General features: G+C 38.7%; 1 protein-coding gene and 1 long non-coding RNA gene across 4 annotated transcripts; one reads left to right on the forward strand and one right to left on the reverse strand.

Moving 5' to 3' along the window:
- The first annotated feature begins 43,965 nt into the window (after window positions 1-43,965).
- On the forward strand, window positions 43,966-120,753 carry ADAMTS18 (ADAM metallopeptidase with thrombospondin type 1 motif 18). 3 transcript variants are annotated; one of them, XM_061346739.1, is made up of 23 exons: window positions 43,966-44,311; window positions 44,474-44,552; window positions 46,431-46,747; window positions 72,952-73,234; window positions 76,492-76,691; window positions 77,455-77,538; window positions 78,371-78,530; window positions 79,147-79,252; window positions 81,369-81,506; window positions 82,988-83,141; window positions 84,154-84,249; window positions 85,225-85,373; window positions 90,739-90,911; window positions 92,751-92,881; window positions 93,021-93,144; window positions 94,366-94,610; window positions 104,208-104,349; window positions 105,814-105,940; window positions 110,468-110,672; window positions 113,065-113,256; window positions 113,613-113,825; window positions 115,188-115,335; window positions 118,723-120,753. In XM_061346739.1, the coding sequence occupies exons 2-23, from the start codon at window positions 44,501-44,503 to the stop codon at window positions 118,836-118,838; spliced, it is 3,555 nt and encodes a 1,184-aa protein (XP_061202723.1). In that variant the 5' UTR covers window positions 43,966-44,311; window positions 44,474-44,500; the 3' UTR covers window positions 118,839-120,753. The 3 variants fall into 3 exon arrangements, with proteins under 3 accessions (XP_061202723.1, XP_061202722.1, XP_061202724.1); XM_061346738.1 differs by having other exon boundaries at window positions 43,966-44,307; XM_061346740.1 differs by lacking the exons at window positions 43,966-44,311; window positions 44,474-44,552; window positions 46,431-46,747 and having other exon boundaries at window positions 73,108-73,238.
- LOC133208680 (uncharacterized) lies at window positions 118,237-119,285 on the reverse strand. The gene is made up of 3 exons (XR_009724474.1): window positions 119,182-119,285; window positions 118,696-118,780; window positions 118,237-118,353 (listed from the first exon to the last, which is right to left on the reverse strand). It is a non-coding gene; the product is annotated as an uncharacterized LOC133208680 (long non-coding RNA).
- Window positions 120,754-126,866: the final 6,113 nt, after the last annotated feature.

Here is a 126,866-nt window from a genome sequence, read left to right on the forward strand (position 1 = left end):
AGATCTTGGCATCCTGTTGACATGCAGAAAAAATGTGTAGTCAGATGCACCTTCTCTCCAAGAACAGGCAAACAATAAAAAAACCCCTCTCACAAGCAAGGAAACAATTTTTTCTCCATAAGGATAAATTAATTTAAAACATGTTGTAGGGTGCTTCTCATGCTCTAATGGGTATGTCAGACACATGATATTATTTAGTATTACACAGCACAAGGCATCGTCTTTAAATCAAAGTGTTGGATGGCCCATATTTTTGCTTGACACGTAGCAGATGCCACTGGCTTACATAAATCTTCAAAATGGATTCTTAAGCTACACGAATAGGTGCAGTACTGAACAGGGAATATTAGAGTGTGCTTTGCAAGAAATGCTGTTTATTACCAGGAAAAAAAAGATCCTGAACTGTATCCATTCTAATACCAGTTGTAGGCAACTCCATCAAGCTGCTCTCTCCACTGTCATCCTTCTTTTTAAAAGAAGCTGAGGCAGGTGCTGACATTTACTTGAAGTGATGGTTTATCTCCCTGGTTAAACTAAAGGAGCAGAAGTAAAGGGTTTTCCTTTCATCCTCCCCACCAGCTGGGTCTTTATAAAACTAGTCACAGTCTTTGAACATAATCTTGTTCCTTGTTCTTTTGGCATCTGCAAGAAAATTCTAGTTGCTCATAATCAGGAGCCAAATCTTCCAGTTTAATTACAGGAACATTATATAGGGCAAACCTCTCAAACTGGAGCTACATGAACATGGAAGGAGCAGAGCATTAACAGCATAAAGCATGCTAGATCTTATGCTGCAGTGGAGTGAAGGGAAAAAATAAAGCTCTGGGCAGTAGCTGTTCTTGGGAAGCCAAGGAGACTACAGTATTTTAGCAGAATTTTCCATTGAAAAAAATGGAAAGTGACTGATTTGTGATTCTAACAGCATCAAGACAATACTAGATTGATGAAGAAATGAAGCACAGCTGTGACTGAAGGAGATGAGTATTAGTGTTCTCAGTGCTGAACAGATTTGTTAAAAGTATTTTAAGCCTAGCTTTGTGAGTCCACCCTATTGACCTCAGCTGGGCAGTAGGAGTCATTCTGGTATGAAAATCAATTGTTTCTTTTTGAAACTGCTTCTCCTAGAGTTGTCCCCAAAACAATAAAGGCTTGTTTATTAATCAACTTTCATTAATAAGACTTTTTTTTTTTTCCTCCTCTTTTTTCCTTTTTGTATTCTACCTTTTGTTTTTTACACACATTGCCTTGGGCATTCACTTCTTCACTGATCTTCTCAATGTTTGTAAAGCAGAAGTCATACATAACCTATGGGGAAGTACATATCCAATCATGTATTTTTTTTTAAGGTGAAGAAGAAACCATCTCTGAAATCAAGAATCTTTATCCTGTACTAATCGCTATCATACACAGTGCAGACACTCCTTGTACTCACAGTGTGCTCTCAGTCACTTTGCCAGGCACAGATTCAGTGTTAACACTGGAAAGGTGAAAGAATTAGCACAGATCATCTCTAGGATGTTCTTTAATATGGAAAAAAAGAGGAAAAGCAAAGATAACTAAGGAAAAAAATAAGTAGAAATAAAAAAAGAAGAAAATGTTACTAGAAAAAGTGAAAAGCAAGCAAGTTGCTATGAGGAATTTGTACACATTATCCTTATAAAAGAAATTACTAAATATTCTTTACGAACAATATGAACACAGCACGTCATACATAAACTTTTAAAAGTTCGTTTCAAGTCCTTGCTAAAACAAGTTTAGCAGTCTACAAACAAGAATGCTTTTAACATTGCAACATCCACAGCCATTTTATAGGTCTTGTGGCTTGGATCTCATTCTTGGTGGGGGTTACTCTTTATTTTTTATCCAGAGTGTTTACATCTTTGTGGTGTCAGCAATAAAGGCCCATCTTTATAAGACCAGCAAGAAAAAAAAAAAAGCAATAAATCTCTGCAATGTGTTTTCAGTATGTCTATAAATCTGAAATATTTAAATGTAAACCAGTCCTTTTCTTTGAAAACTGTGGATTGCAACTCACAAAAGGATTGATTACAGTATTTTTATTCAAGATGATTTGAACAAAGATGAAGCTAATATTTTTCCTTGAATGTAACTTTGAAATTAAGGGTCACTGTGAGAAGAAAGACCCCAGGATTTTATTAAAGGGATTGTTGGTGGTTTGTCATTATGGGACTGATGCCAAAACTGTTTTTACAGAAAGTACAGTTCAGTGATAAAATTATATAACCTGTGTGTCATAATAACACAGTAAAATATTCAGCTGTTTAGATGAAAACTAAGTAGGCACAGATAGTTCTTTCTTCTATGTCTATATTCATAATCTTAAATGTAATGTTACTCAGACAGGTGAATACAGATTCCTGTAAGTAATCTGTAAGTAGTTTGGAAGGTTTCATTCAACTGGGCATCTGTGCTGTATTCTCTTGATGAACTGAGATTTTAATTTCCCAGTTTGATAAATGATAATACTTCAGTACAATCCCCAAAGGATCAACGATTCATTGTGTTAACCACCTTAAAAGGGTTCAGCATTTTCTGGAGTCATAAGTAGTATCTGGCCAACAGAGATCTTACTGAAAGAATGGGACCTGAGACAGAGTGATAAATAGATAACCAGGGCCTGAAAAGTAGGAGAAATACAGACCCATGCAAAAAAAACTACAAAGCCAGGTGGATTTAAATAAATCAACAGCTTCAGACTGCAACAATCTACAGTGACCAAAGAGGTAGAATTACCTGGGTTGTCATTCTCTTATCAACAAAGTGCTGAACTTAACAAAGATGGAAGTGGATTAATAAGGAGATTGAAGGAAACAAGAGATTTTGATCAAAAAATTAAAAACAGGATCCTTCAAAAGAGTCAAGGTCAAAATGTGTGTTTTAATTTGTGTGGTAGCAGTTGCTCATGTACTTTTGCCCTTTCTGATCTCTGTCAGTACCCGAGTGCCATGAATTCCCTTCTGATGAGTGTATCTTTTGGGAAACGCCACACAGTGAAGCCATTCTTTCTAATATGGCTCTACTTCATAAAGTCCTTGAATGAGAAATACATTACATCATTTCTGAGGCATATACCGTAGAGTGTGCGTACCTCCTTTCCAAAAGACACTGCTATTCCTAGTGCAAGATTCTAGTAAAAAGAGTCTGTATTCAGCTATCTCCTCTGAACACCAGCATTTTTTTACCTCATCTCCTTAACACACTAATTGTTCAGTCAAAATACAGGTTCATAACTTGTCCTTGGCACCTAGTAGAGATTTTGACAACAAAAGAGGATGCACAGTTCCAAATTTTTTGCACCTAACTTGAGGCAATCATGTCATTTGTATAAGTTAGGTCTGTAGCATGTACATAGCCTGCCTATGTATGGATATGTGTGTATATACATATGGGTAATGTATAGACATTTTCAGAGGTCAAGTCAGCCCACTGAAGATCTGGATGCGGGCCACTATGGTGCTCCAGTTTTCAGGAATTTTTACAACAGCAGCTTCAAAATATCAATGCAGAATTCATAAGCTGCACATAGACAGATTCCACAAATAGTCACACAAGGCCAACCCACACACCCAACTGGATATTTCCCAGCTGCTGGAGCGAGTGGGGTCCCCTGCTGCTATCTCTGTCTGTCTTACCAGCTGGGAAAGAGCTTCCTGCTGCTTCAAGGACAGTTGGTGCTTTTTTCCACTTTTAGGATGGAAAGAATGAGAGATTCCTAGAACACTCTCACTGTCTGAGAAGGGTCCCTAGCCACCAATACTTCAAGAAGAGAGTACGTCTTACTTTTGGGGTGAAGAACCATCAATGACCTTGTGTTATATTGTGCTGCTTTAATCTGATTTAATGAGAACAGGAAAAGGGAAAAAAGAGTTAGCATTGAATGTAACTACTGCTGGAACCGTAGAGGAGTTAGCACCTAAATTCAAGCATCCTAAGAAACAGAGTGAATTGAATAAACAATTTTTGTGACTATCAAGGGTCAAATCCTGGAAAAACACATTTAGCAGATGTGTTTATGCCACCATTAACAGTCAAGTAAATCACTGTGTCTTATTCTAATGGCATTGCATTTGAACTGAAGTTCTTAGAAACCCCTTAAGAAATTAACACAGTTATTCTTAATAGTAATTATGGCTTTTTGCAACCACATTCACATTAATCATCCTAGGAATACAAATATTTCTAATTCACCTTAGGCAATAAAAGAATTCACCTATTAGGCTAGTGGCTGGAGTTGCGTTTCTCTGTCAGCACTGAGCTCGTTTGCTACATTAGCTTTCAGAATGATTACATATAGTAGTTTGCCAGGAGATTTTCTCTACATACAGTTGTACAAGTGCTTCTGTACTCTAGAAAACAAGAAATGACAGGAATATGTTGTAAAAATGTATCCTCTCTGTTGGGAGGTTTTTTATTACACATACATTTAGTCCAAATAATTTTAAACTTACATTTCCACCAAGGCTCATCTTTGCTTTAACAAGTGTTTCTTATTAACTGGAATGATGGGGTTTTCATTTTGAACTGAAATCTCCTTTTTGTATTTTAAAAAGGGCATATATCTGAAGGCTTATTTTTAAAGCTGAAACGCAATATGTTGAAGAAAGCGGTTGTGAACTCTTTTTCTGTAATTGAAAAAATACATGAGTTAGGCTTTAAAGTGTGAAGAATGATACAGCTACTATCTGTGCTGACTCAGGCCAACTTGCTTCCATGCTGCTATGACCTTCAAAAGGAGCTAGAAAAATCACTTGAGGAGAATTCCTGTCTAAAAATGTGAATCAAAACTTTTCATCACTGCATGCAAAATATCAAGTGTAATATGTGTTATCATTTTGATCTTACATAGATTTTTCTAATATTAGCAATATAGTCTGACTACAACAGGATCCTAAAAGCATACTTTTATTTTATAGCTGGAAATTATGTAGTAATAAATTCTTCTTTCTTAAAAATGTAATGAGAAGCAAGTGTCATTGTAGCTATGTTGCTATGACACAGTGCATTTTTCATTGCATCTGGCTCTGTGTTAGTAATACCCAGATACAAATGTGTTTTTTTTTCCTCTGTGTCTAAATACTGCTTAGGGATCAGAATGGCCATAATGATCTGAATGGTCATAAGAATAAGTAAAACATTTTTATTGGTCAGACAAGAACTTCGATCAGTTTTTAAAGACAGATAATCCACAATGATTATGTTCAAAGGATTAATACAGCTTTATTTCCAGAATTGTCCCTGCAGGTCCCCAGGTCAGCCAAGAATAATATCTAGACAGACTTGCCAGTCTGAAATGGTTTTAAGTGAGCTTCCTGCCCATGTTCAATTTAGCCTGATCTAACTTGGTCAAAGTCAGTCATTTCCCTAATGTGCAGTTTATAGAAGAAATGTGTGAAAATTACACAAATGTCTAGTTTTGAGTAGCATATTGTCTAAGTAAGTGGTTATCTATTTTGACAAGTTACACAGGTTGTCTGTAGAATTTTTACTGAAAGGATAAATGATTTAATCTCATTAAATGAGTAGGATGATGTACCAGTGAGCATTGTTGGCAAATATGCTTAAAAATAGACATCTATTTGATGCTTATTCCAGACATACTGGAGAGAAGGGATAGGCTGCTGCATTAAACGTATTAGCAGTTCTCAGTAATCCTTTTCATCTATGACAGCCTGTGGTTTGTGTCACAGTGTGTAGGGTATGTGAAATGGTAAATTACCTGTCTGCTAGGCTACATGTCTACAGATGCCATGATATTATGCCATACATGGGGGACTCTGAGTGTGGAAAGAGGGTGATCTGCCGGTCAGCTGCAGACCATTTATGATGATCCTCAGGGAAAACAGTGGTCATAGTTTGGGATTGCTTCTTTATGTCATATATTGTTTAATAGTTTACCTAAGCTTTAAAGTGACTATTCTGTTCCACTGAGCACTCTTTATGTAGTTCTTTGTACCATTCACTTAATGTGTCACTTCCTGATTATTATCATTCCCATAAGCCATGCCTCTGTTTGTTTCTTTAGAGAATCATGAAAGTCACTGAAAGGCTAGAACAAGCACTGCAGGTGTCCCCCTAGCCTTTCTCAGTCTACTGGTTTTCATGATATTCACAAATATTTTGGTACATCTTGTATCATGATATGCTGGAAAAATGGGGTGCTGAAATTCCTTCCCAGACACTTCATTGCTAGTGTCCATTGTTGTTGGACTTCACCAGTTCTAAAGAAGGAAAACTGAAACAGATCACATTATACACGTGTAACGCAGAAACAACACAGACTTTTTGTGATCCCCACTGATTCTTCCAAGTAAGCAATAAGGAAGGATATCATCATCATCATCATCATCATCATCATCAATCATCAATCATCATTCTGTGTCCAAGACCATACCATCTGTTTCCTCAAATTCATACTCCATAATCTAATGATCAAGATTCAATGTACCTTATCATTTTGCAGTAGCATATGAACAGCTGAGTGAGTGACAGAATGAAGCCCTAGCAAATCCCTTTCCTGATGTTGGACCATTTTGTTTTGCAGAATTTTTATTATTTTTTGCAGCTTTTTTTTCTGCTTATAATAGGGAATTAACGAAGTCAGTTTACTAAAGCAGCATTAAGAATGTCTGATTCCAACAGATTGGCAAGCTACACTGAAGTTGTATAAAGCGAAAGAGCACTTGCTGGGTAAAGTTTGTACTTTTCCATTGATTGCTCTGCTGTTGTGTTTCATAACTGGAGTTCAGCAACTAGTACTAACCTCATTTTGTTAAATGTACATGAATAATAGCTCTTTTCATAGTCTGTTTCTCTCTAAATATTCCTGCACTCATCTTTTCACTTACCACTTGTTTCAACCCTGTGCTCCTCTAATTTATCACACTTGGCATAAACTACGTGTCCTGATGGCTCTGTCCAGACTTTTGCTCATCTATTTCTGGAAGTTCACCAGCGATGGGACAGTGGTGCCTATCTTAGCTATACTTTCACACACTTCTTTTTTTTTAGGGATTTGTTTAACTTTAAGCGCCTTCTTGCTGTCCTGATGGGAGAGGCTCTGCAAAAACTTCCAGTGTCGGGTTGGAAACATAGGACCTCATAATCTCCTAATAATATCCTAATAATTACCTGGTACCATTTTGCAGTGACCAGTGCAGACAGCACCTTCAGTAGCAAGTTGTTCTGTACCTCCTGTGCCTTGTTCATATGTTGCTGCTCCATGAGGGTCAGAGGCTAGAAGGATGTTAAGGCCTGCCATGGTCATGCCTTGCGACCTCCCAGTAAACCTGTGATTTAAGATGGCAAGTATTTCAGTACACTTGATCAAAAATAATGCAATTCTTTAACTTTCTTCTACTTGGCCATCTCTGCTCATAACTCAGATAGAGGGCAAGCTGTTCAGATCATACAGGCATATTTTCTTTCCTCAGCTAATGTGGAATAGTCTGAAACCACCTGAAGTCAATGGCACAGAAGCCACAGTGCAAAATTTTGGGTTTTAAAGGAATCCAAGGGCTGCTTACAGCCAGAATGTTCTCCAAGACTTGTACAATTTCAGATCAGAACTGCTTTTATTATTAAGTGCTGGGTTGCCTGACAAATAAAAGATGATTCACTTGGATGGTGGGGAGAGCTACAGCTCTGCTGTAATGAATTCATTATTAACACAGTGAGAGACAGAACCAGGCAGTTTCAAATTCACAAATCATCTGTCTTTTTAGTAATATCTGTGTTTTTTGGCACCCCAAGAGCAGGCCATGTTTCCCTGGAGAGACTCTTTCATAATGCTCAATAATGCATCTGTTATTATGAGAAGGATGTTGGGAGTTTTGAGCGCAGCAGCTCAGCTGAAGCAGCTGTTGCTTCAGAAACACCAAAAGCAGAAAAAAGGACATTTAAAATTTTTAAATATACTCTCCCATGTGGTCTATTTCTCAGCCCCAAAAGGGGCCTTTGCACTGCAGCTGCCACCTGTCTGCAATGGGGGAAGCTTTGTAAAGGGTTTTCCTGGAGCTGCGCTTGGCTGCCCAATTCAGGACACAGCCAAAGCCAACTGTTAACAAGTATTGTGAAGAGTGAATTCAGTTATTCCTCCCTGCTTAGATTTCTCATGACCCTGATCTTCCATGGAGGCTGGCAGTTAGAGTGAATGACATGGTGAATCTCAGGCAATGCAAAGCCTAGCAATCTCCAGAAACAAATATAATTACTGGGCTGATGATAAGTATTTCATTAGAAGTGACCCAGGAAACAGCAACTACTATTTCACAGAAAAATGAAGTGCTGGTAACCACAGCAAAGGGCTGTGATTCAGCCAGGTAGTGATCCTCATCCTGCAAAGGAAAGTGTTGTAAGCATCCACCAGATTTCTCACAGGATGATAGGTTCCACGTGAACTCAATATGAGGGCAACACTGAGACTAGTTAACAACTTTCTTGAAAGGATGCCAGGAGACAATCCTATGGATAAGCTGTTTATATCTTTGAAAGACTGCATTTTATTGCATACAACCTAACTGCCATGATATATGCCTAGCACTGCTCTTTCTGAATGGGAGATATTTGCTCTAGTTTAGATTTTGCCTCCCCCTTCAACCCACTTTCTCATATTAAGTAACACCCCACTCCTTAGTGAATACAGCTAACTCAGCTGTGACTTTTAAGGAGCAGTGAAAATCAGTTCTATAAGGAAGTCTTGTTTTTAAAGCTGTTTTATATAAGATTTTATATCTAACTTCTTTAAGTATAGAGTGGAAAAACTGAACCATAATTCATGCAGTGGTTCCCTTTCTCTGTGTTTTGAGAGTGTAAATCAAAAGCAAGATTTATACAAATAAAAACCAGCAAGTGCCTGTTAACACAGAGTACTGGAATTCTGGATTTGCCACACTGATATGCAGAGACCAATGGGAGTCATATATATTTTAGTGCATTTCTAGTAATATTTAAAATGGAAGAGCAAGTATCCTGTCCCTATAGCATATTATTTTGTTTGTCTTCCTTGACTTCTCCAATTAACACAGATGGCCATACTTAAATTATGGCTTTTACAGACATATGTGGCTTTATACCGACACAAATTGCAGCTCAAAAGAAAAGGGAAAGGAAAATTTATAGTTCAGCCCAATACTGTATGCCAAGATCTAAAAATGGTTTAAGACAACTTCTTAAATAATCTTACTTCAAACAGCACAGTCAATTTCTTAGGCCAGAAATGCTAGGCGTTTTCGTACTTCCACAAACTCTGTGGAAATAAATTAGTTTTCTTTAAGAAAAGAAATTCAGACAATTATTGGAGGAAATGCTGAACAGTTTTCATCCAGTCTCAGAGCTGCCAGTCCTCACAATATTGGGATTTTAAAAAGAATTCCAGCTCCTACAGTGTGAATTACAATAGATTCCTGTTTCTTATTTTACTTTTTAAAGTTAACTTCCTTGTTCTAACTGCGGAAACAAAAATAAATGTGAAGCCTTATGGCTGAAAAAGTTGAAAGCAAATTTCGTAACACTTCTAAAACTATGAGGGTTAAAGTTAGCTCTTTCATTCTGGGGATGTAACTCATGATGCTACAGCTGTGCCAGTACTGCTAATTTAAGATAAGAGGTACTCTTCTGGAATCAACACTGCTAAATACAAGACTGTAATATTCATGTTGCATGCAGAGGTAATGCCCAAACGTAAGTGTTTTTACAGCAGATTTTAGTGTCATATATAGGAAGAAAATTGAAACTATGTAATTCTTTATGAACTGCATACAATTTTATGTGATTTCCCACAAAATATTTTTTTAAAATCCATTAAACAGGTCACATAATTACTATTCCAGAAGATATTACAAGAAAAAAAAATATCTATGATTGTTTAAGGCCTAGTGCCCATGAAAGAGTTCCAGTTAGATATCTGGTCAAACATCTTGTGTCAGTATAGACAAATTGTACAACATTAAACTACACAGTATTTTTGTAATTCAAATGAGATATATGAATATAAACGTATTAGCAGTAGGAATCACATAGTATAGCTTATTTCACTACCACTATGAGTTTAGCTTAGGTTAGGAAATCTGGGGCATTGTTAACTATGGAAAAAATGTCTTAGATGTGAAACAAATGTGTATTTGGATTTTTCTCAGGAGCTGGTGGAGTTTCCTAGGTTGCATTCCAGGCAGATGGGTAATACATAGTTTCCAGAACAAACTGATGTTTGGAAGATGGTGTAGATAGGTGATACCAGGTGTATCATTTGGGTTTATCTATGCTAGGTCACTACCACACTGACATGGCAGAAAAAGATTGGCAAGATACTGCAGAGAAAAATAATCCAGAGTCTAGCACATTCTCAAGCACTGGTGGTGGGATTGCACTTTTTGTGTATATCTCTGGCACTGAGTTAGGTGATGTGTTACTCTGCCCTTGCTCCTATTGAACACTAACCACCTGCTCACCACAGAGTGGACACAGAAGCAAGCTGGCTGCTGGGGCAGACCATGGTGTCTGAATAGTTAATCCTAGTCTTTTCTGAACAAAATGATACGGGCAGGTGGAAGTATACATTTACCTAGGACTGTCATGCGGAACACCTGGAATTGCTGCACAGCTGTTTTTTTAGTCATCTACCATATATTAACTATCTTGTTTTGTTAGCAATTAGACTACTTTTGTTACTGCAAACACATGAAGAAGTAGTAAAGCATGAAGTATAAATCTGTGCTTAAGAGAATTAGATTATTCTGCAAAAATGCAATACTGGCTGATAGTGACTGATGGCACTGTTTGTGAATCAATTTCTTAACTTACACAGTTCTTGGCATGAAGAATATAGGGAGTATAAGATCTCATAATTGCTGGGGAATTCCAATTTTCAGCTATTTATTCTTCCTTATTCCCCAGTCTTCATGGTATTCCACTGTTTCTTCTTCCTAATCCCTTCTAGTATTGATCTACATTAATGCCATGTATTTATGTATATGAGACATGGATTGTAAAGTGATATTTAGCTCTGGATCTCCACTTACTCTTCTTCTTACTATATTTATTTTTACTTACATAAAATATGCATTTTATTTATACATCTATATACATAAAGACGTACATATATGTATTTATTAACACATAAATATGTGAGTATATATATGTATAAATACATATGTGTGTATTTAATTACTGTGTAGTTGAGACAAAAGTACATGGATACATACCTATACAGTTTTTGCCCTTGGTGTACACACCTTTCCTTAAAAAGGAAATATATAAAGACATACATTTGTGCACACACAGTCACTAAGTATTGCAAAAAATGAGGTAGCATCATTTTAAAAATAAACTATAGAAAATTCAGACTGCTGTCGTAAATATTTTTTCACACATAAGAATACATTCATGCAGAAAAAAAAAATAATTTTCCAGTGCTGTAGAAATTTATACATAGGGTTAAGTCAATAAACCGTGGATAATCTCATTATGATCTGTGGATTGCTACCAAGATTTAGTTAAATATGAACCCAAGTATTTCTAGAATTAGGAATATATATTAATTAAATTATTAAAAATGGCATTTATTTAGATGGTTGTGCATTATACTGAGAACATTTGATCACACTGTGACAAACTTTGATCCTTTTACTATGTGGCATATAAATCCATTGGAAAATGGCCTTATAATCCAAACCATGGTGTAATTCTAATATACAGTGTATTTGTTAATTTTAGTTAAAATTGAGGGTTGTGAGGGTTGGGGTTTTTCTTGCTTTTTGCCTTAAGGATTGTCTGCGGCTTAATCAGACTTTCTGGCTGATTTCCATATTAAAGTTAAGTAGTAAATATTTTATTAACAGATGTTTGCATCAGAAACTTCCATTTGGATGCCAGCTCAATACAAAGCTTTATTACAGAATAAGAACAGCTCCTGTAACTGCAATTATGATTTTCATTGTTCTCAGACAGGAACCCACTAGTGTCCTACTTATGAATGTTCTTATATACCCCTCCGAGGAATAATTGCAAAACAATCAGAGCACATCTAGATGGGGCTCAGAGTTGAAAACTTATAAATCACTTCTGTCAACATTTTTCATCAGTGGTTGATTTATGGTATGACCTAGTGCCATAATGATATAGGGATCCAAATTTGTAAACATCCGTACAGTAGAACTGAGACTCAACATTATGGAGAAGCAGAAAAACACTTTCAAATGAGCTGATTAAATGTGCTGAAGGAGAATATACCACAGATAATCCCGAAAATGTTGTAGAATGTGGTTTTACAATCCAGCTCATTGGCTTTCTGTCACTTGGAAAAGGACATTATCATCAACAAATTCCAGGAACTTCCTAGATTGTTTATGCCCTGCTGTGTTGTCCCTCCAACAGATATTGGGGTATGTTGAGTTCTTCATGAGGGCCTCATCCATGTGGTCTTCTTCATCAGGCAGCCTATAGCAGACCCCTATTATAATGTCCTGTGTCCATGCCATCCATTTAATCTTGTCCCATAATCTCTTGGTCTGCTCCTCATCTGTCCCCAAGTGGATGAGATGGAGCTCCGTGCACTTCAGCTGGTCATTGACATACAGGGTGACCCGCTCCTCCTCTCCCTTGTCTGTCCTTCCTGAAGAGCCTGTATCCTTCCATTCCAACACACCAGGCACAGGCGCCATCCCACCACATCTCCTTGATGCCAATAAGATCACAGCCATGCAGGTCTGTGCACACCTCTAACTCCTCTTGTTTGTTCCTTATGCTATGTGCATTTGTGTAGAGGCATTAAGAGCCGCAAATGATGCTGATTTACTGGCTGGTGTAGCAGGATTTATTTTGTGCTTATCTTCAGGTCCTTTCCTGCTGACCTGCAATCCCTCTCCATGCTCTGGATGTATTTTGCTGGCGTCAGACTGATAAAGGCGGGATGGATTGAGGTTCCCCTTCCACAGCAACTTTATTTTAAAGCCCTCTTCAGCAGCTGACAAGCCTATGACTGAGGATGCTTTTCCTCTTCTCTAATAGGTAGACCCCATCAGCCCTCAGTAGACCAAGTTTCTCAAAGTGAGTTCCATGGTCTAAACAGCTGAGCCCCTGGCTGTGACACCAGTCCCATAACCATTTATTGACTTTAAGATTCTATTGACCCTTTCAAATCTCTTTGCTTTGAGCAGGATAATTGGTGAGGTTCAGAGTCCCTTACCCACCCCTCCCAGGGCTCTGTAGCCCTTCTTGATACTCCTCAGACTGCCTCTGGCTGAGTCACTGGTACCCATGTGAAATGACAGCATCAGATAATAGCGGGCTGTGCGAGGCTTGGTAGTCTCTCAGTGACATCCCTGATACGAGCCCTGTAGGCAACACCCTCTGTAGTAAGAGCATCAGGTCAGCTAATGGGTGCCTCTGTATCTCTGAGAGTTGTGAGAGTCACCTATGACAGTCATTCATTGCCTTTTCTTAGCTGTGCTGGTTGTTAAATGCCTTACTCAGGTCCAGCATCTCTCCTCATGGGTCTTTTCTTTCTTTTCGGTCTGCAGAGTGGTGTTTAAACTATGAACAGTTTTGGTTTCATAGTGGCCATTTTGGTGAGGAGTACAAGATCTAGCAGAGCCATGGTACTCTGGGATAGTGTATTTTGCTCATTGTACAGCAGTACTACACCACTGTATGCACTATACCCTGGGGTACAGCAGTGGTTTGGGGAGGCTATCTAAACTAGGCTTCCAGCTTAATTTCTTTTTAGAAGCGTTTTCCTCTCTGAAAACAAACATATAGAGTGAAGCAGCATCCCCTGAAGAGAATAAAAACCATGGAGTCACTTCAGTTAGAGACTGTGAAGGCTGGTTAAGTAATTTATTTCATGCTCCTGAATAGAAGCTGATTTCATTCACTGTGAATGGAGATTGATTCAGTATAATTATCCTCTCTAGAGCTTTAAACAAACCAGCTTTAAATATTTTAAGTGATGTGGCTTTTATCACTTCCTTTAGACAATATTTTCATTGTTTAATAGATCTCACTCTGAATTTTCTTCTGATATCCTGCCTAAATTACTTAAAAACATATCATTATCTCTTACTCTACTTAGTTAAAATTCCTAATAACAAGCCCTGTCAATTACTGTTGCCAGGAGCTGCTTCTTCAAACGTTTCAGTAGGGATCATATAGCTGAAGTTTTCCATCAAAGAAGGTATCCTCATAGGTATTAAAGCATTTGGCAGTAAAATAAATATATTTCACAGATCATTCAATTTCTAAGCCTAAAAAAGAATCCTTAATTCAGCTATAAGGACCCTATAGTTTAGAATTAATGCAAAATAGAAGACCTAATGATAAGGAAGATATCCTCCTCTGTTGGCACTGTGCATTGGGATGGCCAGTGGGAGAGCCTCCTGCTGGGTCTTGAAGCCATGATTTGTCTACAGACACCATTAATCTGCAACTGTGGGCAGAAACAGGTCTCTCTCTTGTTCATGACTGCTCTGTCTGATAGCCATGGGATGTTAGAAAACCAATCCTGCTTTCTTGATGAAAAGGGTAAGTGAGCCAGGAAGCTTGACTGATGGAGAAGTGAAGGAGCTAGGAAACTACAGGGTTACATTCAAGCACTTTCCAAGCAGATGGCAGATGGCAGGTGGGTCTTGATTGTATTGGCCAGATTAAGATTTGGGAACATCAGACATGACTGGAGAGAAGAAAACCCTGATGACAGCTCATTGAACATGGTCACACTGGCTTTTACACTGGAGTAATCATGTTCATGTTTGCTGATTAGCTTATGGCTGTTTGACCAAAAAACCTGATGTGCGTATCCACCCTTATTACCCACATGCCCTTGACAGATCTCTTTTTACATGAGATCTTATTAGATAGACCACAGTCTGAATTCCTTGAGTTTCACAACCATATAATTTACATTTTTTTATAGTTTAGTTTACAGTAAATGTTGGAAACTCCTCATTCTCTTGAATCTTTACCTAGTGCATCTTACCAAGCTATAAAGGAGTTGGCCTAATATTTTGCTTCTGCTCTTAGCAAGGAGCATGACACATCAACCCATCTGATGCTAGTCAGTAAGTTGTGTAAGACAGAGTAAGCAGGTATTCTTCACTTGCATTAGACCTTCAAGTTTGCCTCTGTGTAAATCCTTATCTCCACCTGGCTTACAGCATTGTTCCTATTGAAGGGCTTGTTTTGCTGAAATCCTATAATGGAAATCAGTGTGTTGGCATGTACAGATGCAATGAATGTAGTAAATATCAGGCAATGTAGCAGAATTTTTTTGGTGCTATATTTTTGGTAGAACTCATGACTGTAGTATGCTGGCAGTTCCTCAATTAGGCCTGCTCCCAGCTAACCTAATCTTTCTTATCTCATGCTTCATCAGTTGTGGGTTGACTGTGAGAGATGCATTTAGAAGTTCGTCACATAATCATATGGGATGGTAAAAGAATTCCTGGCATACTTTCCTTACCATGGGATGGCAACATCTGCAGTAGAAAATGTGTTCAAGTGCGTTTCAGTCATGCTTTGTACAAACTCTTATTTTAAGACTTCCTGTGAAGAAAAGAAACAAAAATAATTGTCCATATTGCAAGATCATTTTAGCTACTGTCAAACTAATAGGACATTTACAAAAGAGAGGTGTAAAATTACCAGTTTTAAGATTAAGTCCTACCAGGTGCTGTCCTGCCAAGTGATGAAGTATAGAGTGGATGTAGCAGAACCATGGTTTGGTCTGTGAAAAGAATCTAATCAGAGAGATTCTTTATAGATAGATATAGAATGTGCTGAGCTAAAGCACTCAGCTAGATATTTATAAACAGAGTTGTGTTTATTCCTTTCTTTTATTCTACTCTGAGAACTCCTGTAATGTCTTACTATTGAATACATCCTTATGAATATTTTACTGTTAAACTACATCAGTTGCACATCCTGCTCAAGTGATTATCTTGAAGGCATGTGGCTAAAATGGTTAAATTACTCACTGCAAGAAATTACTGATTTTCCAAGGACTGAACAGTTACATAGTGCTGTGGGACAGGAGACATATGGCTGATGAGATCAGTGTGAGGAAATACACTTTTAGTGCAATGTTTAAGGAGCCAAGATAGTGGAACAGCACATTGCTTTCTGGGCAGTTTCACCACCTCACTCACCATTGAGAGTGAATTCAGGTCCACCCTTTTTGATCCATTAAACATAATACATGTAAGAATGTAAGTAGCCCCAAATAACACAAAATAATAAACACAATATTTTGATGATGTTTACTAGCTGCTGAGAGAATAGGAGAGCACACTAATAGTTTAAGACCTATATTCCTGTTCATAAAATGAGCTCTCCCTATAGTCTGTGCCCCTCCTGTGGCATGATTTCTGTCACACGTCCCTTAAAACCCAAGTTCCATTGGTTTTAATGTCTCATGCCTATTTCTGAGTCTTACAGCTTTTAAACTAAGGTCCAGAATTGTTGTTTGACCTGAAAAAATATTCTTGTAGCAGCGTGAAGAATCTCCAAACGGTTTTAAAAGAACAACAGAGTGTAACAGATTGTATTTCTACCCTCCATAGCAGGCAAAATCGTGCAGGTCAAAAGTCAGAGGACAGAGAGAGCTCCACATATCACTTTTAAAAAAGGATCTGATTATCTTGTGTTTGGCTCATGGTGGCTTTAACAGCTGGGATTGGCAGAGGCATCAGCATGGGGACTGCATACCTTACGGTACCAGCACTTTGTTACATCTTTGTGCTGGTGAGGTGCTAGTATAACAGTGTTATTTCAGCCATAGCAGCCTCACATGGAAGGTTGGCTGATGCCAGAACACTGTGAAGTGTAAAAACGGGTCAAAGTACTTTTTTTTCCATTATATATATTCCCAGGGTGGAGGTGAGGAGGAGAGCATAAACAAATGAACATTTGTGCTCAGCAGTATCGAGCTAGTGTAGTCTCAAAGACAATGAGAGGCAGTGAAGGAGCCTAACCACATGCTGTGCTGCTGTCCTAACCAACAGTCAAGTCAGCTGGGGCAGAGAATACACAAAGCCTCTTTCTTAAGTTGTTTGAGGTCTCTCTCATAATATACCCCAATAAGCTGTCCTAGACCTTGTGCTACTGTCGAAAAGAATAGGCTAACTCTGTATTAGCTTTTCAAACCAGATAGGCAGAACAAGCAGTTCAGAACAGACAAAAGGCTGCTAAAAAACCCACCAAAACGATACATTCCTCATGCAAAAAACGCTGAAGCTGTGGGCCAAGTAAGATCCTGTAACAATAAATAAAACAAACAACAGAATTATAATTAACTGTCTGAGAGGACAAAACTGACTACAGATAAAATCACAACAGAAAAAGAGAGACCACTATAATTCTTTCCTCTGGCTTTCTTTTCACCTACTCTGCCACATGGAAGGAGAATTTATGTCTGAACACCCTCCACGTTGTTCCAGCACTGCGCTTCCATACACAAAGCAGCTGAAATGCAGATCGTATATATTTCGTTTCTGCTGGCAGCTCCTCACATTCCATCAAAGGCTAATAAGGCATTTTGGATGCTTCATCTCATTTCTTATCTTCCTGATGGCATTATCATTCCAGTCAGAAAGGCATTGAATTCAGCCCCTTCTGAGATCACCCATCCCTTACAGCCATGCTAGCAGGGAAAGCACATCCAGAGCTATGGTCCCCCTGCAAGTTCTTCCTCCTTTTGCTGTCACCACAAACATACACACCCTTAGACACTGTGAGTGCCATATTTTTGTTGAAAGAGTTAAATGAAAATTGACAAGGCAGCTATTTTTCTTTCCCTGCCCTTGCTGCAAGGGTGGCCTTAGCACACTGGGAAGTGCTCACCCAGTTATTTTATATGCTGCACACACAGCCTGTGTTAAGTAGGCTTCAGTTAACAGCATGAAAACACTTGGATTTACATATCACTAGTGCTCCACTAGAGTATATGGGCCTCTTCCTCTGATAGCTTCTGCAGAACAGTGCCCTGGAAGAGCATAATATGACCACTCACTCGCTAAAGATGCCCACTGGAGGTTTGCCATGCCAAGATTCAGGATGTTCTTTTTCAGCATGGCACCCAGCCTAACAGCACATCACGCTTTAAAATAGTGTGGAAAGCGGTACCAGTCTTCCTAAAATGCCATACCCATGAGATTATTTATTAAAAGATTTATATCTTGTTAATCATCTCAGAACCACCCACTGGTGTTTTACTTTAGAATCTGTACTTGCAAATTGATGATTAGGAAGATAACAGGAGGGATTTGTTCCAGTAAAGAACTGTTTTCTCTTTAATTAATACAGGAATTTCAGGGGAGACACTTTTATCTCTCTCGATAAGGGAAGTGTGAGCCTTCTTCCCAGCATCCGTAAACTTTAAAACATAAGCACTGTCTGATCCGTATGTATTATTTTTGCAAGCATAGGTAGTCCAGGTAGATTGTTACAGGCATTTTTTGCTCTTTGTCATCAAAGGTGGCAGTGAGCTTCACGGATTTGGATAAAGTGAAGCTCAAGGGCAAAAAGAGTGTCTGAACAAAGAAAAACGTTTGCAAGGGTGAGAGTCTATAGTGGACCAGGTAGGTATCATACTGCTTTCACATGGTGTTTCACAGTGAGAAATAGAACTGTTAATTATGTCTTGAGGCTGATTAGAGAAGAATAGGGAGAGATTACTGCACCATGGATCTTGCTCTAAGATAATAAAATGATCATTACACACCTTTCACAGCCTAAACCAGCAAGCAGTATGGCAAGTGGGCAAATTTGGGTCAAAGAAGTCAATACAAAGTCCTAGATCAATGTAGACTGATGAAAGATCAGTCTCTGGTGAACAAAGGAGACTCCTGTGCATTATTCATGGTAGACTGTTATGTGAAATTAATCTCTTTGGGTGCTGCAGTGAATTTTGCCACCGAGACTGTAGCTGGACCCCACCATTGGTATGGTACATAGCATGTTTTAAGGTCATGTTTTATCAAACTGTTCAGATTAGAAACCTGGTAGGATGACACAGTGACATCCTTGAAGACCTTGGCAAGGCAGTAAATGTGTCCTAAATTCTCCTCCCAGATACAGATCTAAAGCGAATTGTGCCTATCCTCAGGTGCTTCAATTACACAGACTAAAATCAGCTTTTAACCCTGAGAAGAAATGGCTAAATAACTGCCAGCTCAAAGAGATCTCTGAGGAGACATGTTGTGGCTACATTGAAAGGGGCAGAGGATTCATTAAGATAGATCAATGCTTGTATAGTGAAATACATGTCTATTGAACTGTATGTTTGGCAGACACTCGCATGTAGTTAATAAAAGTAAGTGATTTAAACCAAGGTTTTGAAGGTGGTAATGCCGTGTTTCTCATTTTCTGGGGATCCAGCTTGAGACATCTAAGCTAATGTTTCTGGTTTGCAGATGTGGCAAGATCTCTATTGCGCTGACATCTGTTCTGAGTGGAAATGTGCTACACATTGTAATTGCTTTAAAAAGTCAAATCCCGTGCTTCTAAAACCAGGCAACCCAAACAAGATAGCACATTTGGCAACTATGGAAGTCTGGTGAGGTAAAGCAAGGATTGCAGGAGGCTATGGAGCAAAGGAGGGGAACAAAATTAAAGGCCCAGTAGCTGCAGTGAGCATTGTCTGTTCCTGTGCAAGGCATATGGCTGTATTATGAGAGTCTGTACCATTATGCATCTGCGCATACCATATTAAAACTGCATAGGCAATTGCAGAGGAAACCTTAATCCTGGTACATCCTGGTTGTTGAATCCTTACTTCACAAACTTAATGTCCTTTTGTATATACATCTGGGGAGACTTAACATCAGTGACTTACATTGCACAACTCCCCAGCAGTAGGAGCTTGTTACCTTAGGGCTGTGCAAACCTATGAAAAGGGATCTATAATATAAATAAAACAATGAACTTGATGGGTGCATATAACAGGCATGTGAGAGGTGCTGAATGAAAAATGTTTCTCTCAAATTTAGTGATCGCTCCAGTCCCATGTTAAACCTAAAACGCAGCAATTAATTGATAGTGATAGAAAATGTTCATATATTGTTCAGCCCCAGCTTTGTACTGATACTGAACAGGTTAAAGATCCTTTAGTCATCACAAGACATCATCCTTTTCTACAGTCCATTTCCTTTAATAAAAGCTGTTTGTATTGTATTAAAGAAAAACACAACATAGGATCATAGAATAGTCATAGAATCATCTCCTACTAGTTCACTGGAAGCGGGCAATAATGTACCATAGGGTGCCTACTACAGGAGGGCTCTGAGCCTGGAGCTACCCAAAAATTCAATAGAACTGCCCTACTAATAGCTTTGAAACCAAAGATTCTTGAGACCTTCTTAAGTTTCCCTATGAAATCCTGTCGTGCTTTTCCTGACCAACCAAAACAACAAAGTACAAGTCCATACAAGTCAAAGAGCTGCAGGAAAACCTGGTGCAAGTCGAAAAACAAAAATTCTGATGTTGGTGGGCTTCAGAGCTGGACTATTGTGAGCTCTGTGAAAATCTAACAAAGCAACCCCCTAATGTTCCCACAGCACATGTAAACAGAAAGCCTATCTGCAGCAACTGGACTGGTTTTCTTCTATGGGGCTGTTACTGTTTTACCCAGACCACATGCACAATGAAATAAAACATATCTTTATCTTTCCTTGGCCTTGCTTCTTTCAGAATTAAGCACGACGTGAAGCTCAGATCTGGGGAGGTCATGAGCAGAGCTACATGCAGGCTGCCTTCTCATGTGTACTCACCTTTGCTAGCAGCAGCAGAAGTTAATAAAGATTTCTATTACTCCTTTTACCCTAAGCCTTCTAACACCAGCTTTATGTCTCTTCAGCAAAAGGTCAGCCTTTTAAAGCATGATTTAAAATGTGCACCCATAAAAAGAGAAAAGCAAACCCACAGAGATCCTGGATGTTTAAAGTACACTCATCTGTAAACAGTGCATTCCTCTTGTGTCAAATACATACTATTTTGCTGAGATCTGGTTATTTTGTACTCTTCTGTGAGTTATCTTTATATGGAAAGAACTGGTGTAAATGATACCTCAGAGGAGACAATGAAGGAACTAAGATCACGATCATGTTCTTCTACAAGACAACTAATGAGATTGAGCCTTAATGAAGGTCCTTACAAAGAATGACATACTTAAAGAGTGTCACTTGGGAGGGTGAGATTGAACACCTCCAGATCCTCATAGATCTACTAGATGAGGTGCACATGCTTTGCTGCTGCTTCCCCAATAGCACAGAATAACTGAGGCCTCATGCAATATTCTCCTGCTGCTCTCAAAGCTCCACTTTTAAGCAGTCCCACAGTCTGGTGCCATTCTGAAGAAAAGTCCTATTAGGCCATAACAGCCTCTCACAGCAACCCATGAAAGCTCAGGCCTGCAGCAGACTTGCCACAAGACACAGGCTAGAGAATTTGTGAACATTAAATAATAACAAAGCTGGATGCATATAAACTGCAGGAATTTCACTTCTCACAGAATGCGGCATTGCTTGAGGCTTAGTAACACCAACCCCCGGGATGTGGATGTGGTGACTAAAGTATTTAATGCTCAACAGTTCACCTCTGGAAGAGCTTGAAAATGGAGGTACATTAAGGAAGGGTGTTTCACTGCTTTTTTTCACCATCTTTCTCTGTAAGGAGCCCTGAGTGATCTATAGGATAAAACAGCTGGCAAATGCACATGGAAAAATAACACACTGCTACTGCAGCTTCTGCAAACACTGGATATGTGGGAAGGAAACCTCCCCCTGCTCCTCTGTCTGGTGTAGGCAGGAGATTAGTAGACAAAGTTGTTGCTTGCAGGCAAGCTGTGTTGCAATGCACCAACCTGTACGCTTTGTACTAAGACTCATTAGGTTTACTGACATTGTGTAATATTCTTAGTGTAGCCATAAAACACTTCAGTTCTCCAACTTTGCATCCACTGAGGCTTTTAAAATCTTCTGAATTTACCTCCAGTCATTTACAGAGACATTTTAATGGATAAAGGGACATCATCATAGATTTCTTTACTTCAAGCAACAGGGAAGCGGGGTGCCCACTGGCAAAAAACAAAGCCAGAAACAAGAGGAAAATTCTCTAAGGGACCAGGAAAATACAGTTCTGCCTAGAGATAATACTTTTTATTTAAACCTATTATTGTCTAGATTTTCCTACTGAGCCTTCTGCTGTGTGAGAATGGGCTGCATGTTGTGTATGTTTGGGGTTTTGCTGTTGTTTTCCCAGGGATGTTTGGCGTCCTAAAGGAATATGCAAACTACAGATGGTGCCCAAAGTAAGGATATGTGGAATGTAGCTTGGAGTGCAATGCAAATGGAGTGCCTGAAAGCCTCCTTTTCTGTTTGTGCAGGCCAAGGGTGCAATCAGAGTAGAAAGTCTCTTTGCTCCTATTATGTTATATCAGACTGTTTGCTGAAAGACTTCATTTGCCTTTTTTGTCTCTTCCTCACTTTCTTCAAAACCCTAAACTTTTAAAGCCCACTTGAATACTGGAATGTGTGGTATATTCTTGTCTTGCCTGATGGGACAATGTCTGGGCCATGGGGGTTGCTGAGGTAATTTTTTATTGACCCTGAGTAATTCCAGGAGCTTATTGTATAAAATTCCAGTGAACTATATTGTGTGAAAACAATGCTTAATTTAATATCTAATTTAATTAACTTCTGAGTTCCCTCTGCTGAAGAATGCAAACATGGAAAGACACACTCTAGTTTACAGCCAATGCATTTTATGGGCTATACGTGCTTTCGAATGGCTTAAGCTGTTTTTAAATTATTATTTTGGATTTATAATTAAGAGGGTTTATTTACAATTAGAGGTCACTGTATCATCTTTGGGATTTATTTATCTTCTAATTTTGCTTTCGTTTGTCAAAAAAAGAGTGCATTGTCTAAATTAAAACATCCTAATTCTAGTAATGAAAGGTGACTGGTTTTTGCTGTCTGAAATCCCACACTGAGGCATCTACCATCTCTTCTGTACTAAGTTTGTTTATACCATTGCTGCAACAAAACAAAAATACAGAGCTGATTGGAACAGAAACGTCTTATCTTGCAAAAAAATATTGACAAATATTTTAAATAAATATTTGAAAATAAACACTTTGGATCAAGATAGAAACATAAGATTTTTGTTATTTTGAAGAAAAAAATCTAAAAAATACCTTTTTCTCCAACAGAGAATTTTTGGTTCAGAATTTTGGTTCAGAATTTTAAATAAAATCAAGTCTTTCTAAGGTGAAGTATATCCAAATGGAGCATTCAGACACTTTGAAACTTGATTGTCTCAGTCTTCTTAAAGAATTTGTTGGAATAGACAACAGTCACTTAGCTATTATCACAAACCCTCTTTTAGAACCCTTTGTCCTAAGCCCATATAGAGCCTTATACCATTATGCAAGATGCCAGCTTATTTTTTCTCCATCAGCTGCAAGGGCAGCTAAAAAAGGTCAGACAGGGCATGTGATGTGATCCAAGCATAAATATTTTTTAAAATTTATACGTTCAACTTCAGAAAAAGTTGAAGCTCTGCAATATTTCTTGCATGTGATTTAACACCTATGTGATAACAGTGCAAGGAAAGAGGAACTGAGTGATTTAAATGCAGTCAGAACATGAAGTTGCTGATGTAGCAGTGACATTCGCGTATCTTGAAATTATACAACTCCTGGAATACAAGTAATCAAATTTGCTAGATAATTTAATTCAGATGTTTTGTGGTTACTGGAAAACAAACAAAGACCACAAACTGAGAGAAAGACCTAAATATCCTCTAATGATTTATTAAGGAAAACTTTCAGCTTACATAAGTGATGCTATAAAATTGACTTAATAACTGATATACGGAGCACAGTAAAACCAGACGTTTTTGTCTTACAGTTCAGTGTAACCATATCCTACAGCAACATTCTGAAAACTCCAACAGATGTTCTTTAAATAAATTGTTTCATGAAACATGCTGCTCTTTTCTTCTGAGAGGAAATGTCCTTTTGATTGGGCTGTAATGAAGATACTTTACTGACTTCAATGGATAGCAGAAAGAAAACTATAACCATATTGATGAAAGCAGACATTTTTAGTTCAAAAGCAATAATAATAATAGACTGAAGACTTTAGTGAGATGAAAATTTATTCCTTGGTAAAACTCCACAGCTACAACAGCAAGAACAGCAAAATGTTCTTTGAAGTGATGGGATACACTGATCTCAAACTACATTCAGTGTGCCGTGTCACCCCACTGCAAGGGGAGTCAACACTCAAATGCGTGTTCTGAGTGTTCCTCCTACTGCAAGCACAGAGTGGGTTCTGTGAGAGATGGTTCAATAGTCTTGGTACCACAGGTGGGAAAAGGGAGACTTGATCCTCTGCATAGTATCAGGGCACAGCAAGGGAGTATGTACAAGCCCACTCTGACAAGTGTATGGGTAAATGGGAAAGACTCTACTGATTTCAGTGATCACTGGTAATTTATTAAAGGATCAATAACTCTGTTTAAATTTTAACCCATGACCGCTCGTCCTATCACTACAGTCACTAATGAAGAGTCCATCCTCAGCATCCCTATAGGCCCCCTTCAGATACTGGAAGGCTGCTATGAGGTCTCCACACAGCCTTCTCTTCTCCAGGCTGAACAGTTCCAACTTTCTCAGCTTATCTTCATATGGGAGGTGCTCCAGTCCCCTGATCATCCTCGTGGCCCTCCTCTGGACTTGTTCCAACAGATCCATGTCATTTTTATGTTGAGGACACCAGAACTGTATACAGTACTTCAGGTGAGGTCTCACGAGAGCAGAATAAAGGGGCAGGATCACCTCCTTCGACCTGCTGGTCACACTCCTTTGGATGCAGCCCAGGATACAGTTGGCTTTCTGGGCTGCAAGCGCACACTGCTGGCTCATGTTCATTTTCTCATCGACCAGCACCCCCAAGTCCTTCTCCACAGGGCTGCTCTGAATCTCTTCTCTGCCCAGCCTGTAGCTGTGCCTGGAATTGCTCTGACCCAGGTGCAACTTTCTCAGCCTGTCTTCATATGGGAGATGCTCCAATCCCTGATCATCCTCGTAACCCTCCTCTGGACTTGTTCCAACAGTTCCATGTCCTTTTTATGTTGAGGACACCAGAACTGCACACAATGCTCCAAGTGAGGTCTCACGAGAGCAGAGTAGAGGGGCAGGACCACCTCAGAGTGATTTCTGCAGAGGCTGAAGTCAAATAAAATAGAAAAACATTTTACACTCCTCTGATTGAAACACAGTACCTACAGCTACAGAGCATCAGGCACAGCATGTTGGAATTATTTTCTGTGACATTTGGTATTAGCACTTTTCAGCACAGGTGAAGCCTACTCTGGTACAGAAATTGATGAAATTATATTTCTCTGCATGAGCTGGCTCTGTGTGGAAAACAGCAGTGTAACAGCCTTGCAAGAGGGTCAGTGCATTCTATTTTGTCAGCAGAGAAAATGTATTCATGGCACTAGCAATCAGTAGTGTGGTTGGACCAGAGATGAGACCACACATAGGGTGTGTGAATACACAGATTAATTGACCTTAAAATAATGTGTATGGGGCACAAAGAGGCTGTGGTTAAAATTCCCAGTGTGTTGATTCACATAATGTCTCTGAGTGGGAACATGTGGCTGTAGTGTTCAAAAAGTTTTGCTGCATATTCTTTTTATTATTCCAGTGGACAATCTCTGGTTTGCTTATGCTTGATATGATTTCTCTTCACATCTCTGGTTTGACTGAATAAGCTAAACCTTTTGCCATTTAGCAAAACAACAGTGATTTGTGTTCATTATTTATTGACATTCATTTCTGCCTCAGGGATATTTTACATTTGGTTAACTGATAGAGTTAGGTTTCAGCTCTAGGAAACCTGTTCAGTGATGTCTCTGAGCCACATGTTTGAGATATAGGAGCATAAACACGGCATGAATAGAGAATGTTACTAGAAACTGTTATCATAAGTGTAGAATGATGTAAGTAATTGTCCATCAGGCACTAAGGCAGCCCCTGGCAAGCTGCTGAAATATGGCAAGAAACAAGCACCTAATAAACTCTGAATTTCTATAGTGAAGATACTTCATAGGAAGTATCAGTATTTGCTTTTTACTTCAGAGGTGAATAGAAATTACTTTAATTCATCAGGAATGCACCTTATAAATGATGTATCAAGCACCTACATCTGTGCTCATTTTTGTAGTCATATGTATTTTAGTGGAGCTATTTGCATTTTCTAGAAGAAAAAAATCCACAGAGACTTTTTATTAAAAAAAAAAAAAAAAAAAAAAAGCAGATGCAGAAATTTAAGTGAAGGAAATTTCAAAATCTTCCCCAATTCCTGTATGTGATATGACTGGTAAATGGTAAATTTTTATTTGATCATTGAAAACAACTTAGGAGAAAAAGCTCAGAAGCTCAAAAACCCCTTAAATCCTTTCCTCTAGAAACATTCAGATTGTTTGGGGAAGGTTTTTGTTTAATGATCAGTGTCAGACATCTCTTTTACGTGTTTGGCAAATTATTACCATTTATTTTTTTTCATTTTGATTTAATTAATTAGATCACAATGAAGGCACTGGAATAAAATGGACTGGTTACTTCTTCCATTGTTTGAAAAATAAACATTTGGTTTGAGATCGCGTTTTTTCAGTTGAGTGCATGAAAATATACTTTCACGGGTCTTGATTTTTGAAGGTTTATTTGCAAAATGACCAACATATTTCTGTTCAGCTTTCTTTATTTGCAGTTATAATTTCTTTTCTATTAATCGATATTATTTCAACTATGTTCATATTCTTTGAAACATATTGTTTAGCATCTTTCAACTGCTGAGCACTCTGTTAATAAGTTGGTGAGAAACCTGTCAAATTCATGAGGAAAAAGAAAGAAAAACATACCTTTTTTTTTTTTTTTAGCAATTTTAAATCTTTCCACCTTATGACACACAACTTGTACAATCATTAAAGAGTTCTGTGACATAACTAGGTGAAATTATGAAAATATATGGGGTGAGAGTATTACAAAGTGATGACAGCTAATTCCTAATTTCATCATTCATTATACTTCTTGTCTTTACGAACAGCTTGAGATAAGCTGATTTTTGTGGTTGATAAATTCTTAGTTACATGTTGCTGTATTTCTTGAGATGTGTACTCTGCAATATGTTAACCAATGGAAGAGCCTGTCAGAACTAAATAAAATAAGGTTTACTTAGGACATGCTGAACCCATGCAGAAATCCCCCTTCCCCCTCTTCCCCATCTGCATAAGGAATGAGCCCTGAGTCAAACCAGGAAAACAAGTTTGACAATGCTCCATTTGCAGGCCCAAGGAATAAAATGGAGAAAGATGGAGTGAAATAAGGCAAATACCCAGCTGCAAACAAAAGTTTAGATTGTTTACTGTTAGATTACTGTGTAGATTGTTTTGTCTAGTCTGTGAGTTAGGTTAATTTAACACTGTAATTTAAAATCAAGAGAGAAAGAGGGAAAGAGCCTCCCCATTGGCCTTTGGCTTGACTTTTGCACTCCACATTAAAGTAACAACTTTTGTACATGTTGACAATCATAGTAAGGGGTGGTTCTACAAAGCTTAATTTCAACGATCTGCTTTCTTGATTACACCTTATTATTGAATGATAATCCGTGATCAGATACTTCAGCTCTCAGTTGAGAGTGGGCCTGAAGTCAGCTCTCCATCATTAGCATGTTCTTTTATTTTGAGAATTTTTATGTATTTTATGATATGTAGCAAGTGTTTAACATTTAAATACTTAAATAACTTTCTATCTTAGTTTAATCTTATTCTTATATCCTTCAGCCTTTCATGACATTACAGTTATCTGATAAATGCACAATTCTCTGTTTCTTTTGAAGTAGTGAATTATTATACAGTATGGATTAGTTTTTTCATAGCATAACTTCCATGCAACACAAATCATGAGTTTCTTGAGAGCCTGACTCTGAAATACTCTGAATCAAGCTGCAAGGTCTGGTTTAACACTTGCTCCAAGATTATGGAAGCAAATTTTCCTTGACTGGTTTTAAAAAGCATCAGCCACAGATGCATGAAGGCAGCCTGTGAGCTAGAATATTCACAACAAGCAGCATTAAATTTGTTGTCTGTGAAGAGTGATTTCATCTCCTAAAAGCAAAAATTTTCCCTGATCTAAGTGCTGTCAGTCAGTACTAAAAGGATGTTCTAAATCCCCAAATTTTACTTTTTAGGTCAAAGATTTGATGCTTATTATCAACTTTAATGATGGCAGTAAGAAGGAGGTAATGTCCCAGGTTCCTAGAAATCATGTGGTCATTTAAGGATATTACCTTTCACCTAAAAAAATGTTTACATCCTGTAGTTGTAAAAAAAAAAAGGCCGAAGTCTACAAAAAACTACAGCAAATAGACTGTGCACAACTGACTTCTGCTACATAAACCCTCATTCAAACATGAGTATGTTACAATTTAATGACTTGTACATTTCTCTCATGATTTTTAAGATGGCTCTCATACATCTGATTTTATGTGAAATGCTAGAGTTAGGGCTGGAATGATACCTTGGCTTTATCTGTGTTCTGATAACATGGATGTCTGCATAGTGAGAGGTGGTCTAAATCTGTTTACAAGGAACCCTGGGATTACAGACAAGAGAAACATACTTGTGTCTATACTCAAGACTACAAAATACAAAGAGTGTGAAAATGAATGTTTCCTATAGCACCTGAAAAACAAACATTCTAAAATAAAAAGGAACAAAAGAAAAGGGAAGATACTTCCTGAGCTAGAAGTTAAATGAAGAAGGATGTTGTCTGAAGTTTTGTAAACCCTGTAATTCTGCCCATGGCTTCCACATCATCAAACTTTGTGACATTCACAGGGATTGCAGTGAAAATAGTTTTGAAGCAAACAGTGATACCTCCACTGCAGTCTTCAACTCCTGTTCAGGGAAAATACTCCGTTTGCACTGTGCATAACTGGCTAGGTTTCCTTAATGGATACCTCCAGTAAACTGACATGTTCTTGGTCTGGGCAATTGTTTTAGAAGCTTATGGTCCATGCACCATTCCTAATAACTTTTTCCACTCCACAGAGAGTCGGGTGGTGCCTTTAGGAAGTGTGTGATTCAGTCATTCTAATTCTCTTCATTTATGTTTCATTGAACTGCAGAAAATCTCCAGTCATCACAGTGCCACTTCCATTTCTTAACAGCCTGAAATATTTATTAAACTCATTAAGCTCCAGTCTTGGTAGCTAATTACAACAAACTTATGTTTATGAAAACAAATCTAGCCATGAAGATTAAATTTAAATGAGTGCTAAAAACTCCTTGCCTTCGGAGATTTTTGTTTTTCCTCTTTTTAATTTGTCATGCTGATTTGTAAAGCTTCCTAGTTATTCTGGTAACATTAGCACTGTTGATAATAACAGACACTGTTTGTCTTGGAGAAATGCCAGTATTCTAAGCACATGTCTAATTTGTCCAGACAGTTTTAAAGTCTCCTGAATTTAAATTACATGTTTAACCTGAAGAGTTACAACAGCTAATTAGAGATTAAAATTTGGGATGAGATTTTTTTAAGTGAAATGAACTACCAGAATTCTTTGAAGTTAAGGCACTGAGTAAGTTCTACCCCTTTCAGCATAATGATTGTCACCAACCCATGTATTTAAACAAGACTCTCAGAGAATTTGGCTTGGATAATATTTAAAGGTTCCAACAGACCTTGTGTATCTGATTTTGAGGCCACTGCTAGGCTAAACCTGTTTGTGAATATTTACTGTTGTAGAAAACTACTTTGTCATTGCTGGGGACTGGAGCACCACCCAAGTTAGATGTCCTCCAGGAACTATAGACATGCTACAGGGACGGGCTCTTTTGGCTGTGATAAGTAGCATTTCAGAGTGGTCTTCAATCTCCCACTGTCTTCCACAACAAAATCCTCAGTAAGGTGCTTTTTCAGCAAACTCCTCCCATGATGATAGAGCTGTGTGTTTAGGCTGCTGTAGGAAAGGAGTAATTGCCTCCATTTCTACTTGTGAGTGTTTCCGGAACCTGATCGCAAAAGTATCAATGCACCTATGCAGTGACTCCCCAGGAATCACTGGAGCAATTATGTGTGCATAGGCTCTATGTAGGTTTCTGTGAAAGCACTCTTCTTTCTCCTTCAACAGAAAGGAAGGAAGCTCATTCCCTTGAGAAATCCTGTCTGTAGGATTTACCAGCTATTACAGCCTGTTTATAGGTATAAGACAATATCAGACACCCAGATTGGATTAAAACGCCTCTTGGATTGCTTTATATTCTCTAGACTATGCTATGGATGCTCATTGCTCCCATTCTTTGGATCTGTATGCTCTGAGCTGGCGTGAAATTCTGTCTAGCAGTAGGTTTCAGCAAATCATGACTTCAGTCAAGTTATACTGGTTCACACCAGCAGAGAGTCTGGGGAGAATCTGTTCCCCTCTTTGCAGCAGGGGGCCTGTGAAGTCTCACTGATGCTTTTAGTAAACTGATACCCAGTTTTACTACAAACACATTTGCTGTGAAGTGGTGTGAAATTGAGAGCTCTGCAAAAGAGTTGTCAGTCGTGGATTAGCAGAACATGAGTCAGGAGGATTCTCTCCTCAATGAGAAAGGTAGTGTAGGAAATTTTTATCATTTATAGATATTTACTTTCACTTTAGTTTCAGTAAAGGAACATGTGCTAAACTGAGCCTCATGACTTGGTAATGATGGGACTATAATGCCACATTTCAGTGATGTAACACTTGGCATTACAGAATCACCACGTTTCAATTATATAGCAGCATGAAATAATCTGAAACACTATAAAAGATAGCAGTGGATCTAAGAAAACAAGGCATCAAGAAATAGAAGTTGTATGATGAAGCATTGGTTTTAAATAGCATCTTTCCATTTGAGAGTCAAAAGGTGGCAGAGATACTTAAAAAGACAAAAAGCCTCCCACATAATCGTCCTTGCAGTGGAAATGTCATTGATTTTTTAAATACAGCTGCTTCCTTCTTAATTTATATGTCAATGACTTTGTCTTCTACTTTTTCTATAAATTTAGTTCAGTAAATCATAGAATCAAAGGATGGTTTGAGTTAGAAGGGACCTTAAAGTTCATCCAGTTCAAGCTCTCTGCTACAGGCAGGGACACCTTCCACTAGAGCAGGTTGCTCCAAGCCCTGTCCAACCTGGTCCTGAACACTACCAGGGGTGGGGCAGCCACAGCTTCTCTGGGCAACCTGTGCCATCGCCTCACCACACTCTCAGTAAAGAATTTCTGTTTAAAGCTTAAAGCCATTCCTCCTTGTCTTATCACTACATGCTTTTGTAAAAGGCCTCTCTCCAGCTTTCTTGCTGGCCTCGTTAGGCAGTGGGAGCTGCTCTAAGGTCTCCCTGGAGCCTTCTCTTCTCCAGGCTGAACGAGCCCAGCTCTCTCAGCCTGTCTTCATAGCAGAAGTGCTGCAACCTTTCGATGATCTTTGTGGCCTCCTCTGGACTTGCTCAAGCAGGTCTACGTCCTTTTTACGTTGAGAGCCCCAGAGCTGAATGAAGTATGAGGGCAGAGTTATATGCCCTGGAAGGAACTAAGAACCAGCATGTAACCTGACAACTGGCGTTCAAGGCTCGCTGCTGACATCTGCTGGATGGAATTTCAGGTTTACTGGCAAAAGGAGTTTTGTCTTGTTTCTTGGCTGCAGCGGAGTCAGAATATAAAATGTTACGGTGGTATAGAACAGAACAATTCCTTTATGCACATACTAGGTCTAGCATATCCTTTAGATATGATATATCAAGTTCCACCCTTTCCACACTGTCTGCTTTTCAGGCCAGAGCATGCAGATGGACTGGATGCAAAAGTCACCAGCTAAGTGCTTCTGGGTTTATGACTGCCTGAATCCTACCCTTTGAATTTAGAAAAAATGCATTTCATTATTTTCATGTTTTGAAAGATACTTGTGAGTATGCTTTGAGTTTGATTACTTATGTTAGCTTGGAGTTGAACGTGGAGTGTCCCTCTGGCATTGTATGCTGTAATGAGACAGATTTTAGGAAGAAGTAGCCTTATTTTTCTTTTTAATTGAAAGGAATAGGAGTCAGATAAGATACCATAGCTTGATAGCTATCAGTGAACGTTGCCAAATCAGGTTTTGTCTTAAAGAGTTTCTGTAACTGCCAGTCAATAAGTATGTGCAGAACTTGGGTCATGGTACAGTGACATTAGACAGGGTTCAGAGAAGTAGGCATACAGAGAGTGTATCTTCTGGAGTTGCAGTTCTTTGTCACACTAGAGTAGCACGTTGGACTAACCATTCTAAATCCAGTTATTTCCTCTAGTATGCCAAAATATTGATGGTACACTGCTGAGCGTAGAATTACTTCATCATTTGACATTCCAGTTTTATAGTCCAAGACAGGAAATGGGTGGATGTACAGGAAGCGTACCTTCTGGGGTTCCAAACATTTCACTCACTCTTGAATATGAAGGGCTGTCTTTCCACATGTGAGGACTGTAGAGGTTGTTCAAACTACAAATACATTGAAGTGCATTTCCAAAATTGCTTAAAGTCCTTAAAATCTTTGTTTAAGGTCAGGATTTTTAGTGTATCCTCTAAAAGAATATAGCTTATTGGATTTTTAATATTTCAAGGAGTATCTTTCCCTCTTGAGCACCAGCACTTATTTCTATCCCTCTTTAGACAAGAGTGAACAGTGACATGTCTTTCTAATCTCAGTCCACTCAGAGCAATAAAACGGAATTCTCCTTTTCAAGTATCTATGGATTAAGTTCTTTTTCCTTTTAGTCAATATGAATATCTTCAGATGTTTCTATAATGATACCAAATGAAACTTTTGTTTACTCAGTTTGCCTAGGACTGCATCTGACATCTTAAAGGTATGTCCTCTTTTTCCACCTAGTTTCGTTGTCCAGGGAAAACTGGGGAAATGTGATGACTGTTTAGGGCTCTGATGAGCTGATCAGGGCCATGCGCAGACGGGTCTATTGCATATGGTCAGGTCTATTCTACAGTATATGAACAATGGAACACATGCATTCAGGTTGCACGGGATCTAATGTGTGTGTGCTGAATAGGTGATCTGTGTGAGCACAGTAAATCCAATTCACTCTGAACTTACTCTATGTGTATAAATCAAAGACGCATCCCAGACACATTAGTCTCACTGCATTTCATTTTGTCTGGGAAAACCTGAACAGAAATATGGTAGCCCTAAGCTTTCCACATTCCACACTCCACACACACAAGTAATAGGTTCATGTCTTGAACTCTTAGTCTCTCTTGGGCTTTCCATTATTGTTGATACAACATATAAATCTCAGGTTAAGTGTTCTCCTGACTTTGCAGTTACTTGCGATTTTCCAATAGGCTCAACAGTCTTTAAATCCTTCTGAGTCACTTATTAGACTTTTAGGTGGGAAATAGCAGACGAACCTTGGTTTAGCTCTAAGGATGATTCTGTAGAAATTTCTTCTCTGTGTAGTGCCTTGGTGTCTGACAAACCGCTCCAATGATTTTTTTTTTTTTTTTTGCAGACGTGGGCATTGTTCTCTTTGTTTAATGTCCTATGCTGTTTTCTTAGCCAAGTTGCTTTGGTATTTATTAATTGAGAGTTGTAAGTAATCCAGTTAATCTAACACTTGATCAGCAATTTCAAATCAACATTTGAGAGGGAACATGCCCCAAGGCAATTGTTATTTATTCTGGTCAGGTAATTCCTTTCTAGGCTGTTTAAACAGCAACGTGTTTTCTGTAACAATGAGGCTATCCAAATCAGGAAAGGAGTTTGCAGAAGTCTGCCTTTCTGTTTCTTTAGAAGCCTAGCTAAGTAGACTGCTTAGTGTGATAATGAGCATCAAGTATTAAGACGAGCATAATTAAGAGTATGCAACAATGCACTGTAAGGTCCAAGCATCTGGTAAGTATTAGATTTGCTGGTTATACAAAATCATGAAGATACAAACCACTTTGACAGATCTGATAGGGAGAAGAAAGATGAATACCTTACCATTTAAGCTGCCCTTGTAGCACTGAGAAATACTGTAGTGCTTTCCACTTAAAATATTTCAACATCAAAAGCCAAACATTTGGCTCTCAGGGAAAAGTTCTCATATTTACATGTATCACTCTTTGCTAAATTCTCCCTTAAGTATTTTAAGTATTTTATTACTTTGTGGTGGAAATATCAACTATACTGCTCACATTTAGATTTTAGGAGATTTCTTCATTTGGGATTTTGGACTAAGAGTAAGTCTTACTTGGTATTCCAAAAAAAAGTCCAATAGTCATGAGGCTCCATAGTAGAGTTGCTTCTGGGCAGCCCATAAGGAAGAAGTTAGAATAATCTCACTGAAATATGAAAACCTGAGCTATAATAAAAGCACTGTGATAATTCAGGGGCTAGCATATACAAGCCACATTTGTAGTTAATAAACAACCACGCTTTAATCACTGCAAGCAGATTGCTCCCTTTACACCTATAAAAAAGTGCTTTGAAAGTTAAGCAGCACTTAGTGAAAACTCTGACATTACAGAGTTTCATTTTATACCTCGTACGTGTTTATCAACAAGGTAAAGCCCTCGCACAAGCCTCCACTCTCCCTTTTCTTCCTTCTCCCAAGAACAACAACCTGCACGCTACCATAGAATTAAGCTGTATTTAGTGAATTGTTATAGCAGGCTTTTCCTGGATCTAATAAGGCAAGTGTCTGCAGCTCCAGAATAAAGTGGGAAACTGAAGAAAGCTTTGGATTTCAAACATCTTTCAGTGAGGAATTAGTTTTAGAAGACATACAACAAACAATAAGCCATGAAATAAGTCCAGACACCATAATTCAGGGATAGAATATGCTATGAAACTGGCAGGCATCCAGGCCAGAGCCAGGTGCCTGTCTTGGACTGGATTCAAGTGGCCTTAGGCCACCTACAGAGCTTTCAGGTAAAACCTGGAAGCCGCTCACCTCAGTATGCCCTACCTTACTTCTATTTCAGGTACTTGTGAAGGATTCCCAGATGGCTGGCCCTCTTCCAAAACAATGTGCTTTCAGATTGCATTGTCTCTATGCTGTGATGAAGCAGGTTTCAGAAAAAAATGTTTCTGGAAACCAGAGAATTAGTAAATTGCCCATTTTCCTCAGTTTGCAAGGAGATAATTTTACTCATGAGAACAGCATTTATGTCTTGCTGCTCTTGACACTCTCAGTGTGTGATTGTGAATCAGCAAGACACAAGGGTATATACATAATGAAAGGGACACAAAAGGTAGATCCTGACAAAAAAAAAAAAAAGAAAATAATAAGCTTGCAGCTTAGTCTATTATAGGTCATAAAAAAATGAAAGTACTTTATCGTGCTAATTCATCTTTTACCTGTCACATTCTTTTGTTGACTTTTAATTCCACTTTATTCTGGCATACAAAAATAGGCCAAGGTAATTCAAGTTGTAGATGTTAGTGGGTATAATTCTGACTGCAAATAATTGTTGCTGGACCATGGCTAAGTTTTAGACATGTGATGCCTTCCTCTGAAAGACCCCATATATATCCCAGCACACATCATGCACTGTGTGACTCCAGTTTCATACCGCGAGGGCAGCAAGCAGTGTTAGCTGGCCTGGCAGAGCTGGAGTCAGCGCATTTCTTCCTTCTACATGCAACTGAGTAAAACTATCCTGCAAGCATGGGTAAAAACTAAGCAGGTTACCCTCAAATTGACTCATCAGTTTCAGTTTCTGGTTATAAAGTTCTAGCACAATGTTGCAGTGTCTGCATTGCCAAGAAGGTTTAAATCTCATCTAAATTCAAGCTAAAGAAACCCCCCTGCTCTCATTAAAAATAAAATGATTGAAATGGCCATGAAATCACTTTTATTAATGTGACACTCTCAAAGAGTTCATCCATGGAGCAAAACAACAGCACTTTCACAGTACTTGGTATTTTTTAATATACCAGTGAAAGGAAGGATTTTGGTTATAAAGCACCTCCCAGTATATACTGAGCATCAGGCTCATGCGTACGGATTTTCTGAACGAAGCTTCAACCTGCATGACTCCCATTTTCATGAATATTCTATTCTATGTTTCTCTTATTTAATATGTCTAAAAGTCACTTATTCCTTAACTCTTCCAGCTATCTTTACAATTGTGCTCCACTACAGCACTGCTTGTCTTAATATGCAAGCTCAGAATTGCCACCATAAAGATCCTACTCTACCCTTACTGAATCCGGTGGAAGAGGGACAGTTAATTTCGGTGTTACAGGCATGCAGCCTAAAATGATTTAATTCCTTTTTCATCCCAGCATCCAGCTCTATTGAAAATAGACAAAAATCAAACCGTTTCCACTCGGTACACACACATAGTAAGATATTATTAAATGTTGTCACAGCAACCGTTTGTAATACAACTGTTTGACTCCTCAGCATGCTGAAATCACTTTGGAAATCAACACCACAGTCAAGGAACAGTTTTGTTTGCAAATTAGGAATGCAAAGAAGGCTGTGGTAAATTAAAAACTGTAAGCTGAGCTCTTGGGATGGGGACCAATTTTCTGTTCTGCATGTGTTCAGCACCTAGCTCAAGGGGTCCTGTACAACTACTGCTACCATATTCTCTATCTGTTATCATCCTCTTTTGGCAAGAAAAATAGTGATAAAAATATGCTTTTTTTTTGTTTCCTAGAAAATAAAAGGTAAGTCATGAGGGCCTTGGTTTCATGGTAAAAATGTATAATGCAAGTTAAATATTTAGAGTTCATGCCCTTATGCAAAGCTGTGAAGTGATAGCTTACTGCCATTGTGGTGCAAAATAGTCTACAAGAAATTAGAATCTGGACCTTAAAAAATACAGCTTTCCAATGTCTAACACAAACCCCACTCTTGTTATGGTACAAGTCTTTCAGTACACAGCAAATAGAGTATCTGTGCAGATTTATAAGACAATGCCTTCTTTGTATACTATTGCATGGTGCTGTAAGCCCTTTCTTATAGGAGCAAATATGGAACAGCTCCATAATTCTGTGGGAGACATTTTCCTGTTTGATTGCCAAGCTGTAGTTAAAATTCCCACTGAGAGGTCCATTTTGAGTAAGAAAGAGATGAAGGTGATGGGTCTGGGCAGGCAACTACAAAGGAAAGATGAACACACACTGAACCAGAAATAAAAGCACCTAATTTTCATAGGAAATGGGCTGCTACTTAATTGAAAATGGTTAAAAGTATTTGTGGGTGCACTGCAACTGTTACACAGAAGGGACTGAAAAGACTCCTGAACCTCTTTGCAATCTATGTTCCCAGTGAGAAGGCTGAAGTAACAAAAGCTCATTGATGTGAAAAGGGAGGGAAGTTTTTAATAGAGGAATCCCAGAGGCCCGCCAAAGAAGCATTATCTTGCATTAAAAAAATCTGCAAATAATGAAATTCAGAGGAGAGAGAAGCCAATTTTCTCCTTTGCTTGGCCCATGAAATTAGTAGCAAATAAAAGAAGAAACACATGTAAAAGGGACCGGATACTAAATCTTCCTAGCAACATTGTTCTCAGGGTATGCTGTTCAAAGGATACAGGGGTTTATGTTCAGAAATGCTGAGCAGGTTCAGCTCCTCTTGGTCTCATCTGGAGCTGTGAATTCTTATGACTTTGGAAAATTAAGTCTCCAGAGTGCACTTGAGATTTTCATCCCACAACTCAGATTCCCACCCTGAAACTAGCTGGATACAAGCCGGAAAATTGTCATCAGAGATCTTATCTTATAAAGCAATGAAAACTGGTGGTAACACTTATGGGAATGAGTCACATCAGCAGAAGTTACCTTTCCAGACCAGAAAAAAATGAAAAGTCAGGATAACATGTCAGGTATGGGGGAGATGAAGCAACACTAGTGGGTGTAGGGGAGAAAAAAAAAACCAACTGGTAGCCTCCACTGGATGAAACAATTTCATTTTGTTTACAGAGATGAAAGAAGAACCAACAAGAAATGAATGAGGTACCACTTCATCCCAATGCCATTTGTTTTGGGGGTGGAGTAACCTTCTACATTCCTATCATGGAAGAGAGAGGTTGAAACCTCCATGTGGATTTTCTTTCTTGGCATGGTTTATCCTTTTCTGGGGTGCAGATGCTGGCTGGCTGTAACAGAGACTGGGCTTTCCTTCCTGCACATGATGCCAAAGTATGTCTGAAACCAATACTGGTGTCTTAGAAGTAATTTGCAGGGGTTTTAAGTGTGTCTTTGTGACTCTGTAGGCTCCACAGCCTTCCGGGTAGAGAGCAGATCAGTACGCATAAAAAGCATTTTCAGACTGGATCTTTGAACCTGCTGGATTGCACGCTTCCTCCTGTGCCATTTTTGATCCATTGTATAAATACAGATTCTGGCACGTGCACAACATTATAAACTGCATAATTGTTTTTATTAGAGTTCTGTGAGTTTGGAGGTACCTGTGCTTTAATTACACTTGGCAAGGCTCCAGGAAAACTCTTCTAAAATGTAGTGCTTGCGAAGCCTCAGTCAGGCCACCCACAATGACAGCTTTTATTTTTCTTCTATTAGTGATGGACATTTTCATCTCATTTTGTTCTGGGTGTGTGACAGAGCCCCCATGTACCAAGCTGCAGCTTCCCCCTGTTCACTTCTCAGCCACATAGTACGTCAGGACGTTGTGGCAGCAGCTTGTGACATGTGGATCCAAGCCAAATGAATGCTGTTTGTGATGTTTTTAGGTTGTCTTTCTTCCTTTCTTGCTCTCCCCTCACCCTACTAAAAATTGCTGGTGACACTAGAAATGCAATTCAGTGAGTCGTTTCTAAAGCCTAAGCATTGCACCGACTGCAAGAGAAATGCAGAACGCTGCTCTGTGAAGTTTCTATATGTCAGCCGTAAGAGCTCAGCATGGAGGTGGTTTTAGTTCCGCTCCTGAGCCCAAATCTCTTGTGCTGCAGGACAGAGCAAGCACAATGCTAACAAGTCAGCAGGATAGCTGGAACTTCATACTCCATGCCAGAAAGTAGGATGTCCAGCTAGCACAAATAAATGTGTAGAACTAATCAAATTAGGATGGACATGCTGTGCAATACAGAGAAACGCATGTAAGCAGAAAATTGTGTTTAATATTTGTAATCAAAAGCATTTATTTGGGACTATGACAGCCAGTGCTACGTGCAAATTGGGTGAGGAAAAAATGTAAACATTGTTTCTTTGATTTCGTTGGGAGTTAGGGTACAACAGGAATGCTGGATCAAGCTCCTTTTCCAGTGGCGGTGATTAAAGAGCTATGTGAAATGAATTTAGGGGCTTATTGACAGAAAATATTACTGTGAATGGTGGTGAAAACCTATTCCACAGAGATTACTCTTTAATGCATGGAGTTTGACAGAATTTATAGGGTGCAAACTGAAAACTGTGGGCTTAGAGACCATTTCGGGATGTAACTTCAGTCCCAACACTGCATTTTGAGGCTTCTGTAGAAAGCGGAATTTAATGCAGAATCTAGTGAGACAGTGGAATTTTATTCTGTGAACTTTCAGGCCTTTACGGAACAGGAGTTAATGGAGGAACCACACCAAGTCAACCAGTAGATGTTTTCGTTACTTGCACAGTTTCCATGTCAGCTGAAATACAGTTACGCATAAACAGAATGACCAGTGACATGGTATAGCCCAAGCCCTGTGTCACTAAGGAATGCAATTAGCCATCATGCAAAAGCAACTTTATTACAGTAGCTCACATTATAAACTGAACACTAGTTGGAAATGAAGAAACATGCTTTTGGGAACACACTAGGCTAGCATTTTCCATTCCCGAGAATACTGTAGCAGCTTCAGGTTTCATAGCAGTAAATAAATAATTCCTCATAGTTTCTTTTAAAAGTAGCCTTTTAAAATTTGGGGAGAGGGGAAGGATGTGATGTAGGAATGGTTCTGTTGTTAGCAGGCATCACAACAGAATCTATTACTTTGGTGGGGGGGTTGGAATTAGATGATCTTAAGGTCCTTTCCAACCCTAACTATTTTATGATTCTATGATTCTATAAACCTGTTCTGAGGAAGTAAGAGCTAATGCTAATGTTGTTCCAGCTGGAGGGGAAGCTGACTGGTGTCCTTAGACCATCAGTCTGTCAGGACATGCCATGTTCTATCTGTGTCCCATTCCTTACCTGAGGTGCTCCCTATGGCCATGAGTGCTCTGTGTTTACAATCTGTTTTCTGCATGAGAAATCCCTCTGGCAGGAAGGATACAGCAGACTAGCTTCTCAGGTTCTGTAACTCATTCAGATAGAGGAGCTATGATCCAGCTGAAAGGATTTGGCCCCTTCCTAAACTGTGTGGTATTGAGTGGGTTTAGATAATATGTGGATAGACTTGATACCAGATGATTCCATCCCTGCAACAGCACTTCATCCATATGATCCTTTCCACAAGTTCCCTTTTGAGTTGCTGGTATCTTGTTCAACTAGGAGTTTTGTCATGCTACCACTGAGTACCAGTTGCTGAACTCTTTAGACAAATTATATAAATTCAAAATATGCCTTGAGATTATTGAATTAATAACATAATGGGAAATAAAATCCTCTTTAGCAGATGGGGTATGTATGGAGCATAATCAACTTTGGAACATAACTTCAATTTGGAGCCTTTTCAGCTTGGGACAAAAATGAACTTGACGAGTTTTGAAAACTACCAGCTCATTCTAAAGAGGGTCATTTTCATTTGTAAAGGGGTTTCCATGAAGAGTTCTCCACAAAGCGTTTCACCCAGCATGTGGTTAATCACCACTCACTGTAAATGAAGGCAAAATATTTCTGTGCTTCATAAGAGTCAAGCATCTTCATGAGGATAAACACAAAGAAAGCATAAATATTGACCTGGAAAAATCCTATGGAGTGCATACATGTACCCTGATAACCTAACAAGTACGTTGTTCAGTAAGAAATAGTAACAGAAACGGCCAAGTAGGAATGGACAGCTGGAGTAACTGGATGCTGACTTAGCAAAAACATACCTGCTCTCATTCTACTATGTGTATTCACTCAATACATTGTGACTGGCTGATTAAAACAAGCCCTCACTGTACCATTTTCTCACTGGAAGTACTCTGCTTCCAATTATCCAATCATTTATCATTTAAATATGGTAAAAATATTCAAATTCAGTTCTAATAGGAATATATCTGGAAAAATAATCTAGATTGACAGAGGAAGAGTTGACAGCTAGCAGACAACAGACTTCTGTGAATCATTCACTCATCTCAGTGGTCACGAATGTCTCACGTGATAAAGAATTTTCTCTAACAAAGACAGCAAACCAAACATGATGGCATTTTAATTCAGGGCTTATTTCTTCTGCATGCCTGTCACTCATGTTGCCAATAATGTGAGTTCTGTGTGGGGCTGGACTCTATCCTGAAGACCATGACAGCATAGCTCTTGGGGAAAATAAAAAAGTCTATAGGAATTCACAAGAAAAGAAGGATTCAGAATTAGAAAGAATAAAGTTATTACAACTAACAATCCATTTTCTCTGATAAACTAGCAAGTGGAGAAAAGAACTTCTAATACCTTTGCATCTAGACATCAAGGCAATGGACACTTTGTGCACAGGTGTGGTGTGTCTAGAGCAGGCAGATATGAAGACCTGGTGAAACCTGGGCTATGCTCAGTCTCAGAGTGGAGATGAAAGCGAAGCAGTAACTCACTGCTGGTGTAGAGTAGATACCCCTCTACTTTCTCTTGCAGATATGAGACAAATCATGACTTCCTGAATCATGATACATAGATGATATCTTTATGCTGGAGATTCCTCCCCAAGAAGGGTATTACTGTCTATAGTGCAGTACTGCCTAAGAATGACAAGTTCTTACTGGGTCTCCACACTTTCTTGTATTCACTGATAATGGAGGAATCTCTCATGTAGGTGGAACTCACAATGGGTGGATCCAAACAAGCAGGGGAAGAAAAAGACCTAGTGAAAACATGACAAAACTGATCAGCACAAAAAAGTGCTAGAGCATTCAACTGGAGAGCTCAGGGAGAATGGAGAAGAGTCCAATCACAGACTTCAGAGTTGTAATGATTCTCTCTGGAGGAATACATGCTTGCTGGTCATCTGAGGTGGGAATTGCTAAGGAGTGGGGGGAGGAAGAAACCCCTCTGCCCGCATTGTTACTGCAGTGCTGACTGGGGAGCTTTACTTCTTTAAGGTTTTTCATGGTAACTATGTTTGCACATGAAAACGAGCTGCCTGCAGGATTCTCTGATGTTTATGACCATCACTGCTGGGATCTTGATTGACTCGGGGAGCAAAGTATGATGTTGTGTGAGCATGTTAACTGATCAATGTTGTTGCATACAGGCCAAGAAAGGTTGGGGTCCCCTGCCTAATGCCAAGTCAAATTTGGACACATATCATTTATAGCCATGCAAAGCAGTGTCACATTTTCTTCTTCTTTGATCATACTCAGAAGCGATAAATCCCCAGGGTGAAATCTTAACTCCACAGAAATCAACAGCAAAACTCCCTTTGGTGGGGCTAGGTTTATGGTGAAAGTTATCTTTTTCTTTCTTAAACAAGTCTCATAATTGCTAGAGAACTGCATTCATTTCCCTCTTTTCACAGCAAGTAAAATGTCAGTATTCACAGTCAGGTACTCTACTGAAAACAGTCAGACCTGTCCATTCAGGGTGTTGAGGGCTGATAATAACATTGAAAGCCCAATAGTTTATATTTTTCTCCTATTATCTGCAATGCACATCATGTTTTATATGTTCTGCTCCACTAGGACCACCATAAACCTGCAGCCAGCTATTTCATTGGGATAGACTCAGTGGGAGGTGACAGGTGCACTGTTACAAAAAAGTCTTGAAACTTTATCATAATATATTCAGCAAGGTGATAATGTAAAGCCCACTGGGAAATAGTGAGAGGTGGAGGAGAAACTCCACACCTGGGAAATTATGCTTAAAGACAGCAAATGTTTTCGATGGGAAACTGTCTGAGATCTGTCTAATCCATTGCCCCAGATAAAACCCCTTGGAGAAGGAAGCAGAAAGATGAGAATGACCTCCAGCTCACCTCGGCTCCTAGTATGCTCTCCACTCTGGGATGGTGACACCTTAAACTGACACAGCTGCTGTTTGTTCTCATGGTGAGGCCTTAGCACAAAGAAGATTTCAAGTGAAATTGGACTGAGACACATACTAGAAACCCTTTGAGCACAGCAGGGAGGTCATCAGGTGAGGGACACTTCTCCACGTGCAGCCAAACCCATCAGGAACAAGTTCTGCATTGGCTTCCAGCCTGGACCAGCCCCACTCACTTCAGTACCTAGTTTCCTTTCAGATTATTTAGGTCTTCAATACTTTACTGCAGTTTTCTGTAGAAGGGAAGTGTAACCTAACAGCATACATAGGAGATTAGTGAAGACCAGAACCAGGTGCTGCACTTGGCTCCTTTCACCCGTGTAAGCCACTGTCTAAAAGTCAGCTCCATGATGGACAGGAGCATTGGATTTTGAGTAACCGATCACAGCTGTGTTTTCTTCCCAGGCAACCTAATCTTTGTTTAATTTGCTTGTCTGGCTGTTTAGGGTTGACTCTGCTCCTCTCCCAGCATCATCACAAGAGCTCCCGTGCATTTGATGGAGCCCCGTGTCTCGGCCCCTCCTTTCACCCTGCGAGGCTCCTCTTCTCCCGTGCGGGTCCCCGCAGGTGTGTGCCAGCGCCAGCGCTGCGCTGTCCCGGCCCCTGCGCTTCCCCCTCCCCTGGGGGGCCGCAGGCCGCCCCCTAGCCCAGGTGCCTCCCCGCCCGAGTCCCGGCCCTGCCCCGCCACCTCCCCATTGGTCCCGCCTGCTCCGCTCCGCGTCTCCCCCAGGGCGGCGGCCGCTCCGAGACGCGGCGCCGGAGGCAGCGCTGCCCCGCGGCGGGGGCTGCGGCTTAAAGCGTGCGCGACGGCGGTGGCGAGGCGTGCTCACCCGCACCGCACCGGGCGCCGCTCCATGGGCTCCGCCGCCGCGCACGGCGGGGACGCGGCGCTGCGGGCCGGCTGCCGGAGCTGCTGCGGGGCAGAGCCCAGGTGACCATGCGGGGGATCCGGGCTCGCCCGCCGCACGCTTCGGGGAGCAGGTAGCACACCAGGTGCGCGGCGGAACATGGACTGTCTCCTGCTTGTCGGCTGGACTTTACCTGTTGCGATTCTCAGCGGCAGCTCCATGCGATTCCTGGCTCTCCCGTGGCTCGGAAGCGCTGTAAAGGCAGGTCGAGAACACTTTCTTTTGCAGTCTCCTGGTGTACTTTCAGACCAGGTTACTGCGCCGTTTCTGGTGCCTTGTCCTTCTGCCTTCCCCTGTCAAGTAAATCTCGCCCAATACTTCTTTTTTTCTCTTTTTTTTTCTTTTTTTTTTTTTTTTTCTCTTGCAGACCCTTCAGCTGTGCTGCCTCTGCTGCATGTCTCATGCAGCAACTTTAACCAGTGACAGCATCAGTGAATTGAATCATGGTTTGTATTGCTCTTTCTGTGTATATGAACTTTTGTGTGGATGCGTTTTTTTGGTGGACTGAGCGTTTAAAGGGAAGGAGCCGCAGTGTTAAGGGAACATTGGAGAGAAAGCAAGTTAGCTGCTGTAAAATAGCTAACTGTGGGCAGAGATTAAGTTGTTAAACCCCGTGTGCAAAAGCTAAAAGGAACAATATGTAACAGCAAAGCAAATGAATGAGATGGTAAATACACCCCCCATTTACATGTGTGATTAGAAATATGAATGCATATGTAGCCACAACAACAAAACCTCGTGTGTCTGGTACGGAAGCAATAAGACAGAAGTAATGAAAAGGTTTGGGTGGGAGAGCAGAAGCCCTGCAGCGCAGGCTAAGAGAAAACAAACCTGGTGAGGAAGGACTTGTGTGAGTGAGAGCTCAGCAGCTGTTTGTTCCTAGGTTGCAGAGACTAACACTTAGATGCTGATGGCTTTGGGAAGTTTGAAGTGCAGTATATGCTTTTTATTGGGTGCGAGTGGAAACAAAGTACAATAGAGAACCACACCAGGGTGCAGAAAGGAAACCCTTCCTGCACCCTATTGTCTGCTCCCTGGGGGATTCCCTCTCTAGCAGCTGCTTGCATTTTTTGGCCACTAGCCTGCTTAGCATCCTCAACTCCTGCCGTTGATTAACACCACTTGAGGAGAGTCAAAGCTTTTGATGTATTGTTTCCACTGTCTTAAGGAAAAACAACCTATTACTGGTAATGTTTTCAACTTCATGTGTGTCAAATAACATCTATTCAGGCAAAGAGATTGATAGTTTTTGCAACATCTGGTACAGCACAGGAAACAAGATTTTAATTTTTTTTTTTTTTTTACCATGTTATTTCAATTTAGGAAGAGAAATGAAATGTTTTACAGTCAGATGCATGAGCATCTTTAAATATTCACAGAGAAATGTAGCTTAAAACTGAAATGGGGTTGGGAAACAGTTTGTTCACCATAATTACTCATACAACCAGGAGTAGGTGCAAAGGTCCTGGTTCAGCCAATGGCTAAAATTCAGACCTGGCTTCCAGGATACAAGTAATCCCTGTATATGGCTAGATCAGCAGTGGTAGTGTACTTCAAGCTAGGCACCTGCTTATACAGCTACCTGAGTCACGGCCTCTTTTTTTTTTTTTTAACTTTCTTAGGTGGTTGTGATTAGATCTTGGCCTTCTTCTAACAAGTAGTTTTGTAGTTTTTCACGTATTTTATCCAAAAGAGTAAACTTCTTTGATGTACAATTAGCAATGGCTGAATAAAGGTTATTAGGTAGGATGTAATCTCTTTCTGCTGAAGGTCACTTACAATTTGAAACCCAGTCTAACCAAGTCACTACAAAGAGATGAGGTCTTCCTCAGTTAAGGCATTAATAAATTAATCCTTTAATCCATTTGAATAAGTTGTACAGTTCTACAAAGTCTCAGTCATGGTTACCCCTACAATTATATAATATTTGCTGCCTTCTTAGGGAAGGAAAAAACCCTCTTAAGCATGAGTAGCCTTCACATTTGACAGCAATTAATACAGGGAGAGGGGAAAGCCTCCGGATCTGCTGGTGATGACAAATGCCTTCAGAAGACTGATTGTGGGAATGTTCACAGCTATGCTAGTTAGTCTGTGCCTCTCAGTGGGGCAGAAAAGAAACAAACACAGTTTGAGAGCCTGTGTGACATACAGGGGTGAATTTCTGCAGGCAAGACTATACACATGTTGCTTACAGAGCTTTCAGGCCATTTCCAGAATGAGGGAATTCTTCCTGCTGTAGTAAAAGTTTGATGCTTACCACGTTACAATGACATTTACCTTATTTGTTAGATAAGAAAGCTGATGCTAACTCTTTATCATTACAGATTATGTATTTGTGACACCTGTCAAAGTGGATTCCAGTGGATCATACATTTCACATGATGTTTTGCACAGTACTAGGAGAAAGAGATCAACTCAAAGTTCAAAAAGTTCCTTGCACTACAAATTTTCAGCATTTGGACAGGAACTTCACTTAGAACTTAAACCTTCAACCATTTTAAGCAACAGTTTTATTGTCCAGGTACTTGGAAAAGATGGAGTGTCAAATTCTCAGGAACATGAAATTGACCAGTGTTTCTACCAGGGATTTATAAGGAATGATAGCACCTCCTCGGTAGCAATTTCTACATGTGTAGGCTTGGTAAGTGTTTCTTTAAAACAAATCAGCATCAAAAGTATTTTCATATGTGGAATAGTAGCTGAAGGTGATTCATACAATATTTAGCATACCATGAACCATCGGAATGTCCTAATACCACTAGTTGGTATTGCTTTTAACAGAAGAGGTTTTGTTATAGCCAATGAGCTGCTTCACACCCTTTGTGGTTTTTGATTAGTCTTTTGGGGTAAAAAGACTGGCTGGTAGTCCTAGTAATTATACCATATCAATTTTCATTTGTTTGTGATAAGTGATATAGTTTTGCTTGCCATTCTGAACTAATATGAATAAAGAAAAAATAATTCAATCTGTAAGCTTGTAAGAAAAAAATATTATACCTGGGTTTGTCAATTGCATTAAGGAAGGACAATTTCTCTATCTCAGCAGCAGTTAAGAACCAATTTCCCTTCACTGCTTTTGACAATTGCAGCCTTGTTCGGGATTATAAATTTGAATTAGTTGATCTCTTTTGTTAAATATTATCATTGCTTATTTTCCATTTATGGATGTCATCCAAGTCCACGAAAAGTTATTACCCAAATTATTTTTTCAAAATACATTTGACAGTGTTCATTGTCTTCAGAGAAGTCTTTATTGATGTAATTCAGAAGAATCATCTACAAAACTAATAGTTATTGATTTTCTTTAGGCTTAAGCCTTATACTTGCAAAGCAGTGTCCTATGGATGCAGATTAAAGCAATGACATTTGAGCATAAGGTGTATAAAACTACCTGTATGCTTTGTGGTTGACTGAGGTCCAGAGGATATGTTGGGTCACCCTCTAGAAATCTGTTTTGCAAAGGTACTTGTCCATAAGGGCTATTAAACTGTGTGACCAGACCAAAAAAGGAACACTTGAGACATCCAGTGTTTCCTTTGAAATAGTAACCTGTGACTTGAAGACTGTTGGTTAGGGAGAGCTGTTGAATACTGATAAGTGGTTGAAGTAGTCTGAATTATAATTTGAATGCTATACTTTATTTATTTATTTATTTTTAATTCTTAGCAAGTTAGAGGAATTAGTATGTAATAGTTCATCTGAACAGTTGAAAACATGACTTTGAAGCAGGTGCCAGGTACTGGAATGAAGCTCTCTTGTTTTTAACTCGTGTTTGTGTTAATATCAGATATGCTTAGCTGTTACTGTGGAAACTTCATTTTCACAACTGCTAGCTTTATTTATGCAGGGAAAAAGCCTGTTCACACTTAATGTTTGTCCTTTCCTGTGAAGAAGTGCTCTGCCTGCACACAACAGTTACAGTTTGGGTGATCTTCCCTGTTTGGTCACATTTTGTTTTTTAACATGCCTTATGAGCTAAATGAAGTTGGGCTTGTCAAGTCTTGTCTGGAGAAGGAAGGTTCAAGTCTGCCTCAGGTCACAAAGAAACAGAATGTGGTGATCTTAACTGAGGCTGAAATGGATCTTTTACCACTGTCTCGACATAAAGATTGTTATGACTGGTAAGATTCACTTAGAAAAGATCCAGAAACTCATCAAAAGAGAATAAATATTGCCATGAACAAGTTTATTATGGCAGTACCTAGGTTTTTTGCAATACCTAGATTATCAGCAATTAGAATCTTTAATCAGTTCCAAGTTTGAGCAGATTTCACTTTAAATTGTTGTTTTAAGCAGGTAAGTGAAGTAAACCATTACTTATTATAAACTCCTGCAGAGTAGGTACCACAAAGTGTAACTTTTTTCCTCTCCCTAGCCATTTATTAAATAATTTCAGTGCACCTAATGAATCCCAGGGAAGTTACCAACAGGATTCTTACTCTTCCAGCTTGCAAGGCTGCTTTCTTAACACTGTGTCATCGGCTGTCTATAAAGACAACCACGTCACTTTTCACTGTGATCCAAATTCAGTAATCATATGTTAAGTCTGGATGCTGTGCTCTGATCAAGAGAACCTTGTGAATAGCTTCTATATCCTCTTTGCAGCAACTACTTTTGTCACTTGGTTGCCCTTCTTTCCTATTTGCTTTGTTCCCTGCAATTAAACCAAAAGTGGTGTTTCTTCTATATGGTTGGTAGCACTAATCTTTCCATTGTTCCTTTCATTAGCAATAGCTTCCCTACAATAAAACTGCAGTGACCCATTCTTTCAAGCCTGGAACAACACAATGTGATTTGGAAGCAATTGCATTTCAATGGACTACAGGGACTCTTTGATCTAATTTTTTGGATGACCTAGAGTATTCAGTCATTCAGCTGTCTGTTATCTGACATTGCCTGCAGAGTAGACTTCCAAGAGAGTCTATATGAAATGGTTTGTTAGGCAAGATGACCTTAACTTAACACTGGAAAGGGGCAAGAATTTGTTGTTTTGGTACAGATCTGTTAAGAGATGTGTGTATCTTACTTGTGTTTTAATAGCTTGGTTGACAGTAAGGCCCCACAGTTTTACGCTGATTTGCTGATTTGAGACCAAACATGTCCATCAGTCAACACAATTTTCTTGATGAGTCAGAAGGCAAAGCTGGGTCCGTGTTCTATCTGAATAAGTACTTTAATATATTAAGTTAGCATTTTAGGAGAATGTGTACAAGTTTAATGCGAGTACTGTTTCTTGTCTCTTCATCATCAAAGTGGTGAGGTGCTTTGATTTTTTTTCAATGGGAAATTTGCTTTCTTCTGTCTTCTGCCATTTCCTTCTTCCTTTATTTGCTGGAGCAAAGCTGTTATGCAGCAAGAAACCTATGATTATATCTTTTAAATGAAAGTGTCTTGTATGCAAGGAATCTTCTTTCAATCTTCCTACATGTCTGCTTCACCTCAGACATTGAGTAGCACCATCATACTTAGTGATAAGAGCATGACAGATGCATTAAAATCCAGGCTTATGCTGTACATAGTACAGATTTGCTCAGTCATTTTATCAAAGTTGCTCAGAAGATGGATGTACTTCGCTCACTTTCAGAAAAAAGTGTTCTGGACTGTCTGTCAAAAATATGATGCATTCCTTCCAAAGAAATTGTGATAATTTTGTTCATTTTCATGTGTTTTGCTAATACATTCTCACTTTCAGTGGTATGTTTTGGGTGGTTTTTTCTTTTTTTTAACTCTTAAAACCTTGGGTTAATGGGTTCACTTTTATTAGTAAATACAATTTGAGTTTCTCTCTCTGTCATCAGTTTAATGTGGCCCAACTAGGAACTAATGCAAAATTTTTAACTCCTCTCTCCACTGATATTCATTTTTTCTTGTAATAAAGGTCCTGAATTACTCCAGCATGACTTCTTGGAGCTTCCTTCAATCCCTTCAGCAGTCCCAGCTGATATATCCAGACCACTGGTTTGTCTTGCTGGTTCATCCTTGGCTTGCATTCTCCAATTCAAGCTGTTCATTCTTCCCAAATTAATTTTTTTCCAAACTCCTGGCTTGAGTCATTTCTTACTTAATTGTAATTATATTACTATTGTTATTTAGTAATATAGTATTTCTTATAATTGCCTCTAGGAATTGAATCTAATTGGGAAGCAGACTATGCTAAATCTACAGAATATGGTGGGGGCGGGGGGTGGTATCAGTTTTTCAGATGGAGATGGTGATGGCTGCTGTTAGAATAAAAGACTGGTTTTAGGACTTACTGTTATCTCTGTTCCTGCCTCATTCTCTTACCCCTTGTCCATTCTCATCTACAATTTGTGCCAACTCATCTGCATTAAAACCAAATATTTACTGTTGTTTCATTCCCTTTAACATCCTTTTCATGATGACATTGTCTCGGAAAGACTTGCTACTGTCTTAGTCTGTGTATAAACTGTTTGGTTGTCTCTCTTTGTATGCTAGTTTTTGTCTCCTGTCTCATTATGTTGGGTCTATGTATACATAATCTCTTGTATAAAGTGAGCTGTTTGTAGTCACACAGTAAATTAGACCCCCGGAGTTGTCAGTAGTCCATTTGTGTTCTAGAGACACTCTTGAAAGTAATTTATAGCTGTGCATTTTGGAGCAGGAGTCATATTCCCCTTGTGAACCAGAACTCTCTTACAAAGTCAAACAAATGTACACTGTAGTCCAATACACAACATAGAAAATAGGGAACATACTGAATGAGTAGTCTATTATATAGCATTTGTGGGGATGTTGATGCTGCTTGTCAGAGGAAATAGGTGAGGATATACGGCAAGTACAAAACGTGCACCCAGAGGAAAGAAACATACAACATGAAGGAACTCTCCTCCTGTTACATTGCAGAGTAAAATGTATGTGTATTCTGGGTAAGAGAGAAAATTAGTACAGTTCAGGTCCTATAAAACTATATGAAACATGGGTTTATTGCCCAGGCCAAATTCAGCCCTAAGCAAGTGCACTGGCCTGGAGGCCTGAGAGGCTGCACCTGCTTACACTAGAGGTGAATGTGGGCCAGTCTTTCTCTTTTGTTTCTGTACCTCAGTTAGAACAGTAGAGTCAGCTTCCCGCACTAGCTAGTGCCCTCCTTTGTTTTTGGTAAGATGTGAGTGAATATTTCATTATAATGGGCCTCTTTCTTATGTCTCAAGTTCTGTTATGTTTCTTAGTGTCTAGTCAAGGGAAGAGAAAGAGGAGGGAAGGATGCATCATGTTACACTTGCTGAGCTGTCAGAGGAGTCTACAACTGGAGAAAGGATTGGATGTAGCACTGAAAGATAAATAGATGTATTAATTCTGTGGAAGTTGTGCGTGCATGTCTGAGGGCAGGACTTTGCTCAAAGTATCAGAGAACCCACAAAATTACAGCTTCTGAACACAGACTGGCCACCTAAGAGGCAGACAGGCAAAGCAATTGATGTACCCATTCTTTGTAGTTGTTTAATTGCGCCCTGTATTAGCATTATTTAAGTTCATGCTAACAACAGGCTCTTATTCCTTGAGCTTACACTTTAAGTCTAATTAAATATGTTGAGACAAATCCCAAGGTTCTTCTGCAGACAAACTCAAAACCAGTGAGCCAGACTGCTGGTAAAAGGACAAAATAATTGCCGCTCACACTGAGGTTCTTTTAGAAACCTACAGCTGTAAAAATAGGACAAAATTTCACCCTCTGGGACCTTGAAGAGAAACTAAGTACAGAGCTGGTGATTTGACTCATTCTCAAAACTATTTTTAGTCCACCCAGAAGCCAATATGCAAGTCCTACATTTTCTGCCGTTGTATCAGCCCAACATCAACAGCATCTGGCATACGAGTTCCTTGTCTTTCTTTATATTCCCACACCATTAGATCTCCATTCTTTACAAAACACAGACTGTGTTTTACAGGATCATATTTTTTTTCGCTGGACTTTTTGCCATTATTTTTTCAGTAATAAGGTAAAATGAAAATAAGAAAAAAAACTTACAAGAAAATGAGGTGACATTGGGAAAAAGCTGTATTCTTTAAGATTTTTTAAATTATATTAGGCAAATAAAAGACAATGTTTCTGGTCTCAGCATTGGTTTGACTGCTGATGAATTGTGTGATTCGATCATTGATCGTCCTTCTCCATAGCTGTGTGATAAGCTTTCCGCTTAAGGCAGCAATATGCTAGGCATTTTGTCCCTACTGATTCCTGATGGGTAAGAAAAGGAATTAAAGAAGATAAATGGTGGCGAAAAAGTCTGCTGCTGCTGGACAGGAAAACTAATAGTGGTTGCATTCTTCCGTGGCTTATATAAAAAAGCCCTGGAAGCCTGGAATGTGCATAGGGGAAATCCTGTGTCACTGAGAGTGCTTTGACTCCATCAGCCTGAGCACAGGGTGCTGTTTAAGAGAACAGCTCACAGGAGTGCCCACAGGAGTTAGTCCTCAGTCATTTTTGCTTGCTCCCTTAGTGCTGCCAATAAGAGCTTGGAAATTATTCATTGGTGTATTTCAGACCAAGCTTCAAGCTGTTGCAAGCACTGCTACTCACACCTTTAAAACAAGTCCAGAAACAGGGAGCCATCCATTTGTACATAAATAGGCAGTTCATCCTGGCCTTTCTTGTTAAGCCTAGTCTTATCATAAGTTCTGAAGGAATTAGTAGACTCTGTCTATACTTGAAACATCAGTATTTTTCTTGCTGTAGCAAAGTCTTTCCACAAAACTTAGTTCCCACACTTTCCCTGGTCCGTTAGAGTGAAGTGTATAGTCAAATGCCCTCATAAGGGTCAGAAGAGGATGACCTGTCTGCACAGACTTGACCTCTTCATAACAGGATGTCTTTGATGTAAATGAGGGTTTTTATTTTAAGCGCCACTATTTTCATTTGGACCATCTCTGCTGCTAAGATGCGGCATACTCTGCTTTGCACAGCTGCGCCCTGCTGAGCATATAAAGTATGTCCCGCTTTAGAGGTTGATTCTAATAACTAATAGCAGCTTTCAGTCACTAATAATTAACCTAAACAAAGTTTTATTTCTGTCTTTTTCCCCTTCTTTCTCCACTTCAGAAGTGTTTGAGGAAGATACCAGGTTTGCAGACCTAGAGTGTAAAGGCTTTTGTTTACCCAAAACACAATGACGGTCTGTGAAAGTTTAGTTCAAGTCCAACTCAAGCAGACCACTCCTGACCCGCAGCAGTAGAGCGGAAAGTACAGGAGTTATCTTGGTTATACCCTGGCCCTACCACGCAATCCACTTGATCTGAGCAAACAATGGGATCAAAACTGCTCTTAAATGTTTTCTTTTCCTCACAAGCTTACTCCCTCAGCCTCTCTGCACAATCAGGGCCCTGACTGTGGTAATAGCTTTATGATTTCCACACTCGTGCTCAGTTGGGAATTTGACTTTGATTCAATGTGGGCTTCCAGTTATGAGTGGCCTGGGTGGTTACTGGGAGTTTGTTACTAGCTCCATAAGTCCCGTTTGGTTATTTTGGCACATGCAGTTTTTGTCACAATTGTGTTTGAGTCTACAAGACATTTAAGATAATGTTTTCTGATTTTCAGCTTTTAGGGAAGGTTTTGTATTTTTGACGCATGACATGTCCCATTCTCTTTGAAAGACACAGTAGATTGATCACTGGGACTGGTGTCAAGTACTGCAAACAGTGACAGAAGGATGGAAGTTTAAACAGTATTTTCAATGTCTGTGGTCTTGAAATTTACAATCCATAGATGGAGACAAGGTAAAAGCTGGGACCATGCTAGACAAAGGCACCAGAGCTCTGATGATGGTTATTTATCTGTCAGTTCTTTAAGACAATTTCAGAGCTGTTTGCATCTGTTTTCGTTCTTTCCTGGGCATGAGTAATGTTGACTTAACATACATATAACGCTTTAGGGATTTTTTAAAAAATACCATTTTCTTTTCTGTTTGGAAGTTGCAGTGTCCAGAGATACTGACAGCAGCCTGTTTGAGTATCGGAAGCATTCCCTCTGATTTGACTCCTGCCTACATGCAGAAGCTGTTACATCCATATGCATCACTTTGTAATGGTCTTCTCTCAGTAAGATGGCAGGAGAGGGATTAAATTTAGTTATATTAGTTATTAGTTAGTAGTGAGAGCTATAGTGAGTTTTATCATCTGCAACTCAGACTTCAATATCTTTTTTCTAAAAACCACTCATTTTGTATTAGGAAGGCTCTGACTAGCCCTTAAATGGTATCTGAATTGAACTTTAATGGGTAATTACATTACAAACAAGGTTTTCCTCTGTCTTTTTGATCATGTCACTGGGAGCAGAAATGTTGGTTCTTTCTTGCCTTTTCTTATCCCTTTTTAATCCCAATTCTGTTGCTGCAGGTCTACCATAAATTACAGTATGCTACAGGAATTTCCTATTGATTTGCTTTGACAGTGATTTGACCAGCTATGTGAATAGCTGATGGAAGCAGAACTTATCTTTGGTTCAGGCAGTAGAGCATTGACTAAAGCTTTGAGGTAAACATTTACAGAAGAAACCTGGAATTGTAATGCCCTGCAGCTCAGCACAATTTACAAACTTGTATTAATTAAGCTTCACTGCTGGCTTTACTGTGTGTTAGATGAGAACAGCATTCTGGTTCATAATAGGTTGACATCAGTAACCTTTTATTGTTTATCGTGCTCGGAAGTCACTAAGAATGAGGGTGAAGAAATGTCAAATAATCAGGTCACACGCAAGTGAATGAGTCTTGATGGTTGAAGCTCAGTACCGTGGGAACCATTATTGTCCAGCGTAATTTCTGGAACATGCAAGTTAATTTCTTTTTTACAGTGTGAGTTCATAAGCTAGGGAAATCTATAAACAAGTTGTACGGTCAGATGAAAATCCTTTTCCTCAGTCTCATATGTGGCTGCCTAGCTAGTTCCTGCCAAGAAAATAGTAAAAGAAAAAGGTTTGAAGACAAAGATAATAGGTCTTGAGGTTATTCTTACTGGAATAACAAGGCCCAGCACAAACCTGCTTAATAGTAGAGGAAGCTGAGGTAATAATGTGATATTTACTTGCACAGACAATGGGGTGTTGCCTTTTCACTCTCCTGTGGCATTAGCATTTCTAGCTGCCCCACTATGTACACAACACACTCATGGCTTTATTCCTGAGGACTGGATTCTTGCTGTTCACAGTGGGATCACTTGAATGCTTGTGCTTGCCTGCCTAATATATGTTAATTGAAGGACTTTTGTGTCTCAACATCTTTATTAATATTAATGGAATGGGATTTTTAATGGACCTATACAAAATATGCTTGACCTAGCTTGAGCCCTCACTTTTGTTTTTATACTCTGCAGCACAGTGCGGCTTCCAACTAATTTAAGAACGTAATATTATATTCTGTGGTAGAGTACACAAACTAATGAAACATGGATTACTCTTCAGATCTGCAGTTTCTTTGCCATGAGATATGGAATGTATATAACACCAGAATATTAGTTTTGTTGTTGTTTTTTTTTAATTGTGAAATTAAAACCAGATTTGTTTTTCCTTTGTGCAAATTATTGCACTTCAGTGAAAAGAGTGAGCATATAAAAATAATACTATCTTGACCAGCTTTGACTTATGCGACACACTCATTCTTTTTTTCTAGGAGGAAGCCATCAAAACAGTAAGTCTTAATATTAGGCTAGACTAAACCTCAAGAAATATTTTGAGTTAATATTGTAGTTGAAGCATAGTCTGCTCATAGTAAGGGGCAGGTATAACTGCTGTAACAGTGATGGAAAGTTTAAACTTTTCTAAAAATGTGGCTACCCAGTTTCATTTATTGTTAATGCTTGACAGAAAGTTTTGTTATTTGTTTTGCTAGATGCAAGTATAAATTAAAGACTAAAATATCACTTGGGCTAGGGAGGAGGTTAATATTTTCAGCCACTGTAGATGATTATAATATGGGCAAGAAAAACACTTTCATCACTTGCACCTTTTTGCTACTTTTTCTGACAAAAGATCATTCCCTGTAGTTCACCATGTTACACTGTTTGCAGTAGATGTCTCTGAAATCACTGTAGAGACCAGACAACCACAACAGTATCTCCAGCCTCCAGGTTTTGTCTGTTTGATGGCTTTTCTTCATGCTACAAACCATGGGAAGGCTGTAGGGATAGTCTTTGCACTCCCAACATCTCGTATCAATGATCAAATTGTTATCCTGCCTCTAGCAGCAAAAGCTTAAGCAAAGGGGTTTAAAAAGACAATTTCCAGGCTGAGATATAAGTGAGCAGCTGATGTCTACTAATTCCTGTAGCACAGTATCTTCCACTCTTACTGACAGGTCATTCCTGGGTCATTGCTGTCATTGCTTATGGGCTTCATCTGAAGCTTGTAGTGAATGAAGTTTTATGCTGACTACTTCAAATCAGAACCCGGCCTTAAGACTGTTCTCTTTTGTTCCTCCCTACATCATCCTGGACCTTGAGCCCAGAGGCTCACCATTTCCTTGGGAAACGTTACTACAGTTACTGTTTGGTTTAGAGAGACATTTTGCAAATGGAAAGTACCACTGGCTCATTGAGAAAGTGAAGCATGTCCATTTCTACTGTGGACCCCAAAACATGTCTTGTAAATAATCCAAGGTGGTTCTGTATAATCAGATTTCACTGAATCATAAGTTAGATGGAAAAAAATGGCCTACTTGTAGGGCAGAGGAACCATCTGCTGTTCTCATGGACAACTTGGACTACTAACAGCCTCAAGTAAAATGAGGCAGGAGTTCAGGCAGTTTCCCAGAGAACCAGCTACTGCTGCTAGAAAATGCACCAAAGTGCGTGGTATCTGGTGCCTGAATTATTTCAGTCTATTAATGCCAATTGTTTTCTTTCTGTTATGTTGCCAGAGTATTGTGACAATGGAGTAAAGGAAGCATGACGGCCACCAAAAAATACAAAGTGAAGAGTAAATGTAAAGACATTACTTGGCCGAATCCTAATCAAGTTCTGATGAAGATTGGCATTGGAAGTAAAAGAGGAAAGTAGGTTTTGAGGCTTGTTTCCCTTGTTAGACAGGAGAGGAACTTCAGTTTTAGATCTACAAAAATGTACATTATCACTTGTCATCCTGGGAACACCTGTAGGAGGCAAGTCCTCTTTCATCTTCTGCTCTTGATAGAGGAAGACAGGAGAAATTGCAGACAGGAGAATGTAGTCTGTTCTGAAATAGTTAATTGATTTTTCGTATTCCTGTGATTTCTCTGATTACCAGAGAGTCCTGGGTGGTCATTTTAACTGCCTGAGGCACAGAGTCCTGTGGTTGTCTCTTCTGCCATTCAGTAGCTATATTCTGTACTGACAAAATAGTAATTATCATTTAAATCAACACCTTTGTGGTTGTTCCAGGAAAGGACTTAAATTTTAAAGAGAGGGTTGATGTGATTTGTCTCTGACTTTTGTGGTAGGTGGATGGATGTAGGGTTACTGCAAAACATAATAATGTAGAGAATGTGTATCAGTACTGCATGACTTCTATCATTATATGTTAAAGGAATAAGTCATTGTAAGTCTTTAAATTATCTTATAAAGATTATTTACTCTTGGGGAAAAAAATCAGATTGGTGAAATTTGTGAGAATTAGTAAAAATAATTTGAAATACTATCAAATGTTGGTGTCCTATTCTAGCCCTTTTGTGTGGTTCAGTTCAGATATATAAGAAAAAGCCCTGGACAGGGGTGATCAAATGTGGAACTGTGGGCTGAAACTGTTTCAACAGGATGGGGAGTGTAGTTTAAACCCTCTCTTTTCTCACCAGTGTCCATACCCATGCTGCCTCTCCACAGCAAGATATTTGATTGATTCATAGCAACTGATGGGCAGTTTAAAATTTCAAAGCTTTTAATTTCCTTGTTCCTGACAGATAAAGAGGGTGGCCATTTCCATATAATGTAGTATATGTTCAAAATATTTAAGTTCCCTATGGTGCTATTTGTGGCTAATTTACTTCCATAGCACATTAACGCTGCCAGCTTTATGCTGTGGGAGGAGTGTGTGGTGTAACATGCTGTGAAGAGAGGAAATGTTTCACAACAAGAGGTCCTTCTAGCTTTTCCTCTGTTTACATTACCACCTGGAAAGCAGAAAACGTGGAGTAAATGACTGATGATCCAGACGGATTGCATGAATAGTCACATCTTTAGTCATGACACATTAAGCTGGGCAAGTTCACACTGGAGAAGTGACAGGATTGCAGTTTAATTCCTGGAAGCATATGTATTCTTATGTAGGAAAATATGTAGGCAGAAATAGGGCTTGAGTGCCTTCATGCTAGTAATCTTTTGGCAGTCAGTGGCCCTTTAGCGGCCACTGGGCTGCCAGATTATTTGGGAGAAAATCAGAGATACGCTAATGTGAGGAACAGAGGCTTGAGGACAGGCTCCAGCAAAGAAGTTAGAATGATAGATCAGTGGCTGTGCAAATGACAGTTTCATAGGGACTCAGGGTGGAAGGACCACACTTTTTACTTTTCATATTCATTTTTCTAATTCTTGTCTATGAAAGCAGAAAAATTATCCTGTTTATGAGAGTTGGTTTGCTTTGACACACTACTTGTTTGGCTCATGCAGCACTTCTCAGCAGATCAAGCGTATCCTGATTTCTAAGCAAGGGTTGAAGATACAACAACAGCTGAACTGTGCAGCACTTCTCTCAAGTTATGGCTGAAGTTACTTATTTCATGCCTAAAGTCCACAGAGAGCAGCTGGGGACTGCAGTATGAAATGGAGAGACCTCAGGTTTTGTGTTCTATGGTGTCAGGAGAGAGCAGAGAGACACTCAGGCCCTGGGACTGGGACCTACAGAGGAGATTGAAGTGTCTAAAACACACACTTCCATGCTGTCCCAGAGCCTCTGTGACCCTGACAGCACATTCCTCTTCTTGGAGCTTTTTTCTTAACCTATGTTTAACCTGACCTTTGCTTAACCTACTGTTCAGCAGATTCATCTCACAAAGAGGGTCAGACTGCTTAGGAAATTTTGCCTGCAAAATATTTTGCTGATTTTGTTTTGTTTTGTTGTATTATTTTTTATAAGTCCTTTTATAGCTGCAGCATGCTGAGTTGTCAACAAACTCCAGATAATTGTATCTTCCTTGACTTTACTGCATTTTTATTTCAATAAGAATGCCTATAGCGTTTAACATAGTGCCAGCATCTGTGGCAGTAGGTTTTTAGGTTTCTTAGGCTACTTTAATAAAAAGTATCTCACAGAATAGAAAGTTGCTTTTAGGCACAACCTGCTCTTTGTCATTCTATTTTTTCTGTTTCCTGAGATCTGAGAAATCATCATGTGGTTACTTAGGCTCCACAGACTATATTTTGAGAGCCTAATATGTAAGGTAGTACACACACACTGAAAATACTACTGTGCAAACAATTTCATGAAGAAATGCTGTTCACTTGCTTGAAAATCAGTGCAAATGGTGATTGCTAAAACAGGAATAAAAGCCTTCCCTTCTTGGGCCAGTTTCTGTGGGACTTTGTAAAAGCAGGAAACTTAATGTTCTATCCTCAGCTTCCTTATCCTCTCTTGTCATTTCTCATTCTCAAAGGCATATAATAGAACCGCTTTCTTCAATGGAAAGACATAAGTAAATACTTCCACACCATCTTTCATACTTTTCTTAAGAATTATTCCTCCTAAACAGTCACATAATTCGTAGGCTTAGACTTAAGTCTGCTTATGGTAAATTTCATAACCAGTTTAGTACTGCAGGCCTATTCAGTAAGTACAAATCAAACATGGATCTGAATATGTGGAAGCTGTTGTGTTAACACTCCAAACACTGGTTGAGACTTCTGTGTTGTACTCTGACCCTGTCAGGAGAAGGAAATTGATGTGTTGGGTTGAAGGGTGGATTTACCTCTCTTTATGCTCAATATCTGGACTAATATAAAGGTAATATTACTTTTCTATTTGTTATGGCATGATGTTTTATTTCATACCAAACCAGGACCTCTTCGTGGCAGTTTTTGCATGCCATTATAGTTATTTTTGTTACAGATAGTTCTATAGTCGGACAATTGCACTGAGAATCTTTTCTCATCAAAATTTTATTTATAATTCTATTAAACTTTTGTAGTCTATGACAAATCCATCCAGGTTTTCTGCTTTTTATTTTGGTGCAGTTGCACTGCAGAGCAGTTATAACATGCTCACCTTTGTGCATCATTCCCTTGAATAGAAACATCATGGCCTAATCTGTGGGAGAGAGGAGTGTGAATCATAGAAACATAGAATAGTTAGGGTTGGAAAGGACCTTAAGACCATCAAGTTCCAACCCCCTGCCATGGGCAGGGACACCTCACTCTAAACCATATCACCCAAGGCCTCATCCAACCTGGTCTTGAACACTGCCAGGGATGGAGCATTCATAACCTCCTTGGGCAACCTATTCCAGTGCCTCACTACCCTAACAGGAAAGAATTTCCTCCTTATATCCAATCTAAACTTCCCCTGTTTAAGTTTTAACCCATTACCCCTTGTCCTATCACTACAGTCCCTAATGAAGAGTCCATCCCCAGCATCCTTATAGGCCCCCTTCAGACACTGGAAGGCTGCTATGAGGTCTCCACACAGTCTTCTCTTCTCCAGGCTGAACAGCCCAACTTTCTCAGCCGATCTTCATACGGGAGGTGCTCCAGTGCCCTGATCATCCTCGTGGCCTCCTCTGGATTTGTTCCAACAGCTCCGTGTCCTTTTTATGTTGAGGACACCAGAACTGCACACAATACTCCAAGTGAGGTCTCATGAGAGCAGAATAAAGGGGCAGGATCACCTCCTTTGACCTGCTGGTCACACTCCTTTTGATGCAGTCTGGGATACAGTTGGCTTTCTGGGCTGCAAGCGCACACTGAAGCCGGCTCATGTTCATTTTGTCATCGACCAACACCCCCAAGTCCTTCTCTGCAGGGCTGCTCTGAATCTCTTCTCTGCCCAACCTGTAGCTGTGTCTGGGACTGCTCCGACCCAGGTGTAGGACCTTGCACTTGGCATGGTTAAACTTCATGAGGTTGGCATCAGCCCACCTCACAAGCATGTCAAGGTCCCTCTGGATGGCGTTCCTTCCCTCCAGTGTATCAACTGTGCCACACAGCTTGGTGTCATCGGCAAACTTGCTGAGGGCACACTCAATCCCACTGTCCATGTCACCGACAAAGATGTTAAACAAGACCGGTCCCAACACCGATCCCTGAGGGACACCACTTGTTACTGGTGTCCAGCCAGACATTGAGCCATTGACCACAACTCTTTGTGTGTGGCCATCCAGCCAGTTCTTTATCCACTGAGTGGTCCATTCATCAAATTGATGTCTCTCCAATTTAGAGACAAGGATGTCATGTGGGACAGCGTCGAACGCTTTACACAAATCCAGGTAGATGACATCAACTGCTCTATCCCTGTCCATCAGTTTTGTAGCCCCATCATAAAAGGCCACCATAAGTGTGCATAGTTTTAAAACAGGACAAGGATTAGTGCAGTATGTCTGAGCACTGCTTATTGGTAGCTACAGGTAAGAAAGCAAAGAATCTTTGGACTCATGGTATGCTCAGCAATATAATATTGTGAAGGCAGGTCAATTGCCATAAATGATTCCTACAAATTATGATTTTTTTCATGACATGAAATATAGATACAAATTACTACATTTATGTTAGCAAATAACTCACTTTGTATTCAAATGCCCTTTGTAAACCAAGATATGAATGCCAAGGATGGTTTTACAGTTATCTGAATATTATGTGGATTTGCCATTGTACTGGTTTCTCAACATTGTGTAGAACTATGAAAACAGTGAGGTCTTATTTTAATTCAGTGGATCTTTAGAATGATGCTGCGCTGCATTTCATGTTTAATAGTATGAATTGCATTCAATGATTTACCATTTCTTGGGATTAAAAACCGTGTTTCAGACATACCTGGGCTGCTGGTCTGTTTCAAATAGGGGATTACAGCAAAAGAAGGTGAAATTTAGGCTTTCTTGCTCCTTCTTTCACAATGATGTTAAATAGTCAAACTTTCTCTATAGGCATGTGAAAAATAGAAATCATTATAGCAAGGGAATTCCTAGTTGTGAGCAAACCTATCAACTTTTTCAGACTCCAGTGACTGAATGCATATTTCTGGTTCACAGACCATGCAACATTGTTGTTCCTGTGAGTGGTGCCACCTATTAGACAGTATACCTATCCTGTGGCCTTCAGTTGGTCACTGGATCACAGCTGGAGCTACTGAGTGAAATTCTGAAGGCTGGGGCTGCAGCTTATTGTGAGAAAGATGGAGGCATTTTAATAGAACGACCCAGCTGGGGTCAGGCATGAGCCTTCTTAAGTCTGTCTTGAGCATTGACTGGATTGGTTACAAAATGCTGACTCTAAAGCTGAGAAATAAGAAACAGAGAAGCTGAAGAACTGGGAGTTTAATCCAGATAACCCAGACGCCAGCCTGACATTCTCACTCTTGAGCCATCTTTGCTTCTTGTTTTCCATTCCCTTAATGGCCTAAGCTCTTTTGTTCCCCTCCCTTTCTCCTTCCTGCATAGATATTTCAACATATGTATATGTCTGTGTATGTGGAATATCAGCAAAGCTGATACTTTGCTCCCTACAGAGTTTCTTGTGACCACTCTCTCATGTAACTAATCCATAGCAATGTATACTCCAAGAAGGAAAATTAAAAGGTTGGGAACCACTGACCTAACTTCTTAGTAAGCAATACAGCTGGCAATCAGATGTAACCCGAGCTCCTCGTTATTCGAGTTGCTGAGCTATTCATAGCAAAGTAAAATTGCTATGGGAATTGAGCTGGATTTATTTTGTTTGAATGCAAATTATCCCAGGTCAGACAGGCTCAGATCTTCTGCCCCCTTGAATTCACTTTCATCAGCTCTGCCAGGCTAAAGTTTTCATGAAGGATCTTCACTGGGGAAAAGTGGGTATGGGGAGCAAGCCACCACTGTCTAGAGCATTTGCTCTGGGGCTTTCATACAGCCAGTCACTTTGAAGCCAAGACCTCTGAACAGAGTGAAGGGTCTACCCTTCATCAGCTAGCTATGTGTGGTGTCCAAGTGCATTGGATAAGTGTGTCTCTATATTGGCTGCAACTTCAACAGGGTGTTTCATAAGGGAAAGGAAGTCTTTCAGGCTTGTCTGCCACTCTCACTCATGGTATGAAATGTTCTTCTGAAAGGTCTATCTGCCAAAGTCCCATCATCACAGGAAAAGCTGCATTTTCACAAAAAAATAAAAATCACCCAAGGTTGATGATATTACACATGGCCATAAACGGTAAAAATAGCCATTAAAAACTCAGTTGAAAATGGTTCAAGAAATCAGAAAGAAAACACAAAAGCCCTTTGTCATTATTTTACAAAATCTTGTAATTTATAGCATTGTTTCCTGCAAGGCCTGATTCATGACTTCTAATGTTTGGAGTTGCATGTTTGGTAGGGAGGAATGTTCCTTATCAGAAACACTCAAGCAAGCATCTGTTAATGCTAAGTACCTATGGAAAAGAATTTCCAAGTACTGATTTTAGTTATCTATCATCAGTTGGGTTTTTTTTTAAGCTGTTCTTTTTCTGTGTCACTGTGCCCTAATCTTACTGGTTCTGCCTTTTTCACAACTAGAGGAGCAGAAGATTCATTAAGAAGGCATGTTCTTTCCCTAGAATATTAGTACATCTGAATTCCATCCACACAAAATCGATTAGCTGTACACAAAGGAGGAGGAGAATCTTGCCAGAACATTCTCATTGCACCTAATTCATAGGAAACCATCCTTAGGGTGAAATTCTGCCCTGTTCAAAGGTCCATTAAAGATCTTGGCATCTCAAAGTCACATTTCAGAGATTTAAGAAGAACATGAATGGTGTTTTTATTTTGTGCTGTTATACAAATTGAAGGGACAGAGAGGGATGTATTTTCTATGCTTCAAAATTTCCAGAGGCTATACCTCCTCTAACAGTTTGAGGCATCCCTCAAGCTGTGCACTGATTTACATGGGTTGCTTGATTAGAGAAGTAACTAAACTACCTTCTGAAGTCAGCTGTTCTGTTATTCTTGATGTTACTGTAAGTAACTGATCAGCTGTAAGACAGCACATGACAAATAGTGGGCTGCCTTTTTTCTTAGGAAAAGTGAAGCATAAATGCATTCATAAAACACTCCTGCTGTTTCCTGTTTGCTTTGTGATGGATTTCAGAGATGTCATAACTAATAAAGTATCCAGTTTTTATCTTACAGTTACAGGGATTTTCTTAAACAGTCCATACCCAAGTGCTTGTACAGCTACCAAGTCTAAATTTGAGCTGTTGGTTTTAGGTAATTGCTTTATAGTAATTAGCAATTGTAGTATAGCAACCATTATAGGAAGTCAAAGAACCATACTGCTAGAATCATTAAGGAAGTGATCTTCAGTGCAACTTGGTAAACCTTTGGCACTTAACTATTATTAGCGCACAATTGGTGTCATAATATTGTAGTAGTTTACATTAGTATTTTTCTTCTGTTCATTTATCATGCTTATTTCTGTTTCAAAAAACAAAACAAAACAAAAAGACCCCCCAAAACCCCTCAAAGCATGAAAAATGAGGGAGCTCGTGTACTGACAAGCAAGTATTTAATCTGTGGCAAAGCAATCAAATTTGTGTTAGTTCTAGAATATCTCATTACCCTGCATTAAATACCAATTTAATATATTTAAATACCAATGTGACTGGTTCAATTACCTTAAGTGGAGGAACAAATAAGAATGTTTCCTTATTTGCCATATGTTGACAGAGGGCTTCATAAAGATGTTTAAAACAAGTTCAGTCAACTGCAGAAATACAAAGGCACTATTCAGAGATAACACTGTCTTTGTTCATATAGGAATAATTAAAGACATGCAATTTTGCTACCTTGTTTTAATAATTGCTGAATGTTCTGCATAACACTTCTTTTGAGCAGCCAAACAGAGTAGTCTTTCATGACTAACTCAGACCGGCAATTTAAACATCGTGCTTTCCTTCTGTCAGATCTACAGATAATAAAGTGGTATATTGTGAAGAACTCTTCACATTTTGCATTTGCAAAGAATCTATATTGTATTAGAAAGTGGAATAAATTGAATACTTCTTGTAAGTCACTAAGAACCTAAAGAAAAATGTGTTCTCCTGTACAATTCTCAAATCAGAGTAGGCAACCAGTGATTCTAATCCTTCCTTCACAATAAAAATATTTTAGTGTGTATAAAAGCCACGAACTTAACCTACCTGGGATAGCCGACAGTAACTGCCTATGTACAGACTTGATACTTTTCTGAAGGATGGGTGAATTTCTTTGAACAATATAAAAGCTAGGGGTTTAAAGTTTAGTTAAATTCTCTCACTTAGTGTGTTCACAGGCCTTTGTGCTGCCTGGTTTGGGATATGATCAAAAATGAACATGCTCTGAGTTTTACTCGTGGGATTTCTTGACTTCAATAATACATGTGTATTATTGGAAACCTCATGAGAGTCCATTCTCACTAGTTTCCCAGAACATTTTCTTTCCCAAATTGGTAAAAATGCCCTCTGGAAATGCTTCAGTGTTCAGCTCAATGGGAGCTCCTGAGTGCTTGACTCTCTTTGAAAGTAATTTATTTCACAGCCTGTGTATAGATTTAAGGTCCAGACTTTTCACCTCTTGTTGGAGAATTGTGGATCATGTCCATTGTCACTGGGATTCAGAAGCTTGTTGAATTTACCTAGTGCTTCATCTGTGCGAAGTGCCCTTCTGAGGGGGACAGAGCAGCATATAGAGGTAAAATATGCCTCAGCTCTGTTAGCTGCTGCTGTCACCTTCACAGTTACCCCTCAGAAAAGGGGATGTAGGTTGTAGCAGAGAGGGAATGGACTTTTCTAATTGCCATGATTTACTGCCATTCGTTTGGCCTTTTGCTCGTGATGCTTCCCGAGGGTAAAGATATCTTTCACCTCAGCAACACTTTCTGCAATTCTGTTCCGTCTTTCTGTTTTACCAGATATGTTCCTTGTCATTTTTTCTACCAAACTTCACATCTTAATTTTCTTATTTTGATTATATTTTCCAGAGCATTGACATTTTGACCCTAACCTGAGAGGCGCTCAATAACCTATATCTCAAAAAGGCAGTTAGTGATACTGGGTATCTACAATTCCAGGTCAGCCTGTACTGTACTGCTGGCTATAATTCTTGGAAGTAGTTTTGCTTATGACTGTAGTAAGGTTATAGTCTTACATATGTCTCAGAGTACCAACTTAACCCATCCCAAGAGGTGATCTGCTTCATTACATATCCTGTAAAGAAGCAATGATTTATTTAGACTGCTTACATGATGTGGGATTGCTTTGAACAGCTTTGTACTAGTATTGATTGAATATCCTTGCTTTGGAGGAAAGAGGAATCCACAAAATGAATGTTGGCAAACTTAACTTTATTCTTCCTGGGATTCCTTGACATGGGTGTGAAAACTCTTATCTTTACCCCATTTTTAGGGCTTAACTCAAATCCCGTTCTAAACAGCTGTCACTTTTCCTCCTGTCTTGACAGGATTTTGTGTCAGGCTGCTGGTGTACACACAGGGGCTGCCCTCTCCACATGGATTTTTCTTGAGTGTGCATTTGAAATGGATCTGAAATCACTGTCACTATTCTCCAAGCTCATGTCCATGAACTAGATGTTCAAAATACTGTTGAGACACACAAACGTTATGCTGCGCTCGAGCTAGGGTCCTACAAGGATGCTGGAGAGTGACCAGGAACTGTAGCGATAGGACAAGAGGTAACAAGTTTAAAGTTAAACAGAGGAAATTCAGGTTAGATACAAGGCAGAATTTTTTTACTGTGAGGGTGGTGAGGCACTGAAACAGATAGACCAAAGAAGTGATAAATGTTCCATCCCTGGCAGTGCTCGAGACCAGGCTGAACAGAGCCTTGGGTGATCTGGTCTAGTGTGAGATGTCTCTGCCCATAGCAGGGGGTTGGAACTGGATGACCTCAAAGTCCTGTCCAACCCAGATCATTCTATGATTCTATGATACCAGCTGCCTTGTATCATGTCCAGAATGAAAGGAGGGCTGATCACAAATGAGACGATCATTTTTGTGCTTCCTGTAGGGATGACCATTATGGGCTTACACAACCCGACGGAAGGGCCTCATCTCGCTATCAGTCTGTGGTGAAATCTGAGGAACTACTGGAAATACACAGAGACCTGTCTCTTCTTCTAACGCATGGTGCAATATATTGGTATTTGAAAACTGACATCTGCCCAGTTCTAGAGGCCAGTCTGGGCCTGAAGGCAGCTTCTGGCTACTGGCTTAAACCAGGAGAGTCAGGTAGCTCTATGTTGTGTGAATAGCTTCATGTTCTCTGAATCTCCATCATAACCTCTTTCTGCTTCTCAGATGCTCATTATTCTGGTAGGGGAAATGGTCTGGCAGACAAAAAACACAGGTGTGATGTATGAGATAGGGGAGTCTGCTTCAGCAAGGGAGTTCTTTGGTGACAGAGATAGGTCTTTTGTATTTTTTTTGTGGTGCCAAAGTGCCAGAGATTTAGAAGTACATCAGGACAGAAAATAAGAGTTTGACTTTGATTAAAATGAGCTGTGGCTGAGAAAATTTCATGAGTTTTCACTGCAAAGTGAATGAGAAAAGTCTCCAATATGCTGTGACATGAGACAGTCCCAACAATATTGTGGTGTGAACACTAGATATATAGGCATCTTTGACAGAAAGTAATTTTAAATTACCAGCAGCCTTAGTTCTTAAGTCATCTGTTCTTTATATTTTGAGGGAGTTCTTAATTTAAGCTTTTATTTGTTTTAAGCAGAACTAAAACCTGTACTTTATGTCGCCGTACTTTACGTGCTGTACTTCTTGTTAAGATGTGGTTATCAATGTTTTGTTGGTTTTAGGAGCTGGACAGTTGCTAAATAACACAACAGAAGTCTTGGATCAATGTCCACTGAAGTCTCTGGAAACCTTTATGCCAATTTCAGTTGGCTTTTTGTCAAGTCTTTTAAAACTTTGCATGAATATTGGGCACTATTGTAATGGGTGTGAAAAGACATTTAACTTTTGCTTTTAAGAGATTTTTCATCTTGAGCACATGCATACCCATCTAATTGTGTAGGCTTAATTGATTTCTTTGGCTGTTTTAGCTGCTCTCCATTAAGATACAGTGGATTTTTAACCCTTAATTTTATGTATATGCTCATAACATTGAATAAAGCATTCTGGACATAAGTAGTGTTCCTTAGACAACACATGCAAACCTTTTAGCACTTTATTTAGTTGAGATACTCCTGTCATTGAGCAAACTGTAACTTAACTCTGCATCAGTCAGTATGAAGTAGTTACATTTAGAAGAGACACTGCAGTTCATTTCCCCTTTTGATTCTTAGTTTGATTTCATTATGCTTCTTACCTCATTATTTGAATCTGGTTTATGAAATTCCCATAACTTTAATGTGCATATGGCCAAGCTGTTTCCTCTAATTTAATTAGTATGCAATGAAAGTGTTGTGTATGCAAAGAACCCAAACTCATGAGACTCTTGTAGTTTAGAGCAAGGGTTTATCTACTATTTCAAAACTTAGCTTTGTTCAACTGTAGGCAAGAAACATTAATTTCTGAAGATGCTTCACTCACTGTCACTTCTGTGTTATTATGGAAGGTCTGTTTTTGGAGATGCTGAAGCCTCAAAATGCATTAGATTTACAGGCTGGTGAGCTGCCAATGGCTTCACTCAGAATCTAAGAACACAGGGGGAGACAAATGGGAACAGCCTTAATGCTGTTCCAGGAAGAGACCAATGAAACCTGTTAGAAACTGACATGTTAGTGTAATGCAAAACTGTTCCATGTGGAAGATTTACCTGGTTTTGCATAGCTAAAATAAACTTTCAGTGGTTTCAAAAATTCTTATTTTTCAGTTATAATCTAACTTCAATTAAAAAGATAATGAAGCAGGTATTTTATTATCATTTCTCATGTCTAAATTCCATTTTGATACCCTTCCTTTTGAAACACACCAAGAAAATAGAACAGGTGCCTTACCTTGGTGAATTTCGCAAAACAGTATTGGATCCGAAAATTCCTTTAAACCCCAACTAAACAAATATTTCATAACAAATAGGAGGTGGGAGGAATGTTGCCTTCTCATCCCTTCCTAACGTTTCTGCAAGAAACTGCAAGTTCCTCTAGTTTATTGATTCAGAATTACTTGTTAACCACACAGATCAATGTATGTCTTGCTGTTTACTTTCCAGTGGCATGGAATATCTCTTACAGAAGGGTAGCAAATGTGTGTTGTGAAGGGAAAGCAAGACAACAGCAAATTCCAACTGAGCAATCTCTTGGGTTTTCCTTCCCACCATATTCTCACAATTAGTGTTATTATTAGTAATAACCACAGTGGGAGAGAGAAGGAATAGACAGGAGTCCCTGGTCTTTTTCATGCTGTGTTGTCTAGACTTACGAGAATGTTAGATTTTGTCATCCTGCTTCCTCTCATGGTGTTTTAATTGCAGAGAATCTGAAATAAAAAAGGAGTTTTGACCTACCTGACCCTCTCCTTGTTGAGTTCCAAACCCATCAAAGTTAATGGAAAGATATCACTGAATTCTGATTCAAGGGAAATCTCATGTATACATCAAGCTACGCTGGCAATAGGAAACGTAATGTATAAATTTCCATGACAGTTTTGGCGTATGTGTTCATCTACTGAAGTACTTGAGCTGGATAAACATACTGCATCTAACTCACAATTATATTTCATGTATTTGTAGAAAATATTCCCAGAAACACCACCACCACCACCGTTTTTCTTTTTTCTTTAACACCTACACTGCCCAGGAGTACAGAGCAGCCACAGTCTGGCTTTCAAGAACCTGGAGTTCTTTGGCAGTTTAAAGTTAGAGAAAATTATTCAGTGCTAGTATCCTGCCTTTGGGCTCTGATGTTTCTCAGCTGGCATAGTTTCCAGCAAACATGACAACAGCCATAGGCTACTTTGCTTTACCTAAGGCTACAACTCAAGAACTTACAAGAAAACTATCTGTCAATTGTTGCCCAGCTGCCCGCTTTGCAGCAATCTGGAGGACTGCATCTCTGTCAGAACCCGGGTCAGCATTCTCAGCATTACTGTGGAATTACCCTAGAGATTATTTTAATATGAATCCTTGAAACTATCCCATACCTAGAAGAAATGGAAAATGGTCTGTGATTGAATGACTGTCCAGACTGCTCTGTGGCACTTACCCTTTCTTCTTGACAACTTCATAAAACTAGATGTTATCAAAAAGAAGTTATCTTTCATTCTCGCAACATTTTTCAATTTGGAGGATGTCTCTCAAGTAAAACCCAAAGGAAAGAAGTCTTAGTGGAGATTTAAGGTCATTTCTGCTGAAAAAGAAAAAAAGTGAATACATTTGAAAGGCACCCAGTCAGCTGCAGCCTATGTAAAGGTAATACACATGTAGTGCAGGGCCCAGAATTCAGTTTGTGTGTGTGTCCCAGATTCTCAATCCACCCTTGTAATGCTAAATATAGAAATTACATTGGGGCTGAGATTTCGTGTACATCAGGGACAGTTTCTTACAGGAAAATGTAGAAAAGCCTTTGTTCCATATGGTTTGAATCATTTACAGAATGAATCCTGCAGGACTAATTTTAGATGTGGAAACCTTTAAAATGGGGAAATAAAAACCAGATTCACTATATTTCTTTTTTCCAGCTGAAAAAAGCAAAAATCATTTAGCAATGCCCACTTATCAGTACACTCTAGTAGATAAAGATTGCCTCTCAGAACCACTTTTAAACTGTGTCATGACAGACATCATAAGGATTAAAATATTAGTCTTCTTCCCTACAGGAAAGTACTTTTTCATGACCAAATGTGATCTGACATTTGAAATATGCCAAGTTCTTGCAGTGAGCAGGAAAGTTAAATTCTTGTCAGTTATTTAAAGCCTGTCTCCTGTTGACAGAGGCAATTTTAACCTTAATTTAGAATACTAATTAGATACAAGGTGAGATATGAAATTAGGTAATTGGGATAAAGAAAGGAAAGGGGGCAAATTGTTAATCAGAATTATCATCTCTGTTTTCATATTATTTTTCAGGAGGCAGTCAGACCCTCCCAGTTCATAATATGGGATGTCTTGACAAAGTTAAGATAACAGTATGATTTTATGGGTGCTCTTATTAGTCCTTTGGGAAATATGCTTACTGGAGAGTACTGCAAAACTACCTTTGATTTGGAATGACATAAGTGAATTTCCATGAAAAGGGCAGAACATATTACCATAGACAGTTGAGGACCTGTATATCTCTGATAAATCTTTTCTGCTGGAATAGACTTTAAATCAGTTTTAGCATTTGTTTAGTAAACAGTGAAAGCTGTGAAGATCTCATATGTAGCTTTCTATTTTCACTTGCTTTTCATTTTCTGTTGAGTTTTCCTTATAGGAAACAGTTCTGAAAGTACAGAAAATTCCACAAATCCTTAAGGAGTACAGTGCTTACATTAGGCATTCAGACTGCTCTCCTTCTGATACCATTGGTGTTCTGGTCCTAGGAGGCTAAGCTAAAGGAAAGAATCCATTTCAGAAGCGAATAGGTCATACATGTCCAATACGTGCATTTTCAAAGGATACTTTTTGAGAAGGAGGTGGAATCATGATCTGGCAGGACTTAAGATGTCAGACATGATGATTTGCAATTGACATTTGTCTACAAATATTTTTCTGAAGCATAAGAGATAATGTAGTCCTTGTGGGATGTCAGTTTTGGCAGGAGAGTGTTGGCACATGGTAGAGTCTCACTGATCCAAACCAAAAATCTGTATCTAGTATTATGTATGTACTGTAATAGAGTTACCTGATGAAACTTCTTGGTCTTTGACTTGGTAAAAAGGAGTGTTTATTACAACATATTTTACAAAACCAATAAATGAAATAAAATCATAACTGATTAATGAGCTGCATGGAAATACTTCCTCAGTGCCACCCACATTTCCCTGGCCCTGATCCTGGAAACACTTCATCACATATACAGTTTTATGCACAGATACTATGTGAAAACTACAGTGTAGTTTTCCCATACTTACTTCTGTCTTTCAGGGATAAGGAGGAAAACTTAGATATTTGCTTTCACTGATCAATTTTTTCTTATAGGAAGACATAAATTTAAAGCTGTATTTATGATGATTAAGTTGTGGGGAGTTGATTTCTGAATAAAAGTACTAAAATGTTCAGGTGCTTCAACTTTGTGCTGCTGCAGTGTAGTATGCTAACATTTCCAGTTAATGTAACCTGGAGTACATTTCTGCTTAGAGTAACCTGGAGTCTGGGATTCCTATCTAATAATACCTTGTTCTGAAAAATAACTGAACCTTAGTTCAGATATTTTGTTTTATTGATGTATGCATTTATTCAAAGTTGCATTTTCCAAAAGTATTTTCTTTTTATGTGAGGCTGTATATCGTGTACACAATCACACTTACAAACAAATCTGCACTCTGAAGAATGGATTAATAATGCACATGAAATGATTCATGGTACTGTGTCAAGGTGCTCTGCTGCCAGTCACACAGGTCTTGTTTTCTGAATTATCAAATGTGAAACCTGGTCTTCTCCAGAGTGAAACAATGCATATGTTAATCGGGAAGGCTATCTAGATTGTATCTTGAGTAAATCTAATTTGGGGATGCACATTTCAATTTGTCTAGGCTTTAAAGGGAGATCACTTTAAGAGCTAGCATGTTCCACCTGTGAACCTTGACAGTCTTTTCTCTAATTCATGGTGGTGTTTCTTTTTTTAGTCAGGTTTGATAAGGACACGGAAGATTGAGTTCCTTATATCTCCATTACCTCAGCAGCTAGCAAAGGAGCACAACTACACGTCACCTGCTGGACACCATCCTCACGTATTATATAAACGAACTGCAGAAGAGAAAGTACACCGATACACAGTAGAGTCCAATTCCAAATTCTTTTCTTTTGGTCATCACAGAGTGCTCACTTCCCACAAGCATCATGCTCAAGCAAATGGTTACCACCATGGAAGGTTTCAAAAGCAACATTTTTGTGGACGTCGCAAGAAATGTATGTAAGGAAACTTTCTCTCCTTGTTTGAGATAGTGTTTCTCAGAAACTGTGTAGTGATTCTGAGGTGTGCTTCACAGTCACCTTTGTGATGGAGACGTAATTTTAAATTATACATGCATATACAATAGAAATGCAATAGCTATGAGAAACTTGATTATTTCTTTTAACTGATGTCATAATCTGTTTTATTAAGCCATTAGAACCACTGTTTAGTTTTCTTATTCTCTACCTGTATTAAAGAGATCCCTGTCTGACTTTTCTGACAGTTTTCAGTAAACAGTTCTGCACTGTGGTGGATGCCAAGTCCTTAAACTGATGCCCTCTGTTAGTTTGGAGATATATAACTGATTAGGCTTGAAGATGGAGAAAAAGTCTCCCAGATAATTAATTTCTGAAAGAACAGGGAAGTTTTTCAGAACTCCCCATCTGATAATGAAATTTTCAGCAACCAAGATCTTCAAAAAGAACCTCCCATGTAAATTGTTTTAAATAAGAGTTAGGAGCCACCTCTTTAAAAACATATTGGAATATATTATCCTGCCAAGGTCTATTCTGAGTCTTTCATTAGGCCCTCAAATTACAGAACACTTTAGAGCCCCCTTGGAACCTATATCTGTACTTACAGCATTCAGTTGATTCTTTTTGAAAGCTGATCTGCTTCTGAGCTGAGCTTCCTAATGACGGTCTCCAGGACTGCAAGCAGTATTGAAAACATTGTCTCTATCCAGTTGTATTCTTACAGCTTCCTACCTGAGTTCTGAGAAAATGAGCAGGTTTCTTTTCCAAAAGGCATGTAGAGAAGAAAGAGAAAACCAACAGAAGGGAAGGAATGAGAAAAGAGGTATTGGAAAAAGGGGCCGGCTGAGACTGAGGCCTATCTGAGGCCTGAAAACTGCTTATTAAGAATTAACTGCTGCTTCAGAAATCCTCCCTAGATTTGGAAGATGAACCTCAAGTGCCAGATGCAGAAGCATCATGATTCAACCTGTAAACATTTGCATTGTGATTCAGATCAGAACTACCTCATCACATACTCCCTTTCCCTCCTGTTGTGTTTTCCTGCTGCCTGCTTCAGAGCAGAGGGTAATGGTGCTAAGTTAGCTCATCTGCTCTATGGTGTTTTGTCTTATTTACATGTCCACTGTGTTCTTGTGCCTTATTTACTGTACCCTCTGTGACTGCTTGTCCAAATTCAGAATTATTCATGTCCTTTTGAGTTTTTGCACAGTGCTCATTCCTATAATAAATGAGTTCATTTTGAACACTGTGTCTTCATAACCTCCTGGGATGTGAGACAATACTATCATTATTCCTGTCTTATAAATGAGACTTACAGACACAGGAGAGGTCAAAAGTAACTATTGTTTTTGGTTACCAAATTAACAAACTGAGATTTTTCTTGAAGATGCTCAGCAGAATATATGCTCCTGTAATTGTATATGTATCTATATATTCAGTAATTTCAGTTACAGCTATGAGTTCTTGGCTGCATATTCAATCTGGGTTTATGTGATATGAAGAGCATGCAATTAGCATCCAACCGTGATGAGTTTAGTATTATTTATGTATCATTGCTTAGGAACTTGGTGTCACATGCACTGTTAGGATCTGATTAAGCAAGATTTCATTTAATTACTTTAACCATAAAGCCTTTTCACATTCTGATGTCTTTCACTTCATGCAGTTCATGCATGTAACCTTTTGAGGGAAAAGAAGATCTATAAAGTACCAGCCTATTTCCATACCCAGCCTTGGTTAATCCGCTAAAGAAGAAGTTGAGTTCATGTTCACAGAATGAATGACATCTTACAAATAAAATCACATATGATTAATTTAATAGAGGCAAATGTAGGATAGAGAAGAAAACATGACAGTACAGTAAAGACAACACCTCTTCTATGAGTATTTGGGACCTTCTTTGCATAATTTAAGTGGGTTTAGATCATGAGAATTAACTGGACTGTAGTTAGTAAATGATGCTTGAAACATTGCTGCTGCTCAGGTTTTATCAGTAGCTGTGAAGTCAACTCAAGAGCAAGACCCCACTGCTCATGGATTTATGAATGAAACACCTTGAAATTGTATTGCCTTCAGAACAGTACATGGAAACTGATGTGCCTTGAACTGAACCCTTCACTCTTGGGTGAGGCATGACTTTGTGCCCTGACGTGCTTCCAGTAGAGAAAAGTTCTTTGACAATTGTTTGTAATGAGCGGCACACTATAATCTTACTAGCACAGTCACCTGCAATCTTAAATATGGTTTAGAGTGATGTAGTTGAAAGCAGACCACTGCTGTTCATTCTGTGGTGTTATTAATTTCCCAGTTAGGCATGGGAGGAAGTATGTCCGTTTGAGCTCTGTTGTTGGAATAACTATCTGATGAGACACAGACAGGATTTCTTTTTAATTACCTGAGGCTCCCTCACTTGTGTCATGTTACATCCTGCGTTAGAAAAAAATCCTATTGTTATCCAGATTCTATGTTAATGTGACCCTCGAGTTGATTCTTGATGCAGACCAAAGCAGTATATAGATTCGTGCAAAAGAAGCCATGAATAACAGGAGCATTATAAGGCTTAGGACATAGTTTTCCCGTTTTCTGGATCTCTGAAGAAATGGACTAGCAACCATTCTGTAACTGTGCCATTGACCATGCTGCACAAGCAGAGACAGAAAAGGTGCACCCTGGCATTAGGGAGTCCTGGCTGGATGTACATATCCTGTTGTCAAGCCCTCCTTGCTGTTGCCTGACATTTCCTCGTACTAAATAAATATGTTCCCAGCAGGAATAATCTCAGTGGCAAATTCATGTAGAAAGTTAATGCCAATCACATTAGCAATAGCAGGCTGGCAGGAATCTTACTTGTGGTGTGTCTGCTTTCTGTACTGACAGTGGACAGCTGTTATGGAAAGGACTTTTTACCAACTACTATGCAAGTAGCATACTTTTGATAACTCAGGAAGTTATCAAAAGGACAAGAAAAATGTAGATATGTTATTAAAAAATCTGTGTGTATTTTCTGCCACATTTTTTACCATTTTATTAGGTTAATTCCTTATTTTAAACTGCCATCCTTCCCCCAGGAATGAATCAGATATTTTTTAATAAATGTACAAGAACTTAGCCATATGTATTAAATCACGTGCTGTAAAAATAATCCAAGGCTCTAGACCTGTGATGCTTAATTTTCTGATGAAACTGTTCATGGGTGACCTGAATCCTTTCTGAAACTGAGTTTTATTTCCTTTCAGATGCACCTAAGCCACCCACAGAAGAGACATACATTCGCTCAGATGAGTATGGCACTTCTTCAAGGTTCAGAAGATCACCTGCTAAAATTCAGAAAAATGGAAGTCTAAATGTTGAAACCCTTGTTGTGGCAGATAGAAAAATGTTGGACAAACATGGCAAGGAAAACGTAACAACATACATCTTAACGGTTATGAATATGGTAAGATGTGGTGCTACTGAAGTATGTTTTCCCTTCATGGGGGAAACATCCATCCATGGAATATTGCTGTCTCAGAGTAAGATCTTACATTAGACAAATAATATTTAAAAAAAAAAAAAACACCATGGGGCAACTTACTTTTCTTCAGACCTCACCTAATGCATTACTTATGTCAAATTGCTCTTTAAAAATATATCCCTATATTATCCCAGCTCTGGCAGCAATACCTTAGGGTTAAAAAAAAAAGAAAATAAAAATGTTAAAAATGTTAGATTTTGAAATACTTCTTGTGTAATACAAAAAAGGCAGATACTCTGAAATTGAAACTTTCATTTAATTTAGTATCATGAAGCTTAGTCTCTTTTGTCTGATGTCTCCCCTTGAAAAAAATTGAGAAAGGACAAATTTATTTTGGGAAAAGAAAAGGTAAATTAACTGTAAATATGTTTTCCTTTGTAGCTCTGCTCTTTAGTTTTGTACTATAGAACTTGAAACTTGATTATACTTGGTCTAGAAGAACAAGGGAAGAATAAAGCCCATTGAAGTCAATAGAAGGTTTTCAAGTTTCTTGAATAAATGTAGTGATTTGGAGCATAATTCTGCTGGGGTATGTTCTCTTGGATGAATCCTACAAGGTGTGGAATTCCATTTATTTGTATTGAAAGTTGAAACCCAGTGCAATGACTCAACATTCAAACTATGTTTAGTCTGTTTAAAATATATATGCATGTAGATTATATTTCCTTTTCAATAATTGTTGCAGGTCTCTAGTCTGTTTAAAGATGGAACAATTGGAAGTGATATAAACATTATTGTTGTGAGTCTTCTTCTTTTGGAACAAGAGCCTGTAAGTTGTGTCAGAGTTTTTGTGTGCTATATTTTATTTGTTAGTGTTCACAGGCAGCACTGAAGGTTCCCATATTATGTACACAAGCTTTCATGTGAGGTTTCTGAAAACATGAAGCATGAGCAGATTGAAATCACAAAAACTTCCAAAATCACACTTTCTGCATTTCAGTGTTTCTCTGCTTTTGATACTAAAATCTTCATATAAATGTTCTTCAGAAACGGTAAAATGTTTCCAGTAAGGTATAACTCAACAATTTCCAGCATCTTCTTGAAGAGAAATAGCTGGAATAAGAAACCTACTTAAGAAGTATTTAAATAAATAAAAAGACTGAATTGGGCTTTCCAGGATGTGATGATCAGAAGGGGGAAGGAGTCAAAAGTCTCAAACTGAAGATAGCATGTAACAAAACGTGGGAGCCAGGCAAAAGAGGGAAAACTCTCTTTTCACGAAAAGAAATTTGTAACAGGTTGATCTGCTTGGGTAATATTTTACTCTCCGAAATCTCCAAACATTTTAATCACAAAATTGGAAATGGTTTAGTGTTCATTTTTATCAAGAATCAAATAGATATGTACACTGTAATTCTAACCATTGATTTTGAAAATAAGTATGTGTTTGGGGAAAGGTACAGTTTTATTTTACTGTTGTAATAGATTCCCTTATCAACTGAATCGGTCATCACAGACAGTCAACATGGGAATGTGTAAGTTTATGTAGAGCAAATACAAAAAAGTAATTCCCTTTTCTCTAACCAACTCTTACTCTTTCAATTACTCTTCTCAAGTACTGATGGTAGCACCCTATTTCTGTGCCTGTGAAATATCTACAGGGTGGATTACTGATTAACCACCATGCAGACCAGTCACTGAACAGCTTTTGTCAATGGCAATCTGCTCTGGTTGGGAAGAATGGAAAGCGCCATGACCATGCCATCTTACTTACGGGTTTTGATATTTGCTCTTGGAAAAATGAGCCCTGTGATACTCTAGGTAAGACATGAAAACACATTCTGATAAACTCATGGGTGTCAACAGCAGCATCTTGACTCATAAAGACTGAAATGTTTTAAAATAAAAAAGTCCAATTTTGTACACAGCGTTAGCCTTGTGAAGGTGAAAGAACAGTATTATATATGCAGTATGTATTTGTCTTTGAGGTACTAAAAGAAAGAGTATTACTGGTATCATTGCCTCAGGAAAAATGGCAAAATAAGTTATCTGAAGACATCCTTTTGGATTATCACTTCTTCAAGGAATAGTTTTGATTTAGAGACTATTTCTGAGCCACTCTACTTTATTTTTTTCTTTTTGTGACTCGCCTTTTTTGAGTGGGTTTCCTCCTTAATTTGGGAGCAGTAAAGGCATGAGGTGGGGAAACAATAAACTTTACAAATGATTTTGGGAGGTTAGATTTGATTTATACATCTTATACAGGAGTGTTTATTGTCAAATAAAAGTCTGCTGTAATTGCTCCATGATAAACCTGATGAGATAGACAACCATCTTCATGTACCACAATGAACTGACTTATTAGGACCAGTACAGATAATATATGTATTTGGAATTCTGCAGAGAAACAAGCTTTTGTATTGCTTCCTTCATTCAGGGTTTGCACCAATCAGTGGCATGTGCAGCAAGTACCGAAGCTGTACCATTAATGAAGATACAGGCCTAGGACTGGCTTTTACAATTGCTCATGAATCTGGACACAAGTAAGTTTCATGCATCTTACATTCTCCTTCTATACATAAATATATAAATCTAAAGATGCTTAGGTTTTACTGTCCAGTTTGTTGTTTTGTTTTTTTTTCCCCAAGTAATTTCTAACTACTTTTTTACAACTTCTTTCTTGGTTTTGATTTTCAGTTCTAACATAGCTTAAGCTGAACTCTGTCTAACCACTGGCAGTATAGAAACATAATTTCCCTATGTGCTACAAACCTGAAATCAAAGGTCAGATAAAACATGGGCGTAGGGTCTTTATTTTGTCCAACAACAAAATAACTTTTAAAAGCAGTCATACTGTAGTCTGCTGTTGGGTTAAGGCATCAGTTCTTCTGATTCTGCATGACTGAATCAGGACTATTTAGTTTTCATTGTACAAATATGCTCTACAGTATATATTATGACCTAATGTCTACATGAGAGACCCTTTCACAGGTTTCTGTACATTTGAAGGGAAACAAGGACTTAAAGAATTAATTCAGCTACCAGTGAAGCCTGTGGGAATTATGCCAACACTTTCAATGGGACCAAATATGTAAAATATATATTGTTTGATCCTCCTGTCAGACTAATGCAATTTCACTGACTTCAATACATTTTTTAATGCCCTTTGATCAGTAACCACACAATCAGGCTCATAGCGTATTTTTGAAGAATTATAATCTCCTCTAGTCTCTTAATATACTTCCTTCCTGTTTATTTTCTTATTTGTTTTGAGAGATTATACTTGGAAATTATTTTTTTTTCTTTTTCACTTTGGTTGTCATAGTATTCAGTTTTTCCTTGGTACATTTCCATACTTCTCTCTAATAAAATGCATCTTATCTCCTGGAACAAATCTGTGCCAGATACAAAACGTCTTTATTATAATTTGTTCAAGTTCCTGAAACAACCTAGTATGTGATGTAAGACAACAGAATTTGGTCTCTGTGATATAAATTCCTTGAGTATTAAAAAACGTGACAGCCTTGGAGGTGCTCAGGTCTGATGTGCATATATTAACCTAAGGATTTCATAGCAGGAGAATATTGTATAGTGCACAGATCACACTCTGTGACCTCCTGAGTAGTTTCAGTTATAATTTTTATGCTTTTCAAGTGGTTTGTGTTTTTACCTGAAAGCTTAAAGGTTCTTTTGGGAGTTCAGAGCCTGTCCTGTCAGTGGGTATGTTAAGCTGTGAATTCTTTGGCTGCAATGCATGCTAACAAAGTTAATATTTTATAAAAGATTCAAAGATATTAGCTCAGTTGGTACTTTTGTTTGTCCATTTATAGAAGGAGACATATTTTAGCTAGTTTGGAGCCTCCGCTGGTGGCAGCACATGTAATTCTGATGAGCCTGCAGTGATTTATAACAGCAGAGGACTGACTTCAGTACATTAGGTATTCCCTGCACGTGCACAGATTACATTCATAGAGTTTCCAATGCATTACAATGTTGAAGTAACAGATTATGAAACTTCTATTCAAAACACATTGAAAGTCACAGATGTCCCATACAGTGAATAAATACAAAACAGTGAAAGGAAAAAAACTGAAAATTAGCTTTACTATATCCATAAGCTCCACATAATTTGTAATTTTAACTTTTTTTATTACTCCCTATTACTCTTTATATTATCCTAACACCTCTCCTAGTGAAAGCAGAGCGTCATGATGCTGCAGACTGAGCCAAGCACTCAGTAAGAAGCAGTATTCCCACTGAAGAGGTTACAGTCTAGGCAAAGTAAGTGACAGTATATAACAAAGGCAAGGAAAAGAAAGTGATTTGCCTGAGATAGTATAGCAACTTAGTGTCCAAAATTAGAAGAATCACAACTTTATATTCATACCTTCTGTTGATTCTGTCCCACTTCTTTTCCTACAGATAGAATATAGCTATGTAGTTCTTCCATTCAAATTAGGAGGACAGTGAAGTTATATTCTTACAGCTGTGTAACACTGGTTTTTCTCTGGGTTCTGATCTGCATGCCGTTAATGGCAGCAGACATTATCTGCAAAGGGGGACTCACACTGTCACCCAAAAAGTGTTTCTTGTGCCCCAAATTTTGTCTTGCTTCTAATTAACCTAGATTTTCACTCTCATGCTTGGATCTCTTTTCAGTTTTGGTATGATTCATGATGGAGAAGGAAATCCTTGTAGAAAGGCTGAGGGTAATATTATGTCTCCCACACTCACAGGGAACAATGGAGTGTTTTCTTGGTCTGTATGCAGCAGGCAGTATCTCAACAAATTTCTCAGGTAGGTCAGATGCAAATTTGGGCTAGTGCCAGAGAATGTGTCTTTAGTAACTGGGCTTGAATTCTTGAACAGACATAAAAATTACTTAAGTGTGAAATTCACCTCTTTCAAAGTGTGCTCAAACCCATATATTATTTGAGCCCACACACTTGGACTTACAAAGTGTATAGGTGGTATGGCATATAAGTGGCTCTAATTCTGCCTTGTTTCAAAAGAATGAATTTCACCCTCCATGAATATCCTGCAGCAATGACTGGCATGTCATTCATTCCCAGGCATTCCTGTCAGCAGCTAGGTTTATTAGAGAATTACTAGGAAGTGAACACAAAAGAGGACAGACACAGTGGTACCAGTCATTACAAAATGTAAATTAACATTAGTGCCCTTTCTCACTGGAGTTACTCTCTTGATCTAGCTCATGCCATGAGTAAGAATATTTTGCATTTTTCATATGTTGTTTCGGGGGGCGGAGGGGAAGGAAAAAACCCCAACATGCCAGTTATTTCTCCAGCATGTTGGCATTACTCTGTGGTGCTTTTAAGACAATTATGTTTTGGTCTGTGTTTAATGTCATCAGAATTGAAGTCCTTTCCTCTACAATTCCTTTTATATAGTTTGTCGTACATGAGTAGACTATACAGGATTACTAAAAAATGAGTAGGTGTTACTAAGACCAAACCCAGTACAGCTGGTTTAGATGTTAATTCCTCAGAGTGAGGATCAATCACGTAGAGAGTGCTAGAATTCAAGGATGTGATCCTTGAATACCTAGTTAGTATCCTAGAGTAGGGGCTGGGAAAGGTGACAGAGTTCTGGTGGTATTCTTTTCTGCTGCAGAGATGCAACAAATTCTGACTACACAAGTGAATTGCAAATTAAAATGCCACATAAGGCCTCCAACATGTAGTATGGTCCAAGAGACTTGAAAGATAAATGCAGCATGTAGACATGTAAACCCATGTCTACAGAGTGACCATCTGCAGACATGGGTTCTTATATACAGAGGAAAAAAGTAGACACTTTTCTTTGGTAGGGTGACTTTGGACACAGGAACCCAAAGCACACGAGCTGTAGAAGCCTTCTGTTTGTCAGTGCACACAGAGTAAATACTAAAATGAGACAATGTGCCTGTTGGTTCGTGATTTTGAGAATCTAAGGGAAAAGGAGCAGACTAGATCACATTGCTTGTGGTTACACAGGTATAAAAGGAGGAAAAGAGTTTGAAATAATTCATTGTTGCTGTCACAACAGTCCCAAAGCCTGGAAATTCCTGCTTCATTAAAACTTTACAGGTCAGGCTACCAACAAGATGTCAAGATCTTTTGGTTCCTGCAATAAGATAAATTTCTCATTTCAGTGCATACATCTAAAGCTAGTTAAAGATACTGTATACCATAGTGTCTGTTTTTGCTGGTCTGTAGCAAATTAAAATATTTTTATATAAAGATCATAGTCATGATTAATATACATTCTCATTATAGTACAGCTCAAGCTGCCTGCCTGATTGATGAACCTAAGCAAACAGGACAGTATAAATACCCTGACAAACTGCCAGGACAGATCTATGATGCTGATACCCAGTGCAAATGGCAATTTGGAATGAAAGCAAAACTGTGCAACCTCAGCTTTGTAAAGGTACCTGTTGATATACTTTTGAAAGTTAAAATTCCATAAAAGAACCACAGTACATGAAATAAGTGCAAGTAATACAGTGTTCTTCAGCAGCCTGGGCTATTTCTCTACCTTATCTCGCTTGCCAATTGCTTTGAAGGTACTGGCCTCTTTTGAGGAATGTCACAATCCCAAGGGAGTTTCAGAAGGAAATGTTCTTTCCAGGAATCATAAGGAGTACAGTTGAACACAGAAGACCTATGAGTCCTTGCCTACTATGCTAAGGGAAATTAGCAGGCAGTAGAGTTTTTGATCAAAGTTTGCATTGGAGTGGGATAAAAAGGGCTAAGTTTCATGTGTTTGATGCATTGACAGCAAGACTTGGGAAAGATCTATAGGGTTATTTTTAGAACAATAAAGGATGAATTTAGATTAACCAATTATTTTAGTGACTGCTACACTCCTTGTTGATCTCTTCAGAGGAGACACTTTACAAAATGATCTAAAGTGCTCATTCTGAAAAGAAGTATTGTAGGGTTTTTTACTCCTGTTATTATCTTGGAGTATTTTGATTTATTTTATACTAACCACATTTATCAGGTGATGGCAGCTGTGTTTCTTCTACAGCTAATAAACAAAGAAGAGGGAGTGAGTAGCACTGTGGAGAGACTGTTTTTCAGATATCTCTTGGGTTTTATACAATCTAGACCCTTCACAGTATCATAGTCCCTGTAGACTTGATGAAATTTTAGCCTTGAACTTTTAAACATTGTCTTTTTTTTTTTTTTTTCTATTACAGTCTCTCACTCAAAATAGTTCTAAAGGATAGATAAGTGAAACAGTGCATATACAAGGAGGTAATATAGAGGATGTGGCTGTGCTATGTATCTTAAACCCTGGATTTTCTAAATTCAGAAAGGGTTTTATTTATACAACTTCTAAGGTAGCAGAGGCATGTATCATTTGTTACTCTTTTTAAATACCATGAAATAGTGGGAATTGTGAGTACTGAAGTGAGCACTTCTTTTCTTTACAGGATATATGCAAATCTCTCTGGTGTCACAAAGTGGGCCATAGGTGTGAGACAAAGTTCATGCCAGCAGCGGAAGGAACAGCTTGTGGTATAAGTATGGTAAGTTGTTTTGTAAGTAAGATAACACCATTCTAACTTGCTTTTAGAATATACTGTGCCAAATACCAGCTCCTGTCAAAACCAGTTTTATCCAGATCCCTGCAGGTTTGCTATCATGGACTTCTGGATTGCTCTGTAAAACATTGCATTGTGATGCATAGTGAGGACTGGCCCCTGCAGAGGCGTCTGATAGCAGGGAGCGATGTTTCTCATCGAGCTGTGGAACTGAATACATCTGGCAAATCTTAATCAGCAGAAAAATCCATTAATTATAAGAGATGTTAGATCAAGTCTTCAAATTCCACTCATATAAACATTCCTTAAGCCATAATATTTGTTGTATAAAGTCCATCATGCATATTATCATCAATTATCACTGCTAAAAAAAGCATGGTTATTTGTTTTAATTGAACCTTCTAATTAAGGTGAAACTTCTAATTCACTCTCATTAATAGTTATCCAAAACATTTTCTTTTCCTGTCATGTTTCTTCTAGTGGAATATTTAATTTTCATGTTACTGAGAAATGTTTTGTTTCACTTTTTCTCTTTGTGCAATATTTCATAATTGAATGATGAAAGAGTGAGATGTTAGCAAAATTTTAGGAGGCTATTTTCAAATTACATGGGAAGTTTTGAGGTTCTGACAGCACAGAACAACAAATTAACATGGATTTTTTGAAGGGGAAGAGTAAGCCAAAAAAACCACTCTGCAACAGTTTTGAAAATTTGTACCTCAAAAATCATCAGCTCAGAACACAGACAAATTTTAGGATATTCCTTATCTATACTATTTTGTATATCAATGTCCTACTTCAGAGTCCTGGTCCTACTGTGGACTATCTCACTGAGTTCAGTGGGTGATCTAATGTTTATTAGGGTTAAGAACTGGAGCTTTTAATGGTGGATTTCTTCTTTTTTGCATCTACTAGGTACTGCTAACTCTAATGGGATGTTTTTTATCATTCTTTTGGCAGTGGTGTCGAAGAGGACAGTGTGTCAAATATGGTGATCACGGGCCCAAGCCTGTTAATGGCCAGTGGTCTGCCTGGGCTGAGTGGTCAGAGTGTACTCGCACTTGTGGAGGTGGGGTCACGTATCAAGAAAGACACTGCAATAATCCAAAGTAAGACATAGATATGAAAAGGTATTATTTTATGCTATTTATGTTAATAGAATTAAAAAATAAAAGTCCGTTTCTCTAAGGAAATAAGGTGTGAAAAAGTTTCTAAGACCTTTCTTTCATGTCTAATATGACCAGCTAGTAGCTCACAGAAATATTTCCTGATACTAGAAAGTAGTGGCTGGCTGAAGACTGCTAGAGATCTAGAACATCTACAGCCCAACTTTCTCAATTTATTTTGTGATACTACAGTTTATCAAGTACCTGCAGAAGCAACAAAACACCACACAGACATATTCACCCCTGGTAATTTAAGAGCAAGGGAAAAAGGTTTTAAAAGCTAGTAAGACTTCTGACTTATTATTGAGGATAATAAACCAAAAATGTTTAAATTCAGTGTCAGAATGGTTGTAAAAAGATGTCTTCATATGTCTATCAGATTCTTTGCATTCTTCTGTGTTTTACAGGCCTGAATAAAGTAGCTGAACTAATTGTATCCAAACTAATGAAACATATCTGGTATTTTCACCCAGTGAATGTCCTATCACTGTAAATACTATTATACCTTACAATACTAATTCAAAATAGAGGTTAAGTATTATCTGGCCAGCATATTTCCCAGGTATTCGATTCACTTCAACTTACAAGAAAAAAAGGATTTCACTCTTTTATTTCATACATGACTTCAACAGGCATAGACACATGTATTCTTCATAGCACACAATAAAAACAGCATTTACACTACAGTAATAAAACCCAGAGAAAATATGACACAGTTTATATGAGGCTGTAAAGAAGCCTCACACCTACTATACAGTGCTGCAGTAATAATATCCACGTTTCACATACTATGTTATAGGAAAATGTGAGTTAGTTAAAATAGTCTTTGTTACCCTCACTGAGTCAAGCCAACTTTTGCAGATCTGAGCAGAGCATTTTCTCAACTTTTCTGTTGTTTTTTTGATAAATAAAATTACTTGATATTTTCCTTTATTAAACTGTTTAGCAAGAGAATGAGAAGTCTCAATTACACATCATACATCTCTTTTGGTTTTTCTGCTTTGGTCTCTGTTTTGCCTCTGAATTTGTGTGTATGCACTTTGTTTTTTGTGTTTATTCATAAGCCTTCCCTTTCCCTGTGTGACAGTAGTTGACATGTTTCAGTTTGGTGCACTATTATAATTGATAATGACTTCCAATGGTCCTCAGACAGAAGCTTTTTAATATGAAGAATTTCTGCTACTATAGCATTATATATTTAAAACTTGCATTCAGAGTGAGCTATCTGTTTTACTTAAAGTAAGACCTGGTGCAAGACTTGATGTAACCAAATGAAGGGTGATGCCAGAACTAGATCATGTTTATACTAAATTTAATTCTATTATAGTAGTGGTAATTCAGTTAGATCAAAAAGAAGAGACTATAAATCTCTCTCAGATTTTGAGTGATGAAATGACAGGACTATAAATAAGCCATCCACACAACAGCACACAAATATCTAAGTAGCTGTATTTCCCATCACAGCACTTCTGTATAAATGTGGAATCCTTAGAAAAATGATAGTATCCATCCTCAATGTTATGCCACATGGAACAATTTATAACCTAGTCACTGTTCATTGTTCACCTCTATAACTGCATATAAACAAAGAATAATGATTCCTTTCTTCTTGAACTTCTGAAATATATTTTGGTACATGTATGTGTATTATTTGATATGTAATATATTTATTTCACTTTTCCTACTCCAGATTTGTGTAGGAGATAATGTTTATTTTGTTCAAAAGCTTGATAGATGATTCTGGATAGCAAAATTTTGAGAATGACACAAAAACAAAATGTATTTCTATAAGAGATTGGGACAAGAGGTGTGGATCTCTGAAGAACTGACTGGACTCTCAAATGAGGCTTTTAAATAAGTAGTTCATTTTTCAAAGTGTCTCACTTCTTGTGAACATCAAGGGAGATGTCTAGGTTTCCAATGATTTTAAAGGTGAAACGTCTTATTAGAAGCTTAAAAGACAGGTGAAGAACATTCATCCAGGCTGCTACTCGTGAAAATCTCATTGTCTTTGTATGTGAAATCCTCCTCTTTCAAATAATATCCAACCAATTCACTTCCCATTCTCTTGACAATTTTAAGACTGACCTTGTGATCACACCCAAACAGCTCTAGGCATGGCTCCTGAATTACCACCGGAGTTATGTACAAATCCATGTGAGGAAACACTCATGGAGGTCATCTGTAGAGCACAGGAGTATGCAGATTTGCTAAAATCATTGTGTTTCTGTAAATTGTCAAAGTGTTAGTTTCGTGGATCTGGTTTTCATACATCATAAGATTTTACAATTGAGGTACTTCTCCGAGATAGAAATAGATTGCATAATTTAATAGTTTAGCTGTGAAAGAGCCTAACGAGTGCCCGAGAGATTAAAATTCATGCCTAAATCATATCTGTGGGACTGCATCCTACCCACCTCACACCAGTACATTGTTCAGTATGAGCAGAATGGAATTTTAGGCATGCATGCAATCAAAAAACTAAATCAAAGTTGTATGAACAAAACCTATGAATCTTTTGTGTACGATGTAACAGTGACTGCAGGCAGTGCAGACATAAACTGATGCAACACCGTGATACCATTTAAAAATTAAGACCATGAAAGATCTTGTAGAGCTTTCAAATTTGTGCAGAATAAAACAGTCTAGCTTTGTAAACTATCATAATATGGTCATGACATGCACAGAAATGTTCTCGCTAGAACTTAAATGATGACAAAACATCAGAAACAGGAGTCCAGAATTTCACAGTCTAATTCCCTTTGTAAGGCAAAAATTACTTTCCTTGATCACATTAGTTCCAGGATTTCTCATTCTGCGTTGCATTGCAATGAATATCCATTTTGCTTTCATTGTTCATGGAGTCTCTGCTTAAAAGGGTACTGAGGAATTACTTTAAGCTACTTGTTGAGTCTTACATAAAGTGGAGTACTTAAATCTTTGTACTTGAACTCCTTTTGCTGGTGTTTCTCCCCAGATTTCTTCTTTTTCAATTGCCCTCAGTAAGGCCTCGGCTCTAACAGCATCTATTCATGCATGTTGCCTATGCATGCCAGCGCTGGGGGGGTACATGAATGAAAAGCTCAGGCTCTATCTGTATTAGAAGCACTGTACCACTACAGAAATATTGGAATACCCTCTGCAAAGTGTTCCGCTGCACTCACAGTTATACTAACAGAGGTTTGGCAGGCACTCAAGCCAGAATCTACCGGTGGTATAAACATCACCAATAAAAGCATGATTTTGTTAGTTAAAAAATTGTATTTTCTCAGAAATTGGGTTTTGTAGATCTACATCTAGTTTCCTGTGAATTACTTAATTCTTACTGACATCTTGCTGGTAAAAATGAAGGTGGGGAAGTTTCCATAATTTTCTGGCCAACAGTTTCTGTAATGGGAGTGTACTGTAATATTAAAATGCTGTAACAGAGCTGGGAAATGGAATGTCTCTTCTAGTGCTTCCTTAGCTTGGTGGAATTTTATACCATCCTCAAATGCAAGACTGGCTAGAAATCATGATCTAGCCATAAATAATTCCATTATATTGCTTGTTTGGTGGCATTTACTTGGAAGGAGGTTGCTTCTTTTCCTTACACTAAAGGAGATTTGTTCTCTGGGGCTAAAAGAGGTCAAAAATCATACATGTGCTGAAGCTGTAAAGAAAGTCTGTAGATAACTGACTAGAGACCCAATGGTTTGGCTGCTTTAACTCAAAGCTTTCACTGATTGCACAAAGTCAACATAAATACTCCCTGCCTTCACTGATACTGTTGCCCACCATAGCCACCAGCTAGGACAGAAAATCTGAGTTAGTTTTAAGACTTTTGCCATTATACACAGTTTTAAATAGAGCTGCGTGTGAGTCTTCACCTCTTCTTTTGAAAGACTGTTTTGTAGCCCACAATTCTGGAAAAGGCAGATACTGTGTACAAAGTTGTTTCAAAACATAAACTGTAAGCCTCAACTTTATTAGAGGTTTAGACATATGGGGAGTAAAACTGATAATAAACCAAACAGGAAAAGCACCTGGGTTTTGTCTTCCATGTTGCACCAAGCTGTTTCCAGAGTGCTCCAGTAAGATGCATGCCAAGAGAAGCTGCATGGGATGCATGTTATGGGGAATCATTGTAACATAGTGTTTAGGGACTTAAACAAACAATACATTGGAACTGCATCCTTTATCCTATTATTATAAACTATTATTGCTAATATATTATTATTCAATATCTTTTATAGTATTCTTATTTTTCCCTTAATTTGTGTGTAAAATGGGCAAACTGCGCACTGAAAGATCACAGTTTATCTTCCAAGTATGCACGTTCCCTAATTGTTAAAAATCATTAGCTAAATGTGTGCAAGTGCAGCATTGCAGCATTGTTACATTTCTTTCACTTGATGCAAGAAATTGCGTAATTTAACAAACAGTTCTTAGAATGTGGTATTTTGAAGACCTGGCTCAGTACTTACAGATGTATATCTGAGTATTGTGAAACTGCAAAAATAACACCAATGAATTCCTGTGTAGATCCATAAGGAATACAGAAGTGAGAGAATAATTTTCTCAGCAGCTTGCAGGACCTCTTAGTCACTTAAAAAAGAGGAAGTTCTTACATTTTACATTGATTTACAGTAGTGTGCATGGACCAAATAGTTAAAAAAAATGATATTCTGGTAACATAAGGTACTAGCAAAGGAATAGCACGTGCTCTTTTCATTCTGGCCAAAATTAAGGGAAATGCCCAAGTAAGGCTTGCTGAAATTAACGTCACATGCTTGAAGTTATCCATGAATCCTGACATTTCCCTACAGCAGGACAACTATGCACAGTCCTTGTTTCTTTTGACTGTTTAAAAGCACATTGTTTCAAAGTGATTTACAAAACATGAACAACCAAATGTAATTATTCATTCTGTTTATGTTTGATCAGTGTTATGTTATCCTTTATTAACTCTTATTGTGATAGGTAATTCTTTGCACATGTTCATTCCTGGGTTACAGCAGGGTATAAATAGCTGCATAACAAGATTGAAACCAGCCAATACAGAATAGCACTATAAATTTGAATTAGTGAAAAAAATGATTCACCTCTAAATGGTTGCATCTTTGCTGAGTTTGCAGTAATTCAAGTTGGTAATTCATGGCCACTGCTTTGCTTGGGTTTAGGAACCATGAAAATTAATGACCCATATAAGAAATACTGATCTCCTAAGACAATATATCCTCTCATTTGCTCTGTATTCTCATACACATAACATGCCAATCACACAAAAAGTGGAGTTTGCAAAAGAAGTTTTTTTTCTTTCTTATAGGCCACAGTATGGTGGCAAATTCTGCCAAGGTTCCAGTCGTATTTATCGGCTTTGTAATCACCAGCCGTGTCCTGCAAACAGCTTGGACTTCCGTGCCCAGCAGTGTGCAGAGTACAACAGCAAACCTTTCCGCGGATGGTACTACAAATGGAAGCCATATACTAAAGTAGAAGGTAATTATGTCACAGCACTGATGGTCAGAGATAATCTCAGGAAGCGAGCTCTAAGCTTCAATTCATCCATATTCTTTGGGCAAATAGCACCCTGATGTAGGCAAACAGAAATTCAGTTGGCTTATTTGAGATGTGTTTGCTTTCTAGCACAGTTGAATCCGGCCTCCTGTGCCATACTGCCTGTATGAACATGCAGAATTTATCTTGGTTGTGAATTTGAACCTTTGTCCTCAGCATGACTCCCTGGTTGTTGCTACCCCTCTCTTTCATTTTATATTATGTATCGGTTAGTGTAAACCCAAACCAAAACAATTTCCATGGATTTTTCAGCCTGGGAAATGCAAGCTCCCACAATAACATTTCCAGAATCTTCCTTCCTTTGGAATGTTCTCAGATTTCAAAACGTAGCAATAAATCAACCTTTTGACTCTTCTGCTGGTATAGTCCCATGAGAATTGGAAAAACAAACAATGTACTGGCAAAAAGTTTTTTGAAGTCATCTTTCACTAAGACATCTTCATAAAGTTCAGTTCTCAATAACTGTTTCTTGTCTTTTGCACAAGCAAAGTTTATTTTTACTTTATACGTTCTAATTTTGCAAATATTTTCAATCAGTATTCATTTTTATCTGGTACAACAAATATTTCTGCAGTTTGAAATCGCAGTTTGAAATCACAGTTTGGAGCTGCAGTTGCTGCTACTTGGTTAAAAGTGGCTGAAGTATGCCGCATTGTAGCTGCTTCAGTTAGCATCTTCCTGAATTTGGATTTGATAGCATTAAGTGTATAATTATATATATATAGACACAAACATATATGTATCTTTCATTTATAGCCTGATTATATTTTCTTCAAAACTCTTCGCAGACATTTTCATGGGTATATAGAAATGTACGTCCTAACAGTCAACGTGAACAGAAGAAAGAGGAAATACAGTTTCACAGTGTGTAGCAATCATAGCATAGAATCATAGAATAGTTAGGGTTGGAAAGGACCTTAAGATCATCAAGTTCCAATCCCCCTGCCATGGGCAGGGACACCTCGCTCTAAACCATATCACCCAAAGAAATAATGGATGATTTATAATAGGGAGAATAATGCATCTTCTTTAATAGAAATTAAGGTAGCCTGTGTTGGTTTTAAATGTAGGGGCTGCATTTAGGAGAAGAAATAGGAGCTTAAAATTAGGGACAAAGGGCATAATTTTCAAAAGCAACATGTCCCCAAATGACTCTGAACTTGAAGAGGCCTGTCCTTACACTCTTAGTTGCTTTTCAGTATCTAACCCAAGATCTACATTTACAGTCCTGAAAGCATGATCTGGTTTTCAAAATTGCTACAGGTGCCTCACCTCTGCAGGAAGTACTATTGACAATCCAGCTGCTTATTTAATAATAGAAGGACACTACTCTGAATCCAATTTTGTGTTCTTCAGAGTTTTGTTGTGCTGTTTTATTTGTTTTCTGTACTATTTGTATTAAAATCATATATTTCAGCAATTATGACAATATTTATAATTGCATTATGAGTTTTGTCTATGTAGAATTAACCAGTTATGCTGCTCATAAGCATAACATACTGGCCATATATAAGAAGAAATTTGACTGACAGACAAACCCACTTTTCTTCTAAACCAGCATAATAGAAGCTACTGCATTTGGCTGTATTTCTGCCCATCTTGGAGCCCTAATATGCCACCACACAACATTAATCCTTGTAGCTTGCCATCTAGGATGCAGGAAGAGACAGTAACAGGGTGCTTTTGACTTTTGTTTAAACTGCACTGCAGGTCTGCTAATACTTTCTCGTATTGTTCTTTGCTTTTGGTTTTTACCCTTAGAGGAAGACAGATGTAAATTGTACTGCACAGCTGAAGACTTTGACTTTTTCTTTGCAATGTCAAGCAAAGTGAAGGATGGAACTCCATGTTCTCCAAATAAATATGATGTTTGCATTGATGGAATATGTGAAGTAAGATAAAATTAAGTTTCTTACAATCTTAATGTCTTTTTTTTTTTTTAAGAGGGAATTTGACTCCTTTATGGAAAATGCAGCTGTTTCTTTAAATTCCCTTGTGTCTGAGTCCTTCACTTGTGCCTTTTGGTTGCAGCAAGTAGGGTGTGATCATGAACTTGGTTCCAAAGCTGTATTGGATGCTTGTGGAGTTTGTAAAGGAGATAATTCAACATGCAAGTTCTTTAAAGGCCAATACTTGATCCAGCACAAAGCTAATGGTAAGGAAAGCTGTTCCACATGATCGTCAATTCATTGCTCTGCTGTATCCCCATGTAATAAATATGACTGCTTGCTCATTAGGGCAGTGGCTAAAAGTCCAGATGTGAACTGAAAATCACAGGGAGACTGAGAGGAAAGTTCACATTTCTCCTGTTTCTTGGTAAAAAAAAGCTATGAGCATAAGTCTTGGTTAGTTAATTTACAAGCATTCCTCGTGTTTCTTAAGCCACATTTTCCCTTTACGTGTGAATTTCCTCTTAAAAGAGATGTTAGGATTCAGGCAATTGAATGAAGAGCTGTCAACAGCTCTGACTGGGATGGGACTGTATAAAAATTGATACACAGCATAATGCCAAACATGACAGCATTTCCATGTCCATTTTCAAATGAAGTTGCTGGAAGCTGTCCAGCTGATTCAGTGGATGATCCCATCGTTAGGAGATGGACTTTCCTTTAGTGGACTGTCACAGGCTTCCTGTGAAATAATCTTACTGTGCTGCAGTTTCTCAGGCATAAAATGCAGACAGTATTGTTTTACCCATGGGGGTATTTTGAAGATCTGTTTACTGTTGATCATAAGATATGTCACTACTGTAGTAATACAGGGCATTGTTTAAGATATAGTAATACAAATGTACAATGCTAGAAAAATAGCCTAAACTGAATGCTCTGTGAAATTAGCTGTGTGCAGTGTATGCTGGAGATCATCAGTGCGGTCTCATCTGGTTGTAGGAGTGAGATTTCTACATGCTCAGAGTTCAGTGGCTCACACCAGGGAGATCCTGTGGTACACAGGGCTTTCTGAAAGTTCTCTGCATCCCAGTGCACCTCACCCCAAAACACTTGTCCATGATGGAATTAGTACCTTGCAACTGCTGTAGGCAACTACAGGGGAAACATGGTAAAACAATTGCAGTGAAACCACCATTAGTCCATTCTGCATTTTTCTAAAGTGAACTGGCTTTTTCTTGTCTTTAATCACCAAGAAATATTCCAGGAACTGAAATACCTCGGAGTTACTCTGATTACAGTCTGCATGGTGGAGGGTGTGCTTGTAAAATTAGAACTGATTTCTTGTGGAAACGGAGTAACTTTGGTGAATCAGAACAGCTACCTTCAATCTCTTTTAAACTGCAAAACCTTCAAACTGGCTAAGAAATGATAAGCCATCTCTACCTGTATGACAACTGCAAAAATGTTGGTTGCTTCTTTTATTTCAGATTACTATGCTGTGGTCACTGTTCCAGCAGGAGCACGCAGTATACAGCTCCAGGAAATGGAGATCTCCACCAGCTACCTAGCAGTACGCAACCTTGGTAAAAAGTATTATCTGACAGGAGACTGGACAATTGACTGGCCAGGAAAGTTCTCTTTTGCTGGAACAGTTTTTGATTATCAACGCTCTTTTAACCATCCAGAGAGTCTATATGCAGCAGGACCAACTAATGAGACGCTGGTCTTTGAAGTAAGCTTTCTTCTGTTTATTCCTCCCTTGATGTCTATTACAAAATTAGTAAAGACAGCTTGAGCTCTGCACTGTAGCTCTTGGCAAGATTAAAGAATAGCGTTGAGTCATGACAGTATTCAGACTTAATTGTGTGGTCATGCTAGATGGAAAGTCCTTTCACTAGTTTAGCAAGGTCTGAAGTTTATCAAACTGTCAGAAATTCAGTGAAAAGGAAGGTGCATTAACCACACCATATAACATGATTTCTCTGTTGCTGCATAATGGCTATAGAGATTATAAACACATCCCATAAATGGCATACGATAAAATTCAGTGATGTAAAAGTCAAATGCTAGCAGCTTCTAATAATACTTCTGAAACTGCAGGCACATGTAGTCAGTCTAACATCTACCCTGGGATACAGTTGGTTGAAGTACCATACATAGGCTCCTATGTAATTTCTGTTGGTTCAGTTTTATTGGTGATAGAATCTGAACTAATGAATTTTATATATGTTTATCTCTCAGTCAAATTTGTATCACCTACTCTAACAGATGTTCTGTGTTGAAACCATATTTCATAGAAAGTTATTTTGGTACTTATGTGGTTTGTTCCAGTGTTACAGTTTTGAGATTGGCTACTAATACTTTTGTTCTAAGAAAAACTAGTTTATGCATTGAGTTACTTCACTAGATTTTCTCTTAAAATGCATCAGAACATCTGAGGGGCTGTTTCTGGTTCAGTTGCTCAAGTCTTTGCTTCCTGTTAGCCACGTTAGTTTGCCTGTTTTGTCAGAAAGCTCTAGCAGATCTTTGGCTTTGTAACTGATCCATTGTATCTGCTTTGATGAATCCTTCCTTGTAAGAAGGAAGGAACCCTCCCTAGAAGGGATTCAGTACCTTCTTTCTCACACCTTCCAGCACCATTCTGATCACCCACTACCAAAGGCAGAGGTTTCTGTGGTATGCATTTGTGGCCTTTTCTGAGGCAGCAGCCTGCAGTTTGTTCACCCCACTGCAGAACACCACCCCTCTGCAGGAGGTAACAGGAGTGGTTAGCTGAGAGCTCCGGACTCCGTCTCCCTTAGGCAGCTTTGTTCCGTTAAAGTAAGACAGACAGTTAAGTGTAGACTGTGACATGAAATATATTCATCAAGGAGTATTTAAACTTTCACAAGTATTCGGCCAAGTGTTATTTGGAATACTGAAGAGCCTTACTTCTACCCATACAGATTGAGTCATGCACTTAAATGTATCTTTAAAAACCACTGAAGTTCATGGGCCATGCACACTTGCTGAAGTAATTTAGGATGAACACATGTTTTAGAACAGACAGTCTGACATGGACTAAGGGTGTGTATTTTCACAAATTACTATCACGGTTTGCAGTGCTTTTTATAACGTTATTTCTAAGTAAAAAGAATTTTCAGTTTCGGTATATATGTGCATAGGGATGCTTTAGTGCAAAGGAGAGTTTGGTCTACAAGTTACAGACACACTTCCCCATCTGCAAAACATCTCTAAACCAGCCTTACAACAAAGAAACAGGCACACTTGTAAATACTGTGAAATGTTAAACTGAACTCTCAGGAATCTTATTTGTCATAATACAAAGTAGATTAAACTATATTATTACAAAGCTAAAGTATGAATAATAAATTTCCTGCAAGATGACTTACTTGGCTGCATATCATGCACATACTTTGCAGAATAAAGATTAAAGAAAGAAATTTTAATGCCAAATAACACTTCTATTTTCATCCTATCAAATTATGCTAAACAGTTTTATTAAGATTTAACATTTAACTGGAGGCTATTGCTCCTCTGAGAGCTTATTTAAACTTCCCTTGTATTTTTATTGAAATACCTACACCACTGGCATTGGCAAGTAGGGATTCTAATGACTGCAAATGTTACGGTCACGTATTCCCAATTACATGTATCTCTGAGCTGTGGTTAAGATTTTTTCTTCCTTTCAACAATTTAAGCAAGATTCAACAAACTGAGTTCTGGAAAAAATGCAACATTTTCTGTGTTCAGAGATCTGCATTATTTATGATTTACCAGTAACTGTAAGCAGCAAAAATGCCAATGAAAACTGAAGAAATATGCTTTTATGAGAAAATATGCATATTGCTGAAGATCTGTTTGCAGCAGTAATAATGAAACAATTCCTACTCTGACTATAAATACCAGAAATTGATAGAAAGTTGAAAAAGGGAGTGTTTAAGCATACTGCATTGTAGCTTTGTTTATATTTTCCTCTTGTATAATTTTCAGAGCAGTGTACGAAAAAAAGTCCTGCCAGCATTTTTTTATCTAATTCAGTTGGTTTTCAGTAAAATAAAGCTTTCCAGGGTTCAGCTTCTTACTGTAATCTTCAGATATTTTTTCATAATTTTTTAACTAGGTTGTTTCCAAAGAAATTTAATACTTATTTTCTAGATCGGGGTTTGGGATTTTTTTGCTTTTTTCTCCAAGAATTCTGTGTGAGCCCTTGTAAAAGTGCACACTGCAGGTATTGAGCAACTGAATAAATTACATGCAGAAATGCAGGAACTTTTATTATTCAGGTGGGCAGAAAATACAAGATTTTGTAGGTGCATTTATTGCCATTCCACTGTGATTTGAAAGACAGATTAACACTACTTGTGCCTGTTTGGTTTTGTAGTCATAGTTTTGCTAGACGTTTGTGTGGTGACTCAAACAGTCCAGGTTTTCCACTGTGCTTCTGAACACAAATCAGCCTGCACATATCCAGAACGTTCAGGCTCTGCATGTCCTCTGAGCAACACTCACAGGAGAGGATGGGACCGGTGCGCTTCAGGTACGGGTCCAGACAGGTCTGGGAAATCTGTGCTCAAGGCAATCACTTCCTTTGAAATGCAGTCATTCTCCAAAGTATTTTCTTGAAAGAGACATCTGAAGCATGTATTAAGAGAGAAGGAGGAAGCCCAAGTCAGAAAAAAAGTTTTAAAATTCCCCACTGTCTTGAATAGCACAAGTTCAGCCTTGCAGTTCTACAAAATGCTTTGTATTTCTGTCTTACTGTACAGAATGTTCCCACACAATTGTTTTTCCATCAGGGTTTTCAATAGTTCAGCTAAGCATGTACCATTTAGTCAGACAAGAGTGATAAAGAGCTTTTCTTATTTACCCTGGAATTTCTAAAAAAAAAAAAAAGAATAAAATACACATATATGTATTTACATATATTCTATGTATGTAATTATGGGACCAAGTCATACCAAAGAAGACAAAGGGCAGTGAATCTGTAATTTAACTAGGTTGTGGGAGGAGAAATATAAATTAGAGTGGCCAAATATTTTCTGAGGAGAACATTGTGAGTTGAATGTAGGATTAAATGTGTGGGACTAGTATTTCCTGAGCACAGCTACTGGAAGGCTAAATGTATGATGAGATATTAGAATTCTTCTAAGCTCATTCTAGGTCATTCAAGAATTAATTTCACAAAGGGAGGGAAAACAAAAACCAGTAAACCAATGCCCTTCAGAGTTTGTGTATCTGCATCCTTCTGAAGTAATATTGATACTCTGGTGATTGTGGGTTTGTAGAAACCAGTAAAAGCTGAAATGAAAAATAATCATGGATTTAGAAGGCAGTTCCCCAAATGGTCACATTCAGGTTAGATGAAATAACAGACAGTGGTCAAAGGGGTAGAAATATGATAGTTAAATAATAATTTATGATCAGAAATTAATACCAGGTTTTTAAAATATGGTTTCAGCAGCATAATTGTCTCATCTTAAATGGAAATACACTGGAATATTTTTTAATGTCGTTGAATATATTCAGCTCATTTATCTATTGCTTGGTGCAAAGTAACCTAAGGTCAGTACTCTCAATTTAAAGACCTTACCAGTGTTTTTCTGTTAACTGAAGTATTCTGTTTCTGAATAATATTCTGAAAATAATTCTGAAAAATATTTAGCTTAATGAGAAACAAACAGTAAGTTCATCATTCATTTACCTAGCTTTGAAAAGAAGGACTGCCATTGGGCATCTCTAACTGCTGAAAGTACTTTGAGGAGAGCCTAGCAGGGCATGAGGGATGCTGCCCTCACAGGGCTTTAGCAATACAGAACTCCTATCAGGTCCCCTCATGACATCCACTTGTTGAGATATTCAGTCACCTTCCACAACTTACTTGAATTATGAGACAGATTCTGAAATGGCAAAAGAAACTGAACTGTTATGTGGGCATGACAAATATTGTGTGACTCAGAATTGATTAACTAATGTAAAAACACTGAGAGTTTAATAAATAATTAATAATTAATAAATAATAAAATTCATTTTCTATTCCATCAGTAAGTGGATGAAGAACTGACTGATTTGGGAAGTCAAATATGATTTGAGAAAGCACTGTAGAGTTTTCAGGCTAAGATAGAATTTGAACATTCACTGACATTTACCTCAAACTTGGTGAAATAGAGGGAGAGGATGCTTGCAAAGAAGCAGACATTCATGGGAAGAGAAGGTGAATGGAGCTCCAAGGCAGGAATATGTCTAATTAAAACCAGTAAATCACTTCCTCTTTATCAATAGGGGAAAGAAGAGAAAGGAGGCCAGGTGGAATGACTTTACTGATGATGTAGCTGCCACTGGGAGAAAGCCAAGTTGCAGTTATAAAGCACTGCATTTATTATTAGCTACTAGATGATAAATTTGTACTGATTTCCCCTAAAGAGAAAGTAAGAGGAAGAGAGCTAAGATGTGCTTATAAGATACAGATGTTGGTTCAGTACAGAGGATAAAAGGGTTCTCCTTTAGTGAGGAGAGATTAGCTGGACAGTATCCCTGCAGGTTGTACATTTAGCATGCGAACAGTAGAAAAAACGGAGACACAATAACAACAGAAGATAAATTTGAAACAGCTGAAGTAGAAATGAGATCATACAGGACCTTTCAAGGATACTCTATTTTTTTCATTTTTTCTTTCTCCTTTTAATCACCTTAGTGGACTTTCTTGAAAAACAATCATTTGTCAAAAGCTTTTAGCTAAGATTGTGTTTAAAATGTCTTTAGAAATAATGAAGAGATAAAGCCCCGTTTGTTTTAAGGTTTGGCTTAAGTAAGCAATGGGTAATTCTTTCTTTACAGGTGCTTTCCAAGAAGGTTTTCTCTCCCTTTCCTTTGACATTCCTGATGTTAGCCACTGTCCAGCATCCCATCCAATAAAAATCCATTAAGACAAGGGTCCTGGTTTAAAGTTTTTTAAACAATTTTCCACCATGCTGCATGCTTAATTTATCCTACTGAAACCTGAGCAAATCCATAAAAGTAGAATTAATCTTGATTAGACAGAGAAATCACAATCTGGTTTAGGATGTTGGATATTGATATTTAAGCAGCATGTAAAGTCACAGTGGATCACAACTGTAGGTCTCTCAAGAATAGCTCAGGCAGGCACCAGCCTTCCACACAGACCCCTCTCTGCAACTGAGGTCTCACTGCTGACAGCTTAACCCTGTCACACTCACCTAAAGAACTTACCAAAGACTTACACGGCATGGAACAACCTGAGAAATGTAGGTGCAATTTGAAGACTCAGATCAAAGCTAGCATGTGTGGATGCTGGGATTCAAAGCTTGGGCTCCATATTGTGTAAAATAATCTCTTTTAATCCAGTGTGCCACAAGTAACTTCACACACCCATCTTATGTTAAAAAGCAGCTGAAAGCAGAGTCAGTGGTAATAATGCTGATAGACTCTTTAGAAGTATGAGCTGCAAAATGGAGTATTTTATTGGAAACTTAGGATAGACACGGGAAAGAAAAGTTATCTCAAAGAAAGGAGCAGATGTACAGCTAGTTTAGGAAAACTGTAAATTTAGCTCTAAAAACAAAATTAGCAGCAAAAGGAAAAGGTTCTTTGCTCAGGAGAGTTCAATTTATCCATTGTTTTAACATCTTGTGCCCTAAGCGAAAGCCACAGCTCTTTTTCTTCAGGATAGATCTGGCAGATTCCAGCCACAGAGTCTGTGGTTTTCGAGCTCAAGAAGCTGTAAATTTTATAACTTTGCGCCCTGCGGCAGAGCTGCTGAGTGTTTTGTCTGAAGTCAGGTGGTTGGTGCGTTAAAGGTAGACCTTAAACAGTTCTGTTGAGGAACTGGAAATGTTTAAGGACGTTGCTTGCCAGCTGTAAATTTGGGAGCAAATGCCAGTTGGCTGGAAAGATGCTGGAATGCATCCAGTTAAGTAGACTAGCATTGGAGGTCTTTCCAAATTTGTAGGTCTGATAACTTGGCTGTATGTGCAGACTTCAGTTATTGGGTTGTTAAGGAAAGGCTTTACAATGAATGTTTGAAAATATGATAGAAACCTCTTTACATGCTCATTACTTTGGCAAAATTGCAACTTTGCAATAGTATTGCATTCCTGGTGAAAGCTTGGTTGAACATTCTACTTTGTATACTATTTTCCGGCTGAATGCCATGGACTTGGGTTTTGCTTCCTACAATATTTTGCCTCTGATACTTTTCCAGAGTTTAATTTTGGCCTTTTGCTACATAGCTGGGATGACCCAGGGGGAAAGAGCCCCCACTGTGGTGCAGCTCTTGCTTCGTAAACATTCCTCATGGAGTCTGCTGGGTGGGAAGGGGTTCACATTGGGCTGCCAGCCAGGAAACATAGTTTACCCCATCTGCCCACTATAACTGTGTCTGCTTTCCATGGCATGAGAAGGGGTGTAGCCCATGGTCTTGAAATGAGTATGGCCCAGCTTGTCTGGTGTGCAGGACCTGCCCCCAGGCACTTGCTCAGCTGGTGGCTGTGAGTTTCTTACATCAGTGATGGTTGTTCTCTGAAGTGATAGGAGCAACATCTTGTTCTAACTCATTCAAGATCACTTCCTCTTAATTCATTTTATTCTTTTGAAGCACTAGGAGAATATTGCTCTATCAGGAGTAAAACTGGCTGCCACTTTTATCTTCTTATCCTCCCTCTTTCTTATTCTGACTTCTGTTCAGGAGGAATTAATTCTGTTTCTTGCCTATACTACCACCAAATAAAGAGTAGTCTCAGAGACAAGTGCTCAGTCTAGTACTTCAAAGTACTCTTATTTAGAAGCTTTACTGGCTTTTTGGCCACTGGCATAGCACAGGTTTATGACATTTGTCAGAATCAGAAGGGACGAGGGCTCACCCTTACACAAAGTTATGGACAAAACCTCCTCCTCTTTCGACACATGAGTTACTAAAAGGCAAGCCTCTGCACTTGAATGAACACAGAGCATCTACTGAAAGGGGAGAAAGTGTTTCTGGCTGCCCAAGATGGTGAGATCTGAGCTAATACCTGGGATTTGTAGGACCTTCCAATGGGTAAAAGCAAATTAAAGCATTTTGAAGTCTGGTCTGTAAGAACCAGGAAAGAAATTGTTTTAATTGAAGAATAGTTTTCCAGGGCTCAGTTCTTACTAGGGTTAACACAGCTTTTTTTTTTTTTCCCTGAAGTACATGTTCTGAAACTTTACGTGTTAGATATTTGTCTCAATTTGTCCCTCAGAGAAGGAGAGTAGGGTGAACACAAATCATTGCAGCTTGTTCCTTCTACAAATCTGATGGCTGTGGGCTTGAGGTTCAAGATTCAAAGTTACCGTGGAACAGCTGTTTTAAGAGAGTTGGACTTTCTGCTATCAGCAATTGGACAGCTTTATAAAAGTAAAAATTTAGATAGAAGAGATATTTTCCTTCATCTGAAGGAACAGTTGAATCTTGTGAAACATTTACATCAGACAATCATGAACAGCCAAGGATAAAAAGAAAGGTGTTCATGAATTAAGCTTGGATAGGCGAGCTGAAAACTTTCACATGAAATACTCTAATTTACCTGTGCTTGGAGAGTTTTCTAATCTGAATCTTCCAATGTCAAGGCATGTGCTCTCCAATTCTTTTGGAAGTGTTTTGACTTTTACAGTTTTAATTGTTGTATTCTTAGTTTGGATCATTATTAAGGTTCACTGACTGAAATAAAATCTTTGGCTACTAGGAAAGGAAAATACAGCATCCTTTGTTCTTTCTTCTAGAAAAGTAAACAATACACAGTCCAGATCCTTCATGTGTTATTGAAGTGGGAGTCATGTAATTTTGGCCTGAATTTTCAATGTCATGAGTAATTTCTGTACATTTCCAGAATAATTTAAGATCTTTGACTACATTTCAAAATATTATTATTAACTATAAATTGTGTTGGTATTTCTTAGTCTTAACATAAATACAAGTTTGTTGTTATTTTATGAAACCAGTCTGTACGGGAATTAGTATCCATGCTATGCTTAAGCACTTGGGTAAGACATCATATGAACTTGACTGATAATTTATTTGTACTTTGAATGGTAATTGTTAACATATATTGAAATTGTACTTGAAATGCTGGTGCTTATCAAAAAGCATACTTAGGACCTGAGGTTAACTGCACCTGCTCTTTGTATTATGATGACCAGACCCATATTGGTGAAGAATTAAAACATAATTGAGCTCTGTAACTGCAAACTTGTGCTTTTTCTACCAAGTATGAATATAAATGCACTTTTGCTGCCAGAAAGCTTTAAAAATAAATGTTCTTAAATAGAAATTTATCCCCCAGTATAGCTCTGTGTCAGATGTTTGTGCATCTTGCATTGATTATAATTCATATTTGAAATGAATACAGTATATTTCAGAAAGTTGCCTACATGAAAACTGAAATATAATTTATCAGTAAAACAGTACACCCCCGAGAAGTAGACTCCCCAAGTTAAATGACAAAGACTGGTATTGTAGTCAGTAATCACCAATTCTATAAATTTTCTAACACATTATGCTATAATCATGGATAAATTTTTTCCCCAGTCCTTTTGCCATGTAGACCCCAAGGGACAGGCCTAGACTGAAGCTTTATCGGCTTCAATCGTTAGGAGAAAAATAGCAGCTGAGGGTCTTCCAAACAAAATCTATCACCAGTCTGTATAGAAAACAGTTTCTTATCCTCAGCCTCAAGAACTGAGGCAGCCGTCTCTAAGCACCTCTATTCCCAGTCTCCACACAGCTATGCTATTGATTTGCTCAAGCTTCTTTCCGTCAAACATTTGAGTCCAGTTTGCTTACCAAGCAAAGGCTTTGTCATTCGTAGAAGGCAGGAAATTTCTCCCACCCCCATCCTTCATCCGTCTACTGCACTGCCACAGCAAACACAAGCACCTGCCTGTGAGCCCCAGTGAACGCAGGGACCCAGTTACAGGCCTGTTGCAGGAGCAGAGCACTGAGAACGGGGGCAGGGGCAATGACTAATACTACATTGCCAAAAGGTTTCAGATAGTTGGCATCTACTAAAGGCATTTCTGCTTCCCTAAGCCAGTCAAATGCCATCTGAATTAAGGGAGCATTATGCCCTGCAGTTGTTAGTCCAAGCAAACACTTTGCTGTTTAGGAATTACTTTGGTGTTTTTTAGTTTATGGAAAAATTTAGTCTCCTGAACATTCTTTCATAAGCACTGTGTGTACAGATATATTATCTGTATCACGTTCAATTCGTCTTCCTTCAGAATGACAAAATTCTTCTTTTGTTATACCTGCTCCCTCTTTTTTTTTAAACAAACTCCAAATACTCCTCTACAGATCCTTCTACAAGGCAAAAATCCTGGGATTGCTTGGGAATACACGTTTTCCAAAACCAACAATGAAAACAAGACGTTTGTCAAAAAATACAGTTACTCATGGATGACGGTACATTCAGAGTGCTCAGCTACCTGTGGTGGTGGTAGGTAACTTCCCAATTGCCAGTCATCATTGTCTTTGTTTTTTTAAGGCATTTCAAGCATTTCAGCTGCCTCTAATTTTGCAAAAGTGTATCAATGCATACGGGGGTTACACTGAACACATGGTCCCTATGTTTTTATCTCACAACTTACAGTATAGATGAAATACCTTGATACATCCTTTATAGTAAGAAGAAAATCACATCAGTCTCAGTTCACGTAAGCCCATAGCCATATGATATCTTACGTTGAAGTAATGTAGAAAGTAAATATGTGCTTTGATGGTGTTGCAGTTTGGGAACAAAGAAAGATAGCAAATAATGAGTAAAATTTATCTTACATGTAGAGAATAATTGAAGACTAAAATATTATCAAGACCTTTACAAACAGTTGCACATTAATTTTGTCGCTGTTAAGCTACAAATACTCAAATTCTGCCAGCTCAGAGTCTGAAATCCTGTAAAAGCTGAAGATTTCTTATTACCATATTCCTATAGGTATTTTCATTGTGCAGACTATCTGTTTGTTCTTCTAAATCCTGGATGTTTTGTCAGTGGACGTAATTCTGGGATGTAATGAAAGCATAAAATTGGCATGTGGGGAATCCTGCAAAAAAGTATGGAGAATTAACATTATAGGATCCATTAAATTGGAACTGAGTCATATAAATAAGATTATACAATGCAGTTTTCTTTAATACCAAAGAATAGGGCTGGGTAACCAAGGAATTGATGTGTTATGGTTCTGTATAGGAAAAAAAGTACAGGTGAAATTCATGAACGTCTTGCTATTGTGTTGTCAGGCTTCACAGCATCTGAATAAACTGTTTATGGAAGAAAGACTGTCCAGGAGCACTGTAGACCTAAAATATGACAACTGTATTTTTCTTGCTTCCCTTTAAAACAAATAAAGGTTGCAGCATGGATATAAAGATGCTGGAAGCATGGCTGTTTTCAAATTTGAGTTCCTGTACCCAGTGAACCATGAGGGAGGGGAATGATACATCTCAATTAAAGATAAATCGACAAAATCACTTCATCTCTTAAGGCATTTGTGGTCTTCTCTGTCATCTGAGTTTAAGAGCAGGAACCTACAGAATTCTATAAACACAAAATGTTTTGTTGTAGCCTGCAAGTGCATGAAGAGAGCTCTAAGCCAGCACTGATAATTTCTGCAGGGAATTAGGATTTGAGGAATTACTGCTTTTTGCTGTGGGAAGATTCTACAAATACGCTGTTTATAACTGAAATGTTTCATCTGACTTCAATAGTACCTGTGTTACAGAAAAGGGAATTAATTTTAAAAACATGCTGCCAAATTAAATCCTATCTTATTTATTTCAAGTCAGTGGAATTGAACCAAGGATGAGCTTGGACTTGTTTAGTTAAAATTCTTCCCTGCTACTTTTTTTCTTATATTTTGAATAAACATTTGTTTTACTGTATTTTTTTCTAATACATCCATAGGACACATGACAGCAAAAGCAATTTGTTTAGAAGATCATCGTACGCGAGTTAATTCCTCCTTCTGTGGCCCAAGGATGAAGCCTTTAACTGAGACAAAACTATGCAACACTAATCCCTGCCCAGCATAGTAAGTACTCTCTATTTTTGTACCTTTTTTGCTGTGCCTTATGACTGAGTTCACCATGAAAGAAGTCCTCTGACAGGCAGACAGGAGTGTATAGCCTGCTAGATGAACCCACTTTTATTCTGCAATGTAAATCAGTAATTGTTTAAAAATGTTAGTTGTGTAGGCTTCTGCCCAACGATAATAATAGAGGCAGTATTTTTAATGTTGCTAAGCAGGACCTCCCGAGGATTGCTTGCAGCTCTATCACCATGCTGGGGTTAGCTATGTGACACCGAGTAAATCTAAGTTACTTAGAGGCCTGTTCTGCCACCTTTACTCACCTTGAATCAGTAAGACCATTTCCTGAGTAAAGTGCTACTCCCCATGTGGAAGCTTGGCCCCATGACTCAGATTCCACATATTAGATTAGGTTAAAAGAACCTTGTGAAGTGTAATTAGTGCTTTTTGGACAAAATGTCCCACAGAGTATTATGATACCAAGAAGAGGACTATCTAAACCAAATAAATCATCAGCTATGCTCCTGGTGCCCACAAAAATAAATATGATGACATTGCCCCTGTGAACAGTCTTATTTTCTAAAAGATGTAAGAAAAGTGAGATGCAAAGGAAGACATTGACATACAGATAAGCATTTAGAATCCAGCTGGTCTAAATCAATAGAGCTCCTTTAAAAACAAATGAGTTACGCTGATTTATAGTAGCTGTAGTAGGGGTCCTTTGGAAAAAAAATGCAGTGTGCTCATATAATTAAGCACAGGATTGTGTGGCATGGAATAGAAGTGGACAGACTGAAGGACACATTGGCCATCTTTCTCCTGCTGGATTTTTTTTTTCACTTTTGGATTTCTGACTTTGCAACCCTAGCATTGTTTTAATTTTATACTAAAGATCATAAAGCTGCACTATGTTCGACAAGACACTGACTTCCAGGACAGAGAATTTCTAAAGCGATATGTTTAAAAATGAGGAGTGTTTCAGTGAGAAATAAAGACAGCTGAAGATGTCTTGTTGTCATTGAAGTGCACAGGCAGCAGAAGGCAGGGGAATGGAGTAAAACTCTAGACCTGTTGTCATCTGCTGGTTTACTCTGTGGTGATAAAAGCAATGGGCTGTAGAAGCAATTGGCTAAGTCTGCTCCCATACTTCATAAAATAATACATTTAATGAAGCTTAATAGGAAGCATTCCACATCTCCTCCAATCCAGAAGAGGACAATGGGGCAAAGCAAAAAGATGGGTGTGTTCTGCAGTGGCTTTGTTTTCACTTAAAAATCCATAGTTTGCAGTATGTTAAACATACTAAAAAATAGTCCAGTAATAGTTTGGAATTTCCTGCCAAATTTAAAGATTACAGCAGAGTACACAAAATCGAAATGGCAAATTATACATTACGACCACAAAACGAGAGCGATAAGATTTAAGCAATGGCCACATGTGACATGAGAGCCCCATGTTCCTGCTTCAGCAGTTTCTTTAGATTGCGTTTAGCCACACGATTTTCTGAATACCAATGTTAAATAATCTTTGTAGCCAAACACAATCCTTCATATGTGACTTATCTTCTGCCAGAACTATTTTTATCCAATGAACTCAGTATCATGTACACATAAATATCTTGTCTATGATGTCCCCAGGAGTCTTTTTGTTTATGCTTACCTTTACTTTGATGTGGCCTTGTTATGCTATAAGGCTTCACCAGAGTCATATTCATTTCTACTGACAGCAAACGAAATTGCCATTTCTGTTAACCAGAGATCCTGATGCATTTTGAACATCCACTGATACCCCATCACTGAAAATGCTGACTATCCATTCTGACATGCAGTGCAATGTTTTCATGCCGAAACTGCTATTATATTCTTAGCTTTACTACTTTTGAAACACTGTTAATGACTTGAACCCTAAAAAGAGAAAAAAAAAAACCAAACAAAAAAAAGCAAAAAAAAACCAAACCATAATCCCCCAAGCCACCTTTAGGGAAACTCACTAATTAATTACTTTTGAATCCTTGGGATACGTTAATGTGTGGAAGTTCTACATGTAGAACCATGTCTTAAGTTAACAGATTGCCATTCATCTGAGTGAAACTGTGCCAGACTCTCTGCTGAGGAATCTGCCCAGAAAGTCATGGCATGTAATAATTCCCATAAAACTGAGACAGGCAACATCAAAAAATTTAGCATTAAAAAATGTAGCATTAATAAATAACATTGAAGAAACAAAGAATGCTTAATAGCCAGCAAGTAAAGCAAAAAGAAATATATGGTAGGTGCAACAGGCAAGGGAAGGAGATGACTAACATGAGACAGTTTTGTGTCAGTTTTGTGACATAAAAGAGGCTCTAGAGTTACAAAGATCAGTGAGGAATAATTACTGCATAAGAACAAAGACTTATTAGTTTGAGTAGGAACAAACTACTGTCCTGACAGCAAAGAACACAGAAAGGCATCGGTACTGTGCATTGTTGTTATTGGATTTCAGAGCTGCCAAATCTGGTCATAATTATTTAGTTATTTGAGCTAATGAAAGATACTCTTGGATCACAGCCAAGATAATCTTGGAAAATGGCAGTTTACTGGAGGACATTAAAGTAGGTTTATTGCTGTCGCCTCTGTGAAGAAGGAAACTTTCTGGACAGTTATGGTGAATAAACTCTTAAAATGAACGCTTCTGGTAGTTCTACCAATCAGTGTTGTCAGAAACACCAAGGCATACTAACTAAAAGTTGTAAAATGTATTAAAACTATAACTTTTTTTCCAGAAGTTTGCATTGTAATAGTCCAAATATTTATAAATCAGACAAAAGGAAACTTCTGACGTGGTCTGGAATTACGTAACTACTGACTTTTTACATTAATATTTCTTTGTCCTTAAATGAGTGCTTTTTATATTTCCCACTACTTTTGGCAGTTACTGAAGTTACTGACTGAGAGTTGGGATTTGTCCTGTTCCCAAAGGGATTTTTCCAAAATAAGCTTTTTATACATTTTTTACAAATTAGAATTAGATTTGTCTTCAGGCAGATGTGGACAGACAAATGGGATGCTGTTCATCTTTCACACAGTAAGAAAAGTAAAAAAACTATATGCAAGCAGCTATTTCAGTGGTTACAGGACTGCTGCTGTGAGAAACTGTAGGGTAGGCCAAGCAGCTGGATGTGAGATGAGAGCCTTTTCTGTGGCAAACATTATTAAAAATGTGTAAAATGGATGTTTTAAAATCTTTATTTTAATTTCAGTGCTGGGTTTTTAAGTGAGACTTCTCAACTTGAGTAGTTGTGTCTCCTTCATAGTTTCCTTTGTTCTTCTATTTTCCTACTAATAGTTATTTTATGGTCTTACATCAACAAAGACATGTGGTTGGTTGTTTGCAAAGTGTCCCAAAAAGGCTGGGAACCCAATCAGTGTGTTACTAACAGAAGTACTGAGCAGCTACTAATATTTAAAAACTGAACTTACCCTAAGCAATTGGTGATAACTCTTCAGACTCTTGTGTCACTTCTGTGACACGATGTGTAACTGAAGTGTGCCTGTGACTGGAGGAGGGATTCGCCAACAGCTTTTGCTGGTTGTATTTCCTCTGCTTTATTTAGATTCTACATCATCTGTCTGCCAAATTTATTAGTCTGAGGACATTTAAATCCTCAAGACACTAATGACAGCACTGCTGATTTTAGCAAGCAAATTCTTTTTTTGTGAATAGAGGCCAGTAAGATTCGACATAAATAGCACTGGTCGGCACCATGCCAACATCCATCTCGCAGTATGAGTGAACCTACACACAAATGCACAGGAGGTGCTGGCTCAGCTAAGGTGGACCCATTCCTTCTGTCCCACACCAGCTTTCCCTTTGTACCAGCTGAGGAGAATCTTCCTCCTCTTGCCTGTCTTCTGAAGAGATGTAAAAAGGAAAAAAATGTAAACCAAAGGGCAGAACTTTCCAATAATCAAATCTTATCGATTTTCAGAACTGTTTTCATTTATTTGTAATCTTCCTTTGACTTTGGATGTGTTTGTCTATTTGGAGATCTCTTCAGCAGCTAAAGTGACAAAAATGATCATCCTACCATTTATTTAGAAGAGGTTTTTCTTTTTGTGTTTTAGAGAGCCTTTTTTTTTTTCAATTAGAAGCATAGACGTGGTTAGAAACACATGGTGATTTGTTAGCCAAACCCTTAGATCTTCTGGATACTCCACCAGCCTGTCAGTATTTTTCACAATCCATGTGGAATTCCAGATTCCAGGTCAGATTCACAGGCAAGCTGGTTCTGGTAGGTGTAGAGCTGTAAAGAAGTAATACTAGTTTTTCTAGTTGTGTGACTTATATTTTGTCCCTAGCAAAATGTTTTGTGCTTTGAAAATGGATAATATAACTAATTATGGTTTTTTGATTTCTTGAACAGACAGCAGTACATCAGGAGAGCAGGATCCTGAATAATTCCCATTTGACAGGAGGCCTGTATGAATTGATTTTATAAAGCTAACTAACTGGGCTCCTGTGTTTCTAACATGTATTTTCTCCTCTTAGCTGGTCAACAGGTGAATGGAGTGTGTGCAGCAAATCTTGTGGAGGAGGGCAACAAACCCGTCTCATTCAGTGTGTTCAAAAAAGGGATTTCCAAAGAGAGGAGGTAGTGACCCATTCCCTGTGTCCCATCAGCACCCCTACACAGGTGCAGATGTGCAATAGCCAGGACTGCCCACCTGAATGGAGCCCTGGACTATGGTCTCAGGTAATTTGGAGAAAATCTTGCATTTTTGTCTGCTGGCATAATGCAAATATTGCCAAAAAAAAAAAAAAAAAAAAAAAAAAAAGCTCAGAAAGAAGAATAGTATGGACTTTGTAAGGGTCAGTACTTTGCAAGTGGCTCTGTTCATGAAGATAACATGTAAATGCATATATATTTTAATTAGACTTCCTAAGTGCTCAGACAGGAGGGCTTGTCAGAAGTTGGCATGTGATGTCCTTTCTGGTATGTACAAACAGAAGGGTAATTTTTTCTGGTTTTATAACTGAAGGCTCTATGAATTCCTCAAAGCCATCACACCCCTCTGAGGTTACTTCCCGCAGTAGTATTAACTTTTCTCAGAGATTATAAGCAGTCACGGAATGAAGAAATATTTGGGGTTAGAGTTGTGTGTTAATGCACACACATATGTGAATTGTAGGTTAATAGATTTGTGATGTACATGGTCACTAATCACTTCTGTACATCTGCCTTTGTTAGAGTAACTGTTCCGCTTCAAGTAGAGCACTGCTGCAATTAGTTGCCTGAAGGAGCATAAGACCCCTGAGCAGATACCTGTGTGCACACACCCTGCTCTGCAGGCTTGACAACTGCCTCACATCAAACCAGCCTGATTTAAAACACACACACACTTACACAGAGCTCATCACTGCTCTTTCTTTCACTCCTATTGATGCAGGTATGAACTGTTAGTGTAAGGATAAGTGAAGTACTGGGAAATCTAGGATTTAAGAGAGAGCTGCTAATACACTTCTGTCAAAATATGCTACATTATTTTCACTTTTTCATCTTCATTTACTGAGATTCAAGGTGGATTTAGATTTACTCAAAAATCTGTTACTTCTGTGTATAGTTTGTGGTATTGTTACTCTTCATGTATTGAAGAACATCTTGACCTAAGCTGAGTAGCACAGACTGCCCCTCCAGGGGGGTGCCCATAAACGCACTAAGACAGACAAATAATTACTCAATGCTCCACGGCAACAAAGTTTTAACACTCAGAAATAGAACTTTTTTTTTCCCCTATATGTGAAGGAAACCTTAGTGTGGGAGGAGACTGTAAAAAACGAGTATGATCATTAGATTCTTAAAAAGGAAGAAAGAACAAAGTTTTCAAATACATTCACACTTTCATACTTTCCTTCCTCAAAAATTATATAAAAAACCCCACCACAATCAAAACAAACAACACCCCCCCCCCCAAAAAAAAAAAACCACAAAACCCAACAAAACCACAAACGAAATTTCCTCCTCTTTAGGAGATGTAAAATTCAAGTTGGAATTTTCAAATAAGCCTCTGAAAATGAAGCTCACAAGTACTGCTGAAATGTAATGCGCAGGCCTATTGAACAAGTTGTTAGTGAAGATTTTAGGGTTCAGCTGAAAGCTGCTATATCACAGGCTCAAAGGAGCTAAAGAGGGGAAAAATGCAAAATATTCAGCCTCTCTACACAAACCAGAGTAATTTTAAATGAAAAGAGTTGATTATTGTTTTGGGGAAAGATTAAACAAAGATTTTCAGAATGCAGATATTTCTGTTGTATCCTCAGTATAACTCTGCTTTCAAGACATCTTTTTAAAACATTTGGAATTTAATACTAGTGCAGGACTCTGCCTTGGAATGTGCCCCTTTATTATTAGTAAGAACAATTAGAAGAGGATGGAAGAAGGTAGAAAGCTGGCAACATTGTTTTGGGGCCATTTATTTCTTTATTTCATCAGGAATGGCTCATTCATGCATTTTATTGTATGCTAAGGAAGTGGAAACTACAGAATGTATTTTCAAATAAAACCCAATGCAGCAGTGTGTATTTATTCACTGGGGACTTGCCCTAAGCTTCAGTTGTAATCTTGGCAATTAAAATATCTCTGGTCAAACTTCCTAACCATTGTCTGTATCAGATTCTGTCTTGTAGTGAGATTCATTTGGTGAAGGAGTTATGTACTGATTCCCTGGGTAGTTTTCTCTGCCTGTATCCCATCCCTCTAGGCCAAGGTGAGGACAAAATAACAAATAGCTGAGAACTTTGTTGGGAGATTTTGCGATGGGAGGTTAGGACCAGCTTTCAACTATACTGCCCAGGGAAAAAAGCATATTGCTCACAAGTCCAACTTACCTCATCTACGGAAGAGAGATATTACTTATCTGTTCTATGTGGAGGCTGTAAGAGTTCAGAGTTTACATTAAGAAAGAACTTACAACAATGTTTCAGAAGTGACATACAGATGTTGCTGTTATTTACCAATAGAATTTCAAGTTTACTTATAATGGCAGCTACCCAGCACATTAGCCATGGTTTCTGTGCTCTGCTGTAAAACACAAACAATGCCAATTTTCATTTCCTCTAGTTCAAATGAATGTTTCTTTCCATCACAGTGCTCCAAGACTTGTGGGAGAGGTGTTAAGAAACGGGATGTCTACTGCAAAAGTACTGGTTCTCCCAAGGTTAATATCTTGCCTGAAAGTATGTGCAGCAAAGACCATAAACCTGAATCCCATCAGACCTGTGTGCTAGGACGCTGCCCCAAGAACGACCGGCTCCAGTGGGTGGTTTCTTCCTGGAGTGAGGTAAAGCAGTGTGGTTACATGGCTTGGCTGCTCTTGGAAATATTGACTCAGGGACATGCACAAATCCTGTGGGGGAAAAGCTGAGCTGACATTTTTGAATCAGGTGTGCTAGGCAAGCAGCTGTAGAAACATAGTTCTTTATATACAACTGCAGTTAGATGTACCCCAATGTCTTTGTCTTTCAGGACTTTCTCTGACTCAGATTCGTATTTCATTTTACACATTATGGAATATGGTCTTTGTGGGTTTAGTTACATACTGCTTCTGTACTTTTGCATAACTGGGGGTCTCTGGCACATAGCATAGTCTCCTTTATCTGCATGTGCTCCTTTAAACAGTATACTTTGCCCTTGCAGTGCTCAGTCTCCTGTGGCCCAGGTGTACAAAAACGAGAACTAAAATGTGGAGAGAAAACCATGCATGGGAAATTGATCACCTTTCCTCAGAGAAGATGTAGAAACATCAAAAAACCAAGCACTAACCTGGAAGAAGCTTGTAACAAGGGAGCCTGTCCATCGCAAATGCTGTATAACATGGTGTCTGGCTGGTATTCCTCACCCTGGCAGCAGGTACGAATGGGAAACTTTCCCACTTCTCTCCCTGTCCCAGCTAGCACTCTGTCCAGCACTATTTCATGTCTTGACTTTTACAGGGCTTATAAAAGGAGAGTGTTTTTCTACACAGTAGCTCAAGTAGGAACCCCTAGTGCTTTTCACTATGCATCATTAGAGAACAAAATAACTGCAGTGTGGCTCTTGGACGCTGCATCCACTGTAATTAAAAGTTGCTTGCAGTGCTGGACTTAGGGAGCACCAAACCTAGGAAAGCTGTGGTACCATATACCACAGAACAAGCACTAAAGCTGGGATGGCACAAACACCAAGCTACCTAAATAAAAGCTGTCACTGGTCTTACTTTGTGCTGTAGTCAAATATCCAATTGTATGGAGGAGACGGCTCCAGTACTAGTGGTCTACAGGTGTCTCCTGCATGTACCTATTCTCTAAAGAAAGATGTACCACTCAGCTGCTGAAACATGGTGCAGCTGGTCCACATTCATCATATACTTTGGTGCAGCCCATTTCTTTGTCCTGAAACTGAAGAATGTCACCTAAAAATGTTATTCATGCTTGAGACGCACTACATTCCGCGCTCATTTTCCAACACTTTCAGTCTTCTTCAAACTGCACTGTGGTTGAACTATTGCATATCTATATGCACAATGTATTTGAGCATCTGCACAGATTGCCTGGAATTCACTAAATACTATGATTAATTACGGGATCAGTCTATATTTGTTTCTACATTCTTGCAAACAAGCTTCTGTATTTCTGGAACTTATCTACTTCGTGAGTCATATATCAATAAGACACATACTCATTTAATAACATTTACATGAAACAATGTATGCCTGACAATTGTAATCAGATGAAAATGATCACATTTATCTTAAAGACAACTTTTCATGAAACACATACAAGTAAAAGGCTTATTAACTTTTAAATACTTCATAGATCTTCCTGCAAATGCATAGTGGTTTTCCCTAGATACAGCTATAATTATGGTTCCAATGGGAGTTTTATCTCTGTTCAGACAGCAGAATTGGTCCCAGAGGCTGAGAGTTCAAAGAAATCGGTGCAGACAATCAGGAACAGGTTTTCTTCAATGTTTCATGTCTGTCTCCATGCCTGAGTAAGGAACCAGATTTTCAGCCGAATCCTTAAATAACCAAACTTTTGGAAGGGAGAGCAGATGCATGCATCTCTGAAAAGCTGGTCCTGATGGGGGTTGCTGCACAGCAACACATCCTTTCCTCACCTCTATTGCTTTGAAAATCTCATCCAAGGCTCTGAAAGTTACTGCTTCAGCTTTTGTGGGCTCCCAGAGAGTCTCTGTAAATGAAAAGCGGCTTTTACTGTTTCCTCTTCACAGTGCACAGTAACATGTGGAGGGGGAGTGCAAACCCGCAGTGTACAGTGCCTGCGCCATGGAAGACCAGCTTCTGGGTGCTTGCCCCAGCAGAAACCAGCAGTCCTGAGAGCCTGCAACACTAACTTCTGCCCCATCCCTGTGAAAAGAGGTAAACCCCAGCTCTACATGCTGCAGCAGGGTTGGTTGCTTGGAACTCTATATTCAGCAAAATCACCTTTTCCAGTTACACCCACTGAGGATTTGTATTTGGCATGTTCCTTCATAAACGAATTTCCCCCAGACTTTCCAGCTTTACAGTTACCATCTGATACTACAGCATCTCTCTTCTCAAAATGAACTCTTTTAAAGCACACTTGAGAGTATAACTGACACAGGAGTTCTAAAAAGAAAGAGTTCGTCAAAAAGTAAGGTCATTTGGTTCTGAGCCTCACCTTTATCCTATCTTGTTGTATAACATAAAAACATCCTATGCTGTTACTGTTTTATGGTTAATAATAGTAATTTTTGAACTAAGCAATGTGAATTTGCCACAGAGGTTTAGCCTTTTGAAGTCTGCCCAAAATCCAGATTGCACCATGTCCTGGGAATCCCAAACCATTTTGTCTACAATGTACATCTCTTCCTACTACTTCTGATTAGCATAAGATGTGCAGTCAGGGAGCACTGCTAAGGTCTGTCCCCATTTTTATGCCTACTGTGTCCCACTCCACCTCTCCAATGTGTTTTGCAATTCTAGAAGAGCAGGAGAAAGAAGAGGGTTTGTGCCACTCTGGGTGACAGCAGAGGAGTTCTCTCAGAACCACAGCAGAAAGCAAGTGGTGCATTAGCCCCATCCCATATATTTGCTGGCTATGGTTTGTGAGTCCTTCTTAACTTAAAAGGATTATAGAGGTCCAGGTTTATCCCATATAATGCTAGTTATCTAGGTCTGCTGAAGCACTAAAATACCATACATCAGCTGTCTAGTTACGATTTTAAACCTGGAAGCTGCAAGTAGCCTCTGTAAAACCCAGGCCAAATTGCAAAAGAAAGGTGGTAACAGAGATGGGAGCAAAGGTCAAGCTCTGGCCTTGCATCCTGTGAGCTGACATTGGCCAGCCACCTCCTCCTTGACACCAGCTGCTGCCATTCACTGCACAGAGACTTCGGAACACCCAGAGGTTTCTTAACAGACTCTTCTACTGCATCATCTCAGGACATGTAGTTATCAAACTGATATATCAGGGGACCTGAATACAAACAAGGATGTATAGATTAAATGGCTCTGAAAGGGATAAGTGAATAGTTCTGTATTTTTATAAGTAAATGTTCCTAACACTTCAGATTAGCCTTCCTAAAAAGTTCTGCTGTACATTGGAGTTTCTGTATTATGTCCCTTTCTGTCACGACACAGCAAGCACTTTTCATTGACCTTTGCTCTGCTCTGCTGTATTTCATGTCTGCAGTAATGTCTGTTATTAATTTTTGCCTTGGCCTGTTTCTGTCTCTCCTCACATCTGCAGGAGCCCTTTCTCCTTTATTATAACTGGGTCATCAGGCCCTAGAGATCAATTATCTGTTCACTGCTCTGTAACTTTCTGTCTAAACCAGCAAAAAGAGAGGGAACCAGCTGTGCTGGAATCACATTGAAGCAAATGAGTCACTATTATCAGCCATGTAGCTCCAGCTCAGTGATCACAGTCAAGAAATTAATGTTTCAGGGAGAGTTTACACACTTTCCTAGACAAGCTGGGTCATTTCCATCCCTCTGTTAGACGCAGTTACGGTCACCGTAACTCTGAGGAAATCCAACTGCCTGTAATGAATGAAAATTTAAACAACTCAAGTATAAATACTTGAGTAAACAGAAATAAGGAAAGGGCAGCTTGATCCACATCCATTGAAATCTGTGGAACAATTTGCGTTAGTTTCAACAGTCTCTGTATTAGGTCCCAAGAGTGAAGTTTTTAGCCTTACCACTGTCATGTCAGCACACCGCACTGTAGTGCTCAAAAGGGGCAGAAAGACTTACTAGCATTGCCTGCTTAGTGCTTATAAAGTTTTTTAAACAGTAGTTTAAAGTCTCAATCAGAAGAGCTTTCTGCACTTTGTGCTGTGTGCATTTTCCCAATTCCTGAACAACCCTTTGTTCGAGGACAGTATTTTCTTTAGCATTTACAGACAAGTTTATTTTAAAAAAAAACCCTGAAGAATAAAATGGCATATTTTCTAAAAAAATAATAATTATTTTCTTATTTATTCAAATAAATTTGAGGGTGATAGAGGTATACAAAATCACCTTTGCCATCATATAAAATGTAATCAAGAAAAGCAAAGTGGTGACTAAAGAAGATCCTGTAGAGACAGAGAGCACTCCTTGCCCAAAGACTATGACAGAGTTGTCTGTGCTATGTGAAGGAGCATTTATCTTCTGTGACTCAGCTAAGCTGATGCGAGAACACAGACAATGGTGGCTAGATTTTTCTTCACTGTCTCCTTGTAAATTCCTTTTATTGACCATGTAAACAGTAGTTCTGAGAGTTGAATGGAATCTTTTCCCATGCTCACAGGAGATTTCAGTTTAGCTATAAATTTTGCTAAACCTCATTTAAATGTCTTACTGCTCTCTCAGACATGGTGAGTTTGTTTATAAATCATCCATATGAATCATCACTCTGCTCTTTTAAAGAAGCATAAAGCATCCACTACAGAACTGTGGAAAGGAGCAGCTATGAAACATTTTTAAAGTGAGTAGGCTGTGTGTATAAATGATCTGTATGCAAATTTAATTGAAATAAAATCTTAATTGAAAAATACAGTATATTTGTAATTAAAAGCTGTGCTTTTCAGAACTAAACATTATCAGCCTGTCTTTCTTCCCAGTGCGGTTAAGATTTCACCAACATAGCTGAAGTGCTAAGAGCCCAATTCATGACACCCGACTGAAGTGTCTAAGCAGAGATTTCTTGGGCTGCCTGCGCACTCAGAGAAAGCAGTCACTCTAGCAAGTGTAGGAACACAAATCTACAGTAGAACCCTCTGTGTGCACGTGTGTTCATAGCAGGATCCTTGCACTCTGGCTGCTACACACTTGAAGTGTAGAGGAACAGGTAGACTCCATGGGATGTTGGTGGCAAGCAGCAGTCAGCAGCATACCTGGAGCAGGCTCCCTGGTACAAGTTCCTGGCTTCAGAACAACTTTTGTAACTGGAAATAAAAACACAGATGATTTTTTCTATCCTCCACAGAGGAATTGCTTCCTGTATTCCTGAACCTGGGCTCTCAGTTTTTTAATTCCTGTAACCTCTGACATATCATTATATCAGCTCTATGTCTAGCAAATTAGCAATTTGGATCTCTTAACAAACTAATCACCTCTCTTAACAACTTAAAAAGCAAACTAGTATATTTTAGCTAAAGAAAGCTCCTCTTGGAACTGAGTCACTTACTGTGTTTTTAACATTACCAAATGCATACAAGTGTATGAAACTATTGCTTGACTTGTATACTTGCCAAAATGGAGTCTTACAATTTTGCTTGGATTTCTCTCCTTCAGATGATCCTTCTTGTGTGGATTTCTTCACTTGGTGTCATCTGGTACCCCAGCATGGTGTCTGTAACCACAAATTTTATGGCAAGCAATGTTGTAAATCATGCACAAAGAAGAACTGATAGCATGTTATCTGAACCCACCAGTGACAGGATTCACTTCTGCAATTTATGTTGGAATTAACTTTGCTTTGAGGCAAGACATGGTGCCACATAAACCACTGATGGAAGAGCCATTTTCTAAGGGAATATCTGAGGTACAGTAATTATTGGAGATATGTTGAAAAAAGAATGTTTCTTTCTTTTTTTTTTCTTTATTTGCTGACCTCACTAAAGTACAGGGTACTATGGATCACTTGAACACTGAGACTCGAAGGGGCAGTTCTTTCTTTTTAAGGGTCATTTTGCACTGTCCTGTGTTATGAGGAAGAAACTGAGGCAAAGAAGCCTCTTCTGGCTAACTTACCAGAATGCAAAGCAAAAGAGACTGGAAGCCTGAGGAGGAAGGTTATAGCATGGCAGTTTGACAGATGGCACTATCAAAAGCTTTCCCTTTATGATGCTGTCATCTCCCAGCATAAGGAGGTGGTTTGCCACAGAAAGACACTCCAACGGCTGTTGTCTGGAGAACGCAGCGTCACATGTGTGACCACACGAAGTAATTAGTGCACTACAAAGATAAATGGTGCTTCTCTATTAGACTTGCTGCTGGAAAGGCAAGTTTTGCATCATGCTAATGTTTTTATTAATTTGAAGAATTCCTTTTCTGCTTTATGTAGGAACTCAGAGGTGGTTAACTAGTAACTTGAAATGTATTCCTAGAAATATTCAACATTAGAATATTTGGACTTTTAATATTGCTGTGTTACAAGTAAAATAAGATTTCATATTTCAATTAACTCAAGGAACTCAGATTTACTGAACTCAACGGTTATGTTTTCAACTTCCTAAGCTCAATAGGTAAGTCATTTTAAAATTTAAACTTGATATTTTAAAGTAGGTTTTACTCAGAAGGTAGGTTATTCGAATGACAAGATAACCGAAACATGTCTTCCTTTTAATTGCAAATCTCTGCAAATTTTGATTCATCTGTTACCCAAAGGAAATAACACAACTATTACAATCCATTGCTTCATGCTAGACTTCTCTAAGTAGATATTCAGTTACACAGGTTATATTAAAAAAAAAAAAAAAAAAAAAAAAAAAAGTGGATGATGTACTCTAACCAATGAAAGGCAATTCTATTTTTATACATTCTCCTGATAGTTTTATTTAGTTCAAAATTCACCGGTAAACAAAAGAAATGTAAACAGAATGATATTTGTGATCATTCAGTATCACGATGCTCGGTGACACTATGCTACAGTTTAAGGTTTCTGCATTGAAAAACCTCTAGGCTCTTTGCCAAACCATTCTGAGATGGGGATGTGTCCTACTGTAATTTTCTGGGGAGCGCCTGTGAAGGCCATATTTATCGAATTCCACCCAATCCCACAACTCCATTTGATGAATGTAGTTCAGTTTTACTGTTTCTTTAAAGTATCGTTTCAGCGGCAGATTAGCCAGCTCAGCACTAATGGCAGACAGTGGTCACTTAAAATTAGCAGTTCCTTCTGCAACAATTTAAATTAAAACCATGTATGCTATGATACTTTAAGAAATGATTATTGGAAACATATCTCAGCCTACACTGTTCTGTCTCGATATTGGACGTTGTGTAATTATAACCTTTTTTCTAGGAGAACTACATGGGGGTTTTTTGTCTTGTTTTTATAATTGTGTCCTTTTTATTATTTGATGTAAAATAATTAATTTATTAATGCATAGCTTTTCCTTTATATTTCTTTGCTCCCTTCCTTAAGTGACAACTGAGGAAAGAAAATGGTAGTGTCACAAATATGAATTATGATGTAAAAAAAGCAAAAAATATAAGTGTAATATTTAATTATTTTATAAGCTTTGTAATAAAGTACTCTAACTGTTTCACTATATTTGGAATTGTAAAATTCATGAATAAAATATAGAGCTTATAAGTAAATACCAAGTAATGCAAGTGGTGAATGCATTCATCTGTGTTTGTGTCGATTGTCTTGTAATGTCTTTATTAAACACTGCCCTGTTTTCTCCCTGGTCTCTGCTGCTGTGTAGCTGGCTGATGTCTGTGACTTTGAGCAGTCTCCAGTTCTGGGCAGGGGGAGCAACAACTGCTGCCCCGCAAGAAAACCCTGTCCTTTGGGGCAGTGGAACTTTAGCCACCAGAGCTAAGTGTGACCCCTCTGCCTAACCGTGCCCCCACCATGCAGGTCTTGTATGGGTTAATATTGGCAGGGACTCCTCAAAACAGTGGGTTTGAGTGTTAACAAGCTGTTATGATGAATGGGATGGAGGTCATTCCTTTCAGGCACTCAAAGTCAGGCAAATGTGCCAGGGTCATGTGAAACTTCACTACTCTTGAAGGTCCCATTATACTGGTGAGTGAGGAATGCATGCCTGGTTATTCAACAGAGGGAATGTATTGTAGTTGCCTTTTAAGAGCAGAAGATGTTTCTCATTTGACTGACTACCCTACCATTGAAGCAGCTGGCTTGGGCTGTGCCTATTTCAGGCACAAAAAGGCAAAATAGACCTAACTTCATGGCTCTATTTTCAGAACAACACAAAAGCTAAAAAACACAAACATACCATTGCCTCCCCCTCCTCCTGCCATATGGAAGGCAAAACTGAGCTACCCCTTCTCTCATCAAGACAGTGGAAACTTGTTTATCACAGAACCAGTGTGATTCCTCCCTGCATGTATTGCTCTGCAAGGTGGTTTGCAAGGTATGAAGCCTCATTCAACACAGCATTAGGTTTTACAGCCTCCCCCATCTGCCTGGGAATACTTATTTTCCTAAAAATGACTCAACTAAGAAGTTTCCAAGCCAATCCCTAGTAGGGACTACATTGATTCACTGCATCCTTTCATATACATACATTCTCTAACATTATTTGCCGGTTTTCCCTTCTTTAACCGTCAGTTCTCTGACAACAGCAAGCTATACCAAGTATTGCTGATAGGATATACTCAGCATGCTTCTGACTTACTTACAGCATACTCTGGCAGGCGATAGTAAGCAATACATCAGTCTGCTCCTGAAGGATTCTCAGCAAGCACTCCTCTGAACATGATTTGGACTAGTGATTTCAGTAATTAATATGCCCACATAAGAATTCAGACTCTAAACCACTTTGTGTTCTGGGCTAGAATTTTGGAATTAAGATGAACTGACAGTTGTCAGTGAATTACAGTGTTGGAGATGTATGTTGAAAGAGGAAATATTGCATAAAGATGTGCTATTGTGTGGTTGGATCGACACCAAGTCCACAACTTTTTTATTGCTGAGCCCTTACAATGATATCTGGTATACAAAGCCTGGCAGTTTTCTAGAAGTATATTGCTGGAAGGCTCACTTTATAAAGCAGAATGGGGTCTTTTCACAAAGGAATAGCTCCATTTCCTGTAGTCAGCTTTCATCACTCAGGTGAAGGATGCATCTGCCTGAAACTCAAACAGATATTTAATGAATGGCTTGATTGTGTAAATCAAACTCAGCTATCTCGGATGCCCAGAAGACATGAAATGTTGGAGACAGATGAACGTTTAGTTGCATGTGGTTTTATGGTAACATGATCCATATCCCATATTTCCTTTATTTTTCAGCAAATCCTATTCAAAAGCATCAATAAAATAACATTATTATTTCTACTGTAATAGAAGTCCAACCCCACTGAGTCACTGAGGTCTCATTGTGTACAACACGTACTCATGTCATAGAAGGCTTATGGTCCCAAGCGTACAACAAGGAACAATAGGAAAATAAGATGTTAACAGTGAGTTCATTGTGATGAGGAGAAGTGCTGCTCATGGCTCACTGTCTGTCTGCCTGGATGGTGCAGAACATTTCCAAGGCAGCTCCACACAGATAAGACCAGAAAGAGCAATAACGAGGAACTTGACTCTGTTTTGAAAACAACCGCTGAGCATTGCTGAGGTCTGGGTGGACAGTGGAGGGGAGAGACAGAAGGGGAGCTGGGGTGCACCAGAACGAATAAAAAAATCAGGTGTGTGCAGTGCTGGGTCCTAACCCAGACAGTGCATCTCTCAAGATAAAACCTACACCTGCAGAGTGTTCTGACTGTTAACCTGGCAGTTATCAGGAACCAGAGAGAGGTGTTTCAGCAAGGCAGTAAGTCATCTTTCCATCAACAAAAAGGTCTGAAATAAGGAGAGGGAGCTACTAGAAAACACCTTGAATTCCTCCCCAGCCAATATCGCATAAACATCAGACAAATCGAGCTGACCTTCCTGCACATAGGGTGCCACTGTTACCATGGGTATTTTTCATCCCTGCTCTTCAGAAGAAATCCAGGCTTGGAACATGTCCTTCATTGTATACCACATTTCAGAGCTCTTCAAACTACAGCTTACAAGTAACTCTTGCTTCCTGTGAGAAAGGGCAGTGACAGACCAGTGGTGGAGCTGTACCAACTCTGACTTGCACGGCAAGCGATGCAGACACAGGTTGCTATTCCAGCATTGGTATTGTCTTGCCCATGGGAAGTAGCTGCCTCCATCCTGGAGAGGGGAAACCATCAGCAGGATCTGGCCCAAAAAGCTTGCTCTAACCGCCAGCACACGCCAGGTGTGGCTGAGGGAATTAGTGTGCCTGTTTTCCAGGATGGATACTGGAGCAGAAACAATCTGAATGTCCCAATTAGTCTGAATGAGAGATAAAACTTGAAGTTCTCAATTCGCAATGTGATGTGGTAATGTTGAAACCAGTTTTCCTCATGTTCCCTGAAGGAAAGCATCTGTTATGGGACCTGCACTTGAAACTAATATTTTTGCACTTTCTGTTCAGTGATAAGAGTTAATCAATCATAAACAGAATCTGTTTTAATTTCTGGATTCTTACAGTGGAGGCAGGAGCCTTCAGGTGAACCTGAACTTCCAGCCTTACTTTCTAAGCATTAAATCAAACCACTGTCACCATACATTTCAGCCTTAACACTGCTATGTACCTGCTGCAATTTAAGATAGACCTTTGGTATCCCTTAGGTGACTTGGGCTGCTAAGCATTAATTTGTTATGTTCTGTGCTGATAATGTTCACTAATACTTTTGCAATAACATAGGAGAGCTGGCATAAAAGCACATTTAAAAAGAATATGAAAGGGTTTATAATGGAAATGTTTACTCACGAATTTCTTACCTATGGAAAGCAAACAGATTTCAGAGAAAAACATACACAAGAACTCCCCCTTTGAGACTGCCACCTTCTCAAATCACTGTAATGTTAGGTCTAACAGATGAAACTGAAGGCATTCTCAGCAAAGTGGAAATCCCCTGCCAACACTTCTGTGCTTCCATGGGAATAACGGCCCTTCACTAGCTCTATTTAGATTACAGATGAAGAGATTCAGGATATCTGAAGAATTCAAGAGTTGTTCTTGTACAGAACACTGCATCCAACCTAGAGTGCCCTTTCTGAACAAATATCACAGTGCTTTTAGCACAGTAACCTACTGCAGTCACCCTGCTTCCTCACATCAAGCAATGCTGGGTGCAGCAGACATAACCAGGACTCCTGCAGGCTCAAGCAGAAGGGGCACCTCAAAACAGATTTGGCTACAGAGAAAATGCCATTAATATTTTCCCTGGATGCAGTTATGACTCGTCTCACTGGAAAAGCCGTTTCTGTGCAATGTGCTCCCCAGAGCACTAAAACTCACATTTCCACATTGTATATTCAAACTAACTGTTAACCACTAAAAAGTAACTGAGATCTCTATTTCCTTAAAATTCACTATCAAAAAATGATTTTTGTAAGCTACTAAACACAATGTTTTGTGGCTTTCATTCTGGGGGCTTTTACTAGCTGAAATGTAGTTTTTGACTAAGAAAGACAGAATAAACTTTCCAGGTGTATTTTTAATATCCAACCAGATAATCTCACTGACTTTCTCCACAGATGATACAAACAGATAAACCCTGCAGAAAGTGCTCATAGATATTCATTCTATTAATGGTATGTCACTATTTATCTGCAGAACCTGAGTAAGATTCAATATACAAATCAGTATTCCAATCACTGCAGAAAGATACTCTACTTCTAAGTCCATTAAAAGAAGTTTTAACTTTTGAAGTTTTTACTTTAACTGCACAGCACCCTCCACTGATAGCTAATATTTTAACTGGATCAGAACATTTCATTTCTATCCAGAGATATTGCCCGTCAGCAGAAAGCTCATCACCTCAGACTTTGTGCAAATACACTGCAAATGCCAAGCTGCCCAGAACAACCACGACTTACTTATGCCTGTCTTTGCTGGTGTGTGGGGAGAAGTCAGCCAACACAGACAATAACAGGCTGTAAACACAGCTCTCTCCAATTAAACATAGTATATACTTCTTCAAACTGTATCATTTACCACAATTCAGTTTTGAGGGTTTTGGTGTCCACTTCCAAAATACTGGTTGCAATCCCAAAATTGTATATAAACAAACTGGAACATCTAATTTGAGAAGCATTCAGCTATTGAGACTGTCAGACAGTACATGGGCTACTGCGATATACATCTACCATACTACGTGTTCTGAACTCGAACTGCCCCTGTGGCCACTTAACATCTAACACTGCCTTTTTTTGTTGTTTCTCAATTGCAATAGAAGTTGTCATGAAAATAATGAACTTGTTATAAGCTTTTTATTCAGATAAGCATAGATCCACTAATCTCTACACTAAACCTATGTTACGTTAGCCACACTGATTCCAGAGCGTGCCAATGCAACTCTTGGGTAGCTGATATAAAACACCTCACTAAGACATTTTAACATCTGGCATGCTCATCAGCCATTTCATTTATTCCTTAGCACAGTGGCTCTACCCTGGAGCTTATGCATGTTTGAGAGCCCTGCTCAGCTTCACAGTCGTATTGCTGTTTGTAAGGTGGAGCTAAAGCCCCCTTCTCTCCCCACTGCAGAACAGGGTCAAACATTAGGGGTGAGCACTGGTGAGAGACCTTCACTTCAGCTAAGCAGCTGAGAAGCTGGAAGCCTGCAGAACTGCTAATACAACAGATGAGGGTTGATGCCAGAGCTGTAAATTAAAGCTCTTGAATATGGGGCTTCTGAGCTTTGACCTGTGGAGATCAACAACAGAAAGATTGAAAGGAGCTAGACTGACTTGTGTCTGCTGCTGAATTCAACCTATGCACCAGTATTTCAGCAGGAGCCAAGAATGGGGTTTTTTTCTTGAAGCACAACTTGGAAACACAAAATGGAAGGGGACTTATGTTCTGATAAATTCTGACTTCACAGGATTTGCTGATACTCTCTTGCTCTTGTTGAGTGATTTGCTCACTCCTTCTGTTTTACAACCAATGCTAAACCTATGGTCAAGGAGGATTCTTTCCCACGCAGCTAAGATCATCTGGACACTTTCAAGTGCAATCCCAGTACAAGCACACATATTTCAACCTCTTCTACAATCTTCCATGAATTACCAGGTTTTGAGTCTTAGACTTTTGCATCAAGTCTGATGTGAGGTGGTAGACAGTGCTTTTGCAACTTATACTTGCACTAGGGAAGGAAGAGAGGAAGAGAAAGAGAAAAGCAAACACTCATTTGGTTTGTTCTGGACTCTAAACCCGTGACATAGCAGTCTGCTGTGCAGAGAATGGATTTGATAAAACAAGAGACCACCTTCAGTCTTTTAATCACCTCCCACTATACCCTCTTTGATTAGTTTGGTTAAATGGTTCCTTTTATTCAGGCCCAACTCACACCTCATATCAGCATGAAGGGGAACGCAATGGGGCCCTCCTGTTGACTGGTTCTGGTAACAGCACTGTTCTGCTGGGAGATCATGACTTTAAGGGAGGTTAAAGATCTTATTCTTCTTTTAGGTCAGAGTAGGGATTCTTCTAACAAGGCCAATTTTCGAATCTGCCACCCGAACTTACGATGTGCATTCTATAGTTGTTCCAGGTTGTTAATTTAGCTCTTTTTTTTAATATAAGCAACTTAATTAAGGTGGAAAAAAAAAAAAACAAAAAATTCATACATGATACACCTTCTTAATCAGGAAACCAGAGTAAAGTAGTTCCCCAG

The sequence above is a fragment of the Neopsephotus bourkii genome, unplaced genomic scaffold (genome assembly GCF_033783945.1).
Source record: "Neopsephotus bourkii isolate Nb327-2 ecotype Australia unplaced genomic scaffold, CSIRO-AGI_Nbou_v1 NB_274, whole genome shotgun sequence".
Classification (NCBI taxonomy): domain Eukaryota; kingdom Metazoa; phylum Chordata; class Aves; order Psittaciformes; family Psittacidae; genus Neopsephotus; species Neopsephotus bourkii.

Bases quoted from the DNA above. Each gene is read 5' to 3' on its own strand.
- ADAMTS18 (XM_061346738.1), top strand. From the start codon at position 44,206: ATGGACTGTCTCCTGCTTGTCGGCTGGACTTTACCTGTTGCGATTCTC. The intron at 44,553-46,430 runs GTTTGTATTGCT...TTATCATTACAG, and splicing joins CATCAGTGAATTGAATCATG to ATTATGTATTTGTGACACCT. The intron at 73,235-76,491 runs GTATGTAAGGAA...ATTTCCTTTCAG, and splicing joins TTGTGGACGTCGCAAGAAAT to ATGCACCTAAGCCACCCACA.